Source organism: Marasmius oreades, chromosome 11 (assembly GCF_018924745.1).
Source record: "Marasmius oreades isolate 03SP1 chromosome 11, whole genome shotgun sequence".
NCBI lineage: Eukaryota > Fungi > Basidiomycota > Agaricomycetes > Agaricales > Marasmiaceae > Marasmius > Marasmius oreades.
The window spans coordinates 491,498-613,309 of NC_057333.1; the positions used below are offsets into that span (position 1 = coordinate 491,498).

A 121,812-nucleotide genomic window follows, 5' to 3' on the forward strand; every position below is an offset into this window, starting at 1 on the left:
ACAAAAACTAGGTTTAGAACAAACTGGAGGGCTGACTTTATAGTTTGCTTCTTCAGTATCAGAGATTTCGATAGTAGCTTCGTTGCGAGAAGAGCTAGCTCCCTACGGCGAAGTCAATATTGAAAATTAGAAAGATTGATAAACTAAGAGCTTACATTCTTGTGCTTGATAGCAGATGCCTTGTTGCGCACAGCGCACATTCTCGACGTAGAAGGATTTGGCCTTTGCGAAGTCAACACTCTTATCGAGGGAGAACTGCTCGATGTCAGCGGTGACCATCTCGACGATGTTGCGATAAAGATCGAACGCGACATTGTCTTTGGCAGACTGGTAGCTTTGGAGCTTGGTCTGAACCTACGGCAGAAGCATTGCAATGAAACAGAGATGAAAGAGCGGTGCTGAACGTACCACAACGTCGAGAAGCTGTTTGGTGAACAGCTCGGCGGACAGTTTGTTAGCGTAGGGACGCAACTGGCTGACTTGTTCAATGATCGGAGCAGCGCGTTCGACCCAGATTTTAGTGGGAACGAATTCACTACGAGTGGACATTTTAAAGATATGAGAATGTAAGAGTTGAGAATTGGTTACTACGAATGCTGGTAGAGCTGGGTAGTGAAGAATTGACTATCTACGGTCAACCTTTTATATGTTTTACGCTCTACTATCCAGCCGTAGATGACTTTCTCTACCTTATGGTCCTAAAGGACTCCCGGATCCAACATCTAGTCAACAGGAGTTGACTGCTCATTTGTTTGGGGGGAGAGGTACCTTAGGTTCCTGAAAATTTGACCGTAGATTCAAGTTTTGCGATTTGGACACCTACATGAACATACGGGTGTACCTACGGATCCTGAAAAGATAATCATCGCTTAGAAAAACTTATAAGCGAGAACCTACACGAGAGATGCATAGCGATAGGAATGATTGAACAATGTGCTACGGATAGATTCATCTAACTCCGAGCATAGAGATGAGTGAGCTACGGCTGATGAGACTTGGACTTAACAATTAGAGTTTCAAGTCGAGCTCATTTGAACTTAGTTCACACAGTATACAAATCAAACAAGTTTGATTATACTACAAGATAGGAAATGATATTACAAAAAGGAATTTAGGCGCCACAGCGCGTATCAAAAATACAAGAAAGGAGGACTTATAGTCCAGTACAAGAAGAGTCAAGAAGAGCTACAGTAGCTGTAGGCTATTGATACAATACAAGAAAACCGAGATATGATTACAAAAGAGATGAAGTGCGAGTATCTAAAGTCAGGACTAGTTCAAAAGTGAAAGACTACGCTCTAATGAAGAGTTAGAAACAAGTTCGATGATAAAAATGGAACTTACCATTTACGAAACAGTGGACGGCCAAATGCCTTTTCATAGGCTAGCCTTTCCCGTGCCAGCTTTTCCATAACGGCCCGAGTGACGGGTGAAAGACCTTCGAGGTTGTCAGACGAAGAGGAAGATTTCTCGTCTTCTTCGTCCTCACTCTCCTCTTCGCTGTCGGCACTCGAATCTTCGTCGGAACTCTAGAGAAAGGAAATTAGAAGCAATCTACGGAAGACTTTGGACGACTTACAGCTTCCTCAGCTTCGTCGTCGATCAGGTCTTTGACCTTAACTTCCACTTCCTAGGGAGGCGATATGAATAAAAAGATAGGATAAAAATATAAGAACGACATACAGATCCTGGTGCTACTGAAGGAACAGCCTCCTCAGCGTCCTTGATGGTAATAGCTTCCTCTACGGACAAGGGAGCTTCAGCGGCTGATGAATCTTCATCGGACTCATCTTTTTCTTCACCTCCAGTGTCAACTTCAGCAACCTTCTCAAAGATCCCAGAACTAGCTACGGGAGCTGGCGGATCGAAGGAAGGGGACAGCTAGAAAGAGACAACCAGAAATGAAATTAAGAACTTCCGTAGATAAAAAGAGGCTTACCGGTCGAGGAGAGAGAATCGGCGCCTCAGCTTCATCTGCGACAAGGGCCGAGATTGGCCAACCCAGTACTTCAGAAAGAGCTCTAACTTGGCTGGGAGCCATGTGGAAATCTTCATCGGTCTCGAGACCTTTGAAAACTTCGACAGGGTCCCTCCCTGCAGCCCGTAGCATCCACTGGCTCTCTCGGATGTTAGCCAGAGCTGACAAAGCGGATCGATATGCGGCGAGTTGGGCAGTTCGGAGATCCTCATACGCCTGTAGCTCACGATGGAGCCGTAGGGCGATCTTGGCCAAAACTTAAAACAGAAAGTGAGAAAGGAAAAATTAGTAAAAGATGAAAAGAAAGACACCTACGTTGATTGTTGCTAGAAGCAACTTCAATCTTCTTCAAACCCGCCATAGTACTGTCGGGATCGAAGAAAGTGCACTTTTGCTTCCCTGCAAAGCATCGAGCACAGGAAGGACAAAGAGCAGCTTTTCCGCTGGGGACCCAAGTGGGCTTACAGTCTTTGTAGCCAAAATGGGTACAGCGGCCACAAGGCGTAAAGCGATCAAACTGCTTACGATCAGTCAGTTGTGATAGAATAAGAAGAGAAATAGGGGAACTTACGAAGGCTACGGACCTACCAGCTTTCAAGATCGATTCGAGGCTTAGCGTAGCCTCGCCTAGATTGAACTGAAGGTCCATGTCTAAGTCCCAAAGTTAACCGAGAGACAAGAAAGAGTAGAAAGTGAGGAACTCACTCCGTGCTTCACCAATCCAAGACTCGGGAAAGGTGTGAGCTGAAGTAGAAGACGCCCACAGGTCGTCTACGGTGGCTGGGGCTGGTTTTGTGACCGCTTTTTCCCTACCTTTGCCTTTTGCAGCTTTCGATGGCGAAGGTTTGGGGGGCGAATCTACCACCATAGTCTCAGATTCGGAAGCTACGGGGACAGGAACTTTCTTGCCACGAGAACGGGTTTTGTAACGCTAAGAAACCAGAAGAATTAGAGCTTGAAGCAGATGATAGAAAATGAAGAGCTTACCGCCGGAGAATTGTCCTCACCCGAAGATTCGACAAAAGCGACTTTGTTAACGAAGGCTCGCACAGGCTTAGGTCGTTTCAATTGCGATGGCCCAGCCATAGGCGATTCGGGAGCCTAAAAATTTGTGAGCAGAATAAGAAATGATGTGAAAACGATACTTTACCTTGCGCTTGGATGAAACTTTCGATGGCCCGGCCACTGGGAGTGAAGTCTCTACTTCCCTGGATGAACCAAGGGAACGCAGAGTACCAGCTGCTAGGGGTGAACCCATAGCAACTTCTGCTGAGCTTGAAGCTACAGCAGAGGGAGGAGGAACGATGGTGGGGGGCTACAATAATCGAACTTTAGCCTCTTCCAACAAGTTCAGAAATGGAGATAAAACTTGCCGTAGATCGAAGACCCGACCTCGGAGCGTTTGGAAGATAAACTTCTGGGGGCGGCTGGTCGAAGAAAAAGGTCTACAGATGGGTTAGGTGGAGAAAACGGAAGAGCAAAAGGGAGACTTACCCCGCCGATACGATCCAGAAGCGTTTCAGCAGCTTCGGGAGTATACCGCCATTCATCAGAAGGGATCACCCAATCGTCGGCTAGCATTGAGAGCGAGGCCAGTATACGGAGAGCAGGTGTGATCCAGTCTTCTTCCTGAAACCGGACCAGTTGACGATGAGTATCGTTCTACGGCGAAGTCAGAAAAGTAAAGGATAGATAAGAGAGGAAAAACGCACTAAAAGGGTGCTATGTTTCCGAAATTCCCGCTGCATGCGGGGCACGTCGATAACATTGGCGATGTATTGGATTTGAAGGCCGGCTGTCCAGTCATGAATTACGCGCAAATTTCCCTCCAGAAGGTCGAGAATGGCAGATGGAGGAGGAGACGGTGCAGAAGGCGCGGCTTTGGCTTTGCCCTTGCCTTTGTCTGGTCTAGATGGCATTTGAAAAGATCTACGATGTCGCATTAGTGTGCGACGGTGAAGCAGATAAGATAAGAAGCGATCTACGGGCCTCAGAGCAAACTCTGGAGCACCGTAGATCTCGGAGAACCTACCTTGACAACGAGAGAAGCAGCGGCAAGAGTGCGGATAGGACGTACAGCAGACTGCACGCGTAAGGAAGGTGGGGGAAAGGAAGAAAGAAATGAATTGTGGCTGAGTTTGAACTGCAGCCACTAAGTTCAACATGACGAAGCATATGAACAGGCACATGACCCGTAGAATATTCTAGATCTACGGAAATTAAAGCCTCGAGGCTGTTGAAATCATCTATGGAATGATGAGGCCATAATTAAGAAATGATGGAAGTAATTAACGACGGAACATTGCATCGTAGGAGTTCTGGCGTGGGAAAATCATTTTGATGTCGGAACATTTCCTTTTTGGGAACATTAGCGCTGGTCAGCGTAGAGCTCGAGCTCAAAATTTCTCTAAGTCAGAGACTTGACGGTTGTACACTAGAGTGTACACCGTAGATAAGATTAAGTAGATCTACGGGCCATTTTGAAGGCTTTTAGTAGAACTACTAAATGAAAAAGCCGTAGATCAATTCAAACGATAGAAGATGATGTTGTGCTCAGTCCGTAGATGGACTGGGGACAGTCCTCTTTTGTTTGGGGGAGATAATGCGACTTAGTTGACTATGCTACAAGGTTCTTTTTGCACTTTAAAACAGTGCTACGGAGCGATATTTATCGTATTAAGAACTAGAGTGAGCCCGAATTGCTAGTTAAAGCTAGTGCTGCTAGTAGGATGTGCCGTCGGCGCAGCTAGACCAGTTAGAGAGAGCCGTAGATCGTGTCAGAAAACTGTATGACCGTTCGAAACCTGTAGAACACTATGAGCAGAGGACTTAAGCGGTAATTCACCGAGTTCTACTCTCTACATTCTACTATGCACTGGCATATCAAGGGATTGTACTATTAGAAGACTTGTAGTCTTCACAGAACTGTTCGTAGCAGAACTTAACAAAGTCAAAAGACCTTCATACTAGGAGTACCTACTTCTACGGGGGATTTAGTTGACAAGAAATCGGACATTGGACCACACAGACTAGGAGAAATTTGATATGACCGTAGATCGAGTCCCGATCTGAGAAAAAGACAAAAAGACATGATACAGATCCCAGATCACAGATAGAGTACCCAGGAACCAGGCAGGAATGAACAACGGATCTTGGAGTCCGCGCTGTTCATGTGCTATGGCGATTCGGAACTCTGGATCCATATGCTGGAACTACTTGGACACACAAAGTCCATATGATTTGATAACGTCGAAATGCAGGATAAGGTCCGTAGGCAGGAAATACCATATGGTACGCCTATGTAGGTCCATTCTACAGGCTGAAACAAAAATGAAGATCGGTCCAGATTGGTCCAAAACATATGATTCGAATACGGAAAAGCTCCGTAGACAAGATTCTGCACATGTAGCAGTCCCTAGCGATAAGATTCCACATGGATTTGTAGCTACGGTGCATTATTTTTAGAGATGAAGCAAGTAGAGATAGGATTACAAAGCTAGCGTAGAAGTAGTATAAAAACAGCTCATGTATCCGTAGATAAAAAAGTACTACCCGTGCGTAGGAAAGTCCTGAGTGGGTTGCCCGTGAGTAACTGCTCTTGACACCAATAGAGAGATTTGCCCTGTCTTCATGCAGTGAAACGATAAGATTTGATTTGAACATATGAGACCATCGAGGTCAAAACTAGAGAACTATCCGTCCATAGGCCGCCGAGGTCTTGATTACTGTTTCGTGATCCGTCGAGGGTCTTAGCGTTCGTGTCCGCCAAGGACTTAGTTTTCGTGTCCGTCGAGGGCAATAGTCTCCAATCATTCGAATTAGTCTTACCATAGACAAAATTCAGAGTCCCACCTAGTCCACTGGACAATAAATGGAGCCCCTACAAACCCTAGAACCCCCGTAGCTGTGGTGTCTTACACTTGCAGTTACACATTGATTTTATAAGACCTTCATACGATACTGAGACTGTGATCTTGTGCGTAACCTTTGCCAAGCAGTCCACCCTTGCAATCTTTCCTGGTGTGTAGAGTTATTGATAGACTTTACACAGAGGTTTACTAGGTTTTGGGTTGATTTGGTGTTGGTGCTACTCCCGTAGCTCTGATATTAGGTTGACTCTTGAGTGGTATACTTTGCCCATTATCGCTTTCCATGAAGGTGGGTTGGAATGGATTTAAATTCGGAGTAGTACGGAGGAAGTTCCATGTAGATTTTCTGGTCCAGTGGCAGTGTACCTTAGAGATAGGCGTTTTTGACATCTCTGTGGTCAATTTCAGCTCCGAGACTTGTGGCAACTGCAAGGAGTGTACAGATCGTCGCCTGACGTACCATCAGAGCGAACATATCTGTATATTCTACGCCAAATTTCTGCGTAAAACCCTTTGCTACTGCTCTCACCTTGTACTTGGCAACTTTTCCTTCAGAATCCCGTTTTCTCCAGAGGATGCATCTAGATCTGACGAGATTGACACCTTTGGGTAACTCTACTAGATCCCAGGTTTCCATCTTTTCAATCTGATCGTATTTGGCTTGAAAGACCGGTCTCCAGAGTTCCGCTTTGGGTCCGGTCAATGCTTCCTCTACACTTGGTTCTTCTTCTACGGCGACCATCGCTTCTGTGATTAATTCCTCTAGATTGAACAGGACTCCCCCTCGTTCTAATCTTTCCTCCTCATCGACAAATCCAGCAAATGCGGCATCCTTTCGGGGTTTGATATGATGAGCCTTCACATTCATGTTGTTCATCATTCTCCAACCACCTGGTCCGGGTTTTGCGGCTGTTGTTCTTACAGGACGGCAATTTATTTCTGGTTCTGGAGGATTTTCCGGTTGCTCCAGTTCGGGTTCCAGAGTTCTTGGTGGTGTTGGTGGTGGCGGATCGTCCAGAATTTGTGCCAGTGGTGGTAGAATAGCAGCAGGGACTTGTGGTGTACCAGAAATGCTCGGATTGGACTCGGAAAATTTCCTAGAGGTTGGAAAATCAGGTAAGTCTGTCTCCCCCTCAATGTGAGCAGTTCCAGGTTCGAATTGCTCGTCTTTGTTGAAGACTACATCCTGTTTGACCGAAACTTTCCGCTTTTCAGGCCAGTAAATTCTGTACCCTTTGGTTGCTTGGTCGTAACCAACAAACCTGCCTTCCTTTGCCCTTGAGTCTAGCTTTCCAGCTTCTAAGTCCTTCACCCGCACTTTCCGTCCCCATTCTAGTACCTTTGCAATGTCCAGTTTTAATCCGGTTCTGGCTTCCAGTGGAGTTTGATCATTCTTCAGTCCTCTATGACAAAGTCAATCTTTAACCCAAAAAGCATGGTTAATTGCTTCGGCCCACAAGTTCCGGGATAACTTGGCATGTATCAACATTGCACGAGCCATGTCCAGTGTTGTCTGGTAATGGGCGAAGTATACTACTCAAGAGTCAACCTAATATCAGAGCTACAGGAGTAGCACCAACACCAAATCAACCCAAAAACTAGTAAACCTCCGTGTAAAGTCTATCAATAACTCTACACACCAGGAAAGATTGCAAGGGTGGACTGCTTGGCAAAGGTTACGCACAAGATCACAGTCTCAATACCGTATGAAGGTCTTATAAAATCAATGTGTAACTGCAAGTGTAAAATACCACAGCTATGGGGGTTCTAGGGTTTGTAGGGGCTCCATTTATTGTCCAGTGGACTAGGTGGGACTCTGAATTTTGTCTACAGTAAGACTAATTCAAATGATTGGAGATTATTGCCCTTGATGGACATGAAAACTAAGTCCTCAGCAGACATGAACACTAAGACCCTTGACGGATCACAAAACAGTAATCAAGACCTCGGCAGCCTATGGACGGATAGTTCTCAAGTTTGACCTCGACAGTCTCATATGTTCAAATCAAATCTTATCGTTTCACTGCATGAAGACAGGGCAAATCTCTCTATTGGGTGTCAAGAGTAGTTGCTCATGGGCAACTCATTCAGGACTTTCCTATGCACGGGTAGTACTTTTTTTTTATCTACGGATACATGAGCTGCTTTTATACTACTTCTACGCTAGCTGTCACGAATTTTTCACTTTCCAGGGCATGTCCAGCTGCAAATAATCCCCAGAAATCAATTTTTGGGCATCCTGGACATCCTTGCCATTCTAGAAACCTTGACATTTGGTTATTCACAGTCATTCCAGTTATTCACAGTCATTCCAGTTATTCACAGTTATTCACAGTCATTTACAGTCATTCCATGGTTGTTCCATCTTATTTCCTATTGGCTAAGTCTTATCCCCATGTAGATAGCTCAGTAGTATATAAACCCACCATGTATCTAGCTTTTCCCCCAGCATTGTAATTTTAAACCCTCCGTTTGTGTTTTGTCTCTTGTGCTTTCTGCTTTTCTCTCTCTCTCCTCAGTGTTCCCAAGTGTTCCCCCAAATATTCCAGTGTCCTCAGCCCCAGTATCTTTTCCAGTGTGCTACAAGCACTTCCAAACTCCCTCCCAGTATTCTCCAGCAAGTGTTTACCATCGAGTAAATCTCGTCGCCTCAGCGGTCCCTATCGTTTAGCTTGCCACATAAGCCTTAAAACCTCACTAGTTGGGTGCAGTGGTTCTAAGGTTGAACAGTTCGTTTCACTAGCTTTGTAATCCTATCTCTACTTGTTTCATCTCTAAAAATAATGCACTGTAGCTATAAATCCATGTGAAGTTTTATCACTAGGGACTGTTACATGTGCAGAATCCTGTCTACGGAACTTTTCCATGTTCGAATCATATGTTTTGGACCAGTCTAGACTGCTCCCTGTTCCTGTTCCAGCATGTAGAATGGACCTACATAGGCGTACCATGTGGTATTTCCTGCCTACAGACCTTATCCTGCATTTTGACATTATCAAATCATATGGACTTTGTGTGTCCAAGTAGTTCCAGCATATGGATCCAGAGTTCCGAGTTGCCATAGCACATGAACAGTGAGGATTCCGAGATCTGTTGTTCATTCCTGCCTGGTTCCTATATACTCTATCTATGATCTGGGATCTGTATCATGTCTTTTTGTCTTCTGTTTTGATCGGGGCATGATCTACAGTCATGTCAAATTTCTCATAGTCTAGATGGTCCTATATCCGAATTCTTGTCAACTAAATCCCCCCGTAGAATTAGGTACTCCTAGTATAAAGGTCTTTAGACTTTGTTAAGTTCTGCTACGAACAGTTCTGTGAAGACTACAAGTCTTCTAATAATACATTCCCTTGATATGCTAGTGTATAGTAGAATGTAGAGAGTAGAACTTGTGAATTACCGCTTAAGTCCTCTGCTCATAGTGTTCTACAGTTTTCGGATGGTCATATAGTTTTCTGACACGATCTATGGCTCTCTCTAACTGGTCTAGCTGCACCTACAGCACATCCCACTAGCAGCACGAGCTTTAACTAGCAATTCAGGCTCATTCTAGTTCTTAATACAATAAATATCGCTCCATAGCAGTGTTTAAAGTGCAAAAAGAACCTCTGTAGCATAGTCAACTAAGTCGCATTAGCGCTTTTAGCACACTGGAAAGGATACTGAGGCTGAGGACACTGGAATACTTGGGGGAACACTTGGGAACACTGAGGAGAGAGAGAGAAAGCACAAAGCACAAAGCATAAGAGACAAAACCCAAACAGAGGGTTTAAAATTACAAGGCTAGGGAAAAAGCTAGATGCATGGTGGGTTTATATACTACTGAGCTATCTACATGGGATAAGACATAGCCAATAGGAAATAAGATGGAATAACCATGGAATGACTGGGAATGCCTGGAATGCCTGGGAATGACTGGAATGCCTGGGAATGACTGGAATGCCTGGGAATGACTGGAATGCCTGGGAATGACTGGAATGCCTGGGAATGACTGGAATGCCTGGGAATGACTGGATGTCACGAATCAAGTCTATCGCAACTCGAATGTGTCTCAAACTACCCTGCCAAATTCTTTTTCCCATGCCACAGTACTTCAAACATGACCGGTCATGTGCTGTCCCTTGGTAACTCAATCTATTAACTCCATCAGCATTCTCCAGCACCCACATGAAGTTCTACGTCATACACTCCTTCAAGGACCCTTCGTCATCAAGTCCTGAATTATCCTCAAGGCCATTTTCAGTCAGTCCCCTACTATATAGTCATGGGGCTATGTCTGTGACCTTTCACATTTATTAGAAGAACTTCCATAGTCATTTACAGTCATGTACAGTCACTTACAGTCATTCACAGTCATCTTATAGTCATATTGTAGTCAGAATATTATATAAGACTTCTAGTGTTTCTGTATAAAAGGGAGAGCACGTCAAAACTAACAAGCTAGCCTTATTATTTTGTACCTTTTGTCCCCTTGTACCTAGTTGTACTTACTCCCTCTTAATAAATCAAGCCTCTCTATCTGCCTACTACTTTTGTGTGCCTCAAGCATTCTCTATCTCGCCATCAGCTATTAATTAACATTTCTTAAGTCCTTGAATATTAATATATTCCAGTACTTAATTCCCTCGTCTTTGTACTCCAAGAGTCATTCTACTAGTACTACTAAGTACTAATAAACCTCCTCCATTAGTTGGTTCTTCTAGCATACATTTTGCTATTCAATCCCCTTTGTATTGTGTTCAGTTCAACTTTGCTCGCTACGTAAGTCTTAAAAACTCACCTGTTGAGTGCAGTAGTTCAAGAGTGAACCATTCATTTCACTGGAATGACTGTGAAAAACTCTGAAATGACTGTGAATGACCAAATGTCAAGGTTTCTAGAATGGCAAAGATGTCCAGGGTGCCCAAAAATCGATTTCTGGGGATTATTTGCAGCTGGACATGCCCTAGAAAGTGAATGATTCATGACACCATGTATGTCCATGCTGACACCTGACAGACGAGGTTTAGAAGTTTCAGAGGTGAATAAATGTGCTTGCTGTTCTTGAGAAGTCAGAGCTCCTTCACCTGTGGTTCAAGTATATGGTTTAGTTGGATGGGTGTGGATTCTGAGGGACTAGGCATAATGCATGGACAGATCACGTTGATCTGTTGGAAAGGTTCACTAATGCTGGGGTTGTTGATAGAAATATATATAGGGCCAGTTGAATGAGGTTGAATCTGCAGCTAAGACTTAGAGATATGAGCGCCAAGTAACAGAAATTATACCAGTCAGTATTAACGGTGAGGTGGAGACCATAACAGTGGGCCATAATCTTTGTTGATTCACTGTTGGCCATTTCTCCTCTATCACAAACAGTACCTCCGTCTCCAACTTCACATACACGGTTTGTGTAAAGATTATCCCATTCTTCTGCATCAGACATGTCCCGCATTACAAAGTCGGGTTATTGTTTTGACCGGGTTGATAATTTCAGCTATCCCGAATCTTGGTAGCAAACCCTGGACACATGAAAAATCCCTGAAGGGTTTCAATGATGGAGGTATGAGAAATTACCAGGCAAGGTTCATGTTTCCTCTGTCCTTTCCTGTTTTGGGTTTCATCAAAAACAACACCATTGAACCGAGAGACTATACAGATGGGAGACTTGAGTTCCTCAACTTCTGCTGGAGAGTGGTATTTCCAGCATGCAGGGCACACATAGTACTGAGTTATAACTGCATCTGGATCAATGCTGAGTCGACATTTGGCACTTTCTAGGGTTCGCACTGGCTGAGGGTGATCTGGGAGGGCTCCAGCAATTGACAGAGAGTTGAGGGTAGTGTTGAAAGCTGTTCTCAGATTGCTTGATGGTAAGTCCTTCATACACGTTTCCGATTGCAGCATGCAGATAGGCCAACTGAACTTTGGGGCTTTCGTTGAATGCTGGTCTTCTGAAACTGTCATCCCCTTCAAAAGCGGTCAGCAAAGCAACATCTGAGTCAGAAACCAGTGTGAAGAAGTTATCTTGATGTCCTAATTGGTTGCATGCATGTGGAGACTGTGGTTCTTCCTCTTCTAGCTCATCTGATGGTAGATTCTGCTGATCTGGTTGATCTATACAGCTGTCAGTCAGTATCAGAAATAGAGAGTGTTTTATGCATACTGAGTTCATTCTGAGCTTGTTGTGAGCCATCACTACCCCAGCTCCAATCGTCCTCTTGTAGGTCCATCATTGGCTGGTATTGGTCAACTGTACCTCCAGGTTGAGGAGGATTTGTATCAACATTTCTCAGCACATGTATCGCTAATGGGCGAAGTATACCACTCAAGAACCAACCTAATATCAGAGCTATGCAATAGCACTAACACCAAATCAACTCTAAAACTAGTAAACCTCCATGTAAAGTCTATCAATAACTCTACACACCAGGAAGATTCAAGGGTGGACTGCTTGGCAAATGTTATGCACAAGATCACAGTCTCAATATTGTATAAAGGTCTTGTCAAATCAAGTTGCAACTGCAAGTGTAAAACATCACAGTTACATGGATTCAAAGGGTTTGTACAAAGCTCTGTTTACTGTCCCATGGACTAAGTGGGACTATGAATTTTGACTACAGTAAGACTAATTCAAACAATTGGAGACTATTGCCCTCGACAAACACAAAAACTAAGTCTTCAGCAGATCACAAAACAGTAATCAAGACCTCAGCGGCCTATGGACAAATAGTCCTCAAGCTTTGACCTCGGTGGTCTCGTATGTTCAAATCCATCTTATTGTTTCACTGCACAAAGACAGGGCAAGACACTCTATTGGTTGTCAAGAGCAGCTACGCATGGCCAGTTTTCAAACAGTCATACAGTTTTCTGACATGATCTATGGCTCTCTCTAACTGGTCTAGCTGCACCTACAGCACATTCCACTAGCAGCACTAGCTTTAACTAGCAATTGGGTCTCATTCTAGTTCTTAATATGATAAATATTGCTCCGTAGCATTGTTCAAAGTGCAAAAAGAACCTTTGTAGCATAGTCAACTAAGTCGCATTATCACGTAGTCTAATCCTTATGTTAATGTGTTTATGAGCCTTTTCCGGGTGCTGCTTCAACCACTGAAGCCCCAGGTTGACAAGTTAAGCTTGGAGACCGGTTCTCTTGCTCAGTTCTGCTGGTCTCTTGAGATGCAAGTTGATGACTTGACATATTTGATAGCTAAGCTCTTTTAGACAATGTGCACATTTGACGCAAGGGCATGGATAACATACAGTGATGGAAGCAAATTGTCATTGTTGAGGATCATGATGAGCTGGCACATGTATGCATGTACTTGTGTGTACACATGTTTTGAATTCTGCTAAGTCAGGATTGCCAGGACAGAAAACTTTTGACCAAAAAATTATCGTAAATGGATAATTTATAACAAAGATAGTTTACAAAAAACAGTTGACAATTCTAGATTGTGAAAATTATTCCCAACCAATAATTTGCAATCTTGTGACTTTAGGCATTTTGGGCCACAACAGATTGTTTGAGTTTCATAAGCCGAAGTAGGCTTCAGATTGTTAAGATTTGTATAAATATAAATGAGAACAGATCAGTAGTAGCGGTATTGCGGATATAATCTACTAGTACCTAAATAAACACATTTTTAACATTTTTATATATAATATAATCAAAATGGGAACATAATATGAGGATTAGAGCAAGCCCAAGCTGCTAGTCAAAGCACGGGTCTATTTGCAGGTTATCCGAAGTACAGAAAGTACGAAACACCCTATAGATGAGAGTCTTCGACGTTCCGAAACCTGTAGGAACTGATGAAGCAGCCTTTAAAAACCTTCGTTCATTTGGATAGGCCTCGTCTCACTCGCAATTACCTGTAGCAAACATGGGGACACTTGATTTTACTATCAATTTATTGATTTCTTCGATATTGGTTGAAAAGACGGAAACAACTCTTAGAAGTACATCTGGAAGTAACAATCGGACGGATGTAACTATCTAAAGTCCACTTTGGACTTAAGGAACAGAAACAATGCCGGTGGCTGTAACTTACAGCTGGAAACAAGAAAAGGGGCGGATGTCGACGATGTCTGGTCAGAAAGGACATTCTACCAGGAAAGAACCATAGGAACGATCCCTGGAATGTAGATCGAGCAGTTTTGGACTATTCCAGATCGGATAGAACAAGAGAGAACAAGGGAGCACATGGGGACTCGCCTTGGAAACAAAAAGGGGTCAGGATGTATCCACATGCAAATGTCAAAGATATCCGACTCGGAACAGGAATAAAGAAAATATGAGGAAAAGGAATAAGGAATACTATATTCTGGACAGTTTTATATCTAATGGACATGTACTATACCTGATTAAGGGTACTTTAGTATCTCTGAAAGGGATTTCTCTATATTTTCGACTTTTTACCATATCTTCGACGTTTGATTATTATTTATTCGAAAAGGCGTATATAAGGGAGGATGGTAGCAGCAGTATTTCCCCCAGTAACCTACCACAGAAGCCTAAGTGCTTTCACTAGGGGACTCTGGCTCATACTTTGCCCCACTTCTTCGAAGTTGGTGTTTGTATTTGGAAAAGATTGGATTTGAACTTTGAATTTGATTTGAATTTGTTGCCACTTTGGTACTTGGAAACTTTGAACTTGTAGAGTCGCTTTGACTCGAATTTGAATTGAATTTGATAGTTCTATTTGAACTTAGAAAGAATTGAACACCTCCTCGAAGTAGTGAACTTTGTAGAAAGCCTTTGTCATTTTGACTTGTGAACACAGAATTTGAATTTGTTTCGAACCATATAAAGCCCCACCCTTGAAGTCTTATCTTAGAGTTCTCAGTAAACCTTGCTGAGAGCGTCCATTGATACTGACCTCCACAAATCAACTACGCTAATTGCTAGTGTTGGGTTTGGTTTTGCGCACTTCGTGCTTGGAGTGTGTTTTGCTGCACCTAGTAGTAGTTTTTAGTGCCGTTATCGGGTTCTCTGGCCTGAAACGCGTCCCTGAACGGTTTGGCTGACCCATCAAAACCCAAAATGGTATGACCCACGCCGAACCAAACTGAACCGCCTGATGGGAACACTAGTGTGAGGTGGCAGTCCCATCAACTCGCTCATGCATTTCTGGACCACTTCCTACACCAAAAATCAGGTTTGCCCCAACACTGATTCATCTCCAATTACTCACCTTGAAGATGTTGGTCTTTGCAGCTTCCTCACTCTTCAAACTGGCAATGGCTTCTTCCTGGTTCTCATTGTCTATTGCCATTGCCTCTGTCTCTGATGTTGCACTCACTTTCTCCAGGGTTTCAATGTGTGCTAGAACTGCTGCAATCCACTCTTCTGTCTTTCATGCATCATGTGCTCGTGTACTCTTTAGCAACACAATCTCATCCTCCATCTGTGCATTCTTCTCCTCCAGATTGGAAATTTTCTCAATTGCACTGTTGAGGTTGGCAACAAATTGGGCTTGTCTCCCTTTACTTTCAGCAGTCATCATGGAATGTACACTTGCATGTAATAGTGTGGGATCAATGACAGGTTTGGGACAAGTACCTGAGGGGAACACTGATGTTTGAGCAGACATAAAGGGCAGGTCATTGGTTGATGAAAGAATTCGGGAAGAAGGCATCAATTTTTAGGTTGTATTGGTTGGGGTGCTGCATCTATTTGTGCTTCTATTTCCCCACAGTGTTTGGTGGGTTTTGCTGTCAGTAACTACAAATCAATTCATTCTAGTTTGTTCTTATTCACTGTCTATTCACCACCATAAAATATGTTTTATTGGCAGATATGAAAGAAACCAGCAGCAGGCTAGCTGTATATATACAGTGACAAGCATGTCAGAGGTCAGAAAATGTTCTGATAATCTACAGATAGTCTTCAGGTAATGTATGGAATAGCAAATAATTACAGCAAAACACATGGGCATCAGCAACTTACCCAATTTAGTGGTGAGCTTTCTCGGCTTTTAAGGGCTTTTTGGGGCTTTTCAGCTGGTTTGACCAGCTTGCAAGTTCAGCAGTCCACCAGCTTGTCTGTACATCACAGCTATACTCCATAAAATAGATTTAAAACAACTTGTCTAAAGTCTAAAATATGTTATTTGCTCACCAAGGACCCCCAGCAGCGGAGGTTATCTCAAAAATGTATGTTGACCAGAAAATCTTGGCAGACGGACCCGAGCAAAATGGAGCTGGTCGGGAATCAGACATGACTGGTGGCTGGCGACTTGTTGGCTTGTACAAGCCCCAAAAAGCTGTAAAAAGTCCCCACCACCAAATTGGTAAGTTCCTGATGGGGCTGATAACATGGCGGTTACATTGAGATAATGTGAGGAAAACTGACAATTTTCTACAGATTATCTGCGACCAATAATACTTGAATAATACACGGTCTTTTGCTGTGAGGCGATACTTGATCTTCCTGATGTGTGCCTATGGGTCTGTATAATCGACATCATTGGCCAAGATTTCAGAAGCCTCAGCCGGACAGGGAAATGTTTTGGCTTTGAATTTGAATGTTTGTGTGTTGATAGCGGTTTGGGTTATGTTGCGAATTTTTCAGGAAGCGCTCGGAAAGCCCCGAGATCACCAGACTTGGGTGAACGATCACGTTGTATTGTTCTCACACACTGACACACCACTACCGCCATCTCTGTCCTCCCCATGACCCCAATTCCCTCCAATGAAGTCCCCGAAAAGCTATCAGAATCGACTGAAGGAATTGAAGAAGATGGCCAGGAGCTCGAAGTTCCAGCTCAAAGTAGCCAAACGCCCGTAACTCCACCTGCTCGTCAGGGAGCGCAATCCAACATCCCTCACGAAACGCCCGTGAAGTACTCTGGTTCTTCTTACCATCAATTTACCTCTATGCACTATGTACGGGATGCACGATACGGTCAGGCTGAAACGGAGAATCGAGGCAAGTTCATCTCGATGGATCCAGAAGAGTTTTTGGATACTTTCTTGCCGGCTGTTTCTTCTGAGCCTTTCGAGCTCAATGCCACTGCTCAACAAGAATTCGTAAAAGCGGCGAAGTGTAAAAGAGAGAAAAACTCGTACAAGCATCTCGTACGTCATCGTTCTGAATCACAACCTGTCGTTTGTTACTGATACTTTTGATGTTAAATGGTAACAGTGCGAAGCAATATCGGAATATTGTCCCTCTCTTGAAATCATCGATACCAGTAAACATCCTACGACTATCACTTGGGGTGGACAGGAAGTAGAGATCAAACCAGACCTTTCGTCGTATCTGAGGGACGGGGATACCGACAAGAGCGGTGCAGTGGACATCGACAAAGTGGAAGTGACGCTCGAAGGCAAATGGACCCCGACAGACGATGGATTCGACGACAACGAAAAAAATGCGTTCGAGCGAGACAGTGGCAGAGGGAGAGACACCCGTGGACAGATCACAGCGTACGCTACCGCCCAGCTTGCACGCCAACATCGGACCCACTGTTTCTCTATCCTGTTCGTGAACGAAGGAGCTCGCCTTATTCGATGGGATCGAGCAGGTGCGATTGTCACCAAGAAGTTCAGCTATGTCAAATCCCCTTGGCTGGCGATGTTTTTCCACCGATACAACTTCGCATCACCGTCAGTCCGCGGCGTCGATACGTCCGTCGAAAAGCTTCTGGCTGAAGATCCGCTCGGGATGCAAGCACAGGAGGCGTTGGGGACCCAATCCCAGGAACCTTTGTACAAGTTCATGATAGTTGACGACAAGACGGACATCATCACGTACTACATTGGTTCGAAGCCGACGTTCAATGTCGGAAGTTCTTTTACGGGTCGCTGCACTCGTTGTTACAAGGTGTATGATGTGCAAAGTGCGAGCATCGTGTTCATGAAGGACACTTGGCGAGTTGACGAAAAGGACATGATGAAGGAAGGCGATGTGTACAGGCTACTGCAAGAACGTGGTGTGGCTAACATCCTGACCCTCATCACATACGGGGACGTGCGACAAGGGGACGATTCGACTGTGCGTCAAACTACGCGGAGTCAGCTTTTCGCTCAGCTGAGAGGACATTGTCACGCTCGTCTGGTGTTCAAAGAGATTGGTCGGGACCTGACGCACTTCGATACTACGGGAGAGATAGTGAGTGCAATCAGCGATGCGATGCAAGGTCAGTTGCCCATCACCCATCTTCATCTTTTGGCATGTCCTCATAGACGATTCAGCTCACCAGGGTGCCTATCAAGACGCCAAGATCATACATCGTGATGTCAGTGTCGGGAATATACTCATCTTGGCTGATGGCAAGGGGGTGCTCATCGACTGGGACCTGAGCAAATCGCTCGAACAGCAAGGTGGGCCTCGGCAGAAACAGCGAACGGTACGTTCGTATTCCTTTGATTCACTTTCCTCTCAGACTGAACTTCACTGTTGCAGGGTACATGGCAATTTATGTCAGCCAAATTGTTGGCGAATATTGGCGCACCTGTACACGAGCTCGCCGACGACCTGGAATCATTCTACCATGTTCTCGTCTGGGTTGTGTTGAGGTTCACTCCACATTCAATGGCGAAACGCGACTTGATGGAGCTGCTGCAAGCGTGGTTTGACGAGGCACATGCCAGAACAGGAGACGTTCATGTCGGAGGAAAACAAAAAGCGATGTACCTCAAGTCCAGTCATATGCAATCCGAAATCCCGCTTCCCGAGGGCGAGCTTTGCAACCTCATTATTGATCTAGAGGCAGTCCTCCGAATTCGGTACGCAAAACCACCAACCGACGCCCAGTTGAAGACCCTGCAGCGTCTCGAAGAACGGTACGCAAAACGGGAGGTCGACGAATGCGGATACAGAGAAGAACAGTCCGTCAATCCCGCGTGGCACCACGCCCAATACACGGAACACCTGACCAATCATACCTGGATGCTTTCGCGCTTTCGCCAAGCAGCTAGTCTGAGGAGTAGGATGTTGGACCGACGGGTGGTGCATGATGTGACTGCTTCGGACCAGCACAAGAAAGAAACACAGGCGCGGAAGAGGTCGAGCGAATTGGAATGTGACCAGGAGGACCAGCCTCCTGCTCGGCGGAGGAAGTTGGATAGAGCTGCTAAGGATGTTGTCGATGGTTACCGAGATGAACCTATTGTGGAGGAAGATAGAGAAGAGGATGAGGATTCTCCCGTCGAAGATCATGACGAATCGGTTGATGATGAGGACTATAAGGACTAGGCTATGCCAGTCAGAGGTCGTTTAACGGATAGTCATGGATCTATGAGGTTATGTCGCATTCATCGATAACGCTTTCGCAACTGCATCTCAATATCACGATAATGATATGTTGATAGATTTTTGTATATATAGAGACTTGTATCATAGTAGCTTCTTATCTTTTCACCGCGTTGACAGCTTTCCACAGAACATTATTGTCATTGTCCCTGAAGTCGGTAATCTAAGGAGAGATATTGCTATAACTAAGGAAGTATGTACCAGAAGCTGTAAATACAATACAGTTGCATAGAATAACTTTTGAGGTGTGTGCCTAGTGATGTTATACGGTTCCGGTTCGAGCCGGTTCTGTACGGTCGAACCGTGAAGAACTGGAACCGGAACCGGAGTCTTGAGGATTTTGGAACCGCGGCTCGACCAGGTTCGAACCAGTTCCGGACCGGTTCCAGTTGCCGTGGGCTTGAAAGGCCGGCGGCATGATGCCGAACTGTACAATCCATCGGATACTCCCGATATCAACTTAATTTAATACCATACAACACGCTGTCACTGGAATTCACCATATAATTGGATCGACAAGGACTGATAAGCATGTTATGGACTTGTTTGGCAGTGTGTGTAGTTGATTTACTGCCAATCCGAGTGCAGTTTGTTTCGAAATTCCAGTACACAACATTGTAAAAATGGTTAGATTTAATCTGTACTACTTGTATATTATTTTTTGGTATATAATTTGTGTATAAAACCTTCAATTATTTATATATATGGAACTGATAGAACCTTCGGTTCGGTTCCAGTTTGAACCAGCTCGAACCTAGAACTGCAGAGAACTGGAACTGGAACTGCCTTTCTCTCAAAAGTTGAACTTGGTCAGAGCTGGCTCGGACTGGAACCAAACCAGATAACATTACTACATGTGCCTACCAATTTTTGTTTGGGGAGGGTGTGATGTCATTATTTAAATTAGGGCTGCTAAACGTAACCGTACACTGTACGGTAGACGGGCCCCATACTACGGGTCCTGTACCGTACCCATACTCAATCCTGGCAAGGACCTGGTACAGTACGGGTACTGGTGTGCCAACCCCATATGAAACCGTACCGTAGACGGGCGTAGTATGGGCATAGTATGGGCATAGTACATTCAGGCTGTAACTCATAAAAAACAGAGTGTTGCAAGCACCTGTGACGCTGTGTGCCGCCGCCCTGTCACATATGGCCCTACTTATTGGGGATAGGGCTCAGTGGTTTATATCAATTTAAATTCCTAATAATAATAATAATAATATAATATCAATATTCCTCCGGGACAGATGAATTAGTAGTGAAATACACAACATTATTTTACCTCAGTTTCTGATGGTCAGCAAGTTCAATGAAAAGAGTTAAACAAAGATTGGATAACAGGCATTCTGAAAGTATAGTTACTCACCAATTTTCGGACGGAGTGATAGCCGACTCCTCGCTATTGCCTACCCGTGCGCTGGTGACTGCACGAATCGCCTACTTCATCACCTGCCGTATACCGTACTACGGGCCATACCGTAACTGTAAGGCGCTCCACCAACCTCAACATACGGGCTGTATAGATACGGCCGTCACCTGTACATAACTGTACAAATGTACGGGCATACCCGTAGTACAGTACATTTAGCAGCCCTAATTTAAATAAGATATGAATTTTTAATGGGGGTGTCACAGTGTAGTTGGACATTGCTGAGTTAAGCAATGTCACACAATCACGCTTGTTGAAGAAGTGTCAATATCTCCTCGAGTTCCCAACCAAAATCAAGCGTAGATAAAGGCAAATATTATTCAAGATAATTCAATCACAAAAGATAAACTTTTCCGCTAATGCAAGAAAAACACACTAAGCAAATAGATCAACGAATCTATTGCTCTTAGTATTCTCTAATTTTGGGGGTTCAGAAGTTCGGCTTGTCGAAGGCTACACCTTCTAAGAACTCTCGAGATGGGTACTAAACAAAATCTGATTGTGAAGTCTGGTTCAAGATAGTAGAAACCTCTACTACTGATCTGTTCTCATTTATATTTATACAAATCTTCACAATCTGAAGCCTACTTTGGCTTATGAAACTCAAACAATCTGTTGTGGCCCAAAATGCCTAATGTTACAAGATTGCAAATTATTGGTTGGGAATAATTTTTCACAATCTAGAATTGTCAACTGTTTTTTGTAAACTATCTCTGTTATAAATTATCCATTTACGATAATTTGTTGGTCCAAAGTTTTCTGTCCCGGCAATCCTGACTTAGTGGAATTCAAAACATATGTACACACAAGTACATGGGTACATGTGCCAGCTCATCATGATCCTCAACAACGACAATTTGCTTCCATCACTGTATGTTATCCATGCCCTTGCATCAAATGTGCACATCGTCTAAAAGAGCTCAGCTATCAAACATGTCAAGTCATCAACTTGCATCTCAAGAGACCAGCAGAACTGAGCAAGAAAACCAGTCTCCAAGCTTAACTTGTCAACCTGGGGCTTCAGTGGTTGAAACAGTGCCTGGAAAAGACTACAACTACGTGATAATGCGACTTAGTTGACTATGCTACAAAGGTTTTTTTTGCACTTTGAACAGTATCGCACTGAATATCGGATTTAGCCTTAATAAGCATATTTTTAATCATTTTATTAACATTTGAGTTATAAAATAAGGGAATGTAGGACTAGGGTGAGCCTGAACTACTAGTCAAAGCTTCAAGAAGCAGCCTCTTAAAGCCTTTGTATTTTGAATAGAAGGCCTTGTCTTACTTGTGGAATGCTTGGGGCAAACATAGGGAATTTATTGAACACTTTACTTTGACTTCATGAAGTATTGTTGGACAACTCGGACTTAAAGGAATTAATGAAGGACATATCGGACAAAGGACCTACATGTGGAGTTAGGATAGAAATATCTGGCTCCCATGATCATAGGAAAAGGAAAGGATTACAAATATTCTGAAATAAAGAAAGCCTAGACCTCGTGAGGTTGACATGACAGTTGTTACTGGAGCCAGGAACACAGGAGATATGTCATGGACAGTGACTGGTTCTTTTCCTTATTTCGAGGACAACAGGACAATGGTGACATAGGAGACATGTTTCCAAGGATATATGGGCAACCCAGAGACCTCGGGAAGTCTAGGCTCTGTCAGTGTAACATGGATACAGACAGGGGATTCTTAGCTTATTATTTTTATTCATGGTTTCTGGCACAATCTCTGGCATTATACCTGATTAGGTGAGTTCCTGTTCGACTGGAAGGGATTTTATTATTATTCTCAAGTTTACTACATATCTCAGACTTTTATTATTTTTATTTTGAAAAGTGTATATAAGGAGGGAGGGTAGCAGGAAATTTCCCCCAGCAGCCTATGAGTGGAGACGCAGTTCACCTCCTAGGACTAGCTCAAGGATTTTACCTTTGCCCCTCACTTCGTCGAAGTTTGGTGTTCTATGTTTGGATAGGATTGATTTAGACCTTTTGCAATTTGGATTTGATTAGGATTATTGTTGAAATTGAACTTGGATTTGGAAGTCGATTTGGACTTATATTGAATTAGAATTGCATTTGGACTTGATCAGAAATTTGAACTTGAACTTGAACTTGAACTTCATGAAGTCTTGAGAAGAGCTTTGTTGAATCCTTATTGTTGAAATATTGAATTAGTGTTTTGTCTTGTCATTTGATAAGAAGGAATAGAACCTTGATTGAACCTTAAAGACTGAATATCCCTATATTCTCTCCTTCTTAGTGCCTCTTAGTGCAAACTAAAGCCTTAGAATACCGACCTCCACCCCATACTCTAAGAACACTCTTTTGGTGTGGTTGGTTTGGGCACTTTGTGCTTGAGGTGTGTTTTCCAGTCCCATTAGTAGAGTGTTCCAAGCGTTATTAACACAACCAAGGCCGGTCTGAGCGCTCAGGGCACCAAGTGGGCTGAGAAAAAGACAGAGCCTGTTATGCCCAAAATGAGCACTTGCTCTGACATACAGGTGCCAGCTTTGACAAAGCCCAAACTGGACCCCCCCAAACTGAGCGAGTGCGAGAATTATAAAATATATAATTGAACACTGTACATGTATTAATCGATTAATTGTCAGATAGGTCCAAGCCTTCAATAGTGAGGTTTACTACTGTACTGGATATACTATAATCTTTCTAAAAGTGTCAATCTGTTTGTCTATGTGTTGAATGCAGGATAAAGAATAAGCCTTCGATGTGAACTGAGGAATTATAGAAGAAATTTTACACCAATATACTAAAAAGGCTAGAGAGTTCCAGCCATCAGTGGCAGCTACGACTTCAGGGGGAACACCAGCCAAGAGAAGTTCTACGGCTCCTCCGATGCAAAAGCTGTGTCCAAAAATGTAATGCAGAGAGGCTTCTTGCCAGATAATGTGACAGAAAGTGAGGAATTCAGATTTGGTGTATATGGTGGGAGTACCATCTTTGTTGACACAAGAGAAGAGAGGAAATGAGTCAGGAGTGCTGGTGTTGACACATAAGTGATTTGTGACTGCATTGACAGGACAGATATCTTGAAAATCCTTCAGGCATGATGTGAGGATGACTTGAGCACTTTCTTGCTTTGTAGTCTTGGTCCATGGAATGAAGAAAGAGCATGAGTTGAAGCTGTTTGAAAAGGACTTGAATGAGATTGTGGAGCTGAACAGAATGAGTTGTTGTGCAGGAAAGTCTGTGCATTACTCACGAATCCTTGGTGATGTGGTACTTGGGGTCAAACCTCTTGGCTGAGGGAACTGTTGTTTCTCCAAGATGTCTGCATCCAAAAAAGGTAGTTGCTGCTATAGCCCAGGTGGCTGCATGTTTAGGCTTGTCAAGGTTGAGCTTGCTTTTGAGGACAAGCATATGCTCCATCAAAACAGGTGGCCATTGTTTGTTCTTGCAATGTGTGCCTTGTTTCTTTGGCGGAGACTCGAGCAAGCTTCACAATCGGGTCACTGCCTTTTGTGCAAGTGCCTTTACTTGAGGTGACTACCTGGTTTCTTCTTCTTGACGCTTCTTCTGCAAGAATTCGGTTTCCTAAGAAAATACACAGTCTTTAGCTAGAACTTTTGGTCTGAGGGGATTAGGTGTGTAATGATTCTCTTTTCGAGGGGTTCTGATGACTGAGGTACTAGGTTGGCTGAAGGAGCAAGGTAAGGGAGCAATTGATGGAGATGGAACTGTAACAATGGAACAAGAGGACAAAGATAAAGGTTGAGGTTGTGCACGGTTCAACCGTCCTCTTGTCAGACTTGACCAACAGTGCTCAACAAAGGTGTCTAAACATAGACAAGTATGTTAGAGAGAACCCCTGGAAGATTGCAGACTTGTGGGAGTTTATCTTCTGGCTGGCCTAGTTCTCCATGCGAGATAGGGTCTGCCAGGTTATGAGTGGATATAATGTATACAAGTACTGGTGTAATGTTAAGGGAGTATAGTGTAGAATACATGTGGCATGCTGAAAGGTTTACCCAGAGGTTTGGCGAGTGAGATTTAATTACTGCTCCAATGGCTCCCTGGTTATCTGGGTTAATAATGACATCTTGGCCTCTAACATCAGCCTTCTTGGCTAGATGGTAGATGGCCAGCTTGATGGAGACTGTCTCCAGCCAACAAATGTCATGTCCAATGGGTGTACCTGTGTCTTTCCAATTGGGCTGCAGATGGTAGGCTGCCCATCTCCCCTCGATGATAATTCCTATACCCCAGGAAGTCAAAGCATCAACATAGATGCCAAAGTTGAGTGTCGGTTTTTTTGGGTAGAGCTGCCTGTATATGATAGGGTTGGAAAGCATAATCATCCACCATTGTAGGTCCTCCTTGACTGATCTTGTTATCCATCTCCAGATAAATCGGTCTCTTTTAAAGGTAGCACCAAAGTTAGAGAGAGAGGCAAGATGAGTACGGCCTTCCCTATAGATGAAGGTACAGTAACACAAGGTACCATGAATTTTGTCAACATCTTCTAGGGGGCATTGCATGCCCCTGTATTGTTCCATGAAGGTGGAAACTAGGTATAGATACTTCAGACATTTCACTTCAGCTAGGGATACCTTTCATCTGGGGAGGTCCCATAGGAAACTGAGAAATGTCGTGATCCAAACAAAATGCTGCTCACCCTTTGAGGCATGCCATGGAGTATGGAGACTACTGATCTGTTCCATCATCTTGTTTTTGTCATAGTCATAAAGGAAAAGGGATTCGTCGGGGTTGTCAGAGTCAAAAGGAAGAAGAGAAAGGGAAGCATGAAACATTGAGGCATGGGGTAGTTGTAAAAGGTCAATTTCAATGTATGATCTGTCAGTAGATTTTCATTGTCTGGAACATCAGCCGACAATAATGTCATCTTCATATTTCTTGATTGGCTGTACTCCTTCCACTCTCCAGATGTCAACCATTGTATTAGCAATCATTCCAGAATTAGAGCTGGTGGAAGATGCACCAAAAGGAAAGTCGTTATCTATGTAGAATTCTCCCATTTTCCCTTGTACTACTAAAAAAGGCTTGTGGTGTGGGAGTACTGGACACATTTGGTGGAGCTTAGCAATGTCAACTGTACAAGCTTGGAAACCCTCTGGGGTGCAAGTAACCTGTGGGAATGAGTGAGCTACTATGCTCGGACTAGACTTTGTATGATGGTGTGAATGATCGGCCCTGTACTCGACTGTCGAGTACGGCAAGAATAAAAAGGCCCTGTACCCATCTATTGGGCACGGCGAAAACTGGCCCTATACCTGTCACGAATCGTTCACTTTCCAAGGCATGCCCAGTCTCAAGAAATACCTGGAAATTATTTTTTTTGGAGCATCCCAGGCATTCCTGGCATCTGGTCATCTTTACGAACAGTTTCCACTGTTCTAATCAGAAGTCTGGTAGCTATTCACATGTTATTTCCTATTGGTTAAGCCCTATCCCCTTATAGATAGCTCAGTAGTATATAAACCCCCCCATGTATCTAGCTTTTTCCCCCAGCCTTGTAATTTTAAACCTTCTGTTTGTGTTTCTGTCTCTTGTGCTTTCTGCTTTTCCTCCTCTCTCTCCAGTTGAGCTATTGCTTTCCCAAGTGTTCCAGTGCCTTCAGTATTTTTCCAGTGTGCTTCAAGCGCTTTTAAGTTCCCTCTCAGCATCCCTCAGTAAGTATTTACCTTTGAGTAAACCTTGTCACCTCGGCGGTCCCCCTTTGTAGTGTTGTCCGTATTGTTTAGCTTGCCACGTAAGCCTTAAAACCCCACTAGTTGGGTGCAGTGGTTCTAAGGTTGAACAGTTTGTTTCAATACCCTTCCGTAGGGTATGGTGAGACTGGGAGATGTACCTCAACTCGACTGTCGAGTAGGTACCATCAACACTATGTTGGTGCGGCCAGTGACAGCATGCACATTTTTGTATTATATCTGGTAAGGAAAAGTTGGATAGTTGTAAAAGAGGAAATTTATAAGTGTGGAGAGACTCACCATATCAGTGAAGCCAGATGCCATATCGAAATGAGTGGGGAAATCTATCTTGTCAATGAAATTTATGGCTGGTAAAAACTTTGAATCTTTGGAGAGATGTCTGCATATTCTCTTCTTCGGTGGAATGCCTGGTCCTTGATCTTGGACTGCCACAATAAAAGGGGAGGCATAGAACATGCCGCCCATGATTTTCTCCATTATCTCTCTGGTGAACGAGCTAGAGAAACAACCATCTTTGAGTTCGTTGGCAATGTATTTGTTGACTTTTTCAGGATGTTCTAAGCAAGATTTGTTGTTTGGTATAATAACAGTGGTATCAAGGATTGGCATTGCACTGAGTGGGAAGCCATTATGAAGATTGTCGACAAGAAGGGGATAGTGTTGGATGAGGTTATGAAGTTGTAATTTTTGGAGGAAGGCAGAGGAGTTGTATGGAGTGATATAAAAGAAGAGCTGTAATAATTTGGGTGGGGTGGATTCGGGATGTATGCAGCGGTGAATTGATGAGGAGAAATCAGTGTAAAGTAAAAGCAGAGGGCAAGCCATTTCCAACCACCCAACAATGTTTGTTGGGTTTCTGTTGGCATCTCCAACTAAGAGCATGATGCTCCGATTTTCCACAGAAGGAGCAGACATGCTCTGCTTTGCAGTCAGAGCATTTGCCATTTTGATTGTCTATTTTGGTGCCAAAGATGTTGAATCTGCCACAGAGAGGTTTGTTGGAGGGAGGGTGATAGAGGATTTTCAATCTGAGGCCGGCCGAGAGTGGAGAAAGGTCTGACATGCCATGCATCTTTGCTGAGTGTCCCTGGAGCAAACATGCAATGCAATGGAGGTCCAAGGATGGGCCACCTCCATTGCCAGGTCAAAAGGGCCTGTGTTGACGAAAATCCTTTGACTTGTCGTCATGGTTTGGATACAACCTGTATTTATGTGACTTGTCTTCACGGTACCTCGGCATCTTAGCCTCTAGCTCAGCCCACCTCGCCTCTGCAGCCATCTGTGCATCCGCTTTCGCCTGCATGAGGATCCACTGGTCGTTGTATGCTTGTCTGCTAAACTTGACCATGCTTTCAAAGTGTCTTTGATGAAGTTCGAGTTTGATTGGCTTCCACCACTTGTAATACTTCTTTGAGTCTGGCTTGTTCTTGAAAGATAGGCAGTGAGCATGCATCATAAACGATGGCCTCAAATCTACAGCGGCCATCCATTGCTTCAATACAGTCATACACGTCGAGAAGTTGTTCAAAAGAGTCTTTGGATTTTATTTTGAGTTTGCTAAGAAGGTCTTCAAGGTCAAGAATAGTAGCCTTTTTTTTCCAAGCAAAGAATAGACAAGACTTTTTTAGTCTTGATGCTAGCAAGGTCGTGGACTATAATTTTGAGGTTAATTTTTTTTTTTTTTTTTTGTGGAGCATATTGGATATGAATGTGAGTCCATGAGTCAGACAACAAAGTCGTCTTCTCTTTCTTGCTAAGGGTTAGCCAAGGATTTGAAACCTAGTGTAGTGTAACATATTCAAAAAAACCCCTTCCCAGGGGTTTAAGTAGATCAGTCATATGAAAAAATAAATCCATGACGAGGAAATGCTATTACGCACTGAGTGTGGGACTCATCCAGGCCATTCCTTATAACTTACCAACCAAACTTACCTTACCGATTTACCTCACGGCGGTATACCCACTAAAACCTCGTTTCTTGACTTGATCCATTCTACTTGATCCTGCTCATTTTGTATTAAGCCTGTCCAAGTTTCATGAACCAATTTTACAGATAAAGCTTTCTTCCCGAATTTCATGTGTGTCATCTCCTTCTCGAGATTCAAGCATTTGTTTATCATGTTTATCCAGCGGTTTGATATTCCAGATTCCGAAATTTCTCCTCTTTCATTGATTATTCAGTCATTTCGAAGGATCCAGATCAACCTGGATGATTCGGATAAAAATGATTATCTCCTTCCGTAAGTCTTCTATTAGTGGGCTTATGCTTGAGATTGTTTATTCCACATCCCAGGATTTGCCTGAACTCTGGATTTCTCCAAATAAGTCCCTTCTTTTGCCAAAGTTTTCCCACGAGTTTCCAAATGATAGTTTGGCCATTGCATTTACATTTCGTTAGTATGTGTTCCATATTTTCGAGTGTGTCACAGGTTTGACAAATCGCCCTTTCCTGAAATTCCGGTTTATAGTTTGGTCTCTGCCGGTTCGACCCGACCATGTATGCATCATGTGTACTCATCCACAAGAAATACCTGCATTCCTGCAAGAAGTCCTTATGCCAAATTCCTTTCCATATTTCTTCCTCATTTGGGACTATTCAGAAGCAGGCTTTAGAACTCCCTTGTATGACTTGTATGTTCTGGATGGTGCATCTCCTATTTTGGTATTGTTTGGATTTCCTCTCTCTAATGTTTTTATATGCTAGAGATTGGGTCATTCTGTTTAGTTTTGAACCTGATACCCGGAGCGACGGATGCAGTTCTGTGACTATCCGTGTTATGACTGCAGTCTCTAGACTGTCTTTTGCCATTTCTTTCACTTTCAGTGCACATTTAGCCTTGTCTGGGTTCCCCATATTGAGGAAACGGATCATCGTGCGTCTCTGTCTTCTGTGGACTAGGAACACTATTTTTTGGAGCAGTTCACATTCTGCCACACCGGACCAGCCTTTCTCTTCAAGTTTCTTTACTGACTCTTGCAGCATCTTGACTAAGGACTTTGATTCTAGCTCAATGTTGACTTGGGTGTTCTCTGGAGTCTTCGCCAAGACATTTTTGATCGCAGTAAGAATTGCCGACCTCGTTGACTTGGGTTGATTTTTCGGAACTAGTCCAACCGTCATATCTTCCATATTTTGGGGATTAAGGATGCAGAATGTTGCTTTCACTCCAACCTCCTTGGATTTGAAAGTAGCGCCACTGATAGTAAAGGTCAACTTCGGAGTATCACATACGAAATCTATGGGATTTTTCTTTCTTGGGAAAAAGTTGCATGTATCCTGATCGTCGGTGAAAACACGGAATATATCTGCTAGTGTTCCAGAGGTTGTTACTCTACTATCAATTTCCGAGAAGTCCTCCACAAATGTTGGTTCATCCTCGTATTTTTCTGGTTGGGATTTTCATGGATCCCATTTTGGATGTAGTGAATCCAGTAGTTCTCTCGCCCTGATCATGCATCTATGAGGGTGACTACAGTGGTATGTATCTTCCATTTCTAGACAGAACTTGCATTCACATTCATCGCTCAGGATGTGATCATTGTTTTCTAGAATTTCGGCTAGGTCTAATGCCTGTCCAACATTTCTAATGTTGTGGTTTTCTTTCAGGCACAAGGCAGCTACCGAGTGGTTCAAACGTCGTATTATTGGCTTTGCATCTTTGTGATACCATATAGGTCTTTCTTGTAAGATTTCTTTTGAAAAGGCGATTCCTTCCGTCCCTAATCCTATTTCTTTTGCAACAGATATTAGTCTTCGTATATGTGTTGGGAGGAGAGAAATTTTGGTCGCCCATGACTGGAGGAATATACTCTCCTTTATTTGCAGATCCACATTTTGTTCTGTGGGGTCTGATGGCATTGCGGCTGCTAGAATAGCATCCACAAATTTTGTCCATATTGGTCAGTCATCCTTAAGCCCTAGGTAAGTTTTCAGCCACATTACTTCAACCGCAAGGTTTCTCACCTCTAGATCTAGCACTCCTAATCCCCCTCCGTTTTTTGGGTATAAGAGTGTTTCTAGGTTTACTGGGGATTGTGTTTTTTCTCCCCAGAGGAATTGGTGGATCCTTTTTGTGAGTAATTTCTCTATATTTTGAGGCATTCCTTGTACTTGTGTTAAGTATTGGGTCATTCCCCCAACTACCATTTGGATTATTTTTTTCCTTCCATCCATAGTTGGATCCGATTTATCCCACATCTCAAGAGCTGAATTGAGCTTGTCTATTTGATTTGCCCATGCTGATGTGCCAGGAGAGTTGTGGCCATACCATGCACCAAGAATACGTATAGCTTCATTTTCCATAGCGATATGAATGTTCGGAGGGATAGTTTGGTGTGAGTCTTTCCCCCGTCGCTCGTTTATAATTTTGATTTGAAATTCCTTCCAGCCTAGTGGAAGAATTTGTGTTTTTGCTATATTGAATTTCGCTCTTGAAGCAATACACCATTCATCTAGGACACATTGGAGGTCTGCAAACTCGTCATCATTAGATAGGAATATGGTGGTATCGTCTGCAAAAAGTGAAGCGATCAATCTTTCTTCCATATTTGTAATGTCAATTTCTTTTAGGCTGGAAGCATGTATTGCTTCAGCTAATGGCTCAATTGCTATATTGAAGAGTAGGCATGATATTGGGTCGCCTTGATGAACACCTCTTGTAACCCAGAATGGGGAGCTAAGATGTCCGTTTATCATCACTCTAGTATGCGCATTTTGATAGAGGCCTTGAACTAGACCTACAAAAGGTGTTGGGAAATTGAATGTGGTGAGCACTTTTGATAGATAGTCATGCACAACCTTGTCGTAAGCTTTTTCTTGATCTAGCGCTATTATCATACCATCCTTCTCAAAGAAGTCGGCGTAGTCCATAATTGACTGGATTAGTTTAGTTTGGTCTGAGATCTGTCTACCAGGCATGAACCCAGCTTGGCTTGGGTGGATGATTGACTGGCAAGTATCTGCCAGTCGCAGTGCGAATATTTTCATGAGTATTTTATAATCAGTGTTCAGTAATGTTACTGGTCTGTAGTTGCTTATTTTGTTCTTGTCGCCTTTCTTATATAGCGGGCACATCCATCCTTCAGCAAAATTTGTTGAGTCGTCCACTCCATGTTCAAGAATGTCATTGAAGGCACATGTGAGTAGATAAATGATGTTGAACGGTTCAAGAGCGGGTTGGTTTTTCTCATTTAAGTATCGATCTAAGTTAGATTTGAAAAATTCGTAGGAGATTCCGTTTATTCCAGGAGAGGTCCCATTTTTTGATTTTCTTAGAGCGGAAATGACCTCACCCTCTGTGACATTTTCTGCCATCCTCTGGTTCTGTCGATCATCTAGGGTTCTAGATATTCCTCCCAGGACTTTCTCTATAATGTCATCTCAAACATCTAGGTTTTTGTCAAGGTCCAGACTTTGGAGTTTTTCATGATAGTTCTGGGCTAATTCAGCCATTTTTTGTGAGTTTTTCTCATATTGCGGATTATCTGTTGTCCTCTCTTTTTCAAGTGCATATAATAGTTCTTTCAGTTTTCTCTCTTTGCTTACTCCATACCAATACTTGCCGATACTTTCGCGTTCAATGCGGTCATGTGCAGCAATGTGTTGACAAAGGGAATTGTCATCCTCTTCCTCTAGTTTCTGAATAGACTTCTTTATCTCATTCATTTTTTGGGCTCGATCCCATGGTGACAACATGCCATCCATGGCGATTCTATGGAGGTCCCTTTTTGATTCTGCAATTTTTTGTTGTCATGGGGAAATTTGTGATTTTTCGATCCTTCTCACCTCAGACCTGATTTGGCTCAAAAAAGTTGCCAGTATATGTTGGGGATTATTTTCCGTTGTCTGTCCGCTAAGGTTATTCAGCTCAGCTTCAGCCTCCCTTCCAACTTTCTTTGTAAAGGCTTTAAATGTGTTATTTTTTATTATTTTGGCTGGTAGAGACCAGCATCCTTTCCCAACTAATGGGGCTTCTTCGTGCGCTACCTGAATTGACACCATATCATGGTCTACTCCACTAATGCTGAGAGGAGAGATGTCCCATTGTCTTGCCTCCTTGAATATTTTTTCAGAGACATAAATTTGTTCAAGTCGCGAGTGAGTATTGCTTCATGAGAATGTATAGGCTTTGGTGGATGGGAAGGTAGTCCTCCAGCCATCTTTCAGTCATATTGATAATTTAAGGTCATCAAAAGCTTCTATCATTTCATAGGGGTCCGCCCTCATTGGGATTCTGTCAATTGGGTCTTCAACGAAATTAAAGTCGCCTGCCATTAGGTCTGGTTGCCAGTTCGCATTTTGATTTCCTTCATAGAAATCTTTTATCTCTTCCCAGAAATCAGCATTGTCCTTCCCATCCGTTGAAGTCACATTTGGGGTGTAAACGTTCAACACAGTTAGAGATTCATTTTTGTGCCAATTTGTAATTTTGAGCAATATTGCCCTTCCTTCAACTATTGTTTTTGTCTTGATATTATTAGTGTTCGTCAATTGTTTATTCAGTACAATTGCCACACCCCCTGCTCCTGTTGGGTTCGTTGGGTGTGGGGAGGAATATAATTTAATGCGTTGTGGAAATGCTTTCTCTATTTCCACCCTATGTTCCTCTGTCAGGTGGGACTCTTGGACCAGTAGCACCCCTATATGGTGTTTTTTAACCAAATGATTTATTTTTGCCCATCTGTTTCCTGGTTGGTAGACATTCCATCCACCAAAACCATTGAGATTAAGGGAGGCCACTTTAAGGGCTGCCTTTGTGTTCTTTGAGCTCATACGTATTTCTGCCCTCCTTGTTCTTCAATTCGGGCAGTTTGTGTTTGAGCTTTCCAGGGAGTCATGAATTGGACCGTCGGCCTCCCCAGTTTCAGTTTGGTTTGTGAATTGAGTTTGGTTTATAGGTGGTTCAGAGTGAACAGACTCGTCTCCACCTTGACTCAAAGAATCAGTATGTGATTCCAAAATGGGGACATCATGGGTCCATATTACCGGAATGTCCAGTGGATGCGGTAACAGCACTAATAACTACTACCAGGTGCAGCAAAACACACTCCAAGCACGAAGTGCGCAAAACCAAACCCAACACTAGTGATTAGCGTAGTTGATTTGTGGAGGTCAGTATCAATGGACGCTCTCAGCAAGTTTCACTGAGAACTCTAAGATAAGACTTCAAAGGTGGGGTTTTATATGGTTCAAACAAATTTCAATTCTGTGTTCACAAGTCAAAATGACAAAGGCTTCTACGAAGTTCACTACTTCAAGGAGGTGTTCCAATCTTTCCAAGTTCAAATAGAACTATCAAATTCAATTCAAATTCGAGTCAAAGCGACTCTACAAGTTCACAGTTTCCAAGTACCAAAGTGGCAACAAATTCAAATCAAATTCAAAGTTCAAATCTAATCTTTTCCAAATACAAACACCAACTTCGAAGAAGTGGGGCAAAGTATGAGCCAGAGTTCCCTAGTGAAAGCACTTAGGCTTCTGTCGTAGGTTACTGGGGAAAATACTGCTGCTACCACCCCTCCTTATATACACTTTTTCGAACAAATAATAATCAAAAGTCAAAGATATGGTAAAAAGTCGAAAATATAGAGAAATCCCTTTCAGAGATACCAAAGTACCCTTAATCAGGTATAGTACATGTCAATTAGATATAAAACTGTCCAGAATATAGTATTTCTTATTTCTTTTCCTCATATTTTCTTTATTCCTGTTCCGAGTCGGATATCTTTGACATTTGCATGTGGATACATCCTGACCCCTTTTCATTTCCAAGGTGAGTCCCCATGTGCTCCCTTGTTCTCTCTTGTTCTATCCAATCTGGAATAGTCCAAAACTGTTCGATCTACATTCCAGGGATCATTTCTATGGTTCTTTCCTGGTAGAATATGCTTTCTGACTGGACATCGACGACATCCACCCCTTTTCTTGTTTCCAGCTGTAAGTTACAGCCACCGGCATTATTTCTGTTCCTTAAGTCCAAAGTGGACTTTAGATAGTTACATCCGTCCGATTGTTACTTCCAGATGTACTTCTAAGAGTTGTTTCCGTCTTTTCAACCAATATTGAAGAAATCAATAAATTGATAGTAAAATCAAGTGTCCCCATGTTTGCTACAAGTATTTGCAAGTGAGACAAGGCCTATGCAAATGAACAAAGGTTTTTAAAGGCTGCTTCATCGGTTCCTACAGGTTTTGGAACATTGAAGACTCTCGTCTATAAGGTAATTCGTACTTTTCATACTTCAGATAACCCGCAAATAGACCTGTGCTTTGACTAGCAGCTTGGGCTTGCCCTAATCCTCATATTATGTTCCCATTTTGATTATATTATATATAAAAATGTTAAAAATGTGTTTATTTAGGTACTAGTAGAGTCTATCCGCGATAGCGGGAGATTGGACAGCATCTCATCTCCGTGATTTGCATTTTGCGGGTCATTTCTTGAAGTAGCCAGAATATCTGGCCCTTGCAGGGAAAATGGGGCCTCTGTCACAAGTGTATTGACTCTAATGCTGGGTACAGGTCCGTCTAAGGATTCACCATGTACTCCAGAAAGCCCGCCTACGTGTTGAAACCCACCATCTTCAGTCGACAGACCGACAGGAGAATCTGCACCTCAGGCATAGGATCACCCATTTATACCTAATATGACTGCAGAGTAGTGAGTATAATTTGTAGTGTGTGTAGTAATAGTAGCAAGTAAAAAACCTCCCAAGACTTGCCAGGCCTCAAGAGGGTGTGGTAGATCCTTCCCTTCACACGTAGAGAATGGGCCCTACATGATTCAGGTTGGTTGCTTACCTTGCACAGTGCTACCACTCACCTGGGTTTATACATGCACGACAATCCATTTGCCACGCTGGAGAGTTAACCATCCCACATTCGGGGACGATCTTAGCATCAGCATAGAAGGTGCCCTCTCCACTTTGGAATTCCCATCCATTCCAGTATCTATTTTGAAGCAGTATCAATTAGTCATTATAACAGTGTTCTCTTATCCCATAAGTGGTTTGGAGGAAAGTATCTATTCACGTGTATAGTAGAGATATTTACTTGCAATTTAATGGGAAAATGTTTTAAGAAGAACACCTAGGGAAAGTATAGGAGAGGGACACTGCTTAATCCCACTCGCCATAGCTATCTACATGATAGTAGTCGTTGTGCTGGGCATTATGACTTGCTTGGCTCGAACCTTGTGGAGGGCGGCCACCTTGATTGTTAAAGCCACCATGATAGTTGGGGTTTTGTCTGGAAATTCCTCGACTTCCATGGGGAGAGTTAGATGACCCTCCTCTCGATGTACGTGGAGTCTATTCTCTCAGGGCATAGCCTCCACATGACGGAGCATTGGAGCTGCCCCCCTTAGAACGATCACGGTAATGGGCAAAGTATACCACTCAAGAGTCAACCTAATATCAGAGCTACAGAAGTAGCACCAACACCAAATCAACCCAAAAACTAGTAAACCTCTGTGTAAAGTCTATCAATAACTCTACACACCAGGAAAGATTGCAAGGGTGGACTGCTTGGCAAAGGTTACACACAAGATCACAGTCTCAATATCGTATGAAGGTCTTATGAAATCAATGTGTAACTGCAAGTGTAAAACACCACAGCTACGGGGGTTCTAGGGTTTGTAGGGGCTCTGTTTATTGTCCAGTGGACTAAGTGGGACTGTGAATTTCGTCTACGGTAAGACTAATTCGAACGATTGGAGACTATTGCCCTCGACGGACACAAAAACTAAGACCTCGGCAGACATGAAAACTAAGACCCTCGGCGGATCACGAAACAGTAATCAAGATCTCGGCGGCCTACAGACGGATAGTTCTCTAGTTTGACCTCGACGGTCTCGTATAGTTCAAATCAAATCTTATCGTTTCACTGCACAAAGACAGGGCAAATCTCTCTATTGGTGTCAAGAGCAGTTACTCACGGGCAACCCACTCAGGACTTTCCTACGCACGGGTAGTACTGTTTTATCTACGGATACATGAGCTGCTTTTATACTACTTCTACCCTAGCTTTGTAATCCTATCTCTACTTGTTTCATCTCTAAAAATAATGCACCGTAGCTATGAATCCATGTGGAGTCTTATCGGTAGGGACTGCTACATGTGCAGAATCTTGTCTACGGAGCTTTTCTGTATTTGAATCATATGTTTTGGACCAATCTGGACCGTTCTTCATTCTTGTTTCAGCATGTAGAATGGACCTACATAGGCGTACCATATGGTATTTCCTGCCTACGGACCTTATCCTGCCTTTCGACATTATCAAATCATATGGACTTTGTGTGTCCAAGTGGTTCCAGCATATGGATCCAGAGTTCCGAATCGCCGTAGCACATGAACAGTGCAGACTCCAAGATCCGTTGTTCATTCCTGCCTGGTTCCTAGGTGCTCTATCTGTGATCTGGGATCTGTATCATGTCTTTTTGTCTTTTCCTCAGATCGGGACTCGATCTACGGTCATATCAAATTTCTCCTAGTCTGCGTGGTCCTATGTCTGATTTCTTGTCAACTAAATCCCCCGTAGAAGTAGGTACTCCTAGTATGAAGGTCTTTTGACTCCCTTAAGTTCTGCTACAAACGGTTCTGTGAAGACTACAAGTCTCCTAATAGTACAATCCCTTGATATGCCAGTGCATAATAGAATGTAGAGAGTAGAACTCGGTGAATTACTGCTTAAGTCCTCTGCTCATAATGTTCTACAGGTTTCGAATGGTCATACAGTTTTCTGACACGATCTACGGCTCTCTCTAACTGGTCTAGCTGTGCCTACGGCACATTCTACTAGCGGCACTAGCTTTAACTAGCAATTCGGGCTCACTCTAGTTCTTAATACAATAAATATTGCTCCATAGCACTGTTTAAAGTGCAAAAAGAACCTTGTAGCATAGTCAACTAAGTCGCATTAACGGAAAGGTACAAAGGGGTCGTCAGGGGAGGACTCGTGCTTCTTGTCTCCCATGCCTCTCTTCTTTTCCCATTCCAAAGCCTCTCCGTAAAGCTTTTCCAGTTCCTCCATCATGAATCCCAGCCATCACTCAGAGACGGCATACAGGCATTTGAAGTGGGTATGAATACTCTGTTTACACCAGAGGCAACGGATGACACGTTTGTCGACTTCTAGTTTCTTGAAGCTGACATGGAAAGAAAGGTTGCGAACAATATGGGTGAAGTCGGATAGCTCAGCCAATTTGTCGGAAACTGGCCTACCATGGATCTGTAGCCGAGGCTCAACCTCCTTCTTGGGTTTACGGCTCTCAAGATCGGTGATCTGGTACGCTCTTGTCAACTGGACAAGAAGTTGGACTGGAGAGACGTTCGTGTATAGAGGGTCGTGTGGTCTTGCCTGTAGGAACTTTTTGGCCCAATTGAGCATTCCTTTGTTCTCATAAATCATCTTTAATACACTGCCCAACGTTGCATGCTTGAAGTCTTCGTCGTCGATGATTTGGCAGTTTGCTCCAGCTTGGAGTGTCAGGACGACCCATGAACAATTATCGGGGTTAATGGGGTAGGCAAAGAGGGAGGCTCCAGCTGCCACTAGGGAATGAACCTGTTGGTCCAATATCCACTTCATGAAATTGGGGGAGGCGCCTTCCAAGATGTAACCACTGGAGTCACCGAAAGCTTGGGGTGTCGGTTTTTTGGCAATGACAGGGTGAATGGCAATCTTTCCTTTGTTCTCAAACTCGACTTTGTTGAGCCATGTCTGAACATGTTTATATCTGTCGCTATATGTGCTGTGTTGGGTGAGGTATGGACCCCCAGTGAAAGCAACTAGAAAGATGTATTTATTGGGGTCAGCTAGAAGCATCTTCTTTTGGTAGCTCGCAATATTGTTGAGAAGGTCTTTGTTTGGGATATAGGCTCGTTGGATAGTAGCATCGAACCAATTCCTGACGTAAGCAGTTGGTTTTATCGTCAAGGATTCGTAGTTGGATCATGTAAGCTTCCCGTATGGGTAGAGTTCATCCACAGCTGGCACCCAGTCGTCAGCAAGGGTGTCCGGGACCTTAAAGGGCTTGACAGGTTTGTCGTTGTTATTGACTCGCTTTTGAGGAGGCTGCTCTACCTAAAAGGATAGTGAGTTGGGAAAGACTAGATTATGTTGGTGGCGTACATCGACGTCCGACACATCCATATCTTCTTTTTCAGGTTCCTTCCTTTTGCTTTTCCTGCTGTCTGTTGCAATGTAGTCTGGCTCCAAGCATTCGTTAGGGTCTGTGTTCAGAGACAATATGACGGGGAGGTTTATTTGAGACAGATTGACAAGAGGATTGGTTGTGATATGAGTGGCAAGGTGGTGGTGTAAACAAGAGAGGGGAATGGCTTCCTTTCTCTGGTTAGAGGGACTGCAACAAAGGGATTCTTTGTGTTTCACTTGGCTGGCCCCATTTGGGATCATTGTTTGACATACAAGTGGCATTTGGAGTTACATCATGTTACGAAGGGGATGAGGCCTTTTTCACATCGAGGTGAAGGTTGAGCTCGCAGTCTCTGAGGAGTGCGTACGATGACGTGGTGTAGGATTTGGTCATGGTATACGTAACACTCCCCTTGCGTGTTCAAGAACATCCACGTACAATGTAGACTGGATAGTATGAACATTTATAATTTCTGTTCATAAAAACACATTTTGAGTCTGTTCAATCTACTGCCTAGCAATGTGCATTAAACTATCCTTAACACTTGGAGATTCCGTCTTGTAGTGATACATGGTGATAAGCACCTAGCAGATTTGTTTTGGAGTACATAGCACCCACTCAGCAAGAATTCGTGCTGTTCCTCTGAATGTCAAAGGTGTCTGCGAGGGACACAGATGGTTTACTGTTCAACTCGAAGTATCTGGGTACGACTATTAGCTTCACCATCGCTTTGGATAGCTACTAGTCCCTTTCGCCACTGAGAGGCTAGCCGCCGGATCCCACATGGTGGCGGTCCTTGTGAAAGGGAATTTTGAGGTTATTGGGAAGGAAAATACCAAGGGGGGGAGATTTTCTAGGGTTGTGATTCAGCGATATGATAAGGTTGGTAGGAAATTTGATTTCAGGAGAATCCATTGAGCTGTACTCAATCTCTTCGAAATCAGGATCATATAGTCTGCTCTTGTCACCATCATCAGCTGGAGCCTTAGGCTCCGAAGTTTTCTGTACCTCCAACAACTCTTTGTATACCTTCCCTTCAAGATAAGGTTTTGCCTCCTCTAGCCTGTCTTTCGAATCCACCAACTCTTGAAGTTTGTCTGTCGAGAGTTCCCAAACCAAAACTTCAAGAGGGGAGGCTGGATCTGGAGAGTCTCTTTGCAAGAAAGCTAAGTCCTTCATCCTATGCTCCTCATTCTTCGCCTTGATTTCTGTCATGAACTGAACCAGGGGTAGCACCCTACTGTTGACTTTTCTGCCTATGGAGTCAACTACAGTCGGACTCAATGTATGATCAAGGGGAATGTTATGTGAAAGGGTCGATTCATAGGAGAGTACTCCTAATCTTAGGAGAAGGGGTCATTGGTATAGAAGTACAACCCTTTCCATTAGATAGGTATATAAGGAGTACTTAGTAGTAGGTAGTTCCCCAGAACTTGATCTTCTTTGTCTTGATTCTCTATCCTTTTCCTTTCTTTGTCCATTGCCTCTGCCCTATTCACTCTGTTGCTCCACATTGTCCAGGTTGCCTTTATTGGAGTACTCACCGTCTAGTCATGAGTCTGGACTCATCCTAGAGTCCCTTCCTTTGTGTTGGAGTACAGGATGGGGTACGCATGGATTAGGTATGTGGTACACTACACTGGTGTATGTTGGGTACCGTCTATCATATACTCTTGTCATCGTTGGAGTACCGACTTGTAAGAGTACAGTCCTTGTCTTAGGACGCTCTCATCATTGGAGGTTCACTCTCACCATAGGAGTATGGTTCATTGCACAGTTCACGGATATTCACGATATCAGACATCATCATTATTCATTCTCCTTGGTCACCAGCTCTTGTCATCCTCTATTGCCAATAGGCCCATAGGATGGTTTGCCAGCATTAGTCTGGAGTACGATCTCATAGTAGGTTGGAGTACTGGGGGTTGGTACCCCTCAGAGCGCGCCCTATGTGGGTGTTGGGTTGCTGTAGGCATATGCTATCCTCAGTGTCAGGGCTTGAGGCCCAGCATATGCATAGGTGGTTCATCCTCCTAACAATTTTGTAGATCTTCTTAATTTTGGGAATAATCGCCAGTTTGCTGAAGAGGGTTGTAGTGAGATCTGAGATGCGTTTTTGTGGTTGACATTCGTTATTGGATAAAGAGTTCTTCTTTACTAGGAGCTCTTTTTGTTGAATGGTGAGAGTTTGAGGGGGATTTTCGATGTCAGCAAAATGACTATACCTGTAACCGACCCCTCACAAGAAACTTGTTGTGAGGGGCCTGGAGATTGGAGTTTAAATTGGCAGGAGACCTGGGATCGTCCAAAAAAGGATTGTCAGTTATGATCGAAATCACATGTGGTCACTTTTTTTTTCCACCTCGCGTCCATCACGTCGCCTTTTCGACAGATTTTTCTTACCCATTCACTCAAAATCCCACAATCCGACTGTTCCTCATCTCAAGTATGATTCTGACTCCATAGGATCTAGTTGGGCAGTGGAATGGAATTGGTTTGGTAGTTTAAGCTATGAACTGTTAGGTATTGGGCCTATGGGTTGACAGTCAATGGTGCATATTCTTGACTTTACTCTTCATTTTATGACTCTTCATTTTATGACTCATCGTTTTGCAGTATGTATTAGTAAATAATTGATAATAATATCTGGGTCTTTTCTGCACCATTACTGTGCTCAGTATGCTAGTGTTCAAGGATGCCGCCTCTCTTGCTCAACCACCAGCTGCTATGGATGTACCAGACGACACTGAAGGCTTGTTCATACCAAGGAAGAGAAGAACAAAAGGAGACAATAACTCACAAAAGCTGGTCAAGCATCCTTATAAATGCAACCCCTTCAATCCTTCCACTTCATTTAACAGCTCTACCAACGGTACTCCTTGATTTTCCTTCTCAACACCTAAAAGTGCTGGCTTGTTACCATTGCAAGTGGTGCTTCGCAGCAGCTGATCAATACTGACTATTCTGATAGATTTGACAAGGCTTGCAGACATATCGATTCAACAGGCAGCACTTGTAAATCACAACTTGAGCTTGTTCACGTGAGGAATTTCTCAGCCTGTGGTGATGTAGAAAGTGGCAAGCCAGGTTCAGCCCTTTCTGAGAGTTGAGATGTAATTCAACGGATATTCGCACTTTGAGGCGAGGTTGTTTCTTGTTTATAATCTCAAGAAGAGTTTTATTATCATCCATTGACATTACATCTTGTATTACTTCTGGCAGACTCTTGCTGTTGAGGATTGGCCAAATGTTGTTGGCTGTGGTTGCTCCAGCATCGCTGTCCATCCCAAGATAGACGTATTTCATATTCCGTATTTCCTTATATAGTACTAGTTATGTACGAATACGAGGAGCCTTTCTGTCTTTTCCCCCCATTGTCTCCCTTTGTCGACGCCGTCCCTTCTACACTTGCAATATGCATGAGGCTCAGAATGAGATGGATGTGATGTGAAGAAAAAAGTGACCACATGTATTTCAATCATAATTCACAATCCTTTTTTGGAGAATCCCGGGTCTCCTGCCAATTTAAACTCCAATCTCCAGGTCCGTCTATCGATGCTTGCTCATTGACAGTCCTGTCACAGGTCTACAAAATGACATAATGCTTTTCAGCTTTTATAGACTTTTTTGGGCTTTTTTGATGGCAGGCAAGCCACAAGCCACTTTTGGTCGCTTTTTTAACCATATATAGATAAGAAACACTGTAAAGCTGTCAATACGGTTTATTCAACTCTTTTGAAATATTATGTAATTCTATTTACTTCTATTTGTGCATCCGCACTCTGAACTGACTTGTCCCAAAACAGACATAGATTGTGGCTTCGGCTTTTCCATATTTTTGGTGGGGAAAAAGCCGAAAAAAGCCGGACAAGCCGGTACTGTATGTTTACTGATAGATTCCAGTCATGGTGAAGGGTAATAAGGTGAAAAGACGACAAAATTCGAGAAGCAGTGAGATGAGTGCAGGAAGTAAACAAACTGACGCGTCAAGTGCACTTATCTCACTGCCACTAGCTTATCCGATTTGAGCCTCGTGCCTCGGCCCAAATCTAGGAAGCGCTCGGAAAGCCCCGAGATCACCAGACTTGGGTGAACGATCACGTTGTATTGTTCTCACACACTGACACACCACTACCGCCATCTCTGTCCTCCCCATGACCCCGGTTCCCTCCAATGAAGTCCCCGAAAAGCTATCAGAATCGACTGAAGGAATTGAAGAAGATGGCCAGGAGCTCGAAGTTCCAGCTCAAAGTAGCCAAACGCCCGTAACTCCACCTGCTCGTCAGGGAGCGCAATCCAACATCCCTCACGAAACGCCCGTGAAGTACTCTGGTTCTTCTTACCATCAATTTACCTCTATGCACTATGTACGGGATGCACGATACGGTCAGGCTGAAACGGAGAATCGAGGCAAGTTCATCTCGATGGATCCAGAAGAGTTTTTGGATACTTTCTTGCCGGCTGTTTCTTCTGAGCCTTTCGAGCTCAATGCCACTGCTCAACAAGAATTCGTAAAAGCGGCGAAGTGTAAAAGAGAGAAAAACTCGTACAAGCATCTCGTACGTCATCGTTCTGAATCACAACCTGTCGTTTGTTACTGATACTTTTGATGTTAAATGGTAACAGTGCGAAGCAATATCGGAATATTGTCCCTCTCTTGAAATCATCGATACCAGTAAACATCCTACGACTATCACTTGGGGTGGACAGGAAGTAGAGATCAAACCAGACCTTTCGTCGTATCTGAGGGACGGGGATACCGACAAGAGCGGTGCAGTGGACATCGACAAAGTGGAAGTGACGCTCGAAGGCAAATGGACCCCGACAGACGATGGATTCGACGACAACGAAAAAAATGCGTTCGAGCGAGACAGTGGCAGAGGGAGAGACACCCGTGGACAGATCACAGCGTACGCTACCGCCCAGCTTGCACGCCAACATCGGACCCACTGTTTCTCTATCCTGTTCGTGAACGAAGGAGCTCGCCTTATTCGATGGGATCGAGCAGGTGCGATTGTCACCAAGAAGTTCAGCTATGTCAAATCCCCTTGGCTGGCGATGTTTTTCCACCGATACAACTTCGCATCACCGTCAGTCCGCGGCGTCGATACGTCCGTCGAAAAGCTTCTGGCTGAAGATCCGCTCGGGATGCAAGCACAGGAGGCGTTGGGGACCCAATCCCAGGAACCTTTGTACAAGTTCATGATAGTTGACGACAAGACGGACATCATCACGTACTACATTGGTTCGAAGCCGACGTTCAATGTCGGAAGTTCTTTTACGGGTCGCTGCACTCGTTGTTACAAGGTGTATGATGTGCAAAGTGCGAGCATCGTGTTCATGAAGGACACTTGGCGAGTTGACGAAAAGGACATGATGAAGGAAGGCGATGTGTACAGGCTACTGCAAGAACGTGGTGTGGCTAACATCCTGACCCTCATCACATACGGGGACGTGCGACAAGGGGACGATTCGACTGTGCGTCAAACTACGCGGAGTCAGCTTTTCGCTCAGCTGAGAGGACATTGTCACGCTCGTCTGGTGTTCAAAGAGATTGGTCGGGACCTGACGCACTTCGATACTACGGGAGAGATAGTGAGTGCAATCAGCGATGCGATGCAAGGTCAGTTGCCCATCACCCATCTTCATCTTTTGGCATGTCCTCATAGACGATTCAGCTCACCAGGGTGCCTATCAAGACGCCAAGATCATACATCGTGATGTCAGTGTCGGGAATATACTCATCTTGGCTGATGGCAAGGGGGTGCTCATCGACTGGGACCTGAGCAAATCGCTCGAACAGCAAGGTGGGCCTCGGCAGAAACAGCGAACGGTACGTTCGTATTCCTTTGATTCACTTTCCTCTCAGACTAAACTTTACTGTTGCAGGGTACATGGCAATTCATGTCAGCCAAGTTGTTGGCGAATACTAGCGCACCTGTACACGAGCTCGCCGACGACCTGGAATCATTCTACCATGTTCTCGTCTGGGTTGTGTTGAGGTTCACTCCACATCCAATGGCGAAACGCGACTTGATGGAGCTGCTGCAAGCGTGGTTTGACGAGGCACATGCCAGAACAGGAGACGTTCATGTCGGAGGAAAGCAAAAAGGGATGTATTTCGAAAGCAGCTATATACGAACGAAATCTCAACTCCCGGAAGGCGAATTGCGCAACCTCATTGTCGATTTAGAGGCAGTCCTCCGAATTCGGTACGCCGAACAACCACAGAAAACAGATATCCAAGGTCTTGAACTTCTCGAAGAGATGTACTCCTTAAGGGTGATCGACGAACGCGTATACAGAGATCAAAAAAATGCCAATCCTGCCTGGAAATATACTCACTATACGGAACGCCTGACCAGTCATGCGTGGATGGTTTCCCGTTTCCGTCAAGCCGCTAGTCTGAGGAGTAGGATGTTGGACGGACGGGTGGTGCATGATGTGACTGCTTCGGACCAGCACAAGAAAGAAATACAGGCGCGGAAGAGGTCGAGCGAATTGGAATGTGACCAGGAGGACCAGCCTCCTGCTCGGCGGAGGAAGTTGGATAGAGCTGCTAAGGATGTTGTCGATGGTTACCGAGATGAACCTATTGTGGAGGAAGATAGAGAAGAGGATGAGGATTCTTCCGTCGAAGATCATGACGAATCGGTTGATGATGATGATTATAAGGACTAGGCTATGCCAGTCAGAGGTCGTTTAACGGATAGTCATGGATTTATGAGGTTATGTCGCATTCATCGATAACGCTTTCGCAACTGCATCTCAATATTACGATAATGATTTGTTGATAGATTTTTGTATATATAGAGACTTGTATCATAGTAGCTTCTTATCTTTTCATCACGTTGACAGCTTTCCACAGAAGATTCCGAGTCCGAGGTACGAGGACTAGGCTGTTGCTAAACTTTTTGAGCTTCTTAAGGGTGAGAAGAAATTTCCATTTATATCCACTTTTGCCTCTTCTCTCTCCGCAACGGCCATGTTCCTGGCATAGATAAAATGATCATTGTCACAATCTTCCATAGATAATAATATTTGAATAGTATAGTCTCTTATAAGACCTGGCTGGGTGTGATAGATTTATCTGGATCTGCATTTTGACATGATAATTACATATGAACATACCAATTAAGTGGCCCATGGCATGGATATCAATGCAGCATCATGCAGACACAACCAGTGTCGAAGTATTATGTCTTCACAATCTTATGATACAGTGAATCTGTGTCAACTTGGAATTGAGCCTTGTCACTTTTCCAACCTGCGAGGCTCGAGTGGGGCTCGAGAAAATTTTTAAAAAAATTTCTTATCAATCGAGTTGATCAGATATCAAGTCGGGAGAAATCCGGCCCGATCTGCTGAATCCCCGGTTTGTTGGTTTGTATTATTATTATTATTGTGGTACTTGAAATTTGCAAGTGGTCCGCACAGATTCAGGCTACTATTATCATATCTCAGCTCTATTGGTGTTCAACCCGTCTTTGTCGTCTTCGTCTTCTCTCCTCTCCAGTTCATCGGTCCGAAGTCAGCAAAGACAAATTTGACCACTTTTTCCCGCACGATTGAACTATCCACTCGCTCCGTTACCCAAGCTCATCTACATGGTGCCTCTCGTCACTCGAAGTTTTGAACTTATTCCTTTCGACGTGTTCTCATTTTATTTTCTCCAGTTCTCTTAGGAGCTCAGCAGTATCGTCATCGTTATCGTCATCCGAGTCTTCGTCACTGTTTGATGATTGATGAATGAAACAAAGGTGAGGGCGAGGGCGACGTTGAAATGGGCGATGATGAGAAGAATAAGTGGAAGAGAGTCGTTAGCCAGGGTAAGTAAAATGTTGATTTTCTTTCCGTTTTCCGTTTCCGTTTTCCGTTTTTCCGTTATTTTTTTCTTTCTTTTTGTATACATACTGATAAATGCTACGACTAGTCAAACTATATTTTGCCGATTCTAACCTTCCCTACGACAAGTACGTGAAAAAAGAACACCCCTCCGAAAGAAATGGATTCACTCATAAGTCTTTCTTTCAATTTTACTTAATGTCATTTCCCCTTGTTTCTCTTACTTTCCGCTCATCATCCCCGTTCCTTTTCCCTTAGTCTTTGTCGAATTCACCGAACCAAGCGGCGTCAACACATTCTTGATCCTCATCTTTGTGTATGTTTGCTTTCTTCTCTCCTTCCTCCTTGTCCTCTTCGTCTTTGTCATCGTCTTTGTCTGGCAACCGCATATTGCTGAAAACTGGTGTAGTCGACGCCGGGCCCAAAGGGGCGGGGATCATGTGGTGGTTTTGTGGATGGGTTAGTGGGCGCGTCACCGTACTCCTTGACATGCAGCGACATGCAGCAGCTGTCACTCGTAAGGTTCAAAACTTGGTACGTCTATTCTTTTTCATGTTCTCTATAATATTTGAAAATCCCTCTGATTCAATTTCTCTCTAGCTGTTTCAATGTCAAATACATTTGTTCCTGTCTAATTTATTCGTTTGAAGCAAGTCATGTAAAGTCAATAATTGAATGTCCAAAGGGCTACCAAACGCTGGAAGCATTCACATCTGAGCAGCAATAAAAGTGATGATAGAGAACATTCCAAGACATCCAGAATAGCAACAACAAAGCAATAGCAGAGCAAATGATTCACTGCAAAGTCCAAGTTCGTAGTAGTAAGTTTCCTAGTGCTTTCCTTGCTTCTTGGGTCAGTTTGATGGGCTTGCTCCCGCTCGCAATAGACTTTGGTGAAAGTTTAGGTGTAGGTTGTTTGGGATTTTCTTTCTTTGCAGCAGATTTGGTCTTCAAATTTTGAAGAGTGGTTTTCTTTCTTAAAGAGCAGAAACAAAGTATGGTCCTGGTGCTAGGCAAACATCCTCGTCACCTCGGACTCAGCCACGCCAGCGGTCCCCCGCTGGCCCACATACCCCAATGTTAACTCTTGTCTACCAAGGGCCCAGGTGGAGATCTAACCTTTCCCTCCAAACATGGATTGAGATACTGTCAATTGATATGACTGTAGCTTCTCATTGGCCATTTGAATCATTGAATGTATGATGGGTGAGTTTCTCCAATTCTTATATTCTGTTCAGTCACGTGATGAAACGGTCCCCATTATTTCCAATAAGCATCACAGATTGTCAGCCGAAACACCTCCGGTTGTGAGTACGACCCTCCGAATGTGAGTGTGAGGTGGGTGTGAGTGCAAAGGCTGCACCTTGTTTTTGACAGTTTAGCCGCAGAGACTTACGAACTACAACAACGATGAGCAGTGGCAGATACATCAGAGAAAACCTACTTTACTAATTAGTACTAATTAGTAATAATTAGTAATAATCGGTACTAATCCAAAACTAATTTCCATTAATTGATACTAATCACTAATTGACACTAATTGATATTAATTGGTACTAATTGGGCAAAAAGTTATATGAGTTTTTCCATAAGTAATCACCCCAAATGGTAGAGAAAATCATACTTTATATACTAGTAGTAATTAGTAGTAATTAGTAATAATTAGTAATAATTGGTACTAATCCAAAACTAATTTCCATTAATTGATACTAATCACTAATTGACACTAATTGGCACTAATTGGGCAAAAACTTATATGAGTTTTTCCATAAGTAATCACCCAAAATGGTAGAGAAAATCATACTTTATATACTAATCACTAATTGGGGCAATTGGGGCAAAAGGTTTGCATAGGTTATTACACAGAATTACAGGGGTAAATTAGATTTATATTAGAAGACAGTGTAGTAAGTGTTTCTATCACTGAAGACATTTACAAAGAAAGCAGAACACTGGTCTAAAACAGTACTTGAAGTCCATTCTGATGGTACTACTAGGCCAAACTTGAGATGAAATTACTTATCCTCAGGTCTGCTCTCTGTAGAGTCGGTCACAGACCACAATATTGTCCAATTGCTTACATATTTTGGGAATCTACTCCCCCTATATATTACTAACTACTGGTATAGTATCATTGGTGTGGAAATAATATCTGTATGCAGTGTATTATTTTTCGCTTTTTTAGCATTTTTTGCCTAGGGGGGGTCAGCTGTCACTTTCAAGGTCCAAAAATTGGTAGGCAGGCCTTTACATATATCCAGAACATTCCCCCAAACTCCCTGTGATTCAATATTTGATTTGCCTTCTTTATTGAATATCTATTATTTCCAATATTTGGGCATAAAATATTTTCATTTATATTGTCACAGGGAAACATCCTATCATCAATCTGATTGTGAATTTGGATTCTGCACACAAAAACACATACTACCACCCATCTCACCCATTTCTATCATCTACCTTACTCAGACAGTGCTGGATTGGTCAGAAATTGAATCACACCAGGGTATCAATTCTGGGAGGGGTGGGAGAGCTCAGCTAACCTCATAGTCAAATTCAGAGGGTCAGGAAACCCTAGAAACCAGCCCAGGATTACACAAAATGGATCAGTTTTCATTGAAATAAATGGATATTATTTCCGATATTTTGGAATAAATTTTATTTATTTATAGTGCAGTAGGGAGACATCCTATCATCAAGCTGATTGGAAATTCGAGTTCAGCACCCAAAAATACATAGTTCTACCCACCTCTAATATTTTTATCATCAACCATGCTTATACAGTGCTGGAATGGTTAAAATTCTGGCCAAACAATGATATCAATTCAGGGAGTGATGGGAAAAATTAACTAAGGCCAGAATCGGATTCAGAGGGTCAAAGAACCCTAGAAAACATCCCAGATGAACCTGGATTGAATCAGTTCTCATTAAAATACATGATATACACTGTTTTTCAACACAGTACAAGCACTATCTCTTCAAGGAGTGATGGGAACAATTAGATAAGCTCAAAATCGAATTCAGGGGGTAGAAAAACCCCCAAAACCACCCCAGAATCATCTAAATTGACCAGGAACTGATGAAATACAAGTTACCGCTTATATGGGGTACCCGCCGGTGTAACACAATCATAACTGCTAGCACCAGGTTCAATTCCGGTCTAAGGAAAATTATAAGTATAAGCACCGTTACTACTATAACCTTATTGTAACTCTTTAATATGTTATATATATAAGTATATCTATTATATTTGTATGCATAGTGGACTTAGAAAAATTTCGGACTTGAAAAGATTTCGGACAAGTCTAATACTAATAAATGTAAGTAAGTAAAATTAGTTAGGTTCTACTTCAAAATATCATAGTAGAGTATACTATAGTATAGTAATAAAATAGTACACTATATACAATACAATATGGTGAAATGTCTTTTTCTATTTACCTACTAATGCCTACTAATTAGTACTAATAGAAGTATGTAAAATACAATATGGTGAAATGTCTTTTTTTATTTACCTACTAATGCCCACTAATTCGTACTAATTAGTATTAATTAGTACGAATTAATTTGATAACCTAGCGAATTCATACTAATTAGTACTAATTCATACTAATTGAATTAGTGCCAATTAGTATCGATTATTATTAATTAGTACTAATTCATACTAATTCATACTAATTAATAAATCTGGATTTTCCAGATGTACTCTTCTCTGATCTACTGGATTTTTGGAACGGGAGACATTTTCTATTTCCAAGATCCAGCCATTCAAGACAACACTCCAGTTGTTGAACTCAAGGAGTCAATAATCCGACAACGTGGCATAGAAACCACTATAAACGACAATGGTCAACTCTTTTTTGTCGATGTGCCAGTGGAAAATCCTCTTGACTCTGACGCTCTCTTTACTCGACTCAACGACGAAAATCTCCTGAAGAGCCGGGAACCGCCGATCGATATCGCCAGGCTTCGAGATCTGTTCAAGGAGAGTTCGCCTAATAGAAATGTCCACTTCATCTACATCCCTCCGAAGTTGCATTCCAGTGCGTTGTGATTCCTTTGAAATTCCGTCCGTCATGGCTCTAATGCTCTCAACATAAGGAAGAAGGAAGCGTCCCAATTCCGTGTCAGTGTCAGATATCCCGCCTGAACGAGACCTCAAGAAGATGCGAGCTTACTCCGATACACCATCCCTTCTTGCAACACCATCTCGTTATCAGGCCGCTCAGTGCATCCCGACCACTCGCCTAATTTTCGACGACCGCCCCAAGCCAGACTACAACGTCGCTCCAATAGCTTTGCTCTACCCCCCTTACGGAGATTTTCTTGACGCCTGCGCCAAACCTAAAGAATTCGAAGCTATTGACTTGATCGCTATGATGCGGGAAGTTGACGCCCTTGTAGTCATAGCGGCGGGCTTCCACAAGGACGAGGACGAAAGGAACAATCAGTTTATAGATGCTCTCAATCGCATTCTTCAGTGCTATCACGATCGTAGCGACCAGCTCGCACCTATGTCCTGTGCCATCATCGCGCAGAAGCGTACTACCGATGGGTACACCTCGGACCCTATAGCAGACAGATCCTTGGAGGTCAAGTGCAACACTGGAAGCGCGACCTCGAACGCTGAAGTACAGGTCGCGTTGCATGTTCACAATATCAACGCATCTGCTCAAGAACGGTGTCCAAAATTATTTGAACGTTATCGGGTGCCTACCCTGGCTATGACCCTCAATGGTGAGAAGCGATTCCATCCCCACTATCACATTATGCTAATAAATGTTGTGTGCTTTGGGGGACAAGGCACCTCTTTGCAGTTCTTCGCCATGGTGCAGCTGAACAAGATGCCTCGTCAAGTTGCGCTGACGCCTTCATTTCGATTGGTCCAATGTCCTGGGGATGGAGGTGGATACGCCTGCGGTCGAGCCGACTCTCCATTATATCGAGCGTTTGCCGCGGCTCTCGTGCTTTGCAAGAGAATAGCTAAGGATATGAAAGATTGGATGAATGCCGCTGACTCAGATACGAACTCGGATGACGCTCCCTTTATTCCTATCCAAAATTACACTTTACCAACGATTTCTCAGATTGGAGATGTCCGCTTCCAAATCGAATCTAAACTCGGTCTCAACCACGGCCCATCTTATGTCTACCTTGCCCGAACGGAACAAGGCAGATATGTCGTGGTGAAGTTCTCAAGCAATACTGCCGGGATCTTCACGATTTTTGTGCGGAGAAGGGGATGGCTCCCAAGCTCCTTGGTTATGAGAATTTACCTGGAGGGTGGATTGGGGTTGTGATGGAGTACCTCCCAGATTCTCATCCATTGGCCGACCCTAGGTTTACTTCGGAGGAGAAGCAAAAGATGTGCGAGAAATTAGAGGCATGTGCTCGGGCGATGCATGATAACGGATATGTCCATGGAGACCTGCGGGAGACCAACGTTATCGGTGCGAAGGGGGGTACTGTTTGGATTATTGACTTTGATTGGGGAGGGGAGGATGGGAAGGCGGAGTATCCATATGCGAGTTTGAACGAGCACTTGTTGGATAAAGATCGGAAGGATCTTGTTATCAGTCGGGCTCATGACGAGAGGGTTTTGCAGGCTGCTATCGCTCGGATTTTGAGATCATGAAATTGGGGTTTTTTTTTTTGCGTCGAGGCATAGTCGTCGAGATTGCCTCGAGTAGAAGAAATCCAAAACAAACACGTCTACACGAATTCTATGATCCCTGTGGTCCCGCCGACAACGAAGAAGAAAACGACTCGTTATTACAAGGTATATGATGTGCAAAGTGAAAGGATCGTGTTCATGAAGGACACTTGACGAGTTGACGTTGAAAAGGATTCGATGAAGGAGGGCGATGTGTACAGGCTGTTCCATGTTGCAAGAACGTGGTGTGGCTAACATACCGACCCCCAACACTTATGGAGACGTGCGACACGGGGACGATTCGAGTGTGCCACTGTCACGCTCGTTTGATGTTCAAAGAGATCGGTCGGGACCTGACGCACTTCGAGACTACGGGAGAGATAGTGCAATCGGCGACGCGATGCAAGGTCAGTTGCCCATCATCCATCTTCGTCTGATGTCCTCATAGACGTTTCAGCTCACTAGGGTGCCTATCAAGACGTCAAGATTATACATCGTGATGTCAGCGTCATACGCATCTTGGGTGATGGCAAACGGGTGCTCATCGACTGGGACCTGAGCAAATTGCTTGAACAGAAAGGTGGGCCTCGGCAGAAACAGCGAATGGTACGTTCGTATTCCTTTGATTCACTTTCCTCTCAGACTAGATTTCACTGTTGCAGGGCACATGGCAATTTATGTCAGCCAAGTTGTTGGCGAATACTAGCGCACCTGTGCACGAGCTCGCCGACGATCTGGAATCATTCTACCATGTTCTCGTCTGGGTTGTGTTGAGGTTCCCTCCACATCCGATGACTTGATGTACCTATTGCACGGTCGGTTTGACGAAGCACTTCACCAGGATGGGCCATTGTTCCTGTCGGAGGCAACCAAAAAAAAAAGGGATTTACCTCGACATCAGCTTACTTCCCCGGGGCGAGCTGCCCGACCTCATTGTTGATTTAGGAGAAGTTCTCCGAATTTGGTACGCCAGGCAGCCGAAGGGAAAGGGACATTGAAACTTGAAGGCCTGGAACTTCTCGGGAAAAGCGTACTCGGTGGGGTTTCATCGACGAATATCAGTGCAGAGAACTCAAAAAATGCCAATTCCGCGTTGCAATATGAACGAAATACGCAACGCTTGGTCATAGGTGGATGGTTTTACGTTTCTGTCAAAATGCTAGTTTGAAGAGAAGGATGTTGGACGGACGGGTGGTGCATGATGTGACTTCGTCGCAACAGTACACGCAAGAGATACAGGTACCGAAGAGGTCGAGTGAGTTGGAGTTTGTTGTTGAGGACCTTCCGCCGGCTCGGTGGAGGGGGTTGGATAGCTGCATAGGTTGACGATGCTATTCTGGAAGAGAATGAAGGGGATGATTTGGTTATAAGGGGGACGCTCATGAGGTTATGTCACATTCATCGAAATGTTTACGGAACTGCATCTCTGTATCAATACGTAGTGGTTTTGATAGGCTCATCATACATATAGAGAGTTGCATTACAGTAGCTTGATTGTCTTTATGCGTTTCCCTGGGTTTTCAACCCCTGTCTACCCAGCCCCCAAACCACGTTTGGAGCAGTGTATTTTGCTGGCGGATTGCGATACCTATATAGCGTGGGCTATACTTATAGTTTGAACGTCGCTTCATTCGAGCTGCTATATTTTTAGCTCGTCGCTGGCCACCGTTCGACATCACCGGTAGCCTTCCTCATCGGTAAGTGACTCGCTTCCTGAACTTGTCCACCAAGATCCTGAGGAGTTGCTGTACATCTCAAGTTCAGTACAAATCCTGCTCAATCTCGTTTCCCAATCCGCGGTCGTATTCGCCTTCCCGCCGTGGCTGCGGACCTGAGAAATCAGTTTCAAAAGAATATGCGTCGCTTGGGTCAGCTTGCACAGTGAACACGTATAAGTACTGTACGCTGTTCGGGTTAGGATGTATGATCACAAACAACGTTTTGAAATATCTCACCTCGCTTGTACATTGTCGTAGAGTAGACGACTCACTAACGTTTCTCTAGTGGGAGGCGTTGATCAAGTACAAGCTAGACCGGATTCCATTTATAGATCTTTGTTATCAGTGCAACCCGGGGCTTACGTTTCGCGAACAGCATGGAAGGCAATGCTGCAGTGAGCATACCTGATTATCTTTGAACCGGTTCGACGGTGGCTGGTGGTGGTAAAGCATCGAGGGTTGTGGAACGGTGGGGGAAAAAAGTCCTGTCCTGACGGTGAGGTTATGGCAAGCGTCGTGAACGGGAAATTGGAATGTTTCTATTCTTGCGTACGCCGTCAATTGACCGGACGACAGTCGTTATATTCCCATACTACATACAGCCTCCAGGCGGTTCAAACTTTTCGGGAGGAGATGTACGGGCTCGGAGGGTTTCCTTTGAAACGCTCGGTCACGTACAGGTTCACGTACAGGGTACACCGGGTGTAAACAAACTGCCGCTATCACTGTACGTCACGTTGGTTTCCCACACTCCCCTTCGCCTTTTCGCCGTGATGGGCGAAAATTGACGACGAACGACGAAAGGATGGAGTCGGACGAGGATGGACGAGGATGGACGTCGTCTGGAACATGGTGACTGCATGCGTAACGACGGGGACGACTCCAATTGAGATACCGGTCGTGAGTATATTTTCGGCTATTTCACACCGCTCTGTCGGGTCACGACTTGCCGCTAAGTATGCTAGACATTCCAATCCCAGCAACTCCCGCCCATCCCTTGCGTCGAAAGAAACTGGAAAGGAGTCAGCAAGTCGTTTTCCGTTGAGAAACAGGAAGGTATTACATAAGATTATCGGCGACACGAGCATGCTTTTTTTAGTAACATCGATCACCCCTTTTGATATGGGATCAATATAATTTTTTTTATTTATTTAATTGCTCCTTGTGGTATTACCCGGTCGTCGTCAAAAGGCCACGCTGCTGTGCTTTGTTTGTTTCCACTCATCTTTTCTTCCCTTACTCCCATCTTCCCACTTCTCCTCAACTACCAGCTTAGAGCCTTGCTCTCCCTCACTCTTTTGAACTCAAATATCAAACGCATCTAATACTACGACTACAACAATGTTCGCTGCTACCGCTGCACTCCTCCTTGGAGCTGCCTCCTTGTCCACCGTTTCCGCTCAGGCTGGTGTCTGGGCTACTGGTCCCATGGGCGTCACCAACCCTCCCAAACCCATTATGGGAACTCCTATCAACCAAACTTCCGATGCCAGACTCATCTCCTTGAACGCCATTGATGTCCGTTTTTTTTCTTCTTTTTTCGTGCTCGCTTACTTGATACTTACGTCTCTCCATGCAGGATTTCTGCCTTTGGGCCCCACCTAACCCCGAAGTGATAGGCAACTCTGAGGCTTATGAGGTAGCCTGGTGTACAAAAGCCCGAAACAACGCTCGTGTTATTCCTGATGGCACTTTCACCGGACTGTCAATGGTCAAAACTGGTGAGCTCCTTATTCATCTTTTTGACTGCCCCTCTTATGTGTACAAGATTTCTATATCCAAATAATGGGATACGGTGATTTCACCAAGATCAACTTGATGCCGGGCGACTTTGGAGGAGAGCTCGATCCTCACGGTGCGGAAGGTCTGGGAAATCCCGTCGGTGGTAATATTACCGTCAACATCAATGGTGAGGATAAGAACGTTGAGGAATGGATGTCGTACATCGTAAATTTCCGAGCATTATCTCAAAAACGGTCACCAGATTAACAACTCTCTCTCTAGTCTTATAGCCAGTTCTGCTTCCGTGCCTGTATAAACTCCAACTCTACCTACTCCGCTGCGGCAATGTGCGAGCACAAGTTGGACGTTATGGGATGTAACTTCGTCATGCCCGGTAATTACGGCTTCAACGGTACATTGTACGTCTTCCCATTTTCTCGCTCTTTGTTCCCTTTATCTTAAACCTTTTCCCCCCTAGCGAAACCTGCGACGCAGACGTCGCCTACCCACCTGGCTGGTACCCCTCGGTCGTCGGCGGTCAAACCACCTACTCCCAATTCCAACAATACTGGACTGGTGTCGTCGGTGCCCAGACCTTCACCGTCGGAGACACCGTCACCCCTCAGTCTGTCGCCTTCACCCCTTCTTCGTCCAACTGCAAGACGACGAGCACGATTGGGAATGGAATTCCTTTGAGCTTGCTTACTGCTGGAGCTACCGGACCTGTTCCTACCAATCCTGCTGCAACGCAGCCTGGTGCTACGGTACAGGGGACTGTGGGTGCTAGTGGTGCTGGTGGTGCTTCTGGGACTGGGACCAATAAGCCCCCTGGTTCGACTGGTATGTTTATCCCCCCCACTGTTTTACTTTCTTAAAATGGTTAATCTTAATATAGGTACTTCGGGTTCGAGTGGCTCGAGTGGTAGCAAGGGCAATGGTGCTATCTCGTTGGCTGCACAGGGTATGACCCTTATGACTTTGGTTGCTGCGATCGCTGGAGTTGCGTTGATACACTAAGTAAAGAGTTTGTTCGTTTGTTTGTTTTTTTTTGTTGAGAGAGATGGAAGTTTACGTACCCGCACACCAGTTTTTCTATCATTAGTTAATACCTGCCAGTTTTGCATACCTCTTTTTTGTTTCTTCTTTTCTTTACTTACTTCCATTTATCCCTACGCTCATTTGAAGATGGCGGACAGTTGGTATAAAAGACGTTTTTTTTAGATAGAATCTTGCGTGTGGCGAGGAATTCTATCTTTTTTTTTCCGCTGAAAATCATGACAGGTGGTGATTGACATTTGACGTTCCTGGTGAGAGTTTATGTCCTATGTCCAATGTCAGTGTCCGAGGCACAAAAGGTCCTCCCGCCATGTAATGTAACATGTTGGGGAAAGCCGAATCAGAATCAAGCAAAAACATGTTTTTGACATGTGTGATTTAGGAACTTTTTCAGGTCAAGTACGATAGCGATTACGGGACATCACTCTATGTATGTAGAAATTATAAATACACTGGGGCTCAAAATATAACGCATCCGAAAAACTAGATTGCGACTGCGAGTAATAGAAGTGAAGCCTCTCAAAAAGAAAAACCCTACGAAACACCCATCTCCTTTCCCACAACCCTCAGACACTCCCTCGCCAACCCCCTAGCATCAACCTCACTCACTCCCTCCCCACCCTCACTCCTCTCCACCACCACAAAACTCGACGGCGTCTTCCTCGGTATACTCGCAATCTCACATAAAGCAGGATAAAAGTAGAATAAATGCGCGATTGAAGATCGTTTCACCGAATCGGATATCAGTCGAGTTGGGGTTGGTTTTACAACGGTAGAGTCAATCGCTGTAAATTGAGGTATATACCCTATCAGACACAACGGGGAGGAGAGGAGAAAAGTTGATACGCACGTGGCTGGTCGAGGCAATTACCCGACGGGTCATCAGAAACGGCCGCCCAGTGCGACCCAGGCCATAACCGCAACTCGAGGAGTTTTCGAAGAACGTAGATTAGCTCGTCTTCCCGTGCTCTGAACAGTACATCGGATTAGATCCCAACCAAAGAACAAGAAGGTGGGTGGGGGAAAACGTCCTGTCTCTCGCACCTTGGAAACGGTAAATTCCCTCTCAACGCTTCATCCGCTATATACCCCACCAGCGTCGTTTTACATCGTGTAAGTAGAGATATCAAACTGAGCGCTGCAACTCGTTTTCGTAACGGCTCTTGGTCTTCCAAAGGGGGGGGGATTGACTCGTGAGTGACAAACAAAGCGGAAAAAAGCGACAGTACCTTTTGTAACATCAGAACACACCAAAAACAACAAATCAAAACACCAATAGCTAAACCTTTCCCTCGGAACAAGCGAGCCAGCACTATCATGGTGCGTACTTCCATGACCTAAATGCCGGTCTACCTCGACCTTGATGTACTCTCCCGACGAAGACGCAGACGTGGACGTGGATGTATCGAACTCGGGACCGTCAGGCGACTTTGAGTTCGACCGACTCGGACTGTCAACTCCATAATCCCCCTCGTATAACCTACTCCCCTGACTCAACATTCTAGGCAGCATGTAGATAACTTGGTCTGGAATCCTAGAATCTCCCAGATGTGGTAAAACGTCTATCTCGAGCGATGAGAGGAGTGTCAGGTCAAAGTTTTCTTCAGATTCTTGAACCGAGAGTGGGAACGATAGAGCAGATGAACTACGAGAGGAGGGAGGGGGTAGGGGAATAAGCGATTGGTGATGACAAGCGACGGGTGGAAAAGAAGCGTACCAGTCAGCCAGAATCCCGCCTTTGAAAACGTCTAGGATTTGCCTCCAGATACTCGCTACACACTGGTCTGGTACAACTAACCAAACGAACAAACCGTCATTCGAGGATGCCAAACAAACCCAAGGATCAAAATACCCACATTCACTGAAATCGTGCCCATTCACCCTACTGCCGACCTCCTTAACAATCCTTAAAGAACACGTTGTCGCGGTCTTCCACAACGGTTCGTCTTTACCATGCTTAGATGGAGCGGGGCAGTCGTATTTCAGCTTGACAGGGATAGAGTACGCCTGGCGTTTTCAGTAAGAGAACATGAAAAGGTGAAACATAACAATGAGGGGGACTTACAGCCAAAACACTCTCAACCGTACCATCCACATATATATCCACACTACCCTTAAACTTCACCACCAGCTCAACCAACAACGGCATCGTCTTCTTCGCCAGCGCAATATACGTCACCCTCCTCTTTGGCGTCTGACTTCCCGGCAGTTGAGGCACATCGAAAGCCGCCAAAAACGGTAATGTCGTGAATTCCGACAAATCTTTCAATACAAGCGATGGTGAGCCTTGTAAAGACAAGTCGATCCCGGTGATCGTATCCATAATGGCCGTTTGTAAAGGCGGTAATGCGTCGATATCTGGGCGGTAATCTGGCGAGTTGGCGTACATGAGCACTCCTTTGAGGATCGCCATCATTCTCGTTAGTCTTTCCAAGGGCCATTCTTGACCTTCCAACGCCGTACTGAGAGCTCTCGTACACTCAATAACGGCCACAAACGCAACCATGCTCTCTTGAGTAAACGGTTTTGGCAAGCCTACTTGAGCTTCCGTGTCTGTATCCGCGGGTGAGGGTGATCCTGGCCCGGACTGCTTGAGCACGGCTCCGCCAATAAGATCAAGTGATTCCCAGACTCGCTGCCACATATAGGCTGTGGAATGTCTCGACTCCTTGACAGCAGTAGATGAAGAACCGACTTTGACCACCTTCTCCAAGCACCTCAAAGCCGGTGTGCTGATCGGGCGATTGTCAAGAAGAACAGCATCCTGGACATGTACAGTGAAAACGTCCCATGCTTTAGTAAAAGAATCCAAATGGATGATCTTCGTCACTAAGAAATCGTGAAAAATGGATCCTATCGACTGGAAGGCCAGGATCTTCGATTCATCCCAAGCTTGCTCCTGTGGAACAGTTGTCGCTAGATCCGACGCTTGTGTTGTTACATCGTCTAAAGGACCAGCTCCAGTTCCAGCTCTAGCACGAATTTCCTCGGTCAAATTCTCCAGCAACGGGAAGGTGATCTTCCAAACACATTGATCCCAAGTCTCAAGGCTGAGCGTAGCACCATACAACTGCATCGTCCTAAACATCGTCTGTATAGCACCATCTCTAACCTCTGGTCTGTCATCCGTACACAACCCAAGTAATTCCGTCAATAAAAACATCCAGAGTTCACTATACTCCGGTTCCTGCTCCGCATCTTTCCTTTTGGCTTGGATAGCATCTGAAACGCTCCATAATAACGAAGCGGCAGCGGTCAAAGCGATATTGGTATCCGCTTGACGACCAAATTGGCCAAGGGTAGTGATGCAGAGTCGGAGATGAGCAGGGGAAAGAAGGGAAACGGAGTCACAGACGAGTGTGAGGGATTGGAACGCTATCTTGATGAGAGCTGTGTGACTCTTCTCGGTAGGTGCGCTGCCCATCCCTAGAGGTAAAGGTTTGGAGCGTTTGACAGGCGACGCAGAAGGAGTTGTCACCGAATCTGTCGAGCCTCTACGAGAGGTCGAACGGGGAGGAGGTTTGCAAACACTTTCTAGCATGCAAAAGATGATTTCCCAGCCAACTACGAGGGTATGGCCGGAAGCTTGAAGGATCTGGTGTAATGTGTCTAAACCCATCCGTCTGAGTTCGACGGTTGTGGAATTGCCGATACCGCCGGCAGAAAGAGTAGATTGTGGTTCTGGTACGACCTGCTTCGCCAAGACATCCAAAACTTGTCTCTGAACTTCAGTTTTTAGGTCTCCCGTATTGGATAAATTTCGAGGTACGACAACAAGGATTTCATCGAGTACTTGTGCGGCCTGCATACGAATTGGTTGCGGAGCAATCGTCAGACCAATGATCGAAAGGAGATGACCGGTAGTAGTGTTCCATGCAATATCAGGCGAACGATATATTAGACGATGTATATTCAGAAGTGCGACACCACCGAGTTTAGTCAGCCCAAAGTCACCCGAACGCTAAAGACAAAAACTCGTCAGTAGCCATAACTTAACATGACAAACAAAATAACGCACTAAAGTACGAGGGATATGTATTCCACTGACTCGCCTTCTATGAGAAGGCTCTCTTCTGACATTGACCGCAAGACTGGAAGCTGAAGTGCTAGGGCGAGCGCTGCCCTCCTCTTCTGGGGTGTCGTCTTCAATTATGACGTCCAGATCCTTCGGATCCGTCCGCATCCCTACCATCTCTGCACTAAGCCTGCAGAGAGCACCAACGAAACTCTTGAAGGCATCGTCTTCGAGATTCTTCGACGCGTCAAACAATCGTTGTACAGCGCTAAGCATGGTCTCCGTGTCCAAATCGCTCAACAGAGGATGTCTTGGTGCCTGTAGCTGCGAACTCCCACTTCCACTTGGCCCCAACATGGACATCGGACGGCTCGAAGAGCTAGTAACTCGTTTAGCTGGAGTATTTGCTGTTTGTGAATGGAGACCCCTCGAAGTCAAGACGTATTCCGCGTTCTGAAGCACTTCAAAAATACTGAACCAGCTATCACCCAGACTACCCGCGAGGAACATCGCACTCGATATGAGCACCTTCAAGCACGCCAAATTCCTTTCCGAAAGTCCAGGAGGCTGAGTGGAACCTCCACCCAACCCCAGGTTTTCCGATATACTGCTAGCGGTTCGGGGCGTTTGAGGTTCAATGTACGAAACTACCGAAGAAACCACTCTGGTAGGTACAGAGAACTTTGACAGACTAGTGAAAAACGCATCTCGAGGGGTGGTCAATCCCAGCATGCCAGAAACATTTGTCATGGCTTGATAGCTCGCCAGAACGTCTACAAAGAGGTCATCCGAGAGATTCGTCGAGATGATGAAGGATAATGCGGCCAAAAGGGCCGGCCAACCATTGTCGATAATGTCTCGAACTATTCTGAGTTGCTTTGTTTGTGGATCATCATCGGGTAGAGAATTTATATCCAAAGCCGGCGGTGCTCGAATTGGGGCATCACCTGCCGCTCGCGGTCGTTGAACGACTATCGAGGTGTATAAAGGAGCGGAGAAAGCAGCGAGGCCTTCACATAGCGATACCAGACACTGAAGGGCCAAGAGGTATATATAGGACTCCGGGATTGCGGGAGAGTCTGCCTTGTCGAGTTGGTCAATGCTGGAACCATATTAGCGGGAAATTGAGGGAGACTTGGAATCCGTACCATTGAAGCTTCATTGCAGAGCCCTGTAAACTCAATCCTGCACCACTGGATATCATGCCCACAACGTTCGAGACGGTGGCACTCGCTGCAGTAGCCACCATTCCAGCTACACCTCCCACATCCAGCCCATAACTCGAATTTGAAGGGGATATGTTTCCTGTGGCATCCTGCGGAACTCCAACACCAAACATTTGCGAGCCCACGCCGAGTAATGAAGGCTTCTCTGTAATAAGCCTTGTGAGCGCCCTCACGAGAGACGTGAAGACCTTAGAGCCCCCGGACGTTTGAGAGTCATAACGATCCCAAACATTTCGTATCAGTTCCGCGTCACCACATAGACTATAAAACAAAACGTCGGCATCGAAATGATGAGCTGTAAAGGAGTCAACATACCCTCGCATGATCTCCATCGCCAAGACCCTCACCCATGGTGGCCTACTTGACTGGCTACTGTATCCATGTTCGCCTTGTGAGCCATCCGCGTCGTCGGCGATTATTCGTATAAGCAACATCAAAAAAACCTCTGTCTCGGTTTCCAGATCATCGGAAAACTGTTTGAGCAGCAGGAAGGCGACACGGGTACAACGGAGAGTAAGCGGAAAGACAGCTCGGTCCGACAATGCTTTGAGTAGGAGAGGGCAGAGATGATGTCGAAGTAGAAGGATCAATTCTTCATGCTACGTATAAGGGATCAGAAGGGCGGCAAGTACAAGGAAATCCCTCGAACCTTTATAAATAACGCATGGTAATTGGTCAAGACGCTTTCAATCAACTCCAGCGCAAACGTCTTATGTAAGGACTCTAGCTTGAGGAAGTTGGGCTTCTCTGAATTGGCAAGGAGACACAGGTCCTCAAAAACCGAGTAGGCATCTCGTGATGACGGTCCGAGAGTCTTGGAAGATCCGTCAGGTAAAGTTATATCGGAAAAAGCGTCGGGTTCTATGTCATCCCCTCGAACTTCATCCACCATCTTGTCGACCACGAACATGACGAATTGACGAAGAGTAGCTGCTGCTGTCGACGATACCACGGCAATTTTCGATTCTTGTAGTTTGAAACATAGCAGAAGCGCCTAGGAGGGTTTCAACACGAACTTTTGCGTTCATGAAGTAGGTAACGTACGTCTCCAAGAAGTGCGCCATGAACTTTCGGGAAATTGGTGATGAGAGATAGTAAGGTTTGCAGGATCTTGAGTTGGATATCGACCCCTTGGCTCATTGAATCGTTCATTGTCTTAATTATGATAGGCACTGCGGATTGTGGAACGGCCTTGAGAGCGATGAGCCTCTGTAGAGACCCCAACGATATCGCGACAACTTTCGCGTTCTTGGTCGCGAATCCCATGAATACAGGTTTGAGTAAATCGTCTGATTGCGGTCCATCTGATGCAGAAGATAATGATGAACCCCAGAGACAAGGAGACAAGCGAAATCAGTTTCTTTCGAACGCACCGGAGGCCAAACTCGCAGTCGCCGCTTCAGGCGAACTTCTCAATATTGCCAAAGATTTTTCGGCAGCCTTCACAAGGGTCCTTCAGCAAAGCAATTACTACGTTGAAGGTATTTGTTCTACCTCTCGAACCTCCGGGTGCTTTCGCCTAGTTTCACTTGCCAATGACTGCCATTAGAATAGGCTGAGTAGTGTATAAGTGGGATCGAAACACTCTTTTGCTCACCTGTAGTTCAGTCACCAGGAAGGCTAGGGAGCTCATGGCCCAAGACGAAAAGGTAAATGTGGAAGCTGTCTAAGCTGCGCGAAGTGGATTTCTGGCAGTCAGGACTCAGGCGCGTTTGATCATTACCGTCTGTTACCGCGCTGCCAGTGAGAGCGGGTTCCTCGCTTACATAACCACATATATAATCCTCCTTTGTTTTAGTGTTTCCTTCTACCTAATCTTGGTCTTTTACATCGATAAATCATGTCTGAAGAAGAACAACTCGTACCCCCCGCTCAAGAGGAAATCAAGGCGGAGGACGGAAATGCACCAATCAACGTCAAGGTACACGATACCTGTTATTCTTTTTTTCATCAGTTTGACTCATTTACGTTCCAGGTCGTCAGTTCTGCAGGAGAGGAGGTCTTTTTCAAGATTAAGCGGAGCACGAAGCTAAGCAAGCTCCAAGGAGCATATGCCAACAAGGTTGGAAGGGATGTTGGCAGCATTCGGTGCGTTATCCATTTTCCTCGACACAATCGCCAATGAACCGCCCGTTGACGCGTATAATTTCCCAGATTTTTGTATGATGGGAGTCGCATAACTGAAACGGATACACCATCGTCGTTGGATATGGAAGACAACGGTACGCGTGTCACTCCTTTTCATTGTTGAAAAAGCATCTTCAGCTGAGTTGAACCGATTTACCACAGACACAATCGATGTCATGGTTGAGCGTGAGTCAATCATCTGGGGCAGTTTTCGGATAATTGTACTCAGATCTTTATCACAGAGGTCGGAGGGTGCACAGCGTCGTCTTAACTCCTTCCCTTTCCCTATCGCCCTTGTTCACACCGACAGCCACTTCTCTTGCATTCTTGTACAATCTCCTGTACTAACCATATCTCTATCTTATATCACTCGCACTCGCTATTCGTTACTGTCTGTGCCACCCTAGGTTCGGCTTACTCAACAACTTCACAATCGCTGCGTTTCTGCGGTTGACTTTCAGAATGAGTCATATCAAAGGTAGACACTAGGCATCTTGGTATTTGTACAGGAGACCTATGGAGCAGCAATGAGTAGTGATACAGTGTGCATAACATGACCAAGAAAAGCAGAATTCGTTCCTGAAACGGCGAGAACAAGGTAATAACGGGGATTGATTATATGTGTAAGAGGTGCCATTGCGTTCAAAAGTAGTAGCGAGGGGTATGCTATCGCACAAAACATAGAGAGCATCGGAAGCTGGTCATGAGTGAAAGTCGAGGGGAAGCCCGTAGTGACACATCGGAGCGTTAGTGATTCAAAGGTGGGTAGGCGGTCGATAGATCGTCGTTTACCCGTTCCTAAAGCCGAGGAAGCCGCGAGATGAAAGTCAATCTGAGGGTTGTTGTAATGCCATAGACACATACCTGTCTAACCCCGGCCGTATCAAACTTGGCTTCTGTGTCGAAACACCAGTCCATGTTACTGGGCTCGATGAGACCGTGTCTAAAATACGAAGTTAGCACATCCAGAAACGGGTTCGGAACGTCGCATACTCTTTCGCAAGGTGTTCGGGAAGCGACTGAGGGGCACAGAGATAACCGCAGCGCGCACACCGCACTCCAAACACCCAAGGAGCTCCCAGTCGGACTCGGGCTGGCGGTTTTTCTTGGCGTATTTCTTCATCCTGGGATTTACAGACGGTGAATTTTCCTTTGTGTAAATGACCAAGCTAGAAAGATTAGATATTATCCATCAGTGATCGAATGTTTCTAACTCGAGGAAACCAAAAAAAACGCAACGCACGACTTGCGGCCATCGTAAAACTTCCCTACAAGTCCTGCATTCGATGACAGGATTTTTCATGTTCATCTCACTGACCGTCGCCTCCTTCGGGTCTAATCCACAAGCATTGACTATCGCCCGCGCATTTGCAGAAGCATCTTCATGAAAACTGATCCTGTTCCCCCCTAGATTCCACGGATCGGATCCCACTTTGCGACACGTTTCTGACGAGGTGAACCTTGAAGGCGTACCGCCCATATCCTTCGAGAACCGAAATGCAGGCGACGAAGTACAAGGGTGTATCAAGACATCAGGGTATTGTAAGGGCTGCCCGCAATCAGCATCATTACATCGAAACACCGTGGTAGCAAGATTGAATTCGGAAGGCGTGAGGATACTTGGGTTGGCTTTGCGTAGAATTTGGAAGAGCTGTAGATCCTTGGCCGCGCGCCACTTTTCCACTAACAGAGAGAAAGATGGCGAGGTAAGGTTTAGGACGGAGGATACGTCTGCTGTGGTTAGCTTGTTGAAGGGCCGCCTCTCGAGGAGGTCGTTAATCAGTCTGCATGACAGGAGATCGCCGAGGCTGGGTAGGATCGAGAGAGGGTTTCGAGAGCGAAGGTCGTTATATGTGTCTTGAATGACGTTACAGCGTTGCACACGAATATCGGCAATAATTCCTTGGGCTTCGTCTTTTATCTTGTTCAAGCGTTCAATTAGTCCATCCTTTGCTCGTTCCCAAGCTTCGTAGAAAACTTTGAGTCCCTTCTAATCCACAGTCAAATCCGGAATATGGTCGTACCTCCCTCATCGAATTCTTTGTTCTGCCGAAAAAATGGGTGTTTCAGGAAGTCTGTGTTTTCCATCTCTTTTCCCCACCCCAGCTTGCTTAGTCTCTCCTTGGCCCTGGATCATAATGTGAGTTTCCGGTAACGATGAATTGAAATTTGTTCCTTACTGCTCCAAACGGCGGGCACGGATTGCAGCACGCTCTGCTTTCTTCTTATCATTTTGCGATTTCGCCCACTTCTGACATTGCTTTGCATGCTAGACAAGCGAGGAGAAGAAAAGAGAGAACATCTATCAGAACATCCGCAGAACAACAAGAAACCGCTGACCTCAACTAAAGCGGAATGTTCGTCAATCTTGGCCTTGTGCCACATGCTGAACTGTTCTTCGTTTCCTACGACCTCGTCAAGTTCGAAACAGAAATTCTCCACCGCTGAACGAAGATAAATTCCAGGCGCTGTGCATCTCTTTTTCAGTTCAACGCGACCAAAAAGAACACCAGAGCGTGCTACCTCGCTGTGGAATCACCTTAAGAAGGTCCGCATTAGATGCTAGAAAGCTAAACTGTCCGTCCGCCATGAGTATAGCTTTCTCGATGAACCTTTGACGAAGTCAATAATCACACACTGGAGAAGTAGAGATTCGGCCATACGCACGCTTCGTTGATGCATTTGGTGCAACACCGCAACCGACATTCCCAATAAGGCGATGAGTGACCACTTGAGCATAGCTTTGAAGATAAAAGGCTGAGCGAGAACTCCGAAAAATAATGTTTTATCATCTTACGTGACACTTCGTGCTGAACAGCAAATTGACGTATGATGGTTCTGTCATGCCAGGAGGGAGAGCGGGGAGATCTGGGATATTTGCAAGGCTTTCACGCCACAATACATGGTTTTGACGACTCATAAGATGGTTGCGTAGGGACTTGTTGGTTCGGGAGAGGTTTAAAAGATCTGGCGGGGTGAGCTCTTTCGCAATCTGATGGTTTCGGAGAGGCCATATCAGCGCGATTGATCTTGACAACATAGCCAATAAAAGGAAAGGCAGTACCTCAAGAAAAACGTCAACAGGCAATTCAAGAAACCCTAGCCGCCAAGGTTCAGAATCACTAGTCTTTCTCTTCTTTCTTCGAGGATATTTTGGTTTCGATGGCGCATAGTTTGGATCGTCTTGTTTTTCGCTTTCTGAAGACAAAACTGTTTGCGCACACCGGCGTCTTTTACGCCTCTGAGCAACCAGGAGCTGGAGAGCGGCATCCGAGTCCTCGTCGTCTGCAGGCTCTGGACCCTGCTGTTGCCCACCGACTTGGAACTGCGTTTGCACAGGAAGTTGAGGTGTGGCGGACTGCATGATCGTGGTCGATGGTAAAGGTTAACAGACGCGCTGAACCCTGACTAAATCACCCGTACACGGTTACAGGTCCATCCTAACGCCCCTTCCACAGGCCTTTCCTGGAATGGCCATCGAACTTCTCCATCAACACGTTGCGGTACAATATCCGGGAGAAGCTAAGCGACCCGCTTCAATCACCGCCGTTCCGAATCCCAGAGGGGGCTCAAGGCCCTGATGAGGAACTTGAAACAAGTCATCAGATTCGCTTACAATCGACAGTAAAAAGTAAAAAGCCTACCTTTCAGGTCCGAATAGGGTTTGTTGGTAAAGTACCATCGCAAAGTCAGCGAATTAGATCCTGAATGAGCTGATCCGTGAGGAGTCTGCCGTAGCTCTGGCACTGCGGCAATGACCATGGTCAAGTCCAAGCGTCGGTCAGTGCGCAAGGAGGTTATTAACGAAGCGCCGCTACGCCTGCCGGTTTCGGCCGGAGTCGAACCCGAACCGTGCCATGGCCCGTCGCCCAACGTTCAATCACCAGCTTAACTCACGACGGAACTCGAAAGATAGAAGAGATCAGCGGGAGAAGCTAACGAGAAAACCGTCATCACAAAAGTTTCGGAGAATCCGACGCGCGTCGTGTAACAATGTTGCTTCGTTCTCATATCCTCCGCTCTCTGATCAAATATTCATTGGCACCAGGATTCAAAGAACGATCATGTTGATACGGTGCCGGAGTACTTGGATTGTGGGAAGTTTTTTAGCGAGGAATAACAGTGGGATATACTGTATATACGCGTTTCAATGGTCCCCATCCCGAGTTTGTCCCGATCACGGTACTTCCTTCATATGCGAACTATATGTAATGATTATCCCGACCTTAACAGATTGGTCGTGAGCATAATTACCAGGTCAGTACTAGTCATAACGGACCTACGATTTTATAACTCGGATCGGGGTGCCGGGTTGCTTGCGCAAAGTTACGGCTGCTCCTTTTTGCTACCGTGACGAACGAGCTTCTCGTGTTTGTCCGACCGTGTACGGATGTCGCACTCGAATGGCGCCCGGGACGACTGGTATAAAAAAAACAACATTAACGCAATCACGGGCTCAACATGTTTCGAACTCACTTTTGGAATAAGGAATAAACTCCATATATGGCTCGAGTATATTCCCGGTAGATTCGCCCATGGGTTTCCTGATATCAAATGCCGCCAATACAGATGCGACATTCAAAAACGTGTCCGAAAGGGCGAATTGTCGCCCCGGACATTCTGCACCAATAAGAGGTTCAACTCGACTTTAGCTCTAGTTCGAGTTGTGGAAAAGTGAGACGAACCTTCAATCCAGATCGGTTCCCCTTTGTCGTTGGTCTCGATTATCGCAAAAAATGTGCTCTGGCTCGCCACTCTCGAAGACGGCCGGGTGGTACCAAACTCCGACATTTGTGATATTACTGTGGGCTTTGGATCTGGTCGAAGGTGTACGAGTTGGGGTACATTGTTTCGTCGTGGAAAATTGACCTTGAATTGGTCCCCATAAAATTTCGAGCACACTCAGGCTGGCTAATATGACGACGCGACTCACTAGAGATTCGATAAAACTGTCGTGTCCCGGGGTATACGACGACGACCTCGGTATTCGTCCTCAACACTAATGTGGTGAGCGAGTGCTGTGTAGTCATAAAGAAATCTTGTCCGGCGTTCGGAAAAATACCAAAAAGGAAGAAGGCTCACCAACACTGCCAGGAGGCTGCCATCTATGAAGCAACATGAGGTCTACTGAGCAACCGTCAATATCATGACTGGTACGTACCTGAAGACCTCCGTCATTACGGCCTCACAATATGGTAAAGAATCCCGGTCGCTCAAGCTTACCGGATTTAGCACACTTACAAGCGTAAATGCTCCCTAAATCTTTTAGGATCATCTAAAAGATTCAAGAGCAAAGTCCTATTGGCCTTCAGCTCGTGAGGGTGGTGCTGCGCGTTAACGCGACCGTTTGGGAATTCTGGTATTGAGGTCGCTGAATCTGATTAAGAAAGGTTTTTATGGCGGGGCTGACCTTGTTGAAATAACCGCCTGTGCGGCTTCCAATCGTCCCCGTAAGTCATGAAAATGAAATCGCGGTCCAACTTCTTCAGAGTCGGATCTTCAGTAAACAAAATTCGAGATAATGATCGCGTCAAAAGGGTCTTTACCCCATTCTATTATTTGGTTGTGAGGACAAGCGCAGGATCCGGGATAGGCACTCACAGTTCATGACTCTTAACCATCGTGTAATGGGGTCTAGGTTATGTCGAAAATGACACCAAAGCAGTCAACCCGAACTTTGAGCTCACCTGCCTAGAGCGCTTCTCTGGCAGGGCATCCACTGCCTGTATCGAATTTCAAACAAGCAAGTTCGTTCGGCCAATTTTGAGGAAGAGAATGTCGGTTTCTATACACGACATTTGATTGTGTGTTCGGATGCAGGGGTTATCCTGATTAGTTCTTTCCCCATTGCGTCGAACTTATGACCCAGGAAGCTAGAAGGCATATCCCGAGAAGGTAAGGGTTCTGGACTTTCACTCACAACGGCAATTCTAAATCTGTACTCACTAAGAGGTTCCCGATGATCGGAAGGCGCCTGGGTCCAGGAGGAAGAGGAAGGCTTGAACTTGAGCTCCATCTCTTCAGTAACAGGAGAGTCAGTCATAACCATCGCGAGCCCTGAGACAAAGCCTGGAAAGAGAGTTACAGAAAGACAACGGGGAAGTTCTGGTAGGTCTGTCATGTTCATGAGATTCGAGGAGTCAGAAGAGCAATGTCGAGAGGCGGCTGTAAGACCATTGTTTATAACTGAGCGGGAAGTACTACCGTAAAATATTGCTGGGTGTGAATAAAAAATTCAAAATACCTTCGGAATGAATTATGACAGGCGCGGCCGTTCAAGCTGTTTAGTTTGGACGTTAGCAGTGGAGTCGAAACTAAGAAGCCTCAGGTCATATCAAGTCCTTTTGTCCAGTTGCATTAGATCTTGTGGAACCGGGTGAGCACGGGGATTATGAACCACTGCCAATTCGTCTCCTTTCCTCAAAGCCCTGACGGTGAACGTTCTAGGTATGTTCTTCCTTCAAACCAGGATGTTCACGATATCTTACGCCAGTATCTCCAGGGTTGCCTTCACGTTCTCGGAAGCCTTACCAAAGCCCTCTATACACACGAAAGCAAGGTGGAAAGTCAAAGCATGAAGAGCTGGAATGGGAATGAGTTAGCATAATCGTTTGAGTTATACGTTGTGCGAAGAAGTCCGGAATTACTGGAAGGAGCGAGGTTGGAGCGAGGTTTTATTCGAGTGGTCCTATTCGACGAAATTTTGCAGGTTGAAGGACGTTGTATTGAAGTTCTGCTTGCAGACTCGACGTGCCCAAGCAAGTGGAAGTTAGTGAAGAATAGGTATTTGGTAACGAAAAAAGAACTTTCGCAAAAAGCCGGTGATTTGCCTTTTCGGCTTTTCCTTTGGGATGGGAAACGACAAAAAATGACGTATGTAATTGGGAAAAAAGCGAGAAAACAACAGAAAACGGGGTCGATAGTGGATTCTTCTTTGTTTCTGCTATGGTACTTCGTGTAACTCCCGAGATCCGTAAATCGAGTACCTTAGTTTCTCCATCTTTCTACAGGGGATATGGACATTGAATATTGAGAAGCCCCATTCCTGCGATATCTCTGTCCCATAGAACCCGAGAACACCGGCGGATGGAGCCTCTAGGTTCCAATACTGTAGACAAGTACGAAAGAATAAATATGCGGTGGTATGTATACAAAGGCCAACGGTAGTTGCGACTTGTAATTGGGCTTTAACATCTGTCGTTCCGCTGCCAGTTTCTCAATCAACAGTAGAGGCTTCCAATTAATTTTTCAACGATCGTTATGAAACGAAATAGAACTGAGAATGATTTACTCTGAAAACTTGTCGGCTTAGTGGAATTGCAGACGAATAGGCTTGAGTTGTCGGAGGAACGGCTTCAGTGTCGTGAGTGCCTCTCCTTCCACTGTGAGTACTCTTAATTAATTACTTAGCCTCTCATGATCAGAGGATGGAAGGAGGTGAAGGACTTACTTTCGACTCTCAATAATACATTCGTCCAGTGTCTTGAAATATATAGGCCGTGCCGTAGGTATTTTCCTCAGGTGGCGCTCCGACCTTAGTATTCGTTGAGGTGCTAGAAAAGAAGTCGACGGACGACAAAGGCGGGTGGGTATGCGGCGAATACGTCCAGTGGTACGCTCTCCGTCCGCCAGTGAACATTTCATGGGTCAGACGATGCAAGCTGCTGATCGAGCGGGTGGTCGGTGTCAGCAAAAGAGGATGGAGAGAATAGAGGGAAGCGAATATTGTAATAGACGATGAGAATCTTGGATTCAAAACATCTTGATGAAGACTTCGATGATATTGTTGCCAAACAGTGGGTGATTTTCCCATTTCGGATTAACGAAAGTGGAAGGTGAAAAGATCAGTTTCGTCTATGGTACCCTGTAGATTAGCTCTTGCCGGTTGAATCTGTGGATATAATAAAATCTGAGTACGATGTCGCGTGGCTCGAAGGATTTGATCTGTAGTCGATAACTTAAGGGCAAGCTTGCGTAGATAGTTCTCGATCTCTTGACCCTCAGTCATCTTCGAACGCTCATATTCACAACAACATCATTCTCAGCGATGATACCCTCCTTTTACCCTCCAAATCATAGTAAAACTCGAATTTCCAGCGAGATCAAGCTCCAAGATGGCGTTCGAGAGGACAGGAATTTGTTTTATTTTTCTGCGAAATTGATGGGCTGTGTGAGATATTGTCGAGTTTTGAACGTTGAACGTTGAACTGTTCAGCGACTTTGATATGGAATAGAAACCGAGATGGGGATTAGTGGCGTAGAGATGCCAACAACGGTGCTCGCACCTCAGACCGGGAGTCGGTTGACCCAAGGAAAACATTTGGGTCGACTCGGGAATGTATGCCAAGTTCGCTGGCCAGAAATTTTCTCCCTCAAGGACCGGCGAAAAACGTTTCCAGCCTCTCTGGAATCGAGGTTACTCTTTTCAGCGAAGTGGGTGGAAATGAGGTTCGCTTTGACGACTTTGCAGGCGCTTATCGTGAGAAAATTGGGTTATTATTTTCGAGGTCGCTCAGGTCCTTTCGTGACGAGAGACTCTGGATACTGTATCGAAAACTAATTCCCCCCAGAAATGTCGGCTAGAATCCACTAGCAACGGCTCCGCCAAGTTTTCTGCAACGAGCTACCCGACTGTGGAATAATTACCTGATGTCCTCGTCCGTCTACCCAGCAGGTCATCCTCAATCCCTGTAATATCTTGGGCCAAGTCATAGCCCGTCAGATTACAGGCCTCAAGTCATTGTTTGTGTTTCGTGGATGGCTCGTGACGGATACGTTCAAGGGTACGACTAGGGGCGTGTTTTATAACATGGTGCGTTGTTCATACTCGAGGCATCAGGTACCTAACAGCCTCACCGAGCACCTAGTAATTTGCAACCTTCATTCCGTCGCCTCGATGTGATGGAAGAGCCGGCCACATATGCGTCCAACACTCCTGGAGCAAGCCCAATTTGCAACAAGTTCTCCCGTTTGAACCCCGGTCCCTCAAGGTGCCCCAGGTATCGAAGATGTCCGACTCTCCGCCGGCGTCGTTGAGTACCTATTGAATCATAGATGCATAAATATTTAAATCCTCGCTGTCGCCTGAACAACCAATACACATTTCACCATTCAGAACCAAAGCTTTTGGCTGCCCAGCTTCGTGTGGAGGTCTTATTTCGAACTTGCTACACATGCTGGTCGTTCAGGGCTGTACTTCTTGTATGTACTAGAACCCTCCTCATGTTTTGTTATGTTACATCCAATAGACTTACCTATCCACGTTTTTCTGATGTGAACAACACGTTTTCTCGTTCTATGCTTGTTCCATCAAGTACCTGGCCCAAGCGGTTACCTGCTTATGTGCCAATGTGCCAAACCGCCCACAACAAGACAACTGGGCGGCTACATTAACTGAACCTTATCTCTTACCTCTCTTCAACTTCCATCATCGTCAAATTTGTCAATCGTAGTGGTCGACATCATGGAGAATTGAGTTGCTGAGGTCCCTAGGGTCCTCCCCTTCTCAATACGTTTTTCTTACCTGCGTACAATTACCATGGAATCTACCGAGGAACTACAGCAGAACGAAATAACTGCAGTGAAATCCATCTACGCCGAAGATTACATCGAAACACCACCACCAAAGGCTTGGAAGGTCCGTATTATTTGTATCGATCGAGTCCTGAGTGCTCTTCTGATGTGGTTTACCGTTCTCTTACCCAGGGCGCAGCGCGTCTTCCAGAATTCATTATCCGAGTCACACATCCCAATCCCGATTATGTGCAGAAGATTTTTTTTCATTTCCATATAACGTGCGTATGTATCGTGGCGTTTTTAGTCATACTCACGTTTCTTTCTCTGTACACAGGTTTCCAAAGACGTATCCCACCATCCAGCCGCTAATCTATAATGTCCGCGAACCGATAGTAGGATTGACGAAGAATGATCTGGCGCAGTTGGCTGTCGTTCAACAGCAGGTAGTAAAATTGCTTAAAGGCTCCGAAATGGTTATGGAGGTGCGTAGTCCGCTCCCTACCCCACCTACCTCCCACAACTCCGTCAGTACATGCACCGTTTGCTGATATGTCTCTTCCGCAAGTTGGTAACTGCCTGTCAAGACTGGATGGGGGAGAATGTTAAGCCTCCCGTTGAAGCCCCAGGGTCTCTTGCCTTCCAAATGAATCAGCGGGCTGAAGATGAAGAGAAGGTTCATATCCCAATAATTTGCTGCAGACTGTATTAATGTTCATGATATACGAAACAGGCTCGAAGATTGAAAGCTGAAGCAGAAGCTCGAAGGGAGAAGGAGAAGGCTCTCAAACTTGCTGAAGAGCTTCGGCTTGAAGCAGACGCACAGAAGCAGATGTGGGCTCAAGAGAAGAAGACGCGTCGGCGAGCACCCTCGGACGCTACTACCGTTGTCGGCGACACCTTGACGGAGACGTTCAATGACAACATGGAAATGGACGGCGTACAGTTCAACTCAATCAAGTACTACCACCCTCGAAATGGTGTGTGCCCGATCTTTCGATTCCATGTGGACGATTACTCATTCATATCAACTTTCATAGATGGTCTAGGAGTAACCTACGCAGCTGATCCTATCTGTGACGACTTCTCTGCCTCGTTGCCGCTTCAACTTCACGTCATCACCTTCGAGACTCCGTACTACGCTTCGAATCAAGGAATCAAGAAGCTTAAACAAGTAGAAGGCGAGATTCGTAGATCGACAACTATTCGCCATGATAACGTCGTTCGCGTATTGGGTGTCAAGTTGGTTACGCACAAGATTGGGAATTCTTCTCAGCTGTTCATTTTATCGGAACAACCACCAGCTCTTACTCTTTACGACGTTTTAGATGATTGTGTCTCTTTGCGAGAGGATCGTGTTACGGTCTGTTTATTGTGATGCCCATACCCCAATCATCCCATTCGCTTAACTTTACCTCTCTTAGGATTACCTTGCACAAATCTTGTCGGGGCTGCATGCAATCCACGCTAGTGATCTCGTTCATCGAGGTAAGTCTTTCGATCTTCAACAACCCCTAAATGTGCTGACGATCACGACTAATTTTAGGTATTAGTGCTCGTGTGATCGGTTTAGCTTCACGAGACTTCCCCGCCAACTCGAAGCAGGTCAAGCTGTTCAAAGTCGCCTTCTATACTCGTTTACTAGATCTTCATAAATCCGATGCCTTCAGACCCGATATGACGGTTCATCACGATGATATTCCAACCCCCGATGCGTGGTATGTTACCTTTGTGCTTCACATCATCGTCAATTAGTCCTGAGCGATTCCTTAGGTTATCGGTCGATGTGCGGAATGAATCTTCGCTTCTATATACCCGCTCTCGAGATATACACGACACTGGAATTGTATTTCTTCAAATGCTTTTGGGTCTAGATGTCGTTCATCGGTATACGGATGCTCATGCGGCTATCACTTCAGGTGTGTTTTAAGCACCCTTTCACATTTAGGCTAAACCTAAATGAGCGCTTTTCCTAGCAACGTTTTTCCCTGCCCTTCAACGCCATGCTTTCAGCATGTTACTTCCCACTAAGAAAAACCACGTCACGTGCCTCTCCTTGTTGGCGGAACTAGCATCGACGACTGTGCATCCCGCATCTCGCAGTCCCCTTATTCCGATGGCAGGTATGTTTCCAAGTTTTGAGTGTGATAATTAGCTGATCTCAAATTTGTATGCTCTCCAATTCAGGCCCCAAGTCACCGAATTTAGCAGCGCCAAACCCAGGTACCTCGCCTGAAATGGATTACTTCCGAACTGCAATGCAAGCGAGGCAATCGAGTCGCTGGAAAGGGGACTGGGAGGAGCTCGAGTTGCTAGGCAAAGGTGCTTTTGGATCGGTTGTGAAAGCTCGGAATAAGTTTGATAATAGGATATACGCCGGTATATTTCCATCCTTCCCCTTTGCCTACACCTTTACGAGACTCACTCGTTACCTGTGATTTGTTTTACACAGTCAAGAAGATTCGATTGAGAACTATGAAAAGCGACGCGCGTATATTTCGAGAAGTCAATGCTCTCAGCCGTCTTTCACATCGGTTTATTGTCCGGTACTTCACGACATGGTTCGAAACATCTCAACAGCTCACCAACGGTCATTCGGATGATGATTCCGATTCCGATTCCGATAATGATAACGACGACGATCCAACGACAGATGCACTAACATCCGTTCCTTCCAGTCGGGAAGTCACTACGAGCCTGGATGATGGGATTATCTTCAATTTAGACGATCTGGACGATCCCGGGGCTTCAAGAGGCTCTTTCCCAAGCATCCATTTCAATCGATCCACGGACTCAAGGGGAGCAGGGGAAGATACGGATAGCGGATCTGATGACGCTGAAGCGTTGGAGAATCTGTTTGGGCAACAACTCGGGCAAGGTCATCGGAATGGGACGCCTGCCCAGCCGAATCCGCCTGCACCGCTGATTCAGAGGACGCTGTATATTCAGATGGTGTGTCTTGGGTTCTCACCACGGCTCTCTTTCCAGAAGTGATAGTCTTTGCGTGATCTAGGAATTCGTTGAACGACAGACATTGAAGGAACGGATCGATGAAGGGTTGACGGAGAGCGAGGCGTGGCGGCTCTTTCAACAGATTGTAGACGCGTTGGTTCATATGTCGTCTCTTGGAATTGTCAGTTTCCACTAGCCTATTTCTACACCGGTCCGTTCTGATATACCTTTCGTTATTTCAGCTTCACCGGGATATCAAGCTTACAAACATTTTCATCGGTATGTCTGTCATTAAACACAAAGAAAAAGGCCAGAAAATTGATTTCGTTCTGAAGACGGGAACGGAGACTGTAAAGTCGGCGACTTTGGTCTGGCGACGTCTAGTTTGGCTGCTGTGGATCCTTCAGATGTGTCACCGCGTGCTGTGATACCGAGTGGAGAGATGACTCTGGGTACTTTGATCTTTCCTTTTTTGCTTTGTATACGGTCCTGACTGATTGGCCTTCGTAGACGTCGGAACTCGATTATACATTGCTCCAGAGGTACAAACGCGGCGACGAGGGCCTACCAATCACACCAAAGCGGACATGTACAGTCTGGGTGTACGCTTTTATTTTCCCTTTCCTCTCGTCGTTGAGAAGACTGACCGGGTGATTGTATTCGTAGATCGTGTTCTTTGAAATGAACTTCACATTCTCAACCGCTTCGGAACGGATTTTTGTCTTGGAGCATCTCAGAAAACCAGAGATCCTATTTCCCGATAGCTGGAATCCTAATCTTTCTCGTCAACGTCAAAGTACGTTAAGGATTTACCCTATGTTGCATGACTGTGGTGCTCACTTTTATCCCAGTTATTACCTGGCTGTTACAACACGAGCCTGACGCTCGGCCTACGGCCCTCGAGCTTTCGCAAAGCAATTTATTACCAGCAAGACTGGAAGATGAATATTTCAAAGGAGCTCTACGTATGATGAGTATGTCATAGTTCTTCTTTAATCCTTCTTATATACCTTACTGACACCGTTAAATGAACACCAGCTAAACCCGACTCTCCTCACCACCAAGCCGTGTTATCCTCGCTTTTCAGTCAGACGCCACGCCCTACTCGTGGAATTCTGTACGACGCCGAAATGCCCGATGCTATACCTTACTTCAAAATGGTCGTGGAACGATTAGAAACTATCTTCAGAATGCGTGGGGCTGTCGATTCCGAACCACCGTTGTTACTCCCCGTTACTTCTGAGGACACCCAAGAACAACCGACTTTCATCGATCGACATGGTGATCTTGTCGCGTTGAGCAATAACCTGCTCGTACCCTTTGCGAGGCTCGCGGCCAGGATGGGCACGAGGAGAATCAAGAGGTATCATGTTGGGGATGTTTATCGTGCAGTGTGAGTTTTTCCCTCCTTTTCGGAAGTTGTCTGTATACTTAAATGTTATTAACAGACCTACAGCTGGACATCCTAAGACGAGAAAGATGGGGATCTTTGATATCATAACTCCAGATCTATCAGCTGGCCCCGCCGCCTCAGCTGCTGAAGTTCTCGCTGTGGCGAATGATTGGCTTGATAATTTTCCGACGCTTGATAATATGTTTTCAATTCATATCTCTCATTCCAACAGTGCGTCAATAATACTTTTTCTTCTTACCAAGCTACTCCTAACGCAGTAAACAGTCATGTCTCATATCCTCGCTCGGATTCCGGAAGACAAGCTAGGCTCCACGCTAGATATCTTACAGCAACACAAGACTTCACCTTCTCAAAAGCGATCGGAGTTATTGAGGAAGCAGTTACCTAGGAGTTTGGTTGATGAACTTGAGGTTCTCTATGATGCTGGTACGTTTACATCCACTCGGTCATTCATCGTATAACGCGAATGACGTGTTCCTCTCTCACAGACGACGATATCGATGATTTCGTGGATCGAATGGAAAAAGTCAACCCGTTGTTGGCGGGGAAGATTCAATCAGCCGTTGAGGAAATCCGAAACACCCTTCGGCATGCGGGATATTTGGGCATAATGAGGCCCATCGTGTTCAGACCCATGATGCTGGAAAGTCACCGGCTGGGACTTTATAAGGATGGTGTGTTGATTGAGGTTGTGCGGAAGAATAAACATCATGAGATGTTGGCTGTTGGTGGAAGGTGAACCGCTTGATATTTTCGTTTGGCACTCTTCTAATCACCTTTGCAGATATGACCACCTCATCTCCCGCTTTGCCTCCCCAAAACTGAAACTAGCCTCATCTTCTGAGCAAGGAATCTTTGCCTATGGAATCCAAATTTCTGTCGACAGAGTCGTTTGGGCCGTATCCGCCTTCCAAGGATCCACATTCAAATCCCTACTCACTGAAAAGCATTCGTTTGGGTATTGGACGCCACGGAGGTGTGATGTTTACGTCGTGTCGTATCAGGAAGGGTATCTTCAAGACCGATTGGAAGTTGTCGCTCAGCTATGGCAGAATGGGATTAGCGCCGATTTGATTTATGAATCTGCGGTTCAGGAGACAGATCCGCAGGAGGTTACGGAGACATGTTTGAGGGAAGGCGTGTTGTAAGTCGTGTTCTTCCTGTTATTATGGGGGTATGCGAGACGGACGGATTAACTAATTCCACTGATAGATTCAGCGTTTATCCTCGTCCACGGTCAGCAAGGCGCGATCAAGCTGCGTTTAGGGTGAAGAGTATCCTTCGTGGTACGGAGTACGATGGTACGCTTTTCCTCTAAGTAGTTGTTCACGTTCTCCGCGAGGCTAACTTGCTCTCCTTCGTATGCCGCAGTAACCAAACAAGACCTAGTATCCTGGCTACAACACGAAATCTTCGAGCAAAAACGGCTAGACATGACAACTGCCGAAGCACCTCTCTTCTCTCGTGGGACCAGCGAAGTCGCCGTTGTCGGTCCTCCCAACTACAACAACCCTGGCAGTTCGGATTTGCAGTTGATATTGCCGACTGATATGAAGAAGCGAGGGAAGCAGGTCAAGAGTCTCTTCTTGGATCGAGGTGCGTAATATCAATGGCTCCTTTATTCCAAAAGAACTCACATGTTATATGGTTTCTTAGCGTACGACACGGTTATGCAGTTGAGAGCAGCATTCGTCCGTCAGCCAGCAGGCACATCCTCCGGGCAAGGACCAGGGGTTCCTGTCATAGCTCTGGACGTATCACCATCCTTGTTTAACTCCTTAACGGCGTCAGCCGGATGGGCAACAGATGAGGAGGCGTTCAAAGCTCTACAAGGAGAGTTCATAACTTCTGCTTATGCCCAACAAGTCCGGGAAGCTGTTGCGAGGAAGATAGCGGATGGGTGTAGTTGGGTACTGTTTTTCGTGGTCAAGGATGAGAGGGTTGGGGTGTTGAAGGTGTAAAAGCGTGTGTTGTTCCATAGGTTCCGTATTTGCATTGTTTCTTTCTTCTTTTTCCTCTTTGCTCTTCCTTTACTCATTTATGACCAGTTATGACTATGATTGCAACATTTTTCTTTTCCTCCTGTCATGCGAATTTCCAATTGTTCCTCTACTCACATAAATCTGTAGCATTATCCACACCCCCAACTCATTACCTATACAGCTCGACAAGATGCAATCTGTAAATTATCATCAACCTGCGAAATATAACTCAGTTACCCATACCGTTTCACCTTCGCGAACACTTCTGACACGGGGTCAATTCCCGAAACTTGTTCCGTTTCGCCCATGCCGGTACCTGTAGGCTGTGGTGCCGCTATGCTATAGACAATTCTTGATGATCACTGTACGCTGTATGGCATTCTCCATTCGCCAAGGTAAGTGTAGTCCCAACCTCCAAGGACATCTCCGTGTTGCCCAGTTTTCGATACCGTTTTGTTGAGGATCGGCCGATATCGATCATTGTTGGCTGCGGTCCATGTGGTATATATTTTATTTCATATCCTGTGTTCCCTTATATAGTACTAGACACGTATGGAACCTTTCTTGCCTTTCCCCATCGTCTCCCTCTGTCGACCCCGTCCTTCTACCCGTTTTGTACTAAATTGCTGTGCCTCGACAGACTCACGTTAAAAATAAGAGTACACGGGAAAATTCAATATAAACCCTTTATCAAGTTGGGAACAACAAAATCAGATCTTCCCCCCAAAGTTAATACTGTGAATCGACTGGAAAGTACACCGTCTATACGGTGATGGACCTCATATTTTCATCCCCATCCCCTTACAACGCTTCTATCTCTCTTCGGACCGGAGAGTTGGTATATGAAATATCAAGTAATGACACTAAACCCGACCCGTTGGGATTAGGAATGGGGACGAGACGTACGGTTGTTAAAAAATTCAGCGTGGAGACCCCGGCGAGCAAGACACCGACAGAGATTGGGTGCATTGAATTGCACACTTTGCACGACGATCGGTGTGAGGTGTATGGGAGGGATGTGAGACCGAAAGAGTGAGTATTAACTTGAATGATTTGCTATCGACGGTGGATGATTTTCTCTCCCCTTTCCCTGTATGTAGCAAGCAGAAATGGACGTCATCGAACGGACAAGAGTACTCTTGGAAGTACTTGAGTGATCAAGTATTGGTGAGCCCCCTCCCCCCTCAATGTTCAGTGGTGTCACTGTGTGCCGACTTCTATCAGAACCCACAGCTACTCGACAGAGACCAAAGCACGGTAGCAGCCTACGAACATTCGGGATTTATCAGTGGGAAGCCTCAGAAACTAGCTAGGTTATCAATATCCCCCGGTGCAGGGTACGGAATCGTAGATGAGATTCTCGTCACTTTTCTTTACGCTCAACAAAAGCGTGGTACGACGAGTTACGTGGATGGTTTTTTAAGCGTGATTACTGGCGGATTCGGTGTAAGAGGATATAATTACAGGACATAATTACTAGCTAGTAGGGTGAGGCTCGCTGCGAAGGTTTCTTTTTTTGGAGAAATACGCACCATGAAAGTATTTATAGTTTCACAATTCATCCAAGACCATCCAACGTACAAACCTTAGCCCAACCACATCAGTGATTCCGAGTCCCCTCCACAATTTGAAGCGTGAAGCGCTGGAGTTGGGATGAATCCTGAGCGTCTTTTGTGCGCCGGCAGGTGAATCGTTTTGGCCATTGACTCGACGGCGGGCGGGTGAGTTGCCAGTGGTTACTTGATGGCCACCGTTGTCACACACCTTATGGCATTCTCCGGGGTTCGCCATGGTAAGTATAATCCCAACCTCGACATCCCGGTGCAATCCCCGTGTCGCCCAAATTTCAATACTGTTTCTAGCTCCAGGTGATATCATATGCGTCATGCCTAATTTAAGAAAATCTCAACTTAAATGAGAAAGAGTGCATCATGAGGAATTTGAATATAAACCGTTTATCGAGAGGTTGCCGGGAGCAACAAAATCAGATCTTCCCCGAAACTTGAAGTTAATACCGTGAATCGACAGCCTGAGCAATGGACCTCGTATTTTCTTCCCCAACCCCTCACAACGCTTCTATCTCTCTTCAAACTGGAGAGTTGGTATACGAAATATCAACTAACGACACTAAACCGGACTCGTTGGGATTAGGACTGGGGGCGAGGCGTACGGTTGTCAAAAAGTTCAGCGTGGAGACCCCGAGTATGACACCAACGGAGATTGGGTACATCGAATTGCACACTTTACACGACGATCGGTGTGAGGTGTATGGGAGGGATGTGAGACCGAAAGAGTGAGTACTAACAAGTTGAATGATAAGTTTACTATCGATGATTAATTGATTCCTCTCTCCCCTTTCCCTGTATGTAGCAAGCGGAAATGGACATCATCGAACGGACAAGAGTACACCTGGCAGAAGAAGGACAAAGTATCGGTGAGTCTTCTCCCCCCCCCTATCTTGGTGTCACTGTGTGCCGATTCAGACTTGTATCAAATCCCACAGCTGCTCGACGGATACCAAAACACGGTAGCAGTCTACGAACCCCAACTTTCGGGATTTCCCAGTGACAAGCCTCGGAGTCCATCTAGATTATCAATATCTCCAGGTGCAGGATACGGAAGAATCGTAGATGAGATTCTCATCACTTTTCTTTATGTTCAACAAAAGAATGCTACGACAAGTAAATCGGAGGGTATGAGCAATCTTGTAGGTAATGTAGTTGGCGCGTTTGGGTATGCAGGTGTTGCATGCTGAATAAGTTGGAAGAGGATGAAAGATGTAATAAGGAATAGTTGTCGGAAATTCGTAGAACGACCTCGGTGTTGAGTGCAATGTCTGACGTCTGTTTCATCATGAACATGATCGGCTTTCCCGAAATTAGAATTACAGCGCAGATACACTTCTGATCTTCGGGGGCTACTTCGCCTCCTTCACCAAATGATTAACTATCTCGACCGCCCTCTCAAATTTCTTCTTATGTTCCTCAGTCGGCTGAACTTGACTAGTCCCATGACTACATCCCGCTGGTCCACCATTACACCACTGCAAATCGTCACTTCCCCATGCAATACTCGTGTTCATTCCGTAGATATCCTGACTCCCAGGTGGGGTCTCTGTAGGAATCTCCTTAAGAATTCCATGTAGTTCATCGAGAAGGGCAACGTGATCGTCGTGCTTTAGGCTCTTGGGTACTGCAGACTGGAGGCCTGGTGAACCATCTGGTCGGACAGCGGATGTGATATTGAGTGAATTCTGGTCCTTTGGACGGGTAACGGTGAAGATGTGATCGGGAGTTGGGGGTGCGAAACCACCGATGATACCTAGTGTCGATGAGTTGATGAGTTGGATGCAAGAATGTTGCAACTTACCTTTCTGCAATCTGAGAGAGTACTCGCTGGGGGGCATGATGGAAGTAGAGGGTTGAAAATCGATGGACAGCTTTGCGCAGTGGGGTTTTCTGGTTAGGGTCCGATGACGTCACATTTCCCTGACCGTAATAATGATGCGTCCGCCATCTTTCACTCTTAACCACTTACCACCATGTCAGAATCATCGAAAAACTCTTACACTATGCCCTCCATTCCTCCAGCGGCCCATACCAAGGTCGTTTCAAGCCAACCTTCACCAGCGTCAGGAATGGTCGTTGCTCGTGATGTCCCTGCAAGAGGCGAGCAGACAGAGGGTCCTATGAGGTTGAGAGGTGGATGTATACCGTGTCCTGTAAGTTCTTCATATTCGAAGCGTAACTTACAACTGACATCTGTTGCGGACAGGACGGAGGATGCTGCTACATCATTCCGATACCATGCTGCTGTTGAGCTGTCAAACACGAACGGACACTATCTCCCATCCTATAATCCTTATCTACCGACTCGTAAATGGTGTAGATAATGACTCGCGCACTTTTTGTCGAGTATCTACGAATTGCCACGATTGTCGGTCAGCATAGAGTATTCTGTTTCGTGAAATTCGTCGATAATGAACGCCTTTTTGTGGTACATGATCATGTAAATATGATGCTGCAAGATGGCAGAGATTCTTATCTTATCTAATCTTCCAAGGCCATCAGTTCAATCTCGTACTCGTGGTTGCATTTTTTTTTTGTTGCCATTATTGTTATTTCAATCACTACAAGCCACTTAGCTCCTCTTGCGCATCTGTAATTCCATCTCACGGTCGGACCGCAACATATTCCCGTTCTAACTACTCCAGGAATGTTTATCGACAGGCCTGTACATGCCATATGTAGCTTCGAATGTTGTGAGCGATGGGTAGAGGATGATTTACCTTGAAAGGGATTCTGCGGAGCTTAAGGTTCGTTCGTGTTTGTTATCTTCGGCCTGGCAGCTATTCGATTTGACTACATCCAACCTTCTGTGCCGATTTACAGGCATTGCGCAAAGTACACCTACGTTGAGCTCGTAGCCGGGTGGCTAAACTTATCGGCCAATGCAAGAATTGGAATCCGCCGTCCTGTTTACGATATGCGGCTTCATGGTGAAGACCGTTGGCATTCGGTGATACCAGAAGGCTCAAGTACTTGGGGTCGGAATTTCGTTAGATCTGTCACATTCAGAGATTCGTCAGTTCATCTTTATTTCGAAGTTCGAACACTCGCTACCATTTTCTCATTTTTCTCTCTCTTTCTCAAGGCTCCGCTTGTACGAGTAGGCTCCCCCTATGAACTGTGTATCTGCACGGGTTCACTGCTGGTGAAACTGAAATCAGTGGCCGCTGGGGTGAATGTATGCAAACGTGCGTCCACACGGATCCACAACAGTGTCCGGAAGATAATTCTATCCAGTGTCACACTGACGATATTCGTGTTCTCACTTGCAGTCATACTTAACATCAATCGTACATGCGGACGAAAACGGTTGAATTGACGTTTGGTTTATGGAGTCTAATCGACGTGTCAATGACTCCTCGCATCTGGCCCGCAGCGTCTCCTCTCTTCTCCTTTTACTTCTTGTGACTACTCAAGTGCACCGACCACATAAACATACGCAAGGCGGTCACACTTAAATTAATATTCATCGCCGGTCCTTTGTTTCTTCCCTCCCACCACCATCTCCCCCTCACCCTTTCACTGTTCTCTTACCCTTATTCTCTCGCCATTACCTTACTCCTCTCTCATAACTCAGCTATCAGATTCTCTTTGACTTTTTGAGCCTCAGCTCCAAGCGTAGGTTTTTACTGTAGTACAGTATACAGTCTTTTATGTGCTACCAGCGGTATCTGAGATATCAGGCCCATCAGGCCGCAGGTTCGACGTCATGCACTTAGATGTTTGTACTCGAGCATGAGGCCTTCGATATACTTTTTTTATGGTTTCGGTTTCATGGGCGCAATCGGCAGGGAAGGACTGAAGATGGGACGGCCTATCAATGCACTATCAACAAAAGATGGAAGACGGTGACACACCTCGAGCCATGAGTCGAGCCATGAGCTCAGGCTCTGCGATTGTCTTGGCCCAATACATTCACCTGGCTTTGGCATCCCATCAATAATATCCAAAAATGTTTGACAGAAAGGAAGGAGTTCAGGTCGGGGAATACATTGTATCAATGTCTCTAAACCTATCCATGCTAAACTTTGGGCCGTATAACGCGGGAAGTATGTTGATTGCAAATCGGCTTGAACCGCTTTCAAGATTTGCACACAGCCTGTCTGGACATTCACATGGTACCAATTCGTTGCACCCTCGATCGGAGTTGTGATGCACTCGGAATCGAAAGGGTCGGACCCCGTCGAACGCTTGCGAAACTTGAACGCAAGCATTGAGCGCAGTTCGCTCTCGGTATAATCCAGGCCACGGCTTAGATTTAAATTGGAATATAGACGTATCATCACAGTTGGATTGTCCTGTGTAATGTTGCAATCCGAATCGACGAGTGAGAGGATGATCATAATGGCAATGTAATCGCGGACTCCTCGAGCGAGATCTCTCGTGCTTCGAAAGTGAAACCCCTTCTGGACAATCTTATCAAAGTGACCAATAAGATTAGTAGGAAAAACTATGCCATCCGAAGTCTGAGAGCACATAGAATCTTAATAATGAACCATAAATTTCTTCTGAAATGTAATACTTACTTTAGATTGTAGCCAGGATCAGATGGTTTTGAGGTCATGCTTGAGCACGTAATGGAATTTGGAGACCCTAGACCTGTAATCGAGCGGGTTCTCGTCGACCTCAATTACTAGTAGGTCGCCTAGCTCCATACCAGAGAGTTGGGACAACAACTCCTGACTAGGGCTGTCGACGACGGAGCAGATGCGAGCCCAATTTCGGTACAAAATGGAATTTTGACGGCTCTCGTCTGACTGAAGAAGGCAGAGGCATCGATGCGCAAGAAAGTTGCTATGATAGTCCTTGTCAATGAAGAACGTGTTTGAGCGAGACTGGTCAAAAACGTAATCCGTGAATGTGGAATATGTGGAATGGGATAGGCAAATATCTTGATCAAATAGATCAACATGTTCAAGAGGTTCCATCCAGATAATGTTGCGCATGGCTTGCAAATTGTGAGCTAGATTGTGTATCTGAAATCCAAATTCTCCGAATAATAGTTGAATGAAGTTGGGAGAGCGTGGACCACCAGTTGGAAGCAGGATAATTGCAGCAAGTATGTGAAGGAGCATGTCCGAGCCACCCAACTCCGAGGAGACAGTGGTCATAGCTGTGTGGTAGAAAGCATCCAGCTCCAACCTCAGTTCGCTGCTTACCTGGCGACCCGGGCTGAGGCAGAAATTACTCCATCCGTGTACAAGATTCGATTCCAGTTCCGAGTCCTCATCTTTTCTCGGCAGCTCAGAATTATCGTTGCATGTCCACTCAGTAAGCGCTCTAGTCCACTCGCAGGCCAGATAGTCATCCCACCAGCACTCGTCGATAAAAAATTCCTTCGAACGCTTCTGATCACGAAGGAAATCGGTGAAGGATGTATGAAAGATGTGGATATTATCTTCTCGGCCACGGATGTCGAGGACTGAGTGCATTCCACGCAACGCCATGGCAACCGTGCCAGGAGATAGTCCAAGGAGGAGCTCAATGAATGCCGGGGAGGACATCCCCAAAGGCGCTCTGAGGATTATCCCAAGGATGGGAAGCAGACGCTTATTTCGGTCGGGGTTGGAACGTAACACCATACAGTAGAGTTGGTCAAGATCATCAAAGGGGGCATGTATCGATGAATCGAATATTCTATTGGATAAAATATCGAGGACGATACGTAGCTGATCAGTTGGAATCGTATACTCGGTCCTGACAAACTTTGCAACAGTCCATGCAAGGATGAATTGGTCATCAGCTTTGTTAACCAGCAACCGAATGTCTTCTGGAGACGGCCAAGGGTTTGGAAATTCGACCTGTGAATATTTTCGGTTCCTCCTGATCTTCCGAAATTCGTCATCGAGGTAGAGTTCGATATCGTATCTGGGAAGGAACGAATCGTCCAATTCAATATGTTTCCTTAGCCGATGGAACCGATTGAAGTCCTCTTTGATCCAGGATTCGGGACGGCTGCATATCAAAAACCGCAGAGGATAGTATAATGTTGCGTCTGGAACACGAGAGTCAAGACTAATCTATTAGGTGATATAGACTATGTGTCGTACCTGGAACACGAGAGTCAAGACTGAAGACGTGTTGACTCTCGTGTCCGGAAATATAGTATGATATTTACATAATATATGTTAATGTCCGTTCGTTCACTCCAACACTCCCCCCCGAACGGACAAGTCTATGAGTCCTAATAGTGGCAGTAAGGTATAGAATCTATCACGAGTAAGTGATTTTGTTAAGATATCGGCGGGCATTTCTGCGGAAGGGGTATGAAATACAGAAATATTTTTGAATGTTGAGACTTCATCCCGAAGCCAGTAGAATCGGAGGTCCAGGTGTTTGACACGTCCGTGGTGATCTGGATTACGCGCTACTGAAATGGCGGATTGGTTGTCGATATAGAGGGGTGAGGGATTTTTGAATGTGTAGCCAAATTCTGTAAGTAGATTTCGTAGCCAGAGAATTTCTTGACCGGCGGTTACCGCGCTGATGTATTCCGCCTCTGTCGTAGAGAGAGAAACGAAAGATTGAAGGCGGCTTGCCCAGCTTATCGCGCCTGTACCCATTTTGATAATAAATCCGCTAGTGGACTTTCCATTGTCTGGATTTCCGCCGTGGTCTGCGTCGCTGTATGACGTGAATAGCTCTCCATTCTCCCAGCTCTCGTTGGGACCGTATTGAATGGAGAGGTCTACAGTGCCTTTTAGATAACGTAGCACTCGCTTTAGTGCTGTCCAGTGAGCTTGACCGGGATTTCTTTGAAAACGGGCGAGAACGCTGATGGCGTAAGCGATGTCAGGTCGAGTAGCAATGGCGAGGTAAGACAGTGCGCCGAGGGTGTTTAGATACGGGACATCTTCCATTTGTTTAGTCTCTTTGGGTGATTTTGGAGACTGTTCATCTGAGAGTCGAACGTGTGTGTCTAGAGGAGTGGAGACTGTATTGCAGTCGGACATGCCAACCTTTTCGAGTAGATCGAGAATATATTGACGTTGTGAAAGTGCCAGAGTGCGTTTTTTTCGATCTCGAATGATGTTGACGCCTAGAAGGAAGGTTTGTGGTCCCAGATCTCGCAGTTTGAAGTGTTGACGCAACTCAGATATAGTCTTTTTGACGTCTGCAGTGGACTTTGTCGCAATGGTGACGTCGTCCACGAAAACCGGAATAATAATACGTATTTCGTCTCGACGATAGACCCATACACTGTGATCGCAGCGTACACGGGCGAATCCCATTTTTGAGGTGAGTACTTCGTTGAGTTTCATATGCCATTGACGTCCAGCTTGTTTTAGGCCGTATAACGACTTCTTCAGCTTCCAAACCCATCCCGGACCTTTTTTTTGAAAACCTTCGGGTTGTTCCATGAAGACTTCCTCTTCTAGGTCTCCGTTCAGAAAAGCGGTGGATATATCGACTCCCCAAAGTTCGAGGTCTTCCAATGCACCGAGAGCAAGAATAGCACGTAGTGCCGCCCATTTTGGTGTTGGTGAGAAAGTCTCTGTGAAGTCAAAACCGGGTCGTTGTGAATATCCCTTCGCAACGAGCCTAGCTTTATATCTTTCAATGGAACCATCCCCTCTTCGTTTTACCTTCAATACCCAACGGCTACCAATGGGTCTTCGTCCTTCAGGTCTATTAACCAGCTCAAAAACTCCGTGGTTTAACAGTGACTGAAGTTCTTCGAGGGCCACTTCATGCCATTTGGTCGCTTCGTCTGCAGATCGCTGTTGGGATTCCCAGTAATAACGCTGCGTAACACCACTAAATATGGCTAGTAAACACACCTCAAGCACGAAGTGCGCAAACCAAAACCACACCAAGAAGAGTATACACAAGTGTAAGGGGTGGAGGTTGGTATTCTTAAGGCTTTAGTTTTCACTAAGAGGCACCAAGAAAGATAGAATATGAGGGGTCTTCGGTTTTATAGTTGTTTCAATCAAGGTTCTTTCACTACAAGAGTGACAATATGATTCACAAATCCCAAAATTCGATATCTGACTTTTCAACAAAGCTTTTACAAGTCTTCGCCGAAGTTCGGTTTCAAGTTCAATATCCAAACTAGACAATAGCAATCCAAATTCAATATAAGTCCAAATTGACTTCAATATCCAGAGTTCAATTCCAAGACAATATGCCAATACCAAATTCAATTGCAATAATCTAATCTATCCTTCCAAACACAGAACACCAACTTCAGTGAAGACTGGGGCAAAGGTCAAATCTCGAGCGAATCCTAGTAGGTGAACTGCGTCTCCTCTCGTAGGTTGCTGGGAAAAATCCCTCTTTCCTGCCCGCCTTATATACGGTTTTTCTAATAAATAATAGTAAAAGACCAAAATGTGTGTGAAACTAGTAAATAATAATGAAATCCCTTTCAGTCAAACAGAAACTCGCTTAATCGGGTATAATACAAGAGTTTTATGTGCTGAAGTGCCCAATCGAATATTAAACTGAATATCTATTCCTTGTTTCCTGGTTGCGATGTAGGGACTTGACTTCGCCGAAGTACCCGACATATCCGCATTCTCCTGTTTTTCCTAGGGAACGAGTCCCTGTTTCAGGCTTATCCATTCTTCCCGTTCCTGTTCCATTCCTTTTTGGAGAAGATCTAGCCTCGATCCTAGGCCCTGTCCCCAAGGTTTCCCTCTTGCAATCAAATAACACGTGCACTTCGCTGAAGTCCGTGTTTCCTTGGTTTTCCGAGAAATTCCTATTCTTTCCATTTTCCGTTCGTGAGAATCGGATGTTCCTTCCTTTATCCTTGTTTGGATTTCTATATCCGAGAATTCCAATATCCGAGCAGTCCAACCAGACTTAGTTGAAGTTTCAATAAATTGTATAATAAAATCCCTATGTTTGCTATGAGCATTCCAGGAGTAAGAGGAGGCCTTCCAATACAAGAACGAAGGTTTTTAAACGGCTGCTTCCTGAAGTTCGTACAGTTTTCTGAACTTCAGCGAAGTCTCTCATCTTTCCTAATTTTGTACATTTCGTACGGATAAAGTCTCTTGTAGAGGCTCATGCTTTAACTAGAAGTGTGGTAATGCGACTTAGTTGACTATGCTACACGGTTCTTTTTGCACTTTAAACGGTGCTACGGAGCGATATTTATCGTATTAAGAACTAGAGTGAGCCCAAATTGCTAGTTAAAGCTAGTGCCGCTAGTAGGATGTGCCGTCGGCGCAGCTAGACCAGTTAGAGAGAGCCGTAGATCGTGTCAGAAAACTGTATGACCGTTCGAAACCTGTAGAACACTATGAGCAGAGGACTTAAGCGGTAATTCACCGAGTTCTACTCTCTACATTCTACTATGCACTGGCATATCAAGGGATTGTACTATTAGAAGACTTGTAGTCTTCACAGAACCGTTCGTAGCAGAACTTAACAAAGTCAAAAGACCTTCATACTAGGAGTACCTACTTCTACGGGGAATTTAGTTGACAAGAAATCGGACATTGGACCACACAGACTAGGAGAAATTTGATATGACCGTAGATCGAGTCCCGATCTGAGGAAAAGACAAAAAGACATGATACAGATCCCAGATCCCAGATAGAGTACCTAGGAACCAGGCAGGAATGAACAACGGATCTCGGAGTCCGCGCTGTTCATGTGCTATGGCGATTCGGAACTCTGGATCCATATGCTGGAACTACTTGGACACACAAAGTCCATATGATTTGATAACGTCGAAATGCAGGATAAGGTCCGTAGGCAGGAAATACCATATGGTACGCCTATGTAGGTCCATTCCACATGCTGAAACAAGAATGAAGAACGGTCCAGATTGGTCCAAAACATATGATTCGAATACGGAAAAGCTCCGTAGACAAGATTCTGCACATGTAGCAGTCCCTAGCGATAAGACTCCGCATGGATTCGTAGCTACGGTGCATTATTTTTAGAGATAAAACAAGTAGAGATAGGATTACAAAGCTAGCATAGAAGTAGTATAAAAGCAGCTCATGTATCCGTAGATAAAAAGTACTACCCGTGCGTAGGAAAGTCCTGAGTGGGTTGCCCGTGAGTAACTGCTCTTGACACCCAATAGAGAGATTTGCCCTGTCTTTGTGCAGTGAAACGATAAGATTTGATTCGAACTATACGAGACCGTCGAGGTCAAAACTAGAGAACTATCTGTCCGTAGGCCGCCGAGGTCTTGATTACTGTTTCGTGATCCGTCGAGGGTCTTAGCGTTCGTGTCCGCCGAGGACTTAGTTTTCGTGTCCGTCGAGGGCAATTAGTCTCCAATCGTTCGAATTAGTCTTACCATAGACGAAATTCATAGTCCCACTTAGTCCACTGGACAATAAACAGAGCCCCTACAAACCCTAGAATCCCTGTAGCTGTGGTGTTTTACACTTGCAGTTACACATTGATTTCATAAGAACTTCATACGATACTGAGACTGTGATCTTGTGCGTAACCTTTGCCAAGCAGTCCACCCTTGCAATCTTTCCTGGTGTGTAGAGTTATTGATAGACTTTACACGGAGGTTTACTAGTTTTTGGGTTGATTTGGTGTTGGTGCTACTCCCGTAGCTCTGATATTAGGTTGACTCTTGAGTGGTATACTTCGCCCATTATCTGGTGACCACCGCAGGGGGTGGAAATAAGATTACATTCAGTATCAAACGAAATATTGTGAAATTCCAGTAGTTTTAGCCCTACGGCGAGAACTACAAAAACAACAAAAACCAAAAGAACTTCTCTCAGAAAGATTAGTTCACAGCGACGTAATACTCGCACTTCACTAGCGGCTGGCAAACAAGTCTTACAGACACATAGTCTTACGGCTTTAGCATCTAGTACCCCAGCTCAAGTACCGAAAGCTGGTCAGTCTTCTCGATCTACGCGCAATTCTACGCAAGGAAGAGAAGCTACCCAAGTTATCCCAAACGATTTAAGAAACCCCGGTTTCTCTTTTGACAGAAGTCCGAGAGAAGCTTTCCGAGATACGAGATCTACGCAAGGTCCTAGAAACCAAGCGTTAGAAACCCCATACGAAACCCCAGAGATTTTAACTGAAGACATTGAACCGTTTTCTTCACCGTTATCATCTCTACCCTCCGAATACAATTCAGACTTCGACCTACGGGAAGAAGAGTTTTATTCTTTTGAACTAAACCCGAGTTTATTTCTTGAGAGACCGTTAACAAGTATGTCCCATATATCGAATGACCCAGTAGTGGCAGGTGTGCCAGATGAAGAAAGACCGATAAAGAAGTCCTGGACAGAGTTCTCTAAAGGGGCTTTGAAAGAATTAGACAAGGATACGTCGAAACGAAGGCTCCTCACATTCAACCGTCTAGATCCTGGAAATCTACGGGAATGGATGGCGGCTATCCTACAATATGGGAAAGTCAAGGGCTGGAAGTTAGATGAATCTTTTATCATTCTAGCAATGATTCAAATGGAGTTCGAGACCTCTCGACTCCTGGCACATCATTTGCCATCTACGAGAGGCTATAGTTGGGCCGCTTTTGAGAAAGAGATGTTTGATTCGTTCCCGTCGATTAGGGATTTAGAAATAGGAGCACTGGAGAATTTAGATCTGTTGAAGGCTAGGTTCTCTGGTATAGGAGAAGAACAGCTACAAAAGCTTACTTCGTTTAATATGGAGTTTGAGTTTGAAGCAGACAAACTTGCAGGAAGTTTGTCAAATCGAGAGAAAGTACAGAAGTTTGCGGAATGTCTAGACCCGACATTCTGGCGAGAGATCAGAAAGAGGCTACGGGACCCTCACTACGTTCGAAACCTGCAGGCAGAAAAGCCCGTAGAAGTAGATAGTGGGTGGGTGGCTTCCCAGCTAGACCCTTTTGCTTTCTCCCAAGTTAGGGATATGGCTTTGACCATAAGTAATGAGTTAGTAGGCGATTGCTACGCACCACAGGGCTTAGATCCGGTTAGCTATACTCTAGGAGTGAAAGCGGCGGCTCCCGTAGGAACCCCTTTGATCACTCGTGCAAAAATCGAGCCTACGATAGCTCCATTGTCTTCGTACAAGAAGGAAATAGCTTCTGATGAGTTGACAATGAAACTTTTGGCCTCCGTAGACGCACAGAATACTCGAATGAACGACTTCGCGCGTGCAGTTTCTGAGCTTTCGAAGAAGATGCCTGACTTCAGTCAGCCTAACTTCTACAAAAACATGCAAGCTATGGTGTATCATAATGGAAGCCAAGGGCAGAGTAGCGGTGGATCTAGGCCTTCAAACCAGATCGCATCCAACTCTACGGCCGCAGGGCAGCCATATAGGGCGCCTACGGACAAAAATTGCATTATTTGTGATGAACCCAGGCATTTCTGGAGAGAATGCAGGCAAGCACAAGAGCTATCCCAGAAGAAGTGGATAGTTAAGAATGAACATACGAATAGACTGGAGATGTACGATGGGAATAACCTCCCACCGCCTGATCCAGTAAAGAAAGAGTCGCGAGCAGACAGAATTAGAGCTATCGCTAGAGAGAAGGGATGGCCAGGTGCTGAAAGGACCAGTTTCTTCTTACAGGGAGACTTGGATCTTGATGATGATCTCTCAGACCGTCAATCTGTGCCTACGATAGAAGTTTTGCTACAGAGAATTGCTGCTTTGGAGGTAGAGACTCGTCGCCAGTCGGGCGACAGCTCAAAAAACTAAAAGGTCCAATGATGGACTCCTCAGATAAGAGAGATAGATCTCGAGATACCCAGAGGAGACCGGAGGACCCCAAAAAAATAAGATTACCACCAAAACCCCAAGTAGTAATATCTACGCCGTCGTTCTTAAGGAAACAACCGTATGTGATACCCCAGAGAAAGCCTTTCGAAGAAGAGGTCTCTGAAGAAGAAGAAGCAGAATCGGATGAAGAAGAGCCTCCGTCGCAGGTCGATAGACGTCCTTCTACTCCGCCGCCTAGGGTATTCGATAAAATTCAACCCGTAGAACGTGTCCCACAACCAAGGGATTCTGTATTGCCCCGAAGCGTAATTCCTGAAGACAAGGGTGCTTCAAAATCTAAGAAGGTTCATTCCGAAAACGTGAAGAAAGCGTCTACGGAAAATCTTCAAAATGTTGAAACGAAAAGATATAAGCAACGGGTGATACAAGACCTAATTGACCAAATGATGGCCAATCCGGCTAGTGTCTGCTTGAACAAGCTCACGGCTTCAGAAGAGTTCCGAAAGGCATTGCTACGGCGAGTTAGGAATAAGCACGTTCGAACGAAGAATTATAAAGCGTTCCTTCAAACGTTAGACTATCCGATAAAAGACTCTACGGCGGCTGAGGAATCTTTTGATGAAGAAGCAGAGTTCGTGAAAGTAGATAATATTGAGACCGTAGATTCGTTCGAAACCTTGGAAGAGGAAGAAGACGGATTGGAAGCGGGATCAGTAGTTCACCGAGATGTTGTGGAAGTTTATCGCACCGAGTTAGATTCTGAAGAAAAACAGAAGGTCGTGATAGTAGCTGGATTGTCCGAGGGACTCAGATGTGTTTTTCCTGAGGTTAACGGTTCTATGGAAAGAGTAGAAGCAGTGATCGATGGTGGATCGCAAATAATTGCGATTGACGCATGGGTTGCTCAAGGATTAGGCTTGCAATGGGATCCGAATTCAGTGATTCACATGCAGTCGGCCAATGGACAGCTGAAACCAACACTGGGAGTGTGCAGAAATGTACCTTTCAAGTTTGGTGAAGTAACAGTATACTTGCAACTTCATGTGGTGGAGAAAGCTCCCTTTCAGATTCTCTTGGGTAGACCTTTCGATGTCCTAACGGAATCGAAAGTGCAAAACTTCAAGGATGGAGATCAGTGGGTTACGGTTTCATGCCCAAACAAAGGAATTCAAAGTGTCATCCCTACATACATGAGAGGGGAAGGCATTAAGATAAAACCTAAGCAGGAACCAACCCTACGGACGCAGAGTTCAGAGGAAGCGCAGAAAGAAAGAGAACAACGAGGGACTGAATCTTCAAATTTTCAGTCCACCTTGATGAATTGATAGAGGATCAAGGAGAGGTGGCTCTACAAATATCCGTAGATGCTCACGGTGTTCCACGAATTGAAAAATATAAAAATTTGATAAATACAAAATTCTCTCCTACGGAGCTGGCTGGAGCCTTCATAGAAGCTTCAAATAGTGAAAGGACTACTAGTCAGTCTGATTCGAGAGTGATGAAAAATATTGATATAAACGAAAAAGACCAAAAACACACAGAAGATACAAAACACAAAAACAGTGCTTCTATTTCTCCTTGTGCTACGGACAGTTTTCTTTCTTTATATTCATCAGCACTAGTTTCGAATTCCCTAGATTCCATACACGGTGAATCTACGGAACGAGAACAGTTGCTTTGTACTACTAGAAGAGGTTCAACCCTTGAAGGCTTCAACAGCCAAGAATTGGCACATCGATCGGACTCTTCTCAACAAGATAAGATAGATGAGCTTAGTGAGGTCGCCGTAGACGGCAGAGCTTTACTCTTGAAGGCTCAAGATACCCATAGTCTATGTGAACTTGTTGATTCGCTTAGTACGAATTTCAAGGATCTCGCCGATGCGTCGAGAATTGAAGAAAATCCAGATAGATTGATACCCCCGTTGCTCTGACTACGAAGTTGTGTAGGGGGTGCGGTTGAAAATGAAAGTGCATTTGATACAATGCTATATGAAGCATCTGCGCTAGTAGATTATCACCAAAGGATGTACGAAAATCACTACCAAACCGACGAATGTATAGCTTTGGATTTGGATAGGTTAGCTAAGGATCCTGAGAAACGTGGAAAGACTTTGTTCAATGAACTAGCTTTTCATAAGGAAAGATGGTTGCAAGTCTACGGGACTATAGACAACTTTCCTAAGGACCTTTATACGGGTGAAGCCCCGATAGATGAGATTCTATCGTCTACGGACTCTCTGAATGTCTACGTTATCAAACTTGATGCGTGTGTACAAGAGATGGGGCTTGCTCTACGCAACTTAGAAGGAAAGCTTTCGAGAGAAAGTCTTCCTACGAATTCATATAACACATTCTTGAGTAGCTCGCAGTCTATGGAGCGTGAGAACTATGTCTCCCAGGGTGCTACGGCGCTTGGAAAACATACAGTTCAGTCGGTCTACGGAAAATATAAGCCAGTAGCGCTTAAAGTCCGACCACAATTGGCTAAGATGCCAGAAGAATTCCGAGTTCTTAGGAATATTACTGGGGATCCGCTTGAAGGGATGCCAGTACTATCGCCGCACCCTCCTGAGTTCAGTCCAGGAGAACAGTATACAGAAGAACGTAAGGAAATCATAGAAAAGAATCATAATGAAGGCTTTCTATGGCCCGAAGAAATGAAGTTGGTACACCACCTGATGAAAATCCAAGAGAAAGGATTCGCTTGGAGTGCAGATGAAGGTGGAACATTTCGTACAGATTTCTTCCCGCCAATTAAGTTTCCCGTGTTGCCTCACAAGCCATGGGTTGAGCGTAATATCCCTATTCCACCTGGGATTTACGAAGAAGTCTGCCAGATTTTGAAGGACAAGATTGCAGCAGGAGTGTACGAACCTACCACGTCGTCGTATCGATCAAAGTGGTTCATGGTACTAAAGAAAGATGGAAAGAGTCTACGGCTGGTTCATTCATTAGAACCATTGAATGCAGTCACGATTCAGCATTCTGGGATTCCACCTGGAACAGCGGAGATCGCTAGTAGCTTTTCCGGAAGAGCATGCATAGGAATGCTAGACATTTGGGTTGGATACGATGAAAGGCTTATCGACGAGGAATCGAGAGACTTTACTACGTTCCAAACGCCCTTTGGTCCCTATAGATTAGTGAAACTACCTATGGGATGGACTAATTCAGTCCCTTTGTTTCATGAGGATGTAACGTACATTCTACGGGAAGAAATTCCTCATGTTACTAGACCATACATTGACGACGTACCTATACGAGGACCTAGTACTAGATATGAGTTGCCCGACGGAGGCTACGAGGTGATTCCTGAGAATCCAGGCATCCGTAGATTTGTTTGGGAGCATTTACAGAACGTGAATCGAATAGTTCAGCGGATGAAGTATGCAGGAGGTACCTTTTCAGGTCCAAAGGCTTTCATTTGTTGCGCTGAAGGAATGGTAGTAGGTCATAGAGTGTCCTACGACGGTGAAAAACCTGTAGAGAAGTTTGCAGAGATCATTCTCTCTTGGGATCCGAAAAACTTCAGAAGCAAAACTGATATTCGATCATTTCTGGGGATTGCAGGACAGATGCGCATGTTCATTAAGGACTATGCTAAGAAGACAAGACCATTGAATAAGCTCACTGGAGCTTTTGTACCATTTGAAATGAACGAGGAAGCTTGTGAAGCTGTCCGAGAGGTTCAAGATGGAATCCGTGATGCACCCGCGCTACGGCCCATTGACTATAAGAATCCGACGGGTATCACTTTGGCCGTAGATTCGTCTTGGCACGGTGTAGGCTATTACTTGTACCAAGTAGACCCCGAAAATCCAAAAATGAAGTTCTACAATTACTTTGGGTCTATAACGTTCAATGAGAGAGAAGCTTGCTTCTCACAACCTAAAAGAGAGCTCTACGGGTTACTTATGGCGCTACGAGCGTCGAAGTATCAAACTTTTGGATGTAGACCATTGACCATAGAAACGGACGCCAGCTATATCAAAGGAATGTTGAACAATCCAGATAGTGCTCCGAATGCTAGCATTAACTGATGGATTGAAGAGATCAGACTCTATCATTTTGAACTAGTTCATATTAAAGGACTTGTACATGGTCCAGATAGACTTTCGAGACCTCCTCCTGGTGGGATATCTACACCTAGACCAGAAGGATGGGAAGAATTCCTGGTTGACGACGATGGTCAGCCAGTAAAGTTTCGAATGGGAGATGAAATCGAGGATGAACCTTTTGACATTGATACGTTCAAGGATGATATAGATCCGCGGTCAGGTTATTTGGTTTCATTAGCTGAAAAAGAACCAAAGTTGGCTACATCTGTCTTTTGCTATTTAGAAGACTTACGGTCTGCCGTAGATGAAGCAAACTTTGTAGATAAGATAAGAAATTGGGCGCTACGGAAGCCTCCAGACTATGTTTCAACATTTTTGAAGCAAGTACCAGTGGTTCCGCCCGCCGTAGATGACAGTTGGAATGATTCTCATCCATATAAGCCTATACATGAATATACAAATGAGATTAAAAAGTTCGATGAGAAAGTTCCGCAAATTGAAGAGTGGCTTCTAGATCCTGAAGCGGATTTTGTACGCGAGTTGCCTAAAAACGAAATGAACAGTTTCATTACATTGGGATCAAAATTCTTTCTAGACCCCGATGGGAGACTTTACAAACGATCTACGGATGGTTCTACACAACATAGGTTGTATGTAGTTCCTGATAAGAGGATGTGGATGCTCGTAGCAAGTCATGATCATCTGAGACATAAAGGAATGTTTGCGACTAAGTCGATCATGGAGAAACGATTTTGGTGGCCACATATGGACAAGGACATAGATTGGTTTGTCCGTAGCTGTCAAGAATGCCAGGATCGAAGGCTTGATCTTTTGAGAATACCACCAGTGGTTACTCACACACCGTCGCTGTTCCAAGTGATCCATGTAGATGTTTTAAGTATGACTCCCGCTAGCAACAGTTGTAAACTGATTGTTCATGGACGATGTGCACTATCGAGATGGTCCGAAGCAAGGGCTATTCAAAGTGATACAGCCAGAATACTCGCAGAGTGGTTCTTTGACGATATCATTAGTAGATGGGGTTGTCCCGAGGAGGTTGTTACGGATAATGCACCACAAATGATTGCTATGGCAAGGTGGCTTACGGACAAATATGGTGTCCGTAGCATTAAGATTTCACCGTACAATTCTCAAGCAAACGGAAAGATTGAGAGAGCGCGCTTTCGAAAGCCGTAACTGGAGACCTTGCGAAATGGTACTGGTTTTTGAAGCATATTTTGTGGGCGGATAGAGTAACAACTAGGAAAGACCTAGGTTGCTCCCCTTACTTCTTTGTTACCGGTGCGGAACCTATACTACCGCTTGATATTGTGGAATCTACGTGGCTAGTGAAACTACCCAATAGGTTTCTATCACGAGAAGAGTTAATTGGCTTTCGAGCGCAAGCTCTAGCTAAACATAGAACGCATGTAACAGCTATGCGAGATAGAATTACAGAAGAAAAGCGTAGACGCTTGATCAAGTACGAACGGGAATATATACACACTATAAAACCCTTAAACTTTGAACCCGGAGACTTGGTTCAAGTACGGAATACCGCTATTGAAAAGAACTTGGATAGGAAAATGTTCCCTAGATACTTTGGGCCTTGCATAGTCATTCGACGAACTAAAGGTGGCTCTTATATCTTAGCGGAAATGGATGGAACATTGCTACGGGGAAAATATGGAGCCTTTCGCATCCTACCTCACGCGGCGCGATACCACATTGACCTTCCTACGGAAATAAAAGATTTAATTCAGCTATCTAAAGATGAGTTAGAAGCCATGGCTAACGAAGATGAACCAACTGAGTACGAACTTGGAGTGGACTACATCTTTGACAGGGCTCAAAACCTGAGGCTGAATGGTAATGCCTCAGCTACAGCAGAAAATGACAATGAAATTGAGCTACCTAGCGAATCTGAGGATCCAATGGATGATCCAGTAAGAGTTACTAGGTCTGCTAAGAGGAAAGTCAGATTTTCTCAGATCTGACTGAACATATGAAACCGAAAAATCCAGTTAGATTCTAATAAAATCTAACTAGTGCACAAGTATACGAAATGACAATAATATGAAAAGAGCGGACACCGTTTATCGCTACAGCCAGCCATTGTTAAAGAGTGATCTACGGAAAGATACACTACTGAATAGACTCCATGGGAGCACCTGCATCCACCTCAGTAGGCTGGTTTGTAGACCTCTCCTGTGCTGAAGTCGACGTAGCTGACTGTTCGACGGAAAGGGCGAGGCGGGAAAGGACTAGCTGATTTGCCTCGACGAGTTTTTCGTAGGCTGCCCGGTATGCTGCTCCTTGGTGAAGGATCGAAAAGGCCGATGCATTGACCTCCGTACGGAGGAGGGTCTGAATGGCGGCGAGGTCGGACGCAGAAAGAGAGTCCATACCAAAATGGGCCAGCATGCTGGCTATGACCTTGAGTACAGAGAGATGCGTAGACTCTCTGCATTTCTTCTCCTCTGTCCAACAAGTTGTCATAAGTGAGGCTACGGCCACGAATAAAGAGAGGACGGTCCCAAGGAGGACACTCACCCTCGGACTCAGGTGTAAGGTCTACGCCTGCCTTATCGATGCGAGCCTTCTTAGCAGGCTTTGCTTCGATCTACGGAAAGATTAGAAATGATTATATGATGCGAATAACGCGATCTACGGACCTCTTTCTTCTTGGAAATGCGAATTTTCATAGGGTCTTTACCTTTGGTGGCGTCCTTCATTTTGAAGTCGTCATTCTGATAAACGGATTGAGCCGTAGATAGGTTTAGAACGAACTGAAGGGCTTACTTTAGTGTTTGCTTCTTCAGTATCAGAGATTTCAATAGTAGCTTCGTTGCGAGAAGAGCTAGCTCCCTACGGCGAAGTCAATATCGAAAATTAGAAAGACTAATAAAATAAGAGCTTACATTCTTGCGCTTGATAGCAGATGCCTTGTTGCGCACAGCGCACATTTCGACGTAGAAGGATTTGGCCTTCGCGAAGTCGACGCTTTTATCGAGGGAGAACTGTTCGATGTCGGCGGTGACCATCTCGACGATGTTGCGATAAAGATCGAACGCGACATCGTCTTTGGCAGACTGGTAGCTTTGGCAGACTGGTAGCTTTGGCAGACTGGTAGCTTTGGCAGACTGGTAGCTTTGGCAGACTGGTAGCTTTGGCAGACTGGTAGCTTTGGCAGACTGGTAGCTTTGGCAGACTGGTAGCTTTGGAGCTTGGTCTGAACCTACGGCAGAAGCATTACAATGAAACGGAGATGAAAGAGCGGTGCTGAACGTACCACAACGTCGAGAAGCTGTTTGGTGAACAGCTCGGCGGACAGCTTGTTAGCGTAGGGACGCAACTGGCTGACTTGTTCAACGATCGGAGCAGCGCGTTCGACCCAGATTTTGGTGGGAACGAATTCACTACGAGTGGACATTTTAAAGATGATATGAGAATGTAAGAGTTGAGGATTGGTTACTACGAAGGCTGGTAGAGCTGGGTAGTAAAGAATTGACTATCTACGGTCAACCTTTTATACCTTTTACGCTCTACTATCCAGTCGTAGATGACTTTCTCTACCTTATGGTCCTAAAGGACTCCCGGATCCAACATCTAGTCAACAGGAGTTGACTGCTCATTTGTTTGGGGGAGAGGTACCTTAGGTTCCTGAAAATTTGACCGTAGATTCAAGTTTTGCGATTTGGACACCTACATGAACATACTGGTGTATCTACGGATCCTGAAAAGATAATCATCGCTTAAGAAAAACTTATAAGCGAGAAGCTACGCGAGAGATGCATAGTGATAAGAATGATTGAACAACGTGCTACGGATAGATTCATCTAACTCCGAGCATAGAGATACGTGAGCATGCCTGTCAATACTCTAACTTAATCAGTGGAGTTGAAAGTCAAACTCATTTGAACTCAGTTCACGCGGGGTATAAATCAAGCAAGCTTTGATTTTACCACAAAATGAGAAATAAAAAATACAGAAGAGTAATTTAGGCGCCGTAGCGCATACCAAAATACAAGATAAGAGGGCTATAAGCCCAGTACAAGATTCAAGACAAGCTACAGTAACTGTAGGCTATTGATACAATACAAGAAAACAAGAAATGATTACAAAAGAGATAAAGTTCGAGTCTACCTAAGGCAGAACTAGTTCCGAAGTGAAAAGCTACGCTCTAATGAAGAGTTAGTAACAAGTTCTAAGATAGAAATATTGAACTTACCATTTACGGTACATGGGATAGCCAAAAGCCTCTTCAAATGCTCGCCTTTCTCGAGCCAGTTTGTTAAGGACTGCTGCGGTGACTGGAGAAAGAGGACGATGAACAACGGAAGGAGAAGAAGAATCCGAAGATCCTTCATCGCCCTCGTCATCGTCGTCCTCCTCTCCATCACTAGAGTCCTCGTCGCTACTCTAGAAAGAAAAGTCAGAAGGAATCTACGGAGATTTAGAGGACTCACCGCTTCTTCGGCCTCATTGTCGATCAAGTCGCGAGCCGAGATATCTTCCTCCTACAAAGATATTTAATTAAAAGAAAGGATAAAAAGAAAGAATGACTTACGGATCTTGCAGCTGGAAGTGTCTCTGGCTCCTTTGCAGCCTCGATTGCAGGAGGCTCGGCTACGGCAGCTGGGAAGTCTTCAGCAGCAGGCAATGAAGACATGGGTTCCTAAAAGAATCGATAAGAAACAAATTTATAAGAAATGAAGAGCATACATACTACAGGTGGGAGAGGAGCAGGCTCCTCGATCTCCTCATCTACGGGGGAATGGCGTAGATCCTTTGTAGTCACCAAGCTTGGTGTACCCACAACTGGCCACCTAAGTGCCTCTCCTAGAGCCTTGACTTGATCTGGAGTCATTGTAAAGTCGTCATCGTCTTGAAGACCCTTCAGAACCTCTACAGGATCTCGTCCGGCAGCCCGTAGCGCTAGTTGGCTGGCTTGGATGTCCTCCCAGATAAGTCGACCAGAGTTGTAGGCCGCAATTTGAGCCCGTCGAGCCTGATCGAAGGCTTGGAACTCTCGTTGAAGGCGGTGAGCGACCTTCGCCAAAACTGAAAGAGTGATTAGATTCGATCTACGGGAGAAAAGAGACACTTACAAATGTTATTGCTAGAAGCAATTTCAATCTTTTTCGCCCCTGTGCGAGAAGTGTCAGAATCGAAGTACAAACACTTTTGTTTCCCTGAGAAACATCGCTGGCAGGTGGGTCGACTACCAGTTTTCCCACTGGGGGCCCAGATTGGTCGACAATCCACGTAGCCAAAATACGTGCATCGGTTGCACGGGGAAAGGCGATCAAACTAGATAGAATTATAAGATAAGAATGAAAATATACGAGAAGAAAGATAGAACTTACAAAGGAAACCGAACGACCAGCAGCTACGATAGATTTGAAGCTCAATTTAGCTTCGTCAAAATCGAACTGCAGATCCATATCTGTGCTACGGTGTCAAAATCAAAGGCATTAAAGAGAAATCCGAGAGCTTACTACGTGCAGCTCCGACCCATTCTTCAGGGAACACATGGGAGGGTGCAGAAGAAGTCCATAACTCATCTACGGATGCTCCCGTACGAGTATTTGGCTCTTTCTTCTTCCCCTTTGTCTTGGAACTCTTCGAGGGGGACGGATGGGAAGGAAGATCCACGACCACACCCTCTGACTCGGAGACAGCAGTCATAGGAGCCTTCTTCGTTCGGGATCGAGTTTTATAACGCTAAAAGGGCGATTAGAAGACTGGGACAGATTTAAAAAGAAGAAAAGAGAACACTTACGGTTGGGGGAGGAGATCCCACACCGTCGGAGCTCTCAGCAAAGACGACTTTTGGCCGTTTAGGCTGAGAAGGGCCAGCCGTAGGAGGTTTGGGAGCCTAGAACACGATAAGAAAAACAAATGAGACAATTTCGCAGAAACGTACCTTTCGTTTTTGAACTGGTTTCGAGGGACCAGCAACCGGAAGTGTAGAAGGACCAGCTTCGGACGAACCGAAAGCAGGTTGAACATTTGTTGCCTGGGGCGAACCCATGACAACATCCTGGGAGCGCGTAGCTACCACAGGAGGGTCCGGAAGTGAGAGTAAAGGAAGCTACAGTGAAAGCTGAGCGTTCAAGAAAGAGAAATGAATAGAAGAACTTACCGTAGGCGGAAGAGTTGGTCGGGGAGCGTTCGGAAGATAGAATTCCGGGGGCTCAGAATCAAAATCAAACCGCTATGAAAATGATAAAAAAGAAAAATGCAGTTAGAAAGAAGCACTTACACCGAGGGTGGCGAGTAGATTGGTAAACTCAGATGGCCCATACATCCACTCATCTCCCGGTACTTTCCAGTCATCGGCGAGAAAGGACAGCGTGGCCATAATCTGCAAAGCAGGGGAAATCCACATCTCATCACGAAAACGCACGATTTGTCGGTAAAGGTCGTTCTACGGCGAGATTAGATTAGCCTCAGAAGAACTAAAGATCGAGGAAAACGTACTAGAAAAGAACTATTCTTGTGGAATTCCGCAAACATTTGGGGTTCCTCTGTCACTTTTGCGATCAGGCGATTGTTGAGGCTGCTGATCCAAGTATGAAGATATTGGAGGTTGGCCTCCAAAGCATCGAGAATTATGGGTGATGGGACATAAGGTTCCGATACTGGGGCTTTGCCTTTACCCTTCTCTTGCGTAGAAGGCATTTGTATATGATCTACGGCATCGTGTTAGCACGCGACACCGTAAAAACAATAAGAAAAGCGAAAACAATCTACGGGCCTCGGAGCAGACTCTGAAGCCTCCATAGATTGTCCCCACTCACCTCGAGAACGTTGAGAGCGACGGTGAAGATGATAAGAAGAGCGGCGGCGAAGAGCGACCGTAGAGCAGGTGGGAGAAGGGAGGAATGAAAATTTCTGCTAAGTCCAACTGCTGCGGTTTTTATAGCCAAATCCAACATATGAACCAGCACATGACCGTAGAACATCACAGAATGTTGTAGAATATTCCAGATCTACGGAAATTAAAGCCTCGAGGCTGTTGAAATCATCTACGGAATGATGAGGCCATAATTAAGAAATGATGGAAGTAATTAACGACGGAACATTGCATCGTAGGAGTTCTGGCGTGGGAAAATCATTTTGATGTCGGAACATTTCCTTTTTGGGAACATTAGCGCTGGTCAGCGTAGAGCTCGAGCTCAAAATTTCTCTAAGTCAGAGACTTGACGGTTGTACACTAGAGTGTACACCGTAGATAAGATTAAGTAGATCTACAGGCCATTTTGAAGGCTTTTAGTAGAACTACTAAATGAAAAAGCCGTAGATCAATTCAAACGATAGAAGATGATGTTGCGCTCAGTCCGTAGATGGACTGGGGACAGTCCTCTTTTGTTTGGGGGAGATAATGCGACTTAGTTGACTATGCTACACGGTTCTTTTTGCACTTTAAACGGTGCTACGGAGCGATATTTATCGTATTAAGAACTAGAGTGAGCCCGAATTGCTAGTTAAAGCTAGTGCCGCTAGTAGGATGTGCCGTCGGCGCAGCTAGACCAGTTAGAGAGAGCCGTAGATCGTGTCAGAAAACTGTATGACCGTTCGAAACCTGTAGAACACTATGAGCAGAGGACTTAAGCGGTAATTCACCGAGTTCTACTCTCTACATTCTACTATGCACTGGCATATCAAGGGATTGTACTATTGGAAGACTTGTAGTCTTCACAGAACCGTTCGTAGCAGAACTTAACAAAGTCAAAAGACCTTCATACTAGGAGTACCTACTTCTACGGGGAATTTAGTTGACAAGAAATCGGACATTGGACCACACAGACTAGGAGAAATTTGATATGACCGTAGATCGAGTCCCGATCTGAGGAAAAGACAAAAAGACATGATACAGATCCCAGATCCCAGATAGAGTACCTAGGAACCAGGCAGGAATGAACAACGGATCTCGGAGCCCGCGCTGTTCATGTGCTATGGCGATTCGGAACTCTGGATCCATATGCTGGAACTACTTGGACACACTAAGTCCATATGATTTGATAACGTCGAAATGTAGGATAAGGTCCGTAGGCAGGAAATACCATATGGTACGCCTATGTAGGTCCATTCCACATGCTGAAACAAGAATGAAGAACGGTCCAGATTGGTCCAAAACATATGATTCGAATACGGAAAAGCTCCGTAGACAAGATTCTGCACATGTAGCAGTCCCTAGCGATAAGACTCCGCATGGATTCGTAGCTACGGTGCATTATTTTTAGAGATAAAACAAGTAGAGATAGGATTACAAAGCTAGCATAGAAGTAGTATAAAAGCAGCTCATGTATCCGTAGATAAAAAGTACTACCCGTGCGTAGGAAAGTCCTGAGTGGGTTGCCTGTGAGTAACTGCTCTTGACACCCAATAGAGAGATTTGCCCTGTCTTTGTGCAGTGAAACGATAAGATTTGATTCGAACTATACGAGACCGTCGAGGTCAAAACTAGAGAACTATCCGTCCGTAGGCCGCCGAGGTCTTGATTACTGTTTCGTGATCCGTCGAGGGTCTTAGCGTTCGTGTCCGCCGAGGACTTAGTTTTCGTGTCTGTCGAGGGCAATTAGTCTCCAATCGTTCGAATTAGTCTTACTGTAGACGAAATTCATAGTCCCACTTAGTCCACTGGACAATAAACAGAGCCCCTACAAACCCTAGAATCCCCGTAGCTGTGGTGTTTTACACTTGCAGTTACACATTGATTTCATAAGACCTTCATACGATACTGAGACTGTGATCTTGTGCGTAACCTTTGCCAAGCAGTCCACCCTTGCAATCTTTCCTGGTGTGTAGAGTTATTGATAGACTTTACACGGAGGTTTACTAGTTTTTGGGTTGATTTGGTGTTGGTGCTACTCCCGTAGCTCTGATATTAGGTTGACTCTTGAGTGGTATACTTCGCCCATTAGCGGGCTCACTCTAGTCCTATTAATCCCATAATTTATAACTCATAAGTGTTAAAATTGTATAAATATGCATCTTTAAGGTCTTTTCCGATTTATATCGCGATACCGGTATGTTTTTGGCTCATTGTCGTGGACAGTTGTGTGTAGTGCGCATGTGAAGGCGATTTCGAGGGCAGTAGAGAGGTCAATATATTCAATGTCCTCATCAACGAAAGCGGCGCCGGCGAGAGTGTCTATATCTGATACGATGTTTGTTGCATTGCCAGCCCCATAGTTCCATGGGCGTCGTGGTTCACGGATTCGACATCCTCGACCTGTGTTGGGTTCTGGAATGATGTTTCCGTGGGCATCGAAATCAGGTTCGAAACGGGCGCGTGGCGGTGGCGATGGTGGAGGAGTGTCAGGCGGTGTCGTGAGTGGTGACAGGTCAGCTAAGTTGTCAGGGATAGGTGAGCCGGGTGGCGTCCTAACGTCAGGAAGAGGAGGAGATTGGGGTTCAGGGGTTTGATGTTGTGTGTTAGCAGGAGGATGACAAGGAAGTGTGACTGTCGAATCTGGGAAATCATCTTCAGAAGGGAGTGGAAGATTAATAACTTGTTCTCCCCCATGATCTGACGCTTCCTTCAGGTCAGACAGTCCATAGAATGGAGTGGAGGACCTATGGTTTCCCGGAAATTCTCGTTCATCAAAAGTGGCGTGGCTAGATTCGATGAATTTCCGGGTTGTAGGGTTCCAGAAAAGCCAACCTTTTGTGCCTGGGGGGTATCCGACGAAGATGCAGGGCATTGTATGTGAGTCTAAACCACGGCGTCCTTTGTCTTTCTTCCGCAGTACCCAGGCTCTACAGCCGAAAACACGGAAGTAGCTGTGGTCAGGTTTTCGGTCATACCAAAGTGTGTATGGAGTGGAGTCGGGAAGTTTCGAAGTGGGGCATCGGTTTCGTGCATGGATAAAGAAGCGTACTGCATGTGGCCAAAAACTAGGAGGGAGTTTAGACTCTTCGAGGATGGACGCAGCGCCTTCTGCAACGGTGCGATTTGCACGCTCAGCCTGTCCATTTTGGTGAGGTTCCCCTGGTTCCGTGTGATCACGTTTGATCCCTTTTGCTTTGCAGAACAGGTCAAATTCCTTTCCCATGTATTCGCCTCCACTGTCATCACGGAACGTTTGTATAGTAACACCATGTTGATTTTCGACTTTTGCTACAAAAGTCTTGATCTTCTCAAATGCTTCACTCTTACGCTTCAGGAAATCAACGTCCCACCAGTCAGTGGCGTCATCGATGAAGAGGATCCAATATCGATAGCCCTCCGAACTCTGAGTAGGGAGAGGTCCTTTTAGATCGGTATGGACATATGCGATGATGCGATATGTATGGGGGTTGGCAACACGTGGAATGTTATGACGGTGTTGTTTTCCGTGAAGACATGGTACACAGATTGGATCAACAGGCACAGTAGAGAATTTTGTCAGTCCCTCAACAATCCCTTTTCGGATCATTTGGTCACAGGTTCGATGGTTAACATGTGCCGAGCGACGATGGACAAGGGTAGTGTCAAGGGGACATGTAGATGCATCAGATGTGTTGGCAACAAATTCGGAACGTGATAAAGTGACTCCATTTAGACGTCCCGCATTGTTGGGAAGAATGGTGGCTGTGAATCGCAATTCACCACTATGGTAGAAACGCATGGTGGTTCCATCAATCTCGATAGTGTACCCCTTTTGGCGTGTAAGATGGAATGGAGATAGTAGATTGTTTTGTAAATGCGGTACATGGAGTACGTCATGGAAATGTACGTCCCTGTCGTTCCCATCTGGCTTAAACACAACTACCCCTTTTCCTTCAGAGTATATGACGGTATTGTCTGCTAGTCGAATTGGTACAACATAGCGGGTGTAACAAGAAAACCAATGTCGGTGGGGTGTCATGTGTGAAGTGGCTCCTGTGTCAGGGTTCCAGTGTTGAGGCAATGGAGATAAAAAGTCGACACTTGCTTTAGTGGCAGTCTCCTCTTGGGCAGTGTTCCCCGCCATGGTCTTGGGTGAGTTCTGCTTCTTTTGTTGTCTGAATTGACCGGATGATTGCGCCCTGACATATTCCTGCGTTCGCTTTCTATCCTCCTCCTTGCGTCGACAGTCCTTTTCCATATGGCCTAGGCGGGTGCACCACGTGCATTCCTTCTGTATTGGTTTCGGTTTGATCCCCATGGCGGTAGCCGCAGACTCTCTCGCTCGGCTTTGGGACTCTTCCACATGAAAAGCCGTCCTGATTTCTTCGACTGAGAGACGATCGTTGATCAAAAGTTGGTGGGCGAGAGTGTCGTACTCGGGGGGAAGGGAACGAATGAGGGACATGGATTCGAGGTCGTTATATAGATTTTGGAGTGTATACGGCGTCGCGCCAAGCAAGGATTTGGATTTAATGGTGTCGGGAGTGAGGTCACGGAGGAGCCGAATGGCGGCGCTGACACGACCAATGAGAGTGGAAAGTGTTTCGTTATCGTCCTTCTGAATGGAAAGGAGGTGGTTTAGAGCATTGAATCGGTTCCCGGCCTTCTGTTGCATGTGGACATTCTTTAAGGCTTCCATCATCCTTTTCGGGTCACTACGGTGATCTGCGATGTGCGGCTTTTGTGATTCATCGACGGCCATGGAGATAAGGGCGGATGCTTTGTTCAGTCCATTGTCATACCTATCCAGTCTGTCTTCTTCATCTGCAGTTGGACTGTCCGGATTAGTTGGGCGTGGTCTCTTCTTTTCTCCCGTAACGTATCCAAATAGTCCATGAAATTTAAGGAGGTCTTCTGTTGCGGGTAGCCATCTTTGGAAGTTGACAGCGGTGAGGATGATAGTGGGTGTAGTTTTGACTTCGGACATTATGAGTAGAGTGTAGAGATGTTGTCTCGTCGAGACGGTGCGCGGAACAATCGGAGACGAATGTATTGGAGAGTAGCACAGTGGGGGTTTTAGACTGCGGGGCCCATAACCTGTTGCGTCTGGAACACGAGAGTCAAGACTAATCTATTAGGTGATATAGACTATGTGTCGTACCTGGAACACGAGAGTCAAGACTGAAGACGTGTTGACTCTCGTGTCCGGAAATATAGTATGAGATTTACATAATATATGTTAATGTCCGTTCGTTCACTCCAACATATAACGGTTGTTCATGGTAGGTAGAGAATATAATGGAGAGCACGCGCCCCTGTGTAGCAGCATCGCTACATTCATCAAGGCCATCAATAATGACCAGGTCGGGGCTTTTGTGAGAGGAGGGAAGCGAAGCATGCTCCAGAACAAGTTCCCCGTATTGCTTTTCCAACTTGGCTTTCAGGATACTGGGATCTGCAGTAATTTTCTGGTCGACAAGAGGCTTCAAATCTGGCCTTGTCATGACGAGGCCATGTGCAATGGATAGAATGAGAGAGGAGGGGTTGTTGCGCTTTGGATCGGTCCTAAAAAAGAAGAACGAAGCGACAAGCCCATCTTTCTCGCATTCTTCGGCGACAGTCAGTGCGATAGCGGACTTTCCGACCCCTGCAGCACCAGAAAGCCAGCATACCGGTGAATGCTGGCCTTCCGAGGTTCTCCAGTTATGAATGAGTTGAAGCACCGCCTGACGGGTTCCAGGGAGACAACGACCCCGTTCAACCTGTTGCTCCGAGTTGTGGGAAGCTCCAACGTCTGCAATTGCGTCCCAAAGGGCTGCAAAGAAGACCATAAGCTTCCCATTCTGATACCCCAAAAACAAAAACACTCACGATTGGCAGCATAGTAGTTATGATTAAGATCTCGACCAACATTATTGAATACCGCCTGCCTTATCGTAGTATTATGGGCTCCGTTTAATATATTTTGAATGCCTGGAGTAGGGCGATAACGGCACTAAAAACTACTACTAGGTGCAGCAAAACACACTCCAAGCACGAAGTGCGCAAAACCAAACCCAACACTAGCAATTAGCGTAGTTGATTTGTGGAGGTCGGTATCAATGGACGCTCTCAGCAAGGTTCACTGAGAACTCTAAGATAAGACTTCAAGGGTGGGGCTTTATATGGTTCAAAACAAATTCAAATTCTGTGTTCACAAGTCAAAATGACAAAGGCTTTCTACGAAGTTCACTACTTCGAGGAGGTGTTCAATTCTTTCTAAGTTCAAATAGAACTATCAAATTCAATTCAAATTCGAGTCAAAGCGACTCTACAAGTTCAAGGTTTCCAAGTACCAAAGTGGCAACAAATTCAAATCAAATTCAAAGTTCAAATCCAATCTTTTCCAAATACAAACACCAACTTCGAAGAAGTGGGGCAAAGTATGAGCCAGAGTCCCCTAGTGAAAGCACTTAGGCTTCTGTCGTAGGTTACTCCGGAAAATACTGCTGCTACCATCCTCCCTTATATACGCTTTTTCAAATAAATAATAATCAAACGTCGAAGATATGGTAAAAAGTCGAAAATATAGAGAAATCCCTTTCAGAGATACCAAAGTACCCTTAATCAGGTATAGTACATGTCAATTAGATATAAAACTGTCCAGAATATAGTATTCCTTATTCCTTTTCCTCATATTTTCTTTATTCCTGTTCCGAGTCGGATATCTTTGACATTTGCATGTGGATACATCCTGACCCCTTTTTGTTTCCAAGGCGAGTCCCCATGTGCTCCCTTGTTCTCTCTTGTTCTATCCGATCTGGAATAGTCCAAAACTGTTCGATCTACATTCCAGGGATCGTTCCTATGGTTCTTTCCTGGTAGAATGTCCTTTCTGACCGGACATCGTCGACATCCGCCCCTTTTCTTGTTTCCAGCTGTAAGTTACAGCCACCGGCATTGTTTCTGTTCCTTAAGTCCGAAGTGGACTTTAGATAGTTACATCCGTCCGATTGTTACTTCCAGATGTACTTCTAAGAGTTGTTTCCGTCTTTTCAACCAATATCGAAGAAATCAATAAATTGATAGTAAAATCAAGTGTCCCCATGTTTGCTACAGGTAATTGCGAGTGAGACGAGGCCTATCCAAATGAACGAAGGTTTTTAAAGGCTGCTTCATCAGTTCCTACAGGTTTCGGAACGTCAAAGACTCTCATCTATAGGGTGTTTCGTACTTTCTGTACTTCGGATAACCCGCAAATAGACCCGTGCTTTGACTAGCAGCTTGGGCTTGCTCTAATCCTCATATTATGTTCCCATTTTGATTATATTATATATAAAAATGTTAAAAATGCGTTTATTTAGGTACTAGTAGATTATATCCGCGATATCTCCCCCTAACAAAAGAAAGGACTGTCCTCAGTCCATATTATCCTTGTCCGGAGTCAATCCGCAATGTCTACGACCTGTTTCGCAATGTTCTTTGGTTGATTAGACCTCCTCGAAGTCCAAAATTTCTTTCCCGAGGACTCTAAGTCCCCACATCAATCGGTTCCTTCATATATCTCGCTTAGAAGCGTTATCGATATCAAATTGAATTGATTATGCACTAGCGAGTTAGCCATCAACTCGTTTTCGAGATCTGTAGCTAAGGTTTCCTTATTTAGAACTTTCCCACTCCACTACTTCCGCGAGAGGTATGTTCAAAATATTTCTAAGTCAATTCGGGGTTTGCCGATCGCCCCTTTTATATTTTCAAGGTTCAAGGGTTCGTTTTTCAACTTTCCTTCCTCCCTTATTCTACCATGTCTTCCTCTTCGTCGCTTTCGGGCCTTTCGCCAGTGGCTCTCAGCGATCTTTCGTCCTTCAATGAGGCCATGTTCACAATACACCGCACATTCGGCGACGCAATCACGTTCCCTCCCTCTGAAGAACTTTCACGCGACGGACTCCTCCTCTGTGCTCTCAAGCATTGCGGAACAGAGCTGGTACGTGTTAATTCCCTTTCTCTTCCTTTCTGTTTCATTTCTGACGCGTTTCGCACTCTAGGATCGCTTGGCTTTCGAATTCCGCAAGTTTTCGTTTCATCGAAGCTTCCCTCCTGCAGTGGGATCAATCCTTTCTGCTGCCTCAAGGATAGCGAATTCTCAACATTACGAAGCTTTCTGGGTGCTTTCTGCTGATGAACTCGCCACTTGGGCGACATATAACCTTGTGCGTTCCATATTTCCTTTCTTTTGTCTTCGATACTAACTGTCTTCCGTAGCCTCAACATAACTTTAAGGCTGCGCCTTCCGTCAACTTTCTATACGACGTTCTTCCTGATCTTGAACTTCGCCCTTACTCTCCCTGGCATCCCGGATACCGAATGGTCCGCATGATGTCTTCAAAACGACGCCGGTCTGAAGAGAACGACAAGAAGGCCTCTTCCTCTGAAGTCGAAATCATCGACGATCCCCCGGCGAAACGTCTCAAACAGACCGCTATGCGCAAGGTAAGCCGTCATTTCCGCTCTTAGACTTCTTCTAACCATTCTATAGCCAACGTCGAAGAGATCCAAGGCAGTAGTCTCTTCTGAGGAAGAGGAAGACGAAATCGAGTCCGAAGAGGACCTGAAACCTTCTCCTTCCCCAGAAGTAAGTTCACTTAATATTTTCCTTCTTTCTCAAGGCTAAACAATATCTTCGTAGCCGCTTACCAGACTGTCAAAGAAAGATCCCCCTCCGCCTTCGAAAAAGCAACTGGAGGTGGTCATATCCCAACGTCCGCTCCCTAAGCCTTTGCCTAAGCCGGCACGTTCTCTGGTAAGTCTCTTATTCTTTTCTGTTTCTCACTATTCTAATAATGGGAATAGATTCCGCCCTCCGATTTGTCGAAAATCAAGAAGGTCGAGATCCCTCCAGTAGCCAGTTCGTCGACTTTGTCCTCCGGCCCTCGCACTACGCGCAGTTCAACCGGTACCCTCCTGAAGGTCAAGCAAGAACCTTCGAAGACACCTGCAGCTGGTAAGGTCCCCGAGGTTCGAAAGGATAAGGGGAAAGGCAAGGCTAGGCCTAAATCGCCATCTCCCTACGTTCCGAAGCCTTCGAAATGGTTTTCCAATCGCCGATTCGACATCGTAAGTCTCCGTTTTATACTCATTACTTCTTTTCTTTTCTAAGTCATTACTTTTTCAGCATTCGCAAACCCAAAAGCATCCGCAAGGTCTCGACGCCGATAGTAAGTTATCTTTCCAGTTTCTAACATTTTCTGGTTTCTAATTCCTATCTTAGATGTCCCGCTCCGCTTCAACGTTCCTGAGGCAGACGCTTTTTCGCTTCGAGATGTTCTCGAGAGCGGCCGGACTCTTTCTTCAGTAAGTTCTAACCGTCACTCTCTTTTTCCTAAGCTGATCCAACTTGAGCAGGAATTAATGCTTCCATGCTTCTCCTGCGCCTCCGCAAAAGTCAAGTGCGAGCGCTCTACAACAAAAAGCGAGAAGTGTGATCGATGCAAGGTGTCTCGGTTCCCGTGCAGTTGGATTCTGCCGAAGTCGGAGTCCTGGTCTAGGATGGACATCATCCGGGACTGGGCGAGTTCGACCCCCAGCAGTAAGTCCTTGTTTTCCATTCTATTCTTTTGACTAACGTATCTTTCTAGACTTCCATTCGCGTCTAGGCGAGCTCTTGCAGCTCTTGAAGATATATGACCAGCTCAATGAACAAGCGCGGTCTCTTCAAGATTCGATTTCCTCCCTTCGTGCCAGCATCGTCGACAAGGCTCACGAGGTCCAAGATGTCGCCATCAACCCGAAGGTAGTTCTCGAATATCTTCAACTGCACCCGGACGGTCTGGCGCTCTCTTCGGAGACAATCCGTGGGCTTAGTGCCCTTTTTGATTGGCCGTTGGAAGATGGAGAGGCAGAGGGGTTCACGGAGGTCAAGGTGGATGGGTCTTCGACGACCTTTCTCAACCCGACAACCGGCGAGTCCTTCTCTGTCGCTCTTGGTTCGACCAGTGCCGCTCAAGTACGTTTTCTTTATATATCTATCCATTTTCCTTTTTTTATTTTCCTTTCTAAATACTCCTTTCCTTTCAGCAGAACGCTCCGGAACCAGTTCACGATGACAGCGCGTCAGCTCGGGAAGTTGAGGAATCCGTGGTTCAACAGCCGGGTCAAACGGTTGTCGAGGGGAAAGAGCGTTCGATGGAGGCACCATCGCCTGGGGATGTTGCCCCGTCTTCCGATCCTCTTGGACGTTCACCTAAGTGTAAGTCCAGCTCATATCCTAGATATCTTCGACCTCACTAACTATTCCTGTTAGAGACCTTCGCCGATATCTTGTAATGGACTATTGCTTGGACTTGCGGTTCTCGAGACATTGGTCTCGGGACCTATTCTTTTCTTATTTCTTGTAATGCTTCTATCTGTTCAGTAGTATACATACTACTTTAAAAAATGTATTTCTATATCTTTGCTACTGTGTAGCATAAAAATACACTCTGTATTTTTCCTTCTATTACTGTGTGATAAAGGAATTAAGAGTCTTCGAAGACTTTTGACTTAGACAGAGTGCCTTCGTTAGCCCCTGTCTAGTGACTTCAACGATATCGAAGAGACCCCTAAGTCCTACTTTCCCTTATTCTTTTCTATATTCCCTTCTATCCTGACAAACATGAAGCTAGCCATTGAAGTGCTGTATGAGTTATTGGTTTCTAGTAAGTCCATTCTAATGTCTTCGATACGCAATCTCGAATCTAGACATCGAATAGAGGCATACCCTAGGAACTTTGTTCCTTATGTAGGGCTTTCCTACTACATTGCTGGAGACCAGATCGTTCTTTGTACGCCTCTTTCGCCTAAACGAGAAGCTGAACTAGCCATCCAACTCCAATTCATGGTTTCCCTTCGCCATTCTGACGGACCTTACTTCAAGTTTGTCCTCACGTTCGATCCAGCACAGAGACCTTTTATCACGGGTCCCCTCTGCTATCACATTTTTCCTACGGCTGCACGCTCATTCTTTCATCGACTTGCGAACACTATGGCTCGAGTCGGATTCCTGAAGCTCGAAATTGCCTCAATTCCCGGCGCTGTCGAAGCTTGGTGCATCGCCGTTTTCCATTCTTTCTTCATAGTATCGGATTCCATCCAATATGTTCCTCCACAAGCATACTATGGTTTCTTTGACTTTGAACTCAACACTGCTAGGTACATATCCGCGGATTTACTGTAGCCTAAATCTTCGAAGTCGAGTTCCGATCAAATTTCCTTATTTAGACATGATCTACATTTCCTACGCCATGCTGTCCGTAGTATAGATCTTGTTTTCAATGTGCTTTTTCTATTTTCTTTTACTAAGACCCCATCTTCGACATTGAAACCATATGTGTCTCGATGGCATCTCGATCATCCTCATGGTTTTCCTTATGGTTCTCTTGTTTCTTAGAGTGTAGGGTTTATTCGGAAGATCGAATTTCCGGCAATTCTGGGCTGTTGCACCAACATCGACGATCCATTCTTAGCCGTTGCTTAGTTGCAAAACGCAAAATTCTGTTCGAATTTCAAGTCCTCTCCCCCTGACAAAAGAACTGTCAACTCCGTTGACTATACCTTTCGGTATAAAAGCTTCAGTGAGGCCATTCCTATCCTCACCCAATTTTCCGTTCTTTTTACTTCTACACTCTCAACTTGTACCGTCTTCGATATGTCTACTGCCAGCAAAGTCCCTGCTTGGAACGGTCGTGACCACTTCCTTAAACACAACGATGCTTTCATCAAACATATGGAAGCCATGCTCGCCAGCAATATGAGCGTGCTCGCTGATGAAGGCGCTCGCGCTATTGCCAACCGTCTAGTACGTTGTTTTATTTGATTCCTTTTCTTCGACTAACTTCCGTAGTCTGTTTCCATGTCTATCTACCACATCGCGAAAGATACCGAGGCCTTTAATTTCATCAAGAAATGTGTCGAGCTTCTCGAGAAGCTCCAGAAGGTCCCCGGCGTGTCTGAGGTTCCCAGCTACTGCGGTCATCTCGCTTTCGTTCACGAGGTGCAGGCCATTCGTACCAAGCAAGAGGAAACCCTTCGTAACAAGGCCAAAGGCTCCAAGCGCTCTGCTGTACGCTTCCTATCTCAATGATGTCGAAGATATTCTTAAAAGTTTCTTTCCTTTAGAAATCTGCGGAGTTGGTCAGGTCCGACTCTGACGAAGATATGGAACTCGTCGCCGACGCTTCCATTAAGCCAAAGGTACTTTCCAACTCTGTTTCTGTTTTCCTTACTAAATTTCAGGAGATGGAGGGGCTCGAAGCCTCTATCCATTCCGTCCTCAAACAGAAAGAAGGCAAGTCCGCTGGTAAGGACGTTGCCAAGGGCAAGGGTGCCCGTGCTAATTCTGCCCTTAAGTTCAAGAAAGTCAGTTTCTTGAATTCTTCGATTTCTGTTACATTCTAATTATTCCTTTCAGAGTGGCCCTAACGGTACTTCCGCCATGGCTTTGTCCAGGGCCAAGAAGGCTCGCTTGCCAACTCCAATCGTTGACACCGCTGAAGAAACACCCGGTATCTTCTCTTATTCCTTTCTTACTTCGTACTGTCCTGACACATCGAAGAGGAACTCCGCCTTCGTCAGGAAGGCCACGAACGTATTCTTCACATTGCAGGGCTGCTGCCCTTTGCCAACCTTTCCAAATACGATCCGGAGCATCTTCTTTCTGTTGCCAACTTCTTGCGCACTGAGGCGGTTACTCTTCAGCATACCATCCTTTACGCTCACAACCAGTACAAGTTCACTATTTCTCAGCTCAACGAAATTAATCGTGTCCGCCTTGCTAAATTAGGTATCGACGATTCTATGGACACCGAATCCATCGAGGAGGCTATCAAGGACGTCTCTGTCCAAGGCGAGACCTCGAAGACTGGCTACGTCTCCGCCTAATTTACCAGTTTTCCGTTTTCCTTTTCTAAGTAAAATATATAACCCATACACTTCGCTTGGACTTATACTGTACTTGTCGTCTGTAGCGCTGTTGCGCAAATGTGATTGATTTGAAGTTGAGTTTAGTCTTCGACATCGCTTTCTTCAACTTCTTCGAAGTTGTGTCCGATGTCTGCTTCCTCTTCGCTAAGTCGCAAGTTAGGAATTCGGTCGAAGATATAGTCTTTGTCCGGACCATACTCAACTTCTTCATCTTCTTCTACTAATTTATCTAACTTTTCTTTAGACAAATGTATAAGTTTTTCTATTTCCGAAGGTAACTCGATCGGAGTATATCTTGCCACATGAGGCAGAACTCTGAAAGCAGCATACTTTCCTCTCATAAGAGTCCCATCCATTTCTGCTAAGATATACGAACCTCCTCTTGTCCTTCTAATTACTATACAAGGACCCAAGTATCGAGGAAACATCTTTCTATCTAAGTTCTTTTCAATCTGAGTATTTCGAACTTGGACCAATGTACCCGGTTTAAAGTCATACGGCTTTATAGTGTGCATATAGTCTTGTTCAAATTTTCTTAGATTCCTTCTTTTATTTTCGGATACCCTTTGCACCATATCTAATACATGTGTACGATGTTTTGCTAGGGCTTGAGCACGAAATCCAATAAGTTCTTCCCTGGTCCAAACTCGTTCAGGTGTTTTTACTAACCAAGTAGATTCTACCAGATCTAGAGGCAAAATAGGTTCTGCCCCCAAAACAAAGAAGTAGGGTGAACACCCTAGACTCTTCCTAGTTGTAATTCTGTCTGCCCACAAGATATGTTTCAAGAAATAAAACCAGTGGTGTAAATTCCCACTGGTGGCTTTTGCCAATGCTTGTCTTATATCAAAGTGTGCTCTTTCTATCTTTCCATTGGCCTGAGAATTATATGGTGAGATACGAATACCTCTAACTCCATATTTGTCTCTTAACCATTTAGTCAAGGCTAACATCTGAGGAGCATTATCTGTTACGATCTCTTCAGGTGTTCCCCATCTACATAAGATGTCATCAAAGAACCATTCCGCAAGTTGCCTTGCATTCTCATTGGCGATACCTCTTGCTTCAGACCAATTAGACAACGCGCATCTTCCATGCACAATGTTCTTGCATCCTCTACTAGCAGGTGTCATTTTAATAACATCAATATGTATTTTCTGAAATAGAGAAGGAGTATGGGTAAGAACTGGCGGAATTCTAAGTAACTCCAATTTCCGTTCTTGACAAGGCTTGCAAGACTTGACAAACCAATCCACATCTTCCTCTAAGTGAGGCCACCAAAATCGCTTCTCAATAAGAGCTTTGGTAGCAAACATTCCTTTATGCCCTAAGTTGTCATGCGATGCAACTAGCATCCACATTCGCTTTTCCTTAGGTACAAATAATCTATGATGGCTAGAACCATCCAAAGACTTTCTGTATAATCTTCCTTCATTGTCTACAAAGAACTTAGCAGCCCTTCGTATAAATTTACTCTTCTCTGATGCGGTCATTAATTTCAAGACATCTGAGTCTGAGTTGACCAACCAGTCAATAATCTTTGGAATTTCTTCATCTTGATCAATTGCTTCTTGACTTCGATGAATTTCATCATATGGATGGTCCCTTGACCATTCCAAGTCTATTTCTGATGGGATAACTACCACTTCTTTTAGTGAATAGCTTCTAGCCCAACTTTCTTTCTTATAATGAAAGGACTCAAAATAATAAGCCCAAAGTCTTTCTTCATCTCTGACTTCTTGCAATTCTTCCTCAAAATCCACTACATTTGTAGCTAACTCTGTGAAGTCTACAACTTCATTAAAATATCCTGACCTAGGATCTATATGATCCTTGAAGGTCTCAAATTCTAATGGTTCTTCAGTCTGGTTTTCACCCATCCTGAATTTTACCGGTTTTCCATCATCATCCTCTAGAAATTCTTCCCAACCTTCTGGTCTCTCAGTTGACTTGCCACCTGGTGGCGGTCTTGATAAACCATCTGGCCCATGTACCAATCCCTTGATATGGACTAAGGTAAATCTCCAGAGTCTAATTTCTTCTATCCAACGGTTGATACTGGCATTTGGCGCGCTACTAGGATTGTCTAACATTCCTTTGATGTAGCTAGCATCGGTTTCAACTGTTAAGTTTCTGCATCCATAGGTCTGATATTTGGTAGCTCTTAGAGCCATCATCAAACCATATAATTCTCTTTTCGGTTGAGAAAACCTTGCTTCTCTTTCATTAAGGGTAATGGAACCAAAGTAGTTGAAGAACTTCCTGCGAGGATTTTCTGGATCTTCTTGATATAAGTAGAATCCAACCGCTTGCCATGAAGTATCTACCGCTAACGTAATTCCATTAGGATTTTCATAGTCAATGGGCTTGAGTGCTGGCGCATTTTGAATAGCTTCTTGAACTGTTCTCACAGCCTTCATCTCCGCTTCCCCAATGACAAAAGGTACGTTCGCTGCAGTCAACTTAGTCAACGGACGTGTAATTTTCGCATAATCCTTAATGAACATTCGCATTTGTCCTGCTGTGCCCAAGAAAGATTTTATATGTGTTCTGTTTTCAAAGTTTGCAGGGTCCCATGATAGGATGACTTCCGCCAACTTTTCTACTGGCTTTTCTCCTTCATAGGACACTCTGTGTCCTACTACTAACCCTTCTGATACACACAAGTATGCTTTAGGACCCGAAAATGTTCCACCAACATACTTCATGCGCTGAACTATCCGATTTACGTTCTGGAAATGTTCCCAAACAAATCTTCTAATTCCTTTATTTTCTGGTATGGTTTCAAATGACCCATCTGGTGTTTCGTATCTAGAGGCCGGTCCTCTGATAGGAACATCATCAATATATGGTCTTGTGACATGTGGCATTTCTTCTCTAAAGATGTATGATACATCTTCATGAAATAATGGAACAGAGTTTGTCCAACCCATTGGTAGTTTAACCAAACGATAAGGACCAAATGGAGTCTGGAACGTAGTATAGTCCCTTGACTTTTCATCTATCAGTCTTTCATCGTAACCAACCCAGATGTCCAACATGCCTAAACATGCTCTTCCAGAAAAGCTAGAAGCTATCTCTGCTGTTCCTGGTGGAATTCCTGAGTGTTGGATCGTAACTCTATTCAAAGCTTCTAAGCTATGAACTAAGTGCAGACTCTTTCCATCTTTCTTCAAAACCATAAACCATCTAGACCGATAAGACGAAGTAGTGGGTTCGTAAACACCAGCTGCTATCTTATCTTTCAGGATCTTGCATACTTCTTCATAAATCCCAGGTGGAATAGGAATATTCTTTTCCACCCATGGAGTATGTGGTAGTACTGGAAATTTGATTGGAGGGAAGAAGTCTGTCCTGAAGTTTCCTCCTTCTTCTGCACACCAAGCAAATCCTTTTTCCTGTACTGTCATGAAATGATGCAACAATTTCCTTTCTTCTGGCCACAAGAAATCTTCGGAGTGATTCTTGTCAATGACCTCTTTCCTTTCTAAAGTATATCTTTCTCCAGGCGAATATTCAGGTGGATTAGGAGATAGTTCTGGAAGTTCCGCTAGTGGATCTCCAGTAATATTCCTTTGTACCCTAAATTCTTCTGGCATTGGTGCAAGTTGCGGTCTAACCTTCAAGTGCACTGGTTTATACTTCCCAAATACAGAGACTGGCTCTGAACTTGTTAGATTCTCAGGGTTTCCGTAAGGAGTTTCTGAGTTATCATTGATAAGTGGGTTCTCTCCACTTAATCCTTTTCTATTTCTTCTATTCTAGCGCTAGAGGCTAACAAGGCTGTGACTTCTTCGAAATCAGATTTACTAGCTAAGACAAACGCTTCTGCTAATTCTACTGACTCAAAGTTATTCTTTTCTGGTAATTTATACCCTTCTATCTCAATTTTATTATCCTCAAAAATAAAACTCAATGCAACCTCTCCTTGATCATCTAGCAATTCCTCAAGGCTCATTGAAAATTTTCTATTTCTGAATTTTCCTCTCTTTTTAATTCATCTTCTCTTTCTTTTCTAGCCTGTCTGGCTCTAGCATTTTCTCTTCTAAGGATTGGCTTCTTTGTTTTATGGCGAATCTTAATTCCCTCACCTCTAGGGTAAGTTGGTATAGTACACTTTACTCTAGTATTAGGGCAAGTGATTACTATGAGTTGATCA

At 44.9% G+C, this 121,812-nt stretch overlaps 20 protein-coding genes across 20 annotated transcripts; 13 read left to right on the top strand and 7 right to left on the bottom strand.

The window, feature by feature from the left end:
* Positions 1 to 11,322: 11,322 nt before the first annotated feature.
* Positions 11,323 to 12,065, bottom strand: E1B28_003016 (uncharacterized protein; the record flags this gene model as incomplete). The annotated part of the gene is made up of 3 exons (XM_043159972.1): positions 11,323 to 11,573; positions 11,620 to 11,946; positions 11,996 to 12,065. The coding sequence occupies 3 exons, from the start codon at positions 12,063 to 12,065 to the stop codon at positions 11,323 to 11,325; spliced, it is 648 nt and encodes a 215-aa protein (XP_043001926.1).
* Positions 12,066 to 16,483: 4,418 nt separating this feature from the next.
* E1B28_003017 (uncharacterized protein) lies at positions 16,484 to 19,322 on the top strand. The gene is made up of 4 exons (XM_043159973.1): positions 16,484 to 16,914; positions 16,982 to 17,978; positions 18,034 to 18,188; positions 18,245 to 19,322. Exons 1-4 carry the CDS (start codon positions 16,510 to 16,512, stop codon positions 19,034 to 19,036), a joined length of 2,349 nt encoding a protein of 782 aa, XP_043001927.1. The 5' UTR covers positions 16,484 to 16,509; the 3' UTR covers positions 19,037 to 19,322.
* A 17,950-nt stretch (positions 19,323 to 37,272) lies between these two features.
* On the bottom strand, positions 37,273 to 38,052 carry E1B28_003018 (uncharacterized protein; the record flags this gene model as incomplete). The annotated part of the gene is made up of 1 exon (XM_043159974.1): positions 37,273 to 38,052. One exon carries the CDS (start codon positions 38,050 to 38,052, stop codon positions 37,273 to 37,275), a length of 780 nt encoding a protein of 259 aa, XP_043001928.1.
* Positions 38,053 to 38,178: 126 nt separating this feature from the next.
* E1B28_003019 (uncharacterized protein) lies at positions 38,179 to 38,643 on the bottom strand (the record flags this gene model as incomplete). Its single annotated transcript, XM_043159975.1, has 2 exons — positions 38,179 to 38,310; positions 38,359 to 38,643. The coding sequence occupies 2 exons, from the start codon at positions 38,641 to 38,643 to the stop codon at positions 38,179 to 38,181; spliced, it is 417 nt and encodes a 138-aa protein (XP_043001929.1).
* A 3,866-nt stretch (positions 38,644 to 42,509) lies between these two features.
* E1B28_003020 (uncharacterized protein) lies at positions 42,510 to 45,251 on the top strand. Its single transcript, XM_043159976.1, has 4 exons — positions 42,510 to 42,942; positions 43,010 to 44,006; positions 44,062 to 44,216; positions 44,273 to 45,251. The coding sequence occupies exons 1-4, from the start codon at positions 42,538 to 42,540 to the stop codon at positions 45,062 to 45,064; spliced, it is 2,349 nt and encodes a 782-aa protein (XP_043001930.1). The 5' UTR covers positions 42,510 to 42,537; the 3' UTR covers positions 45,065 to 45,251.
* A 551-nt stretch (positions 45,252 to 45,802) lies between these two features.
* Positions 45,803 to 46,933, top strand: E1B28_003021 (uncharacterized protein). The gene is made up of 6 exons (XM_043159977.1): positions 45,803 to 45,993; positions 46,060 to 46,212; positions 46,317 to 46,356; positions 46,487 to 46,544; positions 46,638 to 46,762; positions 46,829 to 46,933. Exons 2-5 carry the CDS (start codon positions 46,129 to 46,131, stop codon positions 46,690 to 46,692), a joined length of 237 nt encoding a protein of 78 aa, XP_043001931.1. The 5' UTR covers positions 45,803 to 45,993; positions 46,060 to 46,128; the 3' UTR covers positions 46,693 to 46,762; positions 46,829 to 46,933.
* A 2,995-nt stretch (positions 46,934 to 49,928) lies between these two features.
* Positions 49,929 to 51,528, top strand: E1B28_003022 (uncharacterized protein; the record flags this gene model as incomplete). Its single annotated transcript, XM_043159978.1, has 3 exons — positions 49,929 to 50,271; positions 50,330 to 50,965; positions 51,032 to 51,528. The coding sequence occupies 3 exons, from the start codon at positions 49,929 to 49,931 to the stop codon at positions 51,526 to 51,528; spliced, it is 1,476 nt and encodes a 491-aa protein (XP_043001932.1).
* A 65-nt stretch (positions 51,529 to 51,593) lies between these two features.
* E1B28_003023 (uncharacterized protein) lies at positions 51,594 to 51,863 on the top strand (the record flags this gene model as incomplete). Its single annotated transcript, XM_043159979.1, has 1 exon — positions 51,594 to 51,863. One exon carries the CDS (start codon positions 51,594 to 51,596, stop codon positions 51,861 to 51,863), a length of 270 nt encoding a protein of 89 aa, XP_043001933.1.
* A 293-nt stretch (positions 51,864 to 52,156) lies between these two features.
* On the top strand, positions 52,157 to 52,681 carry E1B28_003024 (uncharacterized protein; the record flags this gene model as incomplete). The annotated part of the gene is made up of 3 exons (XM_043159980.1): positions 52,157 to 52,288; positions 52,347 to 52,487; positions 52,544 to 52,681. The coding sequence occupies 3 exons, from the start codon at positions 52,157 to 52,159 to the stop codon at positions 52,679 to 52,681; spliced, it is 411 nt and encodes a 136-aa protein (XP_043001934.1).
* Positions 52,682 to 54,824: 2,143 nt separating this feature from the next.
* Positions 54,825 to 56,593, top strand: E1B28_003025 (uncharacterized protein). The gene is made up of 6 exons (XM_043159981.1): positions 54,825 to 55,117; positions 55,179 to 55,320; positions 55,368 to 55,546; positions 55,604 to 55,740; positions 55,800 to 56,161; positions 56,217 to 56,593. The coding sequence occupies exons 1-6, from the start codon at positions 54,941 to 54,943 to the stop codon at positions 56,336 to 56,338; spliced, it is 1,119 nt and encodes a 372-aa protein (XP_043001935.1). The 5' UTR covers positions 54,825 to 54,940; the 3' UTR covers positions 56,339 to 56,593.
* A 157-nt stretch (positions 56,594 to 56,750) lies between these two features.
* On the bottom strand, positions 56,751 to 63,372 carry E1B28_003026 (uncharacterized protein). Its single transcript, XM_043159982.1, has 15 exons — positions 63,216 to 63,372; positions 63,113 to 63,157; positions 62,992 to 63,058; positions 62,663 to 62,922; positions 62,268 to 62,612; positions 61,934 to 62,217; positions 61,541 to 61,879; positions 60,396 to 61,494; positions 58,443 to 60,338; positions 58,234 to 58,384; positions 58,095 to 58,170; positions 57,607 to 58,022; positions 57,422 to 57,545; positions 57,228 to 57,346; positions 56,751 to 57,162 (listed from the first exon to the last, which is right to left on the bottom strand). The coding sequence occupies exons 1-15, from the start codon at positions 63,249 to 63,251 to the stop codon at positions 56,912 to 56,914; spliced, it is 5,508 nt and encodes a 1,835-aa protein (XP_043001936.1). The 5' UTR covers positions 63,252 to 63,372; the 3' UTR covers positions 56,751 to 56,911.
* Positions 63,373 to 63,389: 17 nt separating this feature from the next.
* E1B28_003027 (uncharacterized protein) lies at positions 63,390 to 64,121 on the top strand. The gene is made up of 5 exons (XM_043159983.1): positions 63,390 to 63,539; positions 63,594 to 63,706; positions 63,773 to 63,840; positions 63,908 to 63,931; positions 63,988 to 64,121. Exons 1-5 carry the CDS (start codon positions 63,459 to 63,461, stop codon positions 64,014 to 64,016), a joined length of 315 nt encoding a protein of 104 aa, XP_043001937.1. The 5' UTR covers positions 63,390 to 63,458; the 3' UTR covers positions 64,017 to 64,121.
* Positions 64,122 to 64,409: 288 nt separating this feature from the next.
* Positions 64,410 to 67,553, bottom strand: E1B28_003028 (uncharacterized protein). Its single transcript, XM_043159984.1, has 12 exons — positions 67,390 to 67,553; positions 66,810 to 67,333; positions 66,543 to 66,737; positions 66,413 to 66,486; positions 66,269 to 66,357; positions 66,086 to 66,213; positions 65,926 to 66,014; positions 65,770 to 65,873; positions 64,989 to 65,710; positions 64,739 to 64,914; positions 64,610 to 64,688; positions 64,410 to 64,543 (listed from the first exon to the last, which is right to left on the bottom strand). The coding sequence occupies exons 2-12, from the start codon at positions 67,107 to 67,109 to the stop codon at positions 64,493 to 64,495; spliced, it is 2,007 nt and encodes a 668-aa protein (XP_043001938.1). The 5' UTR covers positions 67,110 to 67,333; positions 67,390 to 67,553; the 3' UTR covers positions 64,410 to 64,492.
* Positions 67,554 to 68,090: 537 nt separating this feature from the next.
* E1B28_003029 (uncharacterized protein) lies at positions 68,091 to 68,536 on the bottom strand (the record flags this gene model as incomplete). The annotated part of the gene is made up of 3 exons (XM_043159985.1): positions 68,091 to 68,164; positions 68,222 to 68,365; positions 68,431 to 68,536. The coding sequence occupies 3 exons, from the start codon at positions 68,534 to 68,536 to the stop codon at positions 68,091 to 68,093; spliced, it is 324 nt and encodes a 107-aa protein (XP_043001939.1).
* Positions 68,537 to 73,136: 4,600 nt separating this feature from the next.
* E1B28_003030 (uncharacterized protein) lies at positions 73,137 to 79,850 on the top strand. The gene is made up of 26 exons (XM_043160719.1): positions 73,137 to 73,382; positions 73,451 to 73,539; positions 73,596 to 73,743; positions 73,827 to 73,934; positions 73,992 to 74,238; positions 74,299 to 74,621; positions 74,683 to 74,746; positions 74,805 to 74,976; positions 75,032 to 75,177; positions 75,235 to 75,381; positions 75,446 to 75,637; positions 75,711 to 76,210; positions 76,272 to 76,391; positions 76,453 to 76,489; positions 76,546 to 76,662; positions 76,721 to 76,812; positions 76,877 to 77,006; positions 77,062 to 77,184; positions 77,249 to 77,603; positions 77,659 to 77,834; positions 77,889 to 78,050; positions 78,113 to 78,359; positions 78,409 to 78,768; positions 78,837 to 78,925; positions 78,996 to 79,220; positions 79,281 to 79,850. The coding sequence occupies exons 1-26, from the start codon at positions 73,284 to 73,286 to the stop codon at positions 79,583 to 79,585; spliced, it is 4,773 nt and encodes a 1,590-aa protein (XP_043001940.1). The 5' UTR covers positions 73,137 to 73,283; the 3' UTR covers positions 79,586 to 79,850.
* A 330-nt stretch (positions 79,851 to 80,180) lies between these two features.
* E1B28_003031 (uncharacterized protein) lies at positions 80,181 to 81,180 on the top strand. Its single transcript, XM_043159986.1, has 3 exons — positions 80,181 to 80,638; positions 80,707 to 80,773; positions 80,831 to 81,180. The coding sequence occupies exons 1-3, from the start codon at positions 80,379 to 80,381 to the stop codon at positions 81,077 to 81,079; spliced, it is 576 nt and encodes a 191-aa protein (XP_043001941.1). The 5' UTR covers positions 80,181 to 80,378; the 3' UTR covers positions 81,080 to 81,180.
* Positions 81,181 to 81,642: 462 nt separating this feature from the next.
* On the top strand, positions 81,643 to 82,361 carry E1B28_003032 (uncharacterized protein; the record flags this gene model as incomplete). Its single annotated transcript, XM_043159987.1, has 3 exons — positions 81,643 to 81,899; positions 81,977 to 82,040; positions 82,110 to 82,361. 3 exons carry the CDS (start codon positions 81,643 to 81,645, stop codon positions 82,359 to 82,361), a joined length of 573 nt encoding a protein of 190 aa, XP_043001942.1.
* A 72-nt stretch (positions 82,362 to 82,433) lies between these two features.
* E1B28_003033 (uncharacterized protein) lies at positions 82,434 to 83,036 on the bottom strand. Its single transcript, XM_043159988.1, has 2 exons — positions 82,976 to 83,036; positions 82,434 to 82,927 (listed from the first exon to the last, which is right to left on the bottom strand). Exons 1-2 carry the CDS (start codon positions 83,010 to 83,012, stop codon positions 82,524 to 82,526), a joined length of 441 nt encoding a protein of 146 aa, XP_043001943.1. The 5' UTR covers positions 83,013 to 83,036; the 3' UTR covers positions 82,434 to 82,523.
* Positions 83,037 to 83,147: 111 nt separating this feature from the next.
* On the top strand, positions 83,148 to 83,425 carry E1B28_003034 (uncharacterized protein; the record flags this gene model as incomplete). The annotated part of the gene is made up of 2 exons (XM_043159989.1): positions 83,148 to 83,327; positions 83,381 to 83,425. The coding sequence occupies 2 exons, from the start codon at positions 83,148 to 83,150 to the stop codon at positions 83,423 to 83,425; spliced, it is 225 nt and encodes a 74-aa protein (XP_043001944.1).
* A 666-nt stretch (positions 83,426 to 84,091) lies between these two features.
* Positions 84,092 to 84,493, top strand: E1B28_003035 (uncharacterized protein; the record flags this gene model as incomplete). Its single annotated transcript, XM_043159990.1, has 2 exons — positions 84,092 to 84,362; positions 84,447 to 84,493. The coding sequence occupies 2 exons, from the start codon at positions 84,092 to 84,094 to the stop codon at positions 84,491 to 84,493; spliced, it is 318 nt and encodes a 105-aa protein (XP_043001945.1).
* Positions 84,494 to 121,812: the final 37,319 nt, after the last annotated feature.

Bases quoted from the DNA above. Each gene is read 5' to 3' on its own strand.
- E1B28_003021 (XM_043159977.1), top strand. From the start codon at position 46,129: ATGAATGAAACAAAGGTGAGGGCGAGGGCGACGTTGAAATGGGCGATG. The intron at 46,213-46,316 runs GTAAGTAAAATG...TGCTACGACTAG, and splicing joins GAAGAGAGTCGTTAGCCAGG to TCAAACTATATTTTGCCGAT. The intron at 46,357-46,486 runs GTACGTGAAAAA...CTTTTCCCTTAG, and splicing joins TCTAACCTTCCCTACGACAA to TCTTTGTCGAATTCACCGAA.
- E1B28_003020 (XM_043159976.1), top strand. From the start codon at position 42,538: ATGACCCCGGTTCCCTCCAATGAAGTCCCCGAAAAGCTATCAGAATCG. The intron at 42,943-43,009 runs GTACGTCATCGT...AAATGGTAACAG, and splicing joins AAAACTCGTACAAGCATCTC to TGCGAAGCAATATCGGAATA. The intron at 44,007-44,061 runs GTCAGTTGCCCA...TAGACGATTCAG, and splicing joins AATCAGCGATGCGATGCAAG to CTCACCAGGGTGCCTATCAA.
- E1B28_003031 (XM_043159986.1), top strand. From the start codon at position 80,379: ATGGACCTCATATTTTCATCCCCATCCCCTTACAACGCTTCTATCTCT. The intron at 80,639-80,706 runs GTGAGTATTAAC...CCCTGTATGTAG, and splicing joins AGGGATGTGAGACCGAAAGA to CAAGCAGAAATGGACGTCAT. The intron at 80,774-80,830 runs GTGAGCCCCCTC...GACTTCTATCAG, and splicing joins ACTTGAGTGATCAAGTATTG to AACCCACAGCTACTCGACAG.
- E1B28_003030 (XM_043160719.1), top strand. From the start codon at position 73,284: ATGGAATCTACCGAGGAACTACAGCAGAACGAAATAACTGCAGTGAAA. The intron at 75,382-75,445 runs GTATGTTTCCAA...TCTCCAATTCAG, and splicing joins TCCCCTTATTCCGATGGCAG to GCCCCAAGTCACCGAATTTA. The intron at 78,926-78,995 runs GTACGCTTTTCC...CGTATGCCGCAG, and splicing joins TCGTGGTACGGAGTACGATG to TAACCAAACAAGACCTAGTA.
- E1B28_003027 (XM_043159983.1), top strand. From the start codon at position 63,459: ATGTCTGAAGAAGAACAACTCGTACCCCCCGCTCAAGAGGAAATCAAG. The intron at 63,841-63,907 runs GTACGCGTGTCA...GATTTACCACAG, and splicing joins GTTGGATATGGAAGACAACG to ACACAATCGATGTCATGGTT. The intron at 63,932-63,987 runs GTGAGTCAATCA...TCTTTATCACAG, and splicing joins AATCGATGTCATGGTTGAGC to AGGTCGGAGGGTGCACAGCG.
- E1B28_003026 (XM_043159982.1), bottom strand. From the start codon at position 63,251: ATGAGCTCCCTAGCCTTCCTGGTGACTGAACTACAG. The intron at 62,218-62,267 runs GTTCGAGGGATT...CCTTATACGTAG, and splicing joins ACCATGCGTTATTTATAAAG to CATGAAGAATTGATCCTTCT. The intron at 58,385-58,442 runs GTAAGTCCCCCT...TGAAAACGCCAG, and splicing joins CGGTTGAGAGTGTTTTGGCT to GCGTACTCTATCCCTGTCAA.
- E1B28_003025 (XM_043159981.1), top strand. From the start codon at position 54,941: ATGTTCGCTGCTACCGCTGCACTCCTCCTTGGAGCTGCCTCCTTGTCC. The intron at 55,321-55,367 runs GTGAGCTCCTTA...TATGTGTACAAG, and splicing joins ACTGTCAATGGTCAAAACTG to ATTTCTATATCCAAATAATG. The intron at 56,162-56,216 runs GTATGTTTATCC...ATCTTAATATAG, and splicing joins TAAGCCCCCTGGTTCGACTG to GTACTTCGGGTTCGAGTGGC.
- E1B28_003028 (XM_043159984.1), bottom strand. From the start codon at position 67,109: ATGCAGTCCGCCACACCTCAACTTCCTGTGCAAACGCAGTTCCAAGTC. The intron at 66,214-66,268 runs GTAGCACGCTCT...AGAGATGCACAG, and splicing joins TAAGGTGATTCCACAGCGAG to CGCCTGGAATTTATCTTCGT. The intron at 64,689-64,738 runs GTATGCGACGTT...TTCGTATTTTAG, and splicing joins CCCGAACACCTTGCGAAAGA to ACACGGTCTCATCGAGCCCA.
- E1B28_003017 (XM_043159973.1), top strand. From the start codon at position 16,510: ATGACCCCAATTCCCTCCAATGAAGTCCCCGAAAAGCTATCAGAATCG. The intron at 16,915-16,981 runs GTACGTCATCGT...AAATGGTAACAG, and splicing joins AAAACTCGTACAAGCATCTC to TGCGAAGCAATATCGGAATA. The intron at 17,979-18,033 runs GTCAGTTGCCCA...TAGACGATTCAG, and splicing joins AATCAGCGATGCGATGCAAG to CTCACCAGGGTGCCTATCAA.
- E1B28_003033 (XM_043159988.1), bottom strand. From the start codon at position 83,012: ATGCCCCCCAGCGAGTACTCTCTCAGATTGCAGAAAG. The intron at 82,928-82,975 runs GTAAGTTGCAAC...CATCGACACTAG, and splicing joins CTCTCTCAGATTGCAGAAAG to GTATCATCGGTGGTTTCGCA.